The sequence below is a fragment of the Loxodonta africana genome, chromosome 3, assembly GCF_030014295.1.
Source record: "Loxodonta africana isolate mLoxAfr1 chromosome 3, mLoxAfr1.hap2, whole genome shotgun sequence".
In the NCBI taxonomy this organism is placed as follows: domain Eukaryota; kingdom Metazoa; phylum Chordata; class Mammalia; order Proboscidea; family Elephantidae; genus Loxodonta; species Loxodonta africana.
The window spans coordinates 196,155,456-196,272,680 of record NC_087344.1 but is presented as its reverse complement, the minus strand read 5'-3'; the positions used below and the strand labels follow the sequence as shown (position 1 = coordinate 196,272,680).

Sequence of the window (117,225 nt, the reverse complement as noted above, 5' to 3'; positions counted from 1 at the left end):
GATTGTGACATTTGAGGTGCAGGTGTTGGGGGCCGGGCGGGGGGCCAAGAAAGGCCGTGTCCTTTTGGTGTCCAGGATTTCTAATTCGGATAGACTTCCCCAGGGATGAGGCAGAAAGGAAAAGCAAAAGTCAGAGGGTAAGGAAGGGCAAACGGACTCAGCACTGGCCTAGGAATCAGGAGACTTGGATTCCAGTCCCAACTATGCCTCTGGTTCTCAAGGTGACCGTTTCTCTCTAGGTCTTCTCAGCTTTCTCATTTGTAAAATCTGTCATTGCTTTATCCCTTAGGTGTCTCCCAGACCAACATTCTGTGGTGACGGCTGAAAGACCTGATTGAGTGGGAGCGTCCTTTCAGCTCTGGCCACTAGAGGGTAGCAGAACCCAGTCTCTCAGGGTACATTTTAATTGCTCGGATATGGTTGGGTTGGGGGTGGGGTGAGGGGGAAATACCTCAGGCATACTTGATCATCGGAGAACTTTTCACTACTGAGTCCCAAAAGAGTACTTCCTTATTTCCTCTTGCCTCGTCCGCCTCATACAGCACAAGGAAACTGAGGCACCGAGGTGGCTGGAATCCAGGCTTAAGGGCAGGGAGTTTCTCCTGATAAAATGCAGGGTTAGAAGTTGCCCAGCCTTGGAAGCTGAATTAGGGTGAGGTGGGAGGCGGAGTGAGAAAACCAGACTCCTGCCCCTCCCTGATACCTTCCTTTTATTCAAGCCAGGTTCCGGAGCAGCATCCTAACACTATCCCTCCAGGACCCAGTGAAGAATGAAGAGGCCCAAATTCAAGCTGCCTAGTTCAGCTGCAGGAGGAAATGCAGGCGGATTTCTACTCCCAGCATCTTCGGGGTGGGGCAGAAATAGAACCCGTGTCCGCTAGGGCTGAGTTATAAAATGGCAGTGATGACTGCTACTTTTGCCTTTGGTTTATACACAGCAACTTCTCCCCTTCATGTCCTGAGAAACCCAGGCCATAGTGAGTGGCCAGGCTGCAGTCGGGGTGTCACCCGGGGATCTGATACCACAGCAGGGCTTTTCCCCTCCCAGTCCCAGCCCTTGGTTCTTGGAGAAAACAGCATGGGGAGGGTGTGGGCAGGAAGGTGAAGTTAGAAGGTTACCAGGAGCTGTTCTTCACCTGCGCCTTAAAGCTGAGACCCAGCAATAGCCCACCCAACTACAGCTTTCCCTGAGTTGGGATCTTCGGTTTTCCCAAATCATGGTAAAAATCACTAAGTTCACTGCTCCGTTCTGGGCTGAAATCTGAAAGCCAACTTTCTCCCTAAGGCGATAGACTGGCTAGCCTCCCAACAGCTGGATTCAGACCCCTCATACTCCTAGGATTTAGGTGAGGAGCTGCCAGTCATTTTGCTTAAACTGTATTGGCCTATATGCCCATTTCGGGCTCTTGTTTTTTGCTAATTCTTTGACTGCTCTGCCAGACTCTCATTTTCTCCCTCACCTGGATAGAAAAGGGAACTCCCCGCCTCAGGAGCCTTTCCAGCTCCTCTCCTAGCCCTGTTTTTTCTCTCCTCCCAGCTTCCACTCTGAGTCCTCAGCAGTAGGAATCTCACTTGGATGTGGGGCCCGAACCTGATACACTTCTTGGCTGTACCTCTCCTGTGTACCTCTTCCAGTCCTACCGAGTGGCTACAGGACTCCAGCCATTGCTGCCCTAATCCTAGACCCAGGGGGAGGAGCTACCCAGGACTCTTCCCTCCTCTGGTTAGTCTGAGCCAAGCCCATACTTTGGAGGAGACAGAAAAGAAACTGATGAGGAGAGGGAGGGAGGGAAGGAACGAAGGAAGAAAAAGAGAAAGAAAGAAAATTAGCCAATCTGCACTTACATGACAATTCACACTTTACCCCCAGGACATTTGAAGTGGTCTGTAACAACCCTGTCAATGATACTAAAACTGAAAAGGCATTAAAATAAAGGGAAGGGTAGACCTAAGAGAGAATCATGAAAGAGAAAAGGGTAGGGAGAAGGGCAGCCAGGGCTCATGGCTCTCTGGACTTGCTTTCATCTGCTAATAATATCCAGGGATAACCTCTGTTCAGGAGCAGGGGTGGGGGAAGGTCATCCTGAAAGTCTCAAAGTCCTATGAGTTTGGTCTGTCTCAGTTGGTTGCTTCTAGCAAACAAAGATCTGTAGAGGCCAGCTTCGCAGGTTTAGATGTCTGTCCCAGCCCCAAGTCCATACCTCCTTGCCTCAAACTTTCATCAAGCCCGTAATGCATCCCTTCTCCTTCTTTAATTCCATCTTCTGAGCCTGGAATCATCTCTGGTTCTCAGCATTGTTCAGTATACACAGAAAGCCAACCCAGGAGTCGTAGTCACACTCTCAAGACTCCCATGATTCTCTCTGTCTATATCTCCCAGGCCATCTTGCCCTTTAGCCCCTCTGTTTGGCTCTTCTGCTGTTGTCCTCTGACCCTTCTACATTTCTCCCACGGTTTGTTCTGGCCCCATGCCTGCCTGGCTCCAATTCTGCTTTTTTGCTCTCAGCTCTCTGCTCAGCCAGAATAAGGACATGGACGAGCAGGACAGAGGAACAGCCAGGAAAAGAGATTGCAAGAGTCCCACCTTGAAAGCCCCTCTGAGACGTAGCTGAAAGGAGGTTTGAGAGAAGGGTGAAACTGTAACCAGATGGGGTGGAGGGGAGTGGGAATCTAGTGATTTAAAGAATAATGGAGAGATGGGATAAGAATGAGGAGAAACTTGAGTTCTTGAGGGACTTGGCAATGTTGGGCAGGAAAGTATCATTGGGTCATTGTTAAGTAGTAGGAATTGAGGGCAGAAGGAACTACCTGAGTGACCCCAGCAGTGGGCAGGTAGCATCCAGAAATTTCTCTTCAGGTCTTTCTGACTCTGTTTCAGATTTTGTCTCAGCCTCTGTCTTTTTTAATTCTCCCCTCTTTGATAAATATATATGTATGTATAAATTCTCTCGTTATTTCTGTGCAGCTCTCTGTTTCTAAGTTCCCACCTGTCTCACTGTGCCTTTAGATCTGCCCCCTGTCTCTCACTGTTTTTTTCTTATGTGTTTCTTTCTTTGGGTTTCTTTCTTTTTGCCCTTTTTTCTCTCTACATATATTGCTGAGTAGAGCCAGCCATCTGATTTTCCTGCCGCGAGCTATAGAACTTTCTAGGGGTGGCCAGGCTTCTCCCCTTTGTTTGCAGTCTAGAACTGTGGAACCGGTTTGCAGTCCCTGGGCACAATCACAGTGTATTGATCACTGAGGGAGCCTTTCAGGGAGTAGGATTCCCCCACAGAAGACCTTAGGGTATGGAGGCTTGGACTCAGGGCAGGAAGCAGGCTGGTGAGGGGAGGCTAAACTCCACTCTTTGCTCCTCTACCCTTTTCTTATAGTTCATGGACTGATGCTTCCTGACCTTGCTAATCATCACAGGTGAGGGACTCTTGCCCTGTACCTTGATCCCTAGCGTGTCTTCTTTTATGCTCCTTCTGGAATGGAAGAAGAAATTGAGGTTCAAGAAGGGTCTGAGGTGAGGCTGGAGGCAGTTACTAGGGGCTCCTGCAAGGAAAGCATGAACTGTTTCTTGGGGAGTGTTCTCCTGGGCTTCCACCCCAGGCTCCTCCATATCCCTGCACTTAACTCCTCCATCCTCAGCTCAGTCTCCCAGCCCCCACTGTCTCCTGGGCCCCCAAACTGGTGCAAGGCAGGGTCCAAACCTCTGGGTGCAGCAGGAGTGAGGCCAAGAACTAGTCCTGCTTCAGCCGGCCTTGAAAGTGCCTTGCTGCTTTAACCCTAGATCCAGGGAGAGGAACTGCCCAGGAGTCCCACCTCCTCTGGTTAGTCTGAACCAAGCCCATATTTTGGAGGAGATAGAAAAGAAGCTAAGGGGGAAAAAAAAGGTAAGGAAGGAAAGAAGGAAGAGAGAAAGAAAACTAGCCAGTTTGCCCTTGGAACTGGGAAATCTAGCTTCTGTTCTCCAGAGCTGGGCAGAGGTGCAGTGGTTAAGAACTTCGCTGCTAACAAAAAGGTTGGCAGTTGGAATCCACCCAGTTACTCCTTGGAAATCCTATAGCACAGTTTTACTCTGTCCTGTAGGGTTGCTATGATTCGGAATCGACTTGATGGCAATGAGTTTGGCTTTTTGGGGGGAGGGGGGTGGTGTGGGAAGAAGTAGAGTCTGGGCATCTGGAACTGGGGCCCCCCTACAACTGCACCACATCCTGGCCTCAGACTGGGGCAATTACACCTGCCTGCTGAGCACTGACAATGGAAACACAGGGTGGGGCTCCAGGTCAGAGATGAGTTTGGGGTCCTGGTGAGGAGAGAAAGGAGAGAATTAGGACTTACAAGGTGGCAAGATGAATGAATACTTCTGGGCCATATAGAAAGTGGGTCATCCTAATAAACTTTAAAAGAAAATCTGTCCTCAAATTACGGGAATTCTCAGCTTCTACCCCCTTCCTCCCAGCTCCCACCCCCTCTGCTCCTGCCCCTTTCCTCTAATGTCTTCCGGCTTCTTCACCTCTTCCCTCAGGACCCCTTCAGCCCTCTCCTCAGGCTCTTCCCCACCTTTATAGCTCCCATCCCCTTTCCTTGCCACTCACGGCCCCTGATCTCATGGTCTCCCTCTTGACCAGGAGGCCCATAGTCTGCTCTGCAGCTGCTCTGCCACCCCCAGTGCCCCAGTCCAAGGACGATGCTCCATTGTAGGACCTCAGGAGGCTTTTCCCTGAGGAAGCTGGGTTGAGTAGTGGTAGGAGCTTGGGCTGAATGCCAGGAAGTGGCACTTTAGTTTGGAATTACACCCTCAACATCCAGGCTGGAGACTGGAGTGGGAGAAGTGATAGAGTCTTAGTGTCACCAGAAAATGCCCTTGGGGATGCAGGCAGTGTGGGTGGGCTGGCCCCTGGGGGCTTTCCTTCCTGTTCTCCAGCAGGTAGGCTCCCAGGGAGTCACGCCTGGCTCTTTCTGAGGCTGGAGGTGGAAACGGGTAGGATGCTGGAGAGCCCAGCCTTGGGTCCTTACTAGAATCCATTTTTTCACCTCATTCTCAGGACCCCACCCAACCTTTGGTCTTGCCCCCTCCTTGATGCTGCATCTGCTACTGCTATTGTCACCACTTGGTAGAACAAGAGATCCTGCTGTGGTTCTGGACTAAACCAAACCAAACCAGTTGCTGTCATGGTGACCCCATATGCTAGAGAGTAGAACTGTGCTCCCTCCATGGGATTTTCAAGGCTGTGACTTTTCAGAAGTAGATTGCCAGGCCTTTCTTCTGAGGTATGCCTGTGTGAGTTCCCACTATCAACCTTTTGGTAACCATTTGCACCACCCAGGGACTCCTGGTTCTGGACTAGCCTCGACCTCTTTGAAGAGCCCTCTAAAAGTGCCAGTGCGTCCAGAGACACAGGGTCAGTCTATCTCTTCGCCCAAGCCCTGGTCCCTGATGTCATGGTTGTGTGTTGACAGAAGCTTGGAGGGCCCATGAAGTGGGGGCAAGGAGGAGGGAGGTGGTTGGATTCTGGGCTTGGTGCATAACTGAGCCTTCTGAGAAACAAAGCCCAACTGTGCTTTACACAGCTACCTCCTCCCCTGGGTGGCTCACTCCGGCTTTAGGCCCTTGATGAACAAGCAAATCCAGCCCCCTGAGCTCTGAGGGATGTTGTTAGGCAACCAGAAAGTGTAGTTGTCATCAAAGGATGGGGCTGGGTATTGGGGATCATTGGGCTGGCAGCAGAGGCAGATAGGAGCTACAGCACGTGGCAGCCTTTAGATGGAACCTCCCGGAAGGCAGGATGGCACCATCCTAATTTTGGGCACAGTGAAACTCCAGCTGGAGGGAGCAAACGTGTGTTTCAGTGGAGAAAAGGCTTCTGGATCCTCTGTTTTCTGGATGGGGGCTCCTCCCCACCCCTCCCTGGGTGGCAGGCATCAGAGCTAGGAGCAGGAGGAGTGACCTTGAAGCTTCTGCCTGAAATGGCCTCAGACCTGGAGGACAGAATCAAGTCCCATGTCAATAATTTCCCACCACCACGTCAGTCAGCACCTCAACACCTTTCTGTACAAACTGCACAGAAACCAAGGCAGTGAGCAGATCGGGAAGAGCTTAATATCACACAGAGAGACAAAGCCATGCAGACACTGTGTCCACATCATGCTTTCAACTAGCTCCACTTGGGTTTGTTATCCACCTTCCACTCTTCCAAAGCCCAAGGGACTTCCCTCTAGCCTTTGACTCTTCTCTGACCTGGGACCTCACTGCAGACAAACAGGATATTACTCACTAGTGTGCTCTCTCATCTACTGCTACCCCCGACCCATCCTCCTGACACCCCACCCCCGCCCCTTCCCACCTTAACCCACTCCCTCCTTTCCCCTCTCAATCTGACCCTCACTCTCTCTCTTCTCCCCTACACCACCCCACCCATCCCTCTCCCTCCCTGACTCACCTCCAAGTACCATTGACACAAACAAAAATTTCAGCACAACCCACTCCAACCGGTTTGGCTGAGGTATGCAGCTGCCATTCATCGGGATAGAGGCTGCAAGCGGACACTCGGACACATGGGGATAATGAACATGCGTAGTTACGCACGCAGAGCCAGCTCCACACGTGTGCCCGGCATGCACACATACAGAGACGCATGGGAATATCATGATGGTGGGATAGAGTGTATCACAGTTGTTTCTGTGTCCATCTCTCCTGATTGAGGGCGGGGACAGTGTTTGATTGGTCTCTGTCCCCTCCCTCCAGCCCGGCACCAAGTGGTACTCACTAAATGCCTGCTGAATGGACGCATGCGTGCAGGCACGTGCACTGTGATGTCACTTACATACATATGCTGAAGATGCCACTTTAGCTTAAATTGTTCCCATTCTTAGGGCCCAGAATGTGAGTGGGAGGAGGGCAGGTAGTGAGGCATGAAGGGAATGGGGAACCAGTGAGGAAGAAAGAACAGAATCCGGGATACCAGGCACTGGCCTTGAAAGTCTTCACCCTGCAGTATTTTCTCCCAGCCCAACCTGGGAATAGGCCTTCCCCAAGCTTTATCCCAACAGAGGGGAGGAGAGCCTTAAGCATGAGGGCATAATCCCCAAAAGCATGACCCTGTGAGACATACATGATTGAGGGACCGGGGGATGAGGGAAAGATCTCTACCTCAAACAAAGGCCGGGGGTGACTGCTTGATGCTAGTGCTCCTTCTTGGGCTGGTCGTGCCCTTACTCCCACTTCAAGGCTCATCTGGTGTTTACTATGACCTGAAAATACCCCTGAAAAAATATTGGTTACATGCTGGACTTAACACCTCTGGAAAGTCCTGCCTTCCTTCAGTGTCCCGTATGGCTAGAGTTGAGGGTATATGACTGAGAGCCCCCAGCCAGGGGCTCAGAGACACACTGACTGGCAGGACTGCAGGGAGGTGGGATATCGTGAATGGAAAGGCTGAAGGAGATACAGGAACTGGATACCCACCTTGTGATCTAAATTCTTCCTCACCCCATGCCTCAGTTTCTCCTGTGGTTGCTTGGTTCTAATTCACTGGGAGGAGTGAATCCGTGGGAAGGAAAGAGCTCCTCTGAAATCATGCGATAGGATCCAAGGTGTGATAATTATAGTTATAACACAGGATGCCCCTCACCTCATTCCCCCTGGCCCTACCCCACCCCTGCCACAATAGATCTCAAAGCAGCATCGGGGTGGGGCTCCTCCCCTGGCACGGGTGGGACCTAAGTCCTGAAGAGGGGAAGGGGCTCCCCAAGGCGGAGGTGGAGAGAAACTGGAGAGTTTTGGCACCCAGCCTGGCCCTTGGCCCACCTCCTGACCTGCTTGAAATAGCCCCCAAAGAAGAGGTCACTACCACGGTCATTGCTGAGAGTTGGGTCTAGAGCCAGAGCTGAGGCCATAGTCCAGAGGCAGGGTTAAAGTCAGGGTCAGAGCCCATGTTCAGGATAGTAATTCAGGGTAAGTCAGGGTCTCTGCTTCACTGACCCTACTTCACCACATTTTCCATATTGACATTCATTCATTCATAAATCCATGCCTTCAACAAAAATGTATTCCATTCCTACTTAGTGCTGTGATATGGATGGATGAAACCAGCCCTACTCTCAAAGAGTTCACCGACTATAACTCTCATCCTGTCCCTCAATTTAACACATTTACTGAATCCCTGGCACACAGAAGGCCTCAATCAATGTTTCTTGAATTGAAGCTTACAATTTAGTTAAGGAGATAAGATGGCACAAATTATGAGTGCACAAGCTATAATAAAGGGACTAGCAAAGGGTGAGGAAGAACAGAAGAGAGATTAATTTGAGTGGGAGGAGCTAAGAAGGCTTCGTGGAAGAGGTGACATCTGAGGTCAACCTTAAAAGAGAAATAAGATTTCTACAGATGGAGTTGGTGGTGGCAGTGGAAAATATTCTAGATGGAATGACCGTCCCTTACCGTTCCTGATTCCTCCTTCTGCCTCTCTCTAGAGAGACATTTTTTTCCTTCTTCCAAGTCTGTCTCTATAGTTATACTTTCTAACTCCAGTCTGTTAGAGATCTTGCCTCTCCCCTTCACGAAGCTATTAGACGGTTTAGAGTCTGCCCCCCTCCCTCTGATTATCCCAGCCAGTCTAGTAAGATTTTGTATCTGGTCACAGTGATGTATCCAAAATGGAAACACGTGGTCTGATACGTAACAAGCATACTTACAGGAGTACAGGGACAGGGTATTTGAAGTCAACACTGCCCTTGCAAAGTCCAGACATGAGGTCCCTGTCCAGAGACTGGGATAAAATAGCTATGGAGATTATGGAAAGGAACCTTTTCTCCTTTTCCACTAAAGTTGTGCTGATGCAATTTTGGGACTCCTGGCCAGATGAGTAGGTGTTGAAGCCGGGTGAGAGGGCTGGCTGACAGAGGACCCCGCTAGAAACCAGTAAGTCCTTGTAGGGCTAATTCCTTGATAAGTCCTTTGGCTTCTCTTGTATGGAGGCAGGCTCAGGGAGGTTCCTTAAGCTCCTTCTCAGGGACATTTGAACTGGCTCCCTGCCTCATGGTCAGAGGTGTCTGAGCAAACCATGATACTCCTAGTTGTGTGTCCTTGGGCAAGCCCCTTTCCCCTATCTGGGCTTCTTTTCTCATTTGAATCATAAGGGATGGGCCAGTACTCCTAGGACCGTCCTCAGTTCTGGCTTTCCCTGGTTCTGCAGCTCCGAGCCTGAGACCCTCCAGGAGATTGGGGAACACAGCAAGGCCCTCGGGAGGCAGTAAGGCTGGCTAGGGTGTGGGATACTTGGGTTCCTTTCCACTCGCAAGGGCCTTGCCCTGTTCATCCTGGCCTGGTGCCTCCCTCTTTGAGCCACCCTGGGCCTCTCCCCAGGCCTTGCCTGTCCCTACTCAGCCCCTTCTACTCATTCTCAGGTAAACCCTGAGCTGAAGATGGGATCCCACCCCCCAGGTCCTTCCCTCCCTCCCTGGCGCCCATTAGCTAGCCCAGGCCGTGGGGGCGGTGGCTGCTAAGTCTCTGTGCCAGGCCCAGCCCCCGGAGACGCACCTGTTCTGACCTGCTGAGCAGGTTCCCAGGTTTCTGCCGTTGTTGTTGGCCACGGCGTGGGAAGCAGCTCTGGGGGAGCTCAGAGCTCCCGGTCACGGCTTCTTGGGGGTAGCTGCGGCTGGGTGGGTAGAACGGGGCTGGGTCCCCTTGTGGAGACCCCAGTGGGATAGGCAGGTGGGTCAGTGCCTGGCCTCTGTGACATCCTGCCTGCTGGGCCACTGCCCTCTCCAACTCTACAGCCGGCTCCCAGGGAGAACTCGGTGGAACTTCGGAAACGCTTGGCAGGTCTGCTTTTCAACCAATCCACCTGTCCCTGGGAGCCGAGATGTGGGGGCCTGAGGCCTGGCTGCTGCTGCTGCTCCTGGCATCATTTACAGGTAGGACTTGCCCGAACCATCAGGACCCTTGCTTTTGAGCCCAACCTAGCACACACATACACACATTTTCCTTCCTTTGGCTTTGGGCTGGGGAAGCAATCTCTCTCTCTCACACCCAGCTGCCAGTACTGCCCCCCAGCAGAGCCAGTGTAGCTCTTTCCTTTCATGGCCCCTCCCACCCCTCGGGCCAGCCACCGCGTCTGGGGTCCCAAACTCTGCCAAAGCCTTGCCTAGGCCTGACTTGCCTCTGGGGGAATAGATACAGTGGCCCACCACAGGTGGGCAGGAAGGGGGAATTGGGGAGGACCTTGTTCACCCCAGGGTTTCCCAGAGGCTCCTTCACCCAGCCCCTGGGCTCTGGAGCTGGTGACTAGAGCTGGGGCTGACTCAGGGCTGAGCTGGCTTCAGCAGTCATCAGTGTAGGAAGGTAGATGCCCAGAGAGTGGACAGGGCATTTTTATCCCCTTCTCCCCTCTCCTTGATGTTCTGGAACACCAGGACTAGGGCATCTATTTGGGGACTGTACAAGAGTGGGGCTCCTGTCACTCTGGCCCCTCCCTTTCCCTGCACATACTATTAGGGTGGTAATGAGGGGGTTATTTAGGTGAATGGGGTCTAGGGCAGGGTATGCTGTAGACAGTGCGTGGCCTCATTTTGTCCATCCCTGGCTCCCCCCTCCATTTCCTCAACTAGACACCCTGTATTACCCCTTACCCCTACCTGTCTAATGTATATATAAACAAACAAACAAAAAAACCAAACCCATTGCCGTTGAGTCAATTCTGACTCATAACAACCCTACAGGACATGGTTGAACTGCCCCATAGGGTTTCCAAGGAGCAGCTGGTGGATTCAAACTGTTGACCTTTTGATTAGCAACTTGAGCTCTTAACCACTGTGCCACCAGGGCTCCAAATGTGTATATAGCATATATAAATTGTAGGAACTTATTATCTTGAGAGTTGGGGAGAGCGTGTGTGTGTGCGTGAGTGTGTGTGCTCAGTGAGAACACAGTGGGACTCCATGGGCTGTTCCCAGGGTAAGGAGTAACTGGGACATTTTTCTCCCTGGGAAGACAGGGCACTGTCTGGATAGGGCAGTTGGATTCCCAGCCCCATCATGGGTAGCAAGGAAACCTCAGTTGTCCAGCAGGGCCCAGCCGTGACTCCCTTCTCCTCACCCCTACAGCTGAAGCTCTCCGGAGGAGAACTCGGCCTAGGTGTGTGGGTTCACTGCGGGTGGGAACTGTTCTCACCCTGAACTTATAGTAGAGGGGCCATTGGTCCAGGCTTCAACACAGGATTCTGAACTCCAAACTCCTCCACCTCCCCTACCCCAATGTCTTAATCCCCATCTTCCAGACAACCCTTCTCACATAGACCAAGAGGGTGGGGCCTGGCTGCTGGGGCCAGGGATCCCAGCAGTCACTTTCCTTTAGGATCTACCCACACCTAAAGAATGGAGCCACGGTGTCTCAAGACTTGGAAGGGATCAAAGAGATCACCGCTCCAACTCCCTCATTTTACAGATGGAAAAACTGAGGGAAATAGGCAGGAAAGTGACCCCTGCAAGATTACTCAGCGTGAGGAGCCTAGTCAGGGTTAGTGTCTTGGTCTCCCGACCCCTGGCTCTTTAAAGAATAGCACATTTGAGCGCACACTAGGTACAGTCAGGGCACTAGATGCTGGCGGTGCAATTGTGAATAAGACACAGCCTCTACCTGCCTTTCCCACACGCAGAGCTATTCTTTCTAAGAGAAGCCCAAGGAAGGGGAGAGGAGACCCCCTTCTAGTTCGGGAGTGGCCCCGACCTCATCCAATCCCTGACTGAGGAGCTGTTGGCAGAGAGGAAGCCTGGCTCCACGACTGCCCGAGAAAGCGGTGCCCAGAAAGTGACCACGGTGCTGCGGCTGCTCTAACCTGCACAGAGCTGAACGTGCAGTCTGAGGGTGCAGGCTTAGACCCCAGGCTCCCAGCCAGAGCACCAGATGGTCTCACGTGCACTGTCACCCCCCATTCTGGTTCCTCTGTTTGTAGGGATGTCCTCAATGGCTCCCAGAAAGTTGGAGTGTCTCAAGCCTCTAAGAAAGTCTTGGACTGGGAAGTCAGCAATCCTGGGTTCTGGTCCCATTTCTGCTATGAATTTGCTAGGTAACCTTGGGCAGCTAGGAAATTGGACTTCAAGAAATCAAGAGGTAGCACTAGATGATCTCCATGGGCTTTCGAGGTCTGAAATTCTGTGGCTCTGTGATTGTCTGGCTCCTGGCTGAAGTGTGGTGCTGGGGTGCTGGTAAGGTAGTCTGCTTGTGGCCAGAAGGGGAAAAGGGTCCTGGCATCATCTCTCAGTGAGGACTAAGGGTAGCTTTCCCCTGGGTAATACCTTCCTGGCTCTACTTCAAATCTCTCCCCCCTTCCCCCCAATTCCTGGACCATTAGGAGCTCTGAGCCCCAGGGCCCTGCCCCACCCCTGACAGGGAGAGGAGCCCAGGCTTGGGAGGCACCTCGACACCACGACACCATGGCTCTTTGTCTCTCCTTAATGGGATGAGTTTCCGGGTGAGGTCCCTCCCTTTACCCTCCCCTACTCCCCCATCTCCTGCCCTGGGGCTAAGGGGCCCAAATCAAATGGGATACCCCTTTAATAGGATCCTGGTCCCTGGCTTATCAGAGGACAAGGGGCTCCCTGAACTGTGAGGTCTGCCTTCTGAGGGTTAGAGTCAGCTCTCTGAGGTTCATTTCCTAGAAAGGGAGGGGCCCTGTCCCTGCTTTTCTACTCTTGTTTGCAGAGGGGTGCAGACCCTTTCCTGTAGACCCAAACCCAGGGAAGCCAGAAAGGGAGGCTAGCTTCCCTGCCCAAGGTGGGGAGGACTGGGAGAACCCCAGGGAAGCCCCGTGGCCCCAGTGACCTTGGTCCCCCCTTAGGCACTCAGGGGGCTGGGACAAGGGGACCCCAACCACAGAGATGGTGGCAAGGGGCTCACAGCAGAACCCATGTCCCATCTTCTAGACCACAGCCTCAGGATCCAGGTCCTCCAGGCACAGTGAATGGGGGTCAGACATTCGGGGAGCAAGACCACTGAGGAGAGAATGCCCAGGCTCTTCACTGGCAATGTCTAGGCAAAGAGAAGGGGTGGGGTGAGGTGGGGTGCTGAGTCAGGAGAGAATGGAGTACAGGAGTCTAAGGTCTGGATCTGGGAACAGAATCCAAAATGAGAAGTTGAAATTCAGAATTGGGGGGTCACCCACCAAACCTCCTGGAGGAAGGCTGTGGAGGGGGCGGTGAGGATTACTCTCACTGGCACAGGTAGCCTCTGACCTCAGAAGCTGTTCCCATAGTCCTCTGAGCCCCACCCCCAAACCTTCCTGAGAGCCGGGGTTGAGGCTTCGAATTGGGGTGGGCACCGAGCTGGCAACAGTGGGGGGAGGTTTCTGGCAGGACTGGGGGGTGGAGGGCTAGTGTCTCAGGAGGTTGGGAGAAGTCAAATTCTGGTTCTCCCACCCACGGTGTGGCTGTTGTGGTGACTCAGCCGGGCTCAGACTCTGGCTCCGGGGGGTTTAGGGGACTTATCTGTGCTGGGAGCTGTGTCTGGGCCAGAGCTGGGGCTGCCTCAAGGCCCGTCCTCCGCCATTGTTCTCCTCTCCGTTTGGGATTGGTGTGGCCCCCCTCCCCAGGCCCTAAGCTGCGGGTGGGCGCTTTGCCCGGGTTGGGAAGCTCTCACTAAGCTGGGGGGCTTAGAACAATGGGGGGTAAGTAAGGGAGGTGGATGAAGGGAGAGGGAGAAACTCTTGGTTTTCAAGGTTCCTTAGCACCCCAAGGCCAAGGTTATGGGGGTAAGGGTGGAAGGAAAAGGGCTTGCTGGGATATTTCTGTCATCTGTCCTGGATAAGGGCTTTAGTGCTCCCCTCCCAGGTCCTCTTTTACCTCAAACTCACAGCTCACGCCCGCTCTCCGTGGTGGAGGCTGTTTCTACCTGAATGAAGGCAGGGAAGAGTTAACTAAGGAGAATGAGACCCTAGACACCCTGGGCCCCAGGCAGAATCCCCCCTCCCCACCAAACCTACACCAGACAGCCCTTACCCCAGGCCTGGAGCTAGAGCTGGTTTTTCTGGTGGTGGCACAGCGGAGGGCCTGACAGATTCCCAGGGAGAGGACTCCTTGGAGGGCCAATGTGCTGGGGGGCCCAGGGGAGTGGCTAGTGGGGGGGACAAGGGTGGGAAAACCTCTAGTAGGAACCTGATGAGCAAGGCAGAGAGAGGTTTTGTTTTGTTCTGCTGGGGAGCCCTTGATGGCAATTTCCCATCACCTGGAGGGACAGTGACCTCATCTCTGGGTACCTCCACCTTGAGGAATCTGAGAGGAATCTGCCCTTAAGTCTTGAGGTGAGGTGGGGAGGGATGCTGGGCAGCCCTGCAGGCAGGTTGCAAAGGCACAGAGCCACACACCACTGACCAAGGGCAGCCAAGACAGACATGCGGAAGCCAAGAGAAGCCGACATCAAAATATTTACTATGTGTGCAGAGTTCTGCGAGACAGGAATGCATGCCATGCGTGCAGACGGTGTGGGCTGCACATGGATTGGCGTGTGCACACGAGTTCCCGTATACACTGTTACACGGCTCTTCTTCCCGCACGCAGACAAGCACATGTACTTTCCTGCAGATAAGTCGTGCGCTCGCATATGTACAAAACACCCCCAAGTTCACGCAAGGAGACAGCCTCACATGCGGGTGAATCACCACATAGACCGGCCAGCCCTCACCCAAATGTGTCCCTTCCTCCTTCTCACAGACCCGCTGCTAGGACCCCTAAGTGTACCCCCACATGTACTAGCAGGGAGATGCTGACAGAGAAAAGACACTTATGAAGAAAGTCCCCTTCCTGAAAGATGCTGTTCCATGGCTGGGTATCTGTAGCGACCAGCCTCAGTTTCTCCTCCTGAGATCAGAGTGCAGGCCTCACACAGAAAGGAAAGTTTGGATCTGGACATAGGGTGGGGAGCAGTCTGATGGAGGGCCTGCCTGGGAGCGGGCGGGGTACACAGAGGGCAGGGCCCCAAAGAGGCCCGTGGGGGCCTGGCCGGGGGTGGGGAGGCCGAGGGCAGGGATCCCGTCTGGCCAGTTGGGCCTGTTCTCTTCCTTGCGCAAGGTGGTGGCTGCTGTGGCTAGGTCTGCCGTGCGCGGCAGCTTCTGAGTCACCAAGGCTCCTGACCAGCGTCTTAGTGCTCCCAGGGGGAAGGCAGGGAGGGTCATAGGGAGGAGGACCTAGTTAGCCAGAGTCCACCAGCCTCAGCAACAACTTGCAGCAGAAGGGTCTGTGGGCTTAGCCAGACCTGGCTACCACACGCCTGCAGGGTGACCTCACCAGGCAGGCAGTGTGTCTCCTTTGGGCTGGTGACATCATCATGCTGACGCTGGGCGGGCACTGGGTGGAGGAGAGAAGGAGGAGGCAGACGGGGCCTACCCTGGTCTGGGAGTCCAGGATCTCCGGTCAGTTTAGCCAGGACAGGGCCCGCATTCTCTCCTCTTGCAGTGTGTGTGTGTGTGTGTGTGTGGCAGCTGGAGGACAGTGCTGCCCTAGCCTGAGGTCCTAAATAAACAGTGCATTTAGGACAATAGGGGGCTGTGAGAGAGATCCAGAAGGGACTTTCCTGTTTTACTGAGTTCCTCATCCTGCAAAGCTTGGGGTTGTTCCTTGGGGATTGGACTCACAAGAAGGGACAAGGAGGACTGGGACTTAGTCATTTGCTGGGTACCCAATGCCTGCTGTGCCTGAAGAAGGTACCATTTGGGGGAAATGTGGGTGATGAGTGGTGGGGAAGGGCAGGTGGTTGGTGAGCGTAAGGATGGAGATAGGAAATATGCCATCTGACACTGTCCCAGAAATGGTCTTTAGAAGTGCCTGAGTATCCCAGTGGGGCCGGGCTTGGGATCCCTGTGACTAGCACAGACACCAGTGCTGTAAGCAGAGGACAAGTTGGGAAGCCCCCATCCCCCTATCCCTCCCCTTCCTTGGCAGCCCTGCCCCCTGCAGTGCTGGGTGGAGGTGCCTGGGAGGAGCAGAGTGGTTAGCTGGACTCCCAGGCTGGGCTGGGTGGGACCAACACCAGCTTAGGCAGGTCAGGGCCCTGGTATCCGGCCCTGCAGGTCTGTCCTGACCCAGCCCGGCCCTCCCAGCTGCCAACAGCATTCTCCCTCACTCCACCCCTGCCAACAAGGCCACAGGACCCCCTTTCTGGCTTATGCTCGCCTCACTAGAGCCCTCTGGTCCACCCAAGAGGGGCTATAGTTTCTCTCTTCACGCCTGTTGCTCTCCATCCCCTGCTTTTCTTTCTTTGTCCAGTCCTGGAGTGCTCCCTTTGGCAGTGAACCCAGCTAGCCAGCCTAGCCTACCTCCACCTCCATGCAACCCCCTCTCTACCCAGCCCAACCAAGGACTGCTCATTCCTCCTCATTCTCTCCTTTCCTTCTTCCACCTGTCTCTCATTCATTCACCTATTCATTCATTCAGCCAGTCAACAAACATTGAGTACCAGTTATGTGCCAGAAATGCAGTGATGTGAAAGCCAGTTTCTACTCCTAAGGGGCTCAGTCTGGTGGGGGGGTGGGGGGGTGGAGGGGGGAAAGACAAGAAAATAGCAGTTACAGTCCACGGGATAAAGTGCTAGGATAATGGGGAGTACAGAGGAAGGGCCCCTAATGCTGCCTTAGGTGGAGGGGCAGGGAAGACTTCCAGGAGGAAGTGATGCCTAAGCAGAGGCTTACAGGGTAAGTAGGAGCTCTCCAGACAATGAGTAGGAGCTACCAGACAGAGGGAGGGGGGCATTCCAAGCAGGGGTAGAGCAAAGCATGACAAAGGTGAGGCGCAGCAGGGCGTGTGAGGTGCTGGGCAGGGGCAGGGACTACAAACTGTTGGGAGTTGCAGGTGTAAATTCCAAGACAAGGAGTTCTTGCCACCCTACAGTTCCCTTCCACTCTGCCCTCAGCCCCTGTACCTATATTTCACATGATTTATTCCATGGCTCCAAATTTGTTTCATCCTAACCATGAGGTTCCCTAGGCCCTGCTTCCCTCAAAAGCTGCCCATCCTAGAATCCTAGGAATTGTCTTTGAGCCTTTCCTCTCCTTATCTCTCTAGCCAGTCACCAAATCCTGTCAAATTTCCCCCAGGAACTGTCCCCTCCTCCCCACCTCAGCAGCACCACCCCAGGGCTACAGCCACGGCCTCCTGGTCTTCAGCGTCCCTATTTTCTACTCAAACTACACATCAGCGCTTCCTCACACCACTCCCTGGCTAAGGAACCTTCAGCGACTCCCCATTTCCTTTTTAAGTCAAGAAACCAAACCAGCTGCTGTTGATTCCAACTCCTGATGACCTCCTGTGTATCAGAGTAGAACTGTGCTCTGTAGGGTTTTCAATGGCTGATTTTTTGGAAGTAGATCACCGCTGGGCCTTTTTCCTAGATGCCTTTGGGTAGACTCCAAGGGCCAATGTCTTGGCTAGCAGTTGAGCTCATTACCATTTGCACCACCCAGGGACTCCATTTCCTCTTTACAGAATCTGAATTTCTTTGCCTGGTATGGAAGGTCTTCATTGATTTGCCCCCACCTTACCCCAACCCTATTTTCCACTCCTGCTCAACACATACATTCTGCCTTGAGTCCTCTCCTCAACGCTTCCTGAACCAGCCAGCCTTTCCACCCTCTTGGTGTTTGCTCATCTTGGTTCCTTACCTGAAATGCCTTTCCAGGTCTCTCCCCCTCCTAATCATACCCAATTCCTGCCCAAGGCCTTCCCAGATGACTGGGTCCACAGTGACTGCCCCATCCCACAGATGACCTGCAACACACCACTGAGCATTGAATCAGAAACCATCATCACATGTTTGCACATCTGTCTCCATGCATTTCCTGCTCCTGAACAGACCTCAGGTTCCATGAAGGCAAGAACAGTTCCTTATTTGGAGATGAGGTATACATATGGGTGTCCTTGACTCTAAAAACCCTGAGCACTTCATAATACTGCTCCTTGTACGCAGTCCATGTGCAAAATGATCGCTCTGTGCCTCTGCTCCCCATCCCTTATCCTCTGATTCTGTCACTACATGTCTCTGGGTCTCTGACGTGGGCCCTTCCTGTCTTCAGTGACTTGCTCATCCCTACCTCAAAGCCTCAATTCCAGCCATTCCTCCCACAGAGTACTTCCTTCTTTCTGGAAATCCAGGTCTCTCCAAATCACGCAAAGAACCTTCTGAAGGGCCTAGTGAGACCCTCCCCACCCTGTGGCCCCATCCCAGACACCAACAGTTCTTGGCCTTTGCTATGGCTCCTGGCCACACTGAAAGCATAACTTTTACCCTCCTTGGTAGGCTGAGGAGCCTTGGTGGTGCAGTGGTCAAGAGCTTGGTTGCTAACCAAAAGGTCGGCAGTTCGAATCCACTAATAGCTCCTTGGAAGCTCTATGGGGCAGTTCTACTCTGTCCTATAAGGTCACTGTGATGAATCGACTTGATGGCAACAGGTTTGGTTTTTTGGTTTTGGCAGGTGGAGCCTTCTGTGAAAGTGTCTGGGGCTTCCCTGCTAGTATGCATACAAATTCCATTTCCCTGAGAGGATTGTAAGCTCCTGAGGGCAGCTCCTGGGTATCTTTGTCCTGTTATACCCTCCCACCTCACAATTGCTCAGGATACAATCCTGGGCAGGGAGAGGGATGTAGCTCTTCCATAAATTATCAGCGTGGCCTTAGGCAAGTCACTTCCTCTCTCTGGGCCTCAGTTTCCTCATCTGTTAAATGGCCATGATAATAAGGCCTACTTCTTGGGAATGTTTTGTGGCTCTAATGAGGTAATGAACTGAAAGCGCTTTGCAAGCATAAAATGCTCCAGGAGCTCCGGCTGCCTTTACTGTCATTATCATTATGAGTAAGTGTTTCCCGGCTCTGGCAGCGCCCCTAATCCTGTCTGCCCCTGTCTGCCCCCTGCAGGCTGGTGCTCAGCAGGCGAGCTGGAGACCACGGATCTGGTGACCGTGGTGCTGGGCCAGGATGCAAAACTGCCCTGCTTCTACCGCGGGGATCCTGACGAGCAGGTGGGGCAGGTGGCTTGGGCAAGGGTGGACGCGGCCGAAGGCGCCCGGGAGCTGGCGCTTCTGCACTCCGAATACGGGCTGCACGTGAGCCCGGCCTACGAGGGCCGCGTTGAACAGCCACCGCCCCCACGGGACCCCCTTGACGGCGCCGTGCTCCTGCGCAACGCTGTGCAGGCCGATGAGGGCGAATATGAGTGCCGCGTCAGCACCTTTCCCGCCGGCAGCTTCCAGGCGCGGCTGCGGCTCCGCGTGCTGGGTAAGTGCAGTCGGCTGGGCAAGGTCAGGGGGCGGGGGAGGGGCCGGTGTGTGTGCAGAGGCACCAGGTTCGGGGCTCGGTGAGGAGAAACCGGAGGCAGGCGGGAAGCGGCCATGGGAACCGCAGAGACAGACGGGGCGGAGGAGAACAGGAATAAGATGTGAGGCCCTGTAAGAACGAGGGGACAGCAGGGTTTGAAGAAAGTTGAGTCACCCAGCTCATCCTCCCGCCCAATCCGGAAATTCTCTCCAAGTGACTCCAGTGGGTTGAGATAGTTCGGTCAGCCTTGGGACTACCAGGGCCCCTGTGGGAAGAGTCCAGTGATGAGGAAGTTCTTCCCGTGGAGCTGAAATCTCTATTACTGTGGCCTCAGAAGCTGTATGGCGCAGGCATGTTCTCCCTTCTGCACAACAGCCTTTTAAAGAGATGAGGACCTTTGCCATGTCCCACCCAAATCTACTCTTCTCCAAGCTAAACGTACTGGTTCCCTCATCAGTTCCACCAAAGACACTGATTCAAAAGGCTCCTTTGGGTCTGGGTTCCATTCTTTTAAATTGTGGAGGCCAGATGTAGACACACAGGCCTAGCTATGGTGTGGCCTATGCCTGGACGAGTGGGGCTAGCACCTTTCCTGAGCTGACCTGCAGTGAATGTGGTCTGAGATCACAGTAGTCTTTTTTTTTTGTCTTGTGATAACATATATATAACAAAACATTTGCCACCTCAACCACTTTTACGTATACAATTCAGTGCACAATAATCTTTTAAACCGCCACTGTCCCTGTAGGCATTCAGGGTCAGCTGATGCCCTTGACCTATGGTCAAGTTAAATCCTTCGTATTCCGGCCTTGGGCTGTTCATGTTGTGAAGATAAAAATACAAGCATTTATAATTTTCCTGTATTTACACGGAAGTTTGTAACACCAGCCTTGGAGTAGAGAGGAGGCCCTGGTGGTTAAATGCTATGGCTGCTAACCAAAATGTTGGTGGTTCAAATCCACCAGGTGCTCTTTGAAAATTTTATGTCTGTCTTATAGGGTTGCTATGAGTCTGGATCGACTTGACGGCAATGGGTTTGGGTTTTTTGTTTTGTTTTGAGTAGAAAAGACTGAATGTGGATCTGGTTTGTCACCTAATAGCTAAGACAAGCCATTTGAGCTTCAGTTTCTTCACCTGTAAAATAGAGATAATAATACCCACTTCATTGGTTTGTTGACAAGATTAAATGAAATAATGTTTGTGAAGTGTTTAGCATAATGGTTGCCAGATTACCCATTGTTGTTGAGTCAATTCCAACTCCTAGTGACCCTGTAGGACAGCATAGAGCTGCCCCGCAGGGTTTCCAAGGAGCCGCTGGTGGACTTGAACTGCTGACCTTTTGGTTAGCAGCCATAGCACTTGCCACCACTATGCCACCAGGGCTCCACGTTTGGCACATATTGTTGTTAGGTGCCATCAAGCCTGTTCTGACTCAGAGCAACTCTGTGTGCAACAGAAAGAAATACTGCCAGATCCGGTGCCATCCTCACAATCGTTGTTATGCTTACACCCATTGTTGCAGCCACTGTATCAATCCATCTCCTTGAGGGTCTTCCTTTTTTTCACTGACCCTCTACTTTGCCAAGCGTGACATCCTTCTCCAGGGACTGATCCCTCCTGACAACATGTCTAAAGTATGTGAGATGTAGTCTCACCATCCTTGCTTCTAAGGAGCGTTCTAGTTGCACTTTTTCCAAGACGGATTTGTTCATTCTTTTGGCAGTCCATGGTATATTCAATATTCTTCGCCAACACCACAATTCAAAGGTGTCAGTTCTTCTTCCGTCTTCTTTATCCATTGTCTAGCTTTCTCATGCATAGGAGGTGATTGAAAATACCATGGCTTGTGTCAGGCGCACCTTAGTCTTCAAGGTGACATCTTTGCTTTTTAACACTTTAAAGAGGTCCTTTGCAGCAGATTTGCCCAAAGCAATGCATCTTTTAATTTCTTGACAGCTGCTTCTGTGGGTGTTGATTGTGGATCCAAGAAAAATGAAATCCTTGACAACTTCAATCTTTTCCCAGTTTATCATGATGTTGCTTATTGGTCCAATTGTGAGGATTTTTCTTTCTTTATGTTGAGGTGTAATCCATACTGAAGGCTGTGGTCTTTGATCTTCCTTAGTAAGTGCTTCAAGTCCTCTTGACACATAGTAAGTGCTTAAACAATGAAGTAATTAAAAAACTAACCAAATAGCATCTATATAGTAATAATAATAGCTGCCACTTATTAAGCACTTGCTTCTCACATAAACCAAAACCCCGCTGCCGTCGAGTCAATTCCGACTCATAGCAACCCTAGTAAGTGCTTAATAAGTGGCAGCTATTATATTATTATATAGATGTTATTATTATTATTATATAGATGTTATTTGGCTATTATTATTATTTGGTTACTTTTTTAATTACTTCATTGTTTTTATTAAAAAATGACCCATGCTCACTGTAAAAAATTCAAACAATGAAGAAAGGTACAAAGACAAACCACCCCAAAAAACCAAGCCCATTGCCGTAGGGTTGATTCTGACTCATAGCAACCCGATAGGACGAGTAGAACTGGCCCATAGAGTTTCCAAGAGCACCTGGTGGATTCAAACTGCTGACCTTTTAGGTTAGCAGCCGTGGCCTTAACCACCATGCCATCTGAAATTCTACCATTCATGGGTGTCTTTGGTGAAGTAAGAGGGAAAAGGGGCCTGAAACTTTGCACCTGTGCAAGACTGAGATGGGAGGGGGCTGGGCCTCCTGACGGGAGTTGTGTAGACCCCTGACCTGATCTCCCTCCACCTGCAGTGCCTCCTCTGCCCTCGCTGAATCCTGGTCCAGCACTAGAAGAGGGCCAGGGCCTGACGCTGGCAGCCTCCTGCACGGCTGAGGGGAGCCCGGCTCCCAGTGTGACCTGGGACACAGAGGTCAAGGGCACGGCCTCTAGCCGCTCTTTCAAGCACTCCCGCTCCGCTGCTGTCACTTCAGAGTTCCACTTGGTGCCCAGCCGCAGCATGAATGGGCAACCTCTTACCTGCGTGGTGTCCCACCCTGGTCTGCTCCAGGACCAAAGGATCACCCACATTCTCCAAGTGGCCTGTGAGTACTGGGATGCTTGGGTAGGGACTCTCATGGGCTCTGAGAGGATTGGTGAGAACCATGAGCCATACCAGGCTGGCCAGGCTGTATCCTAGCGACCACATCATGTGGCCGAGAGAGCACTAGTCCAAAGATAGAAGACCTGGAGTCCAAAGCCAGATGACCTTCGTAAATTGATTAGACCTCTCTGAGCTTCAGTGTCCTCGTCTTTAGAAAGGAGATTGTTCTGCTTCCCAGGGCTGTTGGGAGAATCAAATATAAAAATGGAATTGAAAGCACATAGTAAAATACACAGTTGAAGGTCTGTTGTTGTGTGCTGTTGAGTTGATTCTGACTCACAGTGACCTTACAGGACAGAGTAGAACTGCCCCATAGGGTTTCCAAGGTTGTAATCTTTATGGGGGCAGATCACCAGGCCTTTTCTCCCGGGAAGCCACTGGTAGGTTTAAACCTCCGACCTTTCAGTTAGCAGCCAAATGCTTAACCATCAAGCCACCAAGGCTCCTTAGTTTAAGGTTCGGAGACAGATGGATTTGGGACAGCTCTAGCGCTACTATTTTTTATTTATCCTAAAAACCTAACCTACTGCCGTCGAGTCGATTCCAACTCATAGCGACCCCATAGGACAGGGTAGAACTGCCCCGTAGAGTTTCCAAGGAGCACCTGGCGGATTCTTTTATTTATCAGCTGTTACTTAATCTTGTTAGACTTCCAGTTTCTTCATCAGCAAAATGAGTATAATTATACCAGCTTTACAGGGTTCTGGTGGGAATGAGAAACCATGAATGCAGAGCACCTTACACAGGGCTTAGCACATAGAATGTGCTTAGTAAACAGTAAATAGTTTTCCCAGCATTAGACTTTGAGTCCCTGAGAGGATAGGACTGTTTTTGATTCATACTAAGCCAACGCTTGGCACAAAGTAGGCCCTCAACAAATGTTTGTTAAGGAAGTGAGTGAACGAAGATGATTGTTAAACCTCTAAAGAGTCACGGAGCGTATATACAGCACCTGTTCTGTGACTAGCACTACGCTTGGCACCATATGGGATTCAGAAAAAGGGCCACACAATCGCTACCCTAAGGGATTTAGAGATTAATTGCACAGGTAAACCAAGGTGGACTCTCTGAGCTCAGAGAGGGGAGGGAGCCGTGTGGAGCTATTGGTGAGGTGGGGCCGGGCTAGGCTTTGGCAGCTGATGAGTAGGATGGAGAAGGGCAGGGGGAGACTCTTCCAGGCAGGATGGGGCATGGGGCGGGGACTCTTCAAGGAACAACACAATCAAAGGCATCATTCCCATTCTTTCTCCTCCCACCTCCCATTCCAGTTCTTACTGAGGCCTCTGTGAGGGGTCTTGAAGACCTAAAGCTGTGGCACGTGGGCAGAGAAGGAGCTACACTCAAGTGCCTGAGTGAAGGGCAGCCCCCTCCCTCGTACAACTGGACACGGTGAGGACCCAGATCTGGGGAAGAGGCTAGCTTGAGCCCACATCCTTCCTTTTTAGGGCCAGTATCCACTCTTTATGGGGCTGGGACAACATATTCTGAACCCCAAATAAATTGGGGCACATGTTCAGGTCAATACAAGAATATGCAAGAAGTGACCAGATCTTATTACTGGGTAGCCCCGGGAAATTTAGGATACATGGTCATTGGTTGGGAATAAGCTAAAAAAAAATCAGAGTGCTGGAGTCCTTGGCTTTTTTTCTTAACTTCTAAATTGTGAAATATGACACAGAATTTAAATATTAATGTTTTATATATTTATGTAAGTACATAAAATACATAAAGCAAAAACGTGCAGCTGATTGTAATTGTTGTAAAACTAACATTCATCTAATCAGAACAACATGGCCGGCCCCTCAGAAGCACCCCTGCTGCCCCTGAGCAGTTCCCTCAAGGAGTCCTTGGCATTTTTCCAAGGTCTGAGCGTCCAGAGAATCAGGGAAGGGTCAGGTGCACAGGCATGTTCTCACATGTGAGCATATAAACTGTGCATGTGGCTTTGAGCCTGGGGCTATGTCCATGTGCCCTGCCACGCAACATCACGGGTGTTGGAGAATGCGGTCACATTTTCCATGTACATCTGAGCCTAGATAGGAGTGGAGAGCCCTGTTGTGTGGACTTTATAACATGTATGTGTCCCCCTCCAGCCCTGTCCTGGTACCCAGTGCTGTATGACGTGATGCCTGTGGGCGCATGTGGGATGGCACGCGTGTGGATCTTCCCCGAGTGTGTGTGGGGGGTGCCCGGGTCAGGATGGGCGGCAGGGAGAAGGGCCTCTGCCTAGACCTGCCTAGGGAAAGGAGGGGCCCCGTGGGAACAGCTGGCGGCTCTAGATGACGTCATGGGGGAGGGAGGTGGAGAGCTGCCCAGGCACGTTGGGTGGTGGCAGCCTCAGCCCGCCCCAGCCGGCGCCCATCAGCTTCCCTGTCCTCCAGGCTGGATGGGCCTCTGCCCAGTGGGGTTCGAGTGGAAGGGGCCACCCTGAGCTTTCCCCGGCTGACCACTGAGCACAGTGGCACCTACGTTTGCCACGTCAGCAATGAGCTTTCCTCAAGGGATTCTCAGGTCGCTGTGGATGTTCTTGGTAAGCACTGGGAGCAGAGCTGAGGGTCCTGGGCATGAAGCCCTGTGGGGGCAACAGGAAGCAGGACAGAGGGAGTGAGTTGGGAAAATATTTAAGTGCCGGGGACCGGACTGTATGTATTTTGCTGGGATCGGGCAAGGGGGTGGTTTGGGATGCGTTTTGGGAGGACAGTGTGTGTGGGGCTGTGGGACCTGGGGTGGGTGGGGAATCTGGGCATTCTCCTCAGACAGTGGTTTGTCTCCAGCAGATCCTCAGGATGCCAGCGTGAAGGAGGTGGACCTGGTATCTGCCTCGGTGGTGGCAGTGGGCGTGATCGCCGCACTGTTGTTCTGCCTGCTGGTGGTGGTGGTGGTGCTCATGTCCCGATACCATCGGCGCAAGGCCCAGCAGATGACCCAGAAATAGTGAGTACTGGCTGCTCCTGGGTGGGTAGATGAAGCTGGGAACCAAGAGGAGGCAAGCAGAAGGTGGGCCAGGACCGAGGAGAGAGGGGAGCCTGGATGAACTGACATCTGGGAAGCTTATGGACCAGAGAGATAGGCAGGGACTTTCCAGAGGTGAGAAAGAGCTTGGGCCTGGACCACAGCTGGCTGAGGATCAGATGGATGTACCTGAGTTCACCAAGTACACACATTTGTGGGCACACACAGGAGCACACATGCTGTTCAGGCCCCTTACACACACATACATACACAAAACCAAAAACCAAACCCATTGCCATCGAGTAGATTCCAACTCATAGTGACCTTACAGGACAGAGTAGAACCGTCCCATGGGGTTCCCATGGAATTGCTGGTGGATTCAAACTGCTGACCTTTTGGTTAGCAGCCAAGCTCTTAACCACTACACCACCAGGACTCCAATACATACACAGAGTCTCAGCCAGTATTCCCAGCCACACCACCACCTACAGGCACACACTCACACTCACAGAGATAGCAGAGCTTCTAGCCCTGTCTCACATAGGGTGGGCCAGGCTGGGCTTACCTCGGAAGGCTACCACTACCCTCAGCCTGACAAGGCAGTGTCTTTCCCAGTGAGGAAGAGCTGACCCTAACCAGGGAGAACTCCATCCGAAGGCTGCATTCCCATCACACAGACCCCAGAAGCCAGGTGGGTGCCAAGGGTGGGTGCATGATGGGTGTGGCCACCCTGGGGTTTGCTTGTGCCTGGGCCCCTCTGCAAACAGGAGCACCAGGTCTGGCCTTCTCTGGGTCTGACTGCTGACTCATAGCTGGGGCTGGGCTGGGGGTGGAAGTTGGAGTTGCAGCTGCTTTGGGTCTGCTGGGGCTCTGGAAGGCCCCCTTCAGCACTGGCCTAGGGGCTGCTCTGGGAAGCCACTGTCACTGAATCCAGGGTGGGATTGGGTGGTGGAGGAGGGGAATGAGGGTGTTTGTGTCCAGGAGAGAGTGGACCTGTCGGGTTAGGGGGACAGGTGATCAGGGAGGAGGCTGGTGGAGGACAGAGGTGAAGAAGCTGAGGGGAGGATGCTGAGCTCTGTTCTAACCCCTCCTCCATGTCCGGGCCCTGCAGCCGGAGGAGAGTGTAGGGCTGAGAGCCGAGGGCCACCCTGATAGTCTCAAGGACAACAGTAGCTGCTCTGTGATGGTGAGGCCCCCCGGCCCCACCGGTATTCCCACCACTCTCCTCAGGCCCCTCTCCTGGTCCCAGACGTGGTGTGTCAGCAGCCCCCTCACCAGTCCCACTCCCCTCAGCTCTGGCTTTCACTGCCCAGCCCACATCTCTGCTACGCTCTGTGCTCCTGTCTCCCCTCCCCATGCCTATCCCTGGTTCCTGGCCCCTGACCTCTGATACAACCTAAACCCCTGCTGGTGCCTGACCTCTGGTCCCGCCCTGCCCCACCTGTGCCCAGCTTTGTGTCTGGCTGCCCTTGTCTTGGCTCCTGACTTGCTCTCTGCCTTTGGTCTCCAGAGTGAAGAGCCAGAGGGCCGTAGTTACTCCACACTGACCACGGTGAGAGAGATTGAAACACAGACTGAACTGCTGTCTCCAGGCCCTGGGAGGGCAGAGGAGGAGGAAGATCAGGATGAAGGCATCAAACAGGCCATGAACCACTTTGTTCAGGAGAATGGGACCCTTCGGGCCAAGCCCACGGGCAACGGCATCTACATCAATGGCCGGGGGCACCTGGTCTGACCCAGGCCTGCCTCCCTCCCCTAGGCCTGCTCTTCTGCTGACACAGGGGATTTCAGCTTGTCTTGGGGGCCTCTTAAATGCCTTCGTTTCTTGAGGAAGATGCTCCCCCCACCCCACTGACTGCTCGACCTTTTCCACCAACCCTTCTGCCCGAAGACAGGAGGACTCCACTGGCTGAGTCCCTCCCACGAGCATGCAGGTCACCGCGTGTGCATTTGTGCTTGTGTGAGTGTCGCTGGCTGTGAGTGCCCGGAATGGTGACTGTGTCCTGAGTGTGTGCCACAGTGTGTCCCTGCTGCCAGGTCAGAGTCCAAGTGAAGTAAGGTGTGTGTGTGCCCCAGGATCCGGGCGCCTGTGTGGGGAACAATGTCGGGGGTTTATATGGTGTTGTGTGGCTGTGTGTGACCTCTGCCTGTGAATGCAGGTATTTCCCTCAGACCCTAGAGCAGTATTAGCGTCGCAGAGGTTGGAGGCGAGAGACCGAGACCCAGGGCCAGATCCAGGTGCGCCGGCGAAGCTGGGCTGGAATCTAGCCTCCTGGGTGGTGGGAGCCAGGCTACCCCCACCTGACAGTGGTCAGGGAAAGTGTGAAGCAGCCAGCTGGGCTCGGGTTCTACCAGAAGCTCCAACTGTCACAGACTAAGCCCTCTGCCCTCTGGTGGCCCCTGGGCCTGCTGTAGGTACGTATTTTCTGTAAATAAACCCGCACCGGGGGAGCTTCTTCAAGGAGTACCACTACAAATCCTTTAATACGAGAAAAAAACTTCTGGGGGAAAAAGCTTTTGGTTTATCTGGACATCTGTTACTGGAATTGTTTACGATTGTTTACAGTTCTACACTGGAATTCAGCAAAGCTAGGCCTTGCTTGCTTGGACTCCATCAGGGGTCAATTCCTGTGGCTCTGAAAGGTGCCCCTCCTAAGACATGTTCCTCTAGGCAGCCCCTTGGAGGCAGCCTGAGGAGCTGGTGGGGCTTGAATTAGGAGGCTGAGCCTCCAAGGTTACTGGCTAAGGGAGGATAGGGCAGGGCCTTGGCCCTAGTAGCCCTTCAACTCTTTCCCTAGCCTTGTCTCTATTTTTCGTTATACCCACAGTTGTTTGTGGTCCTCTGAGGAGCTGCTGGGGCTTGGTGACAGGGCTCCTGGTTCAGCTGTGGTGAGGGCAGAGAAGGTATTGATTACAGACCAAGGGAAGGGGGGAGTCCAGGTAAGGCGAAGGTAGTGCTTGGGTAAAATGCCTCCTTTCCCCCAGTGGTTCCTGGGTCCCTGTCTCAGGGCCCTTTGGGCAGATTCCCTGGATGGGGGCTGGGGTTAGAGGAAATCTCTTTTTGCCTGGTTCACCCAAACACACTCAGCCAGAATGCCTAGAGTTCATGCCCAAGCCTGCTTGGCCTGGAATCTGCTGGGTTCGTGGACCAAAGGAGAGGCTCTCATCCCCTGCTCTCTAGCCAGCCCAGGACTTTGAATCTAATATCCCATTTCTATGTGTATATTTTGTGTAAATGTGTGCATATTGTATATAAAGTGATATTCTGTTTTTAAATAAACAGATAAAACCTGTTACGCCTGATTGCTGTCTTGCCCCTTGGCCTGTGTAAGCCTGAACCCCTGTGCTCCCATCTCAGGAACATTTTCCCTGTCCTCCCAAGTAGGGGAGGAGTCAGGAGGTGTGTGGCTGGGAGGGGAAGGGGAAAGAATCGGCCTCCAGCAGACCTTCAGCCGTCTCTGTCAGTAGAGCTGAGTCCCTTCTGATGCCTTGGTTTGCAAAGGGTTTTAAATCCTGTCTTGTATTGGCATCTCATAACCACCGCCCTGTAAGGTAGACAGCAGTGTACCCATTTTACAGATAAAGAAACTGAAACAAGTTAAATATGTCACAGAATGTTAGAGGTGGGAGGATTGAGAGATCTTCTAACCCACCCTCTTCATTTTCATAGATGCGGAAACTGAGGCTCCGTGAGGTAAAGTGACTTGGCTGAGGTTATAGGCCCGTCAGAGGCAGAGCCTGGGGATCCTCCCTCCCAGATGTGCTGCCTGGCTCCCAGCCGAGCCTTGGGTCTCCACCTTGGACCCCAGAATTCTGGTCTCTGAGGGTCTCAGTCACCTGCTCGCACCCCAGGTGCCACCACCCCACCCCAGGGCCCTGACATCACCCCTCCTGGACCAATGAGCGCAGCCCCAGAAATGAGTGAGGATGTGAATGTCAGCTACCTCCCCCACCCCAGGCCCTGTGGTTGCAAAGATGCTCTAACAGGAAGCGGGTTTGAGGAGCTGCACAGCTTCCTGCCCCCCCACCCCAAGGGCCGAGCAGGGCGAGAAGAGCGAGTGCCAGGCTGGGCCACGAGACACAGGTTCTTGCCAGGGTCCTGGAGCTTCCTCTTCCACAGCCACTTCCGTGTCATCGGGGCCTCAGAGGCAGAGCTGCGGCCCGTTGCCCAGGCCACCCTCCACCCCCAGTTCGGAGCCCTGCCCCCCTGGGGCTGGGCCAAGCCCAGAGGCCGGCTTTGGATCCCATGGGGGACTGGTAGGGTAGAGGTCTTGGGGGACAGAGGTGGCTGGGCCAGAGCCCTGGGGCTCCAGCCATGAAGTCTCGACAGAAAGGAAAGAAGAAGGGCAGCTCGAAGGAGCGGGTGTTTGGGTGTGACTTGCAGGAGCACCTGCAGCACTCAGGCCAGGAGGGTAAGGAGGCCAGCTCAGAGCTGCTGTTGGGTGGGTGGGAGGCACAGAGCTTCTCCTGCTGGATCTAGTCCCAGGGGTAGAAGCAGCTTCTGGGTGCTCCTGGGGTAGGGGCAGTAGCCCAGCCACCACCCAAGAGGCTGATGGGCGGCAAGGCAGGAAATGTGGCTCCTTGAAGAAGGCAAGGTAGCTCCCTTGTGAAACTGCCTGGGGATGAGGTGCCGAGGATATGGGCATGGGAGAATTGAGCGAGCACTGAGGGAGAGGATGGAGAGGTGGGAAACCCAAGAGAGGTGGAAGAAGTGGAAGTGAAGGGGAAGGAGATTTGGGGACTGGAGAGGGAGCTGAGAGGACAGGGGCAGGGGAGGAGTGGCCAAGGAGAGTCTGAGGATGGTACTTGGGAAGGTTGGGGGTTTCCTAGTTGGAGGAGAGAGCCAGCAAGGTTTTACAGTCTTGCTGGCCCACGGGTGAGGATCTGGGGTAAGGCTAGCCCTCTTCTTCAGTTTCTGTGAGTCTCTGGTTCTCCTATGCCAAAGAGAAAAAGATTCTAAGTGGAGGGCGAGGGAAGAAGCTGCTGAAATGGGGAACACTGAAAGAGTAAAAGAGATGGCTGGAGGCCTGGTCTGAAGATGGAGGTGGAGGGTGCAAAGGAGGGTGGGTGTGAAGACTATCTGTGGAGCTTGCCCTGCTCTCTTCTTGAGTTGCTTTAGAGTGGGCTAGGAAGACAGCAGGACCAGGGATATCACGGGGCCCATACTGGGCCTGGCACCAAGTAGGCACTCAATGACATTTCTTGACTTGATTTGAGATTGAACCCAGGTATCCTGGCAGCCCAGCCCAGCTTGTTTTTGGCACTTTGAATTCCTCCCAGAGAAAGGCACGATTCTTTCCCCCACACCCCACCCCAATCTGTCATTTCCTCTTTGTCCCCTCTTCTGCTCTGGGACTGTAGCGCCTGCAGTGGAGGGAGGGTGGTGGTGGTTCCCAGCTCATTTCCTGCTCCCAGCCCCGCCCCTGCCTCCCCAGACACCTCCTTCCCTTTTTCTCCTCCCCTGAGAGGGCTCCCATCACCATTGGCCTCCTAAAGGGAAAGCCCAGGCCCCAAGGAAGAATCTTAAACAGCCCAAGTGGGGCTGCTCTGAGCCTTCCTCTCCTGAGGGCAGAGTGGACCTGGCTCAGCTGCCAGTGCAGGGTTTACTCCTTAACAAGGGGTTTCTCTTGAGAATGATGATTGTTGGCCAAGGGCCACGTTATTTAATTGGGGCTGATTTTCTCCTAGCTCTTTGCAAATCCTCATCCTGGCATTGCCCTTCCCTCTGGCCCACCTGCCAGTCCTATCTTGAAACAATGAACACACAATCAGCTAGACCCCACTCCTTTAACCCTTACTGGCCCCTATCTGCAGTCCCAGCAGGTGAGGGTCATGCTCTCCAGAAGGGATAGACATCTGGTTGCTGGGCCCTGATCCTGGGTGAATTCCACAGCGAGAGAGAAGTACCCCTGCCCTCAACAGAGCCTCACCTGAGCCCAAAGGTGGAATGATCTTGGGTGCTAGAGCCTTAGTGGCAGCCCGCTCCCCTAGCCTTTTTACCTCCTCCTGGTATGTGAACGTAGAAAATAGAGGAACAGACAAAGGTTGATGATGGCTTCTCTTGTTAACCTAAGACCCAGCAAGAAGACGAAAGACCAAGCCAGTGGGGACATGTGTTTCTGGTTAATTCATCTTTTAGGACTGTTGGTTTCCCCATCCTTACCGCTTTGCTCTGTCTCAGCCCTCTCTCCCAGCTCTTTGCCCCCATGTGGGTCTCTTCCTTCCCTAAACCCTGTATGTATTAAGTTCTTCCTGCTCCTAATCCTTGTATCTTTACTCCCCTTTTAAGAGTTCTGATTCTCCAGGTCCTTAAGCTTGGGGCCCTCATCCCTGATCCCACCCCCGTTTCCTTGATGTCTCCAGCCTTTTGATTCCATCACCCCAACCCTGTCTCTAACTTTTATCTCTGACTGCATCTCTCTGATCTCCTTTACTCCCCATCTCTCTGACCCCTGTTTCTCTTCCTCCATCTCTTTGACCCATTTCCTCTATGGCTCTGACTCCTTAGGCTCTTGAATGCCTTCTTTAAAGGCCGTCTCAGAAGGTTCAAAATCAACAGAGGACTGGATGGGGAAGATCTGGTTTGGTTGCCTGGTTTGGTTTATGTGAAAAGAACCTGGGGGGGTTTAGGTGACAACAGGCTTTTTATGAGTCAACAGAGCAATGCAGTGGCCAAAAGAGCTGGTGTAGAGTACCCAAGAGTAGAGCAGCAGCTCAAACAGTGAGGGGTGTACCCCATCTTGGAGACCCAAGGTTGAAGGAGCCTGGCAAATGGGAGCAGGTCTTGAAGGGATGTTATACTGCAGGACCAGGACTAGTATGAAGTGAGAGAGGTAACTAGCGTGGAAATTTGAGAAGCACTGAATCTCAGGGTCAAGCAAGGGCCTTATGTGCCTCATTCTTAAGGAAGTACTTATTCTCAAGATAGTGCAAGTGTAGAGCTGGCAGTTGGACAATCCTGAGAGTGAGTGCTTCCTTAAATTTTGCACCCCAGGTGCCTTCTTTGTCTCTTCCTAGTCCTGACACTGGTGTGCAGGAGGGTGAAGGGTCTGGAAACCAGGTCATATAAGGAGAGTTTAAACATAGTTGCTGGTAGATTTATTGATTGTTTCTTTCATTCCGTATTATGCATTTCTATCTCACTTTATTCTACTAAGAGCTTGGGATGACTTTCAGAACTCAAAACTTTACAAAAGATAGAATAAATGACTGAAAGATTTGGGTTGAAGGAAAAACAAGACTAAGATCAGCACCCAGAAATGCATGCCAGGTGGTTCTATATGGTTCCCTGACATAGGCTCTGAGATTCCTAGTGGTTAAAGTACAGAGGTAAACATAATCAAGTATCAGATTCAAAAGAGCCATAAGAAAAGAAAAGGAAAAAAAAAAAAAAAAAAAAAGCTTTTTCTGATACTCAGACCTGAGAGGAATTTCTCCAGTGGGTTCCTGTTAATAGGACTCGATGTTTTGTCATATGCAATATTCTTTATTAAATCTCCAAGGGATGTCACTGATTTTCATAATTAACTAATTTATTGAGTCATTTAACAAACATTTATTGAGCACCTGCTCTATTTCAACACTGCTAAATACTGGGGAGGAAGTAACTATTTGTCAGAAGATATAGATACAAAATAAACTAGTCGTAATGAAGTGCAATAAATTCTGTAATGCAGATATGAGTAAAGGGTTTGAGATATGTTTTAAAGAATGCATAGGAGTTCACCGGGTAGAATCAGAGGAGAAAGTACTCCAGGCAAGAGAATAACATGAGTGATGGTACCAAGGCTTGTTCATGGACTAGCAAAGGGCTGAGTCATAGGATTTGTAGGGGGAATTGGCTGGAGTTGAGGATGGAATAGTGGCTGGACCTGGTTTGTGAAAGGTCTTATGTGCCATACCGAGAAGTTTATATGCTATTCCGTATCCATAAGGTAAGCAGTGGGGTCTTGAGGGGGTGGGAGGTAGAGCAGAGGTGTTTGTAGTAAAAGATTTAAATCAGGGACGTGCTTTGGAAAGACCTGTGTGGCCATGTGAAGACTGGATTTGACACATGGGTTTGCGTGTCTACATGTCTAAGAGGGATCCCTGGTGGTGCAAATGGTAAAGTGCTTGGCTGCTAGCCAAAAGCTTGGCAGTTTAAACCTACCCAGTGGCTCTGTGGAAGAAAGGCCTGGCAAGCTGCTTCTGTAAAGATTACAGCCAAACCCCCCTATGGGCGAGTCTGTTCTGTCATGTGCTGTCAATGTGAGCTAAAAATGACTCAATGGCACCTAACAACAACACTACGTCCAAGAGGAGTCCCTGGATGGCACAAATGGTTAGGTGCTCGGTTACTAACCAAAATGTTGGCAGTTGAAATTCACCCAGAGATGTCTTGGAAGAAAGGCAGCTTGGCAATTTACTTCTGAAAGATTGTTATTGTTGTTGTGTGCCATCCAGTCAATTCCAACTCATGGTGACCTTATACTTACAGCCACTGAAGACCCTACAGAGCACAATTCTACTCTGAAATACATGGGGCCACCATGAGTCAGAATCAATTGGATGACAGCTAGTTTGAGTTTTTTTTTTTTTGGTACCATGTCTGAGACACTATCAGATAATATGAGCAATACCAAGATGGATCATACTTAGTTCTTGTCATTAAGGAGCTTACAGCCTAGTAGCAGAGAAAGGGGGACCAGGGTCTGGGGAGATAATATGGCTTTTTAGACTCTTGAATTTTAACCTTGGTTCTAGCTGAGTGGTACTAAGGACACATTATTTCTTTGACCCATAGTCTTCTAATTTGTAAAATGGGGACTAAACCCGTTGCCATCAAAGTGATTCTGACTCATAGAGATCCTGTAGGACAGAGTAGAACTGCCCCATAGGGTTTCCAAGGAGCACCTGGTGGATTTCAACTGCCAACCTTTCGGTTAGCAGCTGTAGCTCTTAACCACTACGCCACCAGGGTTCCCAAAATGGGGACTAGTATAACTCATTTACAGGACTAAATGACAGAATATACATAAAGCAGTTAGCACAGTACTGGGCACATAGGTGCCTTTCTCCTCCTGAACTGACATATTTGAAGGTATGTCACTATTTTGTGTACCTTCCTAGGGCAGAACTAGTATCCATGAACTCACTTACCAAAGGCAGTGCTTCTTGGTAATTCCCATCAGTCCTGTTCCATTTTGATTAAGACAACTAATATTTTCTTTATCTTATTTACAGGGGTATTCGAATTTGCTTTTAAGACCAGTCCTTTACCATGCCTCCCCTTCCCACCAGATTGCTGATCCTTTAAAAAGTCCGTAGCAGCACCCAATAATTAAACCAGTTGCCATGGAGTTGATTCGGACTCATGGTGATCCCACGTGTGTCAGAGTAGAACTGTGCTCCATACAGTTTCAATAGCTGACTTTTTGGAGGTAGGTTGCCAGGTGTCTTGCTATGGACTTTAACCTCCAACTTTTCAGTTAGCAGCTAAGTATGTTAGCCATTTGTACCGCCCAGGGACTCTAACTAGTAATTAATTACAGAGGGACAAATTTCAGCTCAACATAAGGTAGAGCTTCCTCACAAAGGAATGGGCTCTCTGGAGAGGAAGTAAGCTCTCATCACTGGAGGGGTTTTTGTGAGGTTCTAGGACCCAGAGTTCCACTGCTATTCATAAGGTTTTCAGTAGCTAATGCTTTTCAGAAGTAGACTGCCAGGTCCTTCTTCCTAGTCTGTCTTAGTCTGGAAGCTCAGCTGAAACCTGTCCTCCATGGGTGACCCTACTAGTATCTGAATACTGGTGGCATAGCTTCCAGCAACACCCAGGTCCCCACAGTACAACAAACTGACAGACACATGGGGAAAGGAAGACTGAAGAAGAATTGATGCCTTTGAATTGTGGTGTTGGCAAAGAATATTGAATATACCATGGACTGCCAACTGTCTTGGAAGAACTGCAACCAGAATGTTCCTTAGAAGCAAGGATGGCAAGACTGCATCTTACATACTTTGGACATGCTGTCAGGAGGTGTCAGTCCCTGGAGAAGGACATCATGCTTGGCAAAGTACAAGGTCAGCAGAAAAGAGGAAGACCCTCAATGAGGTGGATTGACACAGTGGCTGCAACAAGCATAACAACGATTGTAAGGATGGTGCAGGACCAGGCAGTGTTTCGTTCTGTTGTGCATAGGGTCGCTATGAGTCGGAACTGACTCGACGACACCTAACAACAACAGTACCCAATGGGGAAAGATGTTATAGAGGGTTGGCAGGTATGATCAGGAAGAATCTTTCTGAAAGACTTTGTTCCGTGAGCTTCACCCCACCGTCTCCCCAACAGCCCCTTCCATGTGCTCCCGTCTGTCATACTCCTTGCAGCCTCTGACCTCCTGGACCTGATTTCTCTTTTCTCTCTGCCCCATCTGTATCCCTAGTGCCCCAGGTGCTAAGGAGCTGTGCAGAGTTTGTGGAGGAGTATGGAGTGGTGGATGGGATCTATCGTCTCTCAGGGGTCTCCTCCAACATCCAGAAGCTCCGGTGAGTCAGGCAGAGCTGGGAGGGCTCTGAGGCCAGGAGGTCAGAGAGCCAAAGGACCATGGTGGAGGGTGTTGGTGAGAGTAGAGAGAAGGGATGAGGGGAAGGGGAGAAGGAAATATAGATGCTAGGTACTGCCTTAGGGAAGAGTGCTAGAGCCTCCTCAGGAAAGACTGAGACTGCCTCCACCCTCCTGCCAGCCCAGCATGCACACACACACACACAGACGCACAGATGCACACACACATGCACACACGTACACACACACGCACACACACACAGAATCATCTTTTTTCTTTTTGAATTTGGCTATAATTCACATACTATAAAATTCACCATTATAGAATATGCAATTACTTGTTTTTTAATATATTCGCAAGGTTGTGCAATCACTACCACCATCTAATTCCAGAACATTTTCATCGCCCCCAAAAGAAACCTGGTATCCATTAGCAGTCACTCCCTATTTTCCCCTGCCCCAGCCCCTGGCAACCATGAATCTACTTTCTGTTTCTATCTGTCTATTCTGAACATTTCATATAAAAATAGTATCATACAATATATGCCCTTTTGTGTCTAACTTCTCTCACTTAACAAAGTGTTTTCAAGGTTCATCCGTGTTGCATCATGGATCAGTGCTTCATTCCTTTTTCTGGCCCAGTAGTATTCCATTGTGTGTATATACTGCATTTTGTTTTTTGATCCATTAATTGATGGACGTTTGAGCTATTTCTACTTTTTGACTATTACGAACACTGCTGCTATGGAGATTCATAAACCAGTTTTTGTGTGAACATACGTTTTTAATTCTTTCAAGTATATACTGGCCAGTGGAATTGCTGGGTCATATGGTAACTCTAAATTTAACTTTTTGAGGAACTGCCAAAGTGTTTTCTGTAGTGGCTGTGCCGTTTTACAATCCCACCAGCAATAAATGAGAGCACTAATGTCTCCACATCCTAGCCAACGCCTGTTATCTGTCTTTTTGATTATAGCCATCTTAGTGAGTGTGAAGTAGTATTTCACTGTGGTTTTGATTTGCATTTCCCTAATGACTAATGATGTTGAACATCTTTTCATCTGCTTATTGGCCATTTGTATATCTTCTTTAGAAACGTCTATTCCAATCCTTTGCCCATTTTTTAATTGGGTCATTTGTCTTTTTTTTTGTTGAGTTGTAAGAGATTTTTATATGCTCTGGATACTTGACCCTTATTAGGTGTATGATTTGCAAATATTTTCTCCCATTCTGTGGCTTGTCTTTTCACTTTCTTAATAGTGTCCTTTGACAAAGAAAAGTTTTTAATTTTGATGAAGTCTAACTTATCTACTTTTTCTTTAGCTGTTTGCGCTTTTGGTATCATATCTAAGAGACTGTTGCCTAATCCAAGGTTTTGAAGATTTACTCCTGTTTTCTCTGAAGACTTCCCATCCACCTTTCTTTACATATACCAAAGATACCTACTTAGGTTCATTCTCCTACTTCTACTGTCTCCTACATACCCCTACGCACACCTACAGCTACAGCCGTGATCTATGCCTGTTCATACACAGACCTATCACTCAGGCTCTTACCCAGTTTCACATCCACATCTTCACATCTACATATATAACGGCTTACACTTGCTGCTTTATACCTACGCATCCCCTACACCCTCCTTCCAAGTCCTGCACATGGTGCCCTACAGCCCTGCCTGGAGCCCATCCCTCCAGCTCTCACCTCTCCCCATGTTTCCCCCAACCCCTACCACTCCTGACCACTCGGCACCTCCCCAGGCAGGAGTTTGAGGCAGAGCGGAAGCCAGACCTGCGTCGGGATGTTTACCTCCAGGACATTCACTGCGTCTCCTCCCTGTGCAAGGCCTATTTCAGAGAACTGCCAGACCCCCTGCTCACTTACCGGCTCTATGACAAGTTTGCTGTGAGTTGAGAGGCAGGGGGTGTGGAAGAAGGGGCTCAGGGGTGCTGCTCTGGTTTTGGCATCCCAGGTGCGTCATATGCCAACCAAAGTCCTAGTGATCCTGAGTAACAGAGACCACAATAAAGCATTACTGAGGAAAGACACCCCCACCCCAAGGTCCTAGCCCCGCAATCTCTGTCCTCCCCTTCTCCCTCTTCTCTTCACTCTCTTCCGCTGTGGTCTATCCCTTTCAGGCCAGCAGACTGCACACGGCCACCAACATGGTGGGACTTGGGGAGAGTAGAGGCAGACTGGCAAAGCTGGAAAATCCCTTGGAAATTCCATAGACCAGAGCTCCCCTGTGTTTAAAAGAGTGAAAACTCCTTTTAGAAGTCAAAGCTTCTTCAAGGCTGTCCCTCCATTAGCTGTCATTTTTTGGTGAACATATCTTGAATGAGACAACACACGACAAAAAGGCTATCCTGAATTGAGCAGCACTTTTAAAATAAATTGCATTTTATTGAGCTCAACTGCATGAAGACACCCTGAAGGCTAGGGTGGCTGCAGGCCTCCCAGGACAACTTGAAAGAACTCTGCAGTCCCGGGGGCTCCCGTGAGGTTGGATCCATGGATGTATTCCCTTACCAGAGCTTTACCGATGAGGACCCTGAAGCACAGAGAATGGCTGTGAATTGCCCAAGGTCACACAGCTATTAAGTGACATAGCCCAAACTCAGCCCCGGATTCTGAGCTCTCTCTGCTATGCCAGTCTGCCTCAGGAGATCTGCGGGGGAGTGCAGGGGACAGCACAGATCCTTCCTGAGAGTTTGTCTCGGAGTTCTGGGGAGTGAGCAAGGGCATTGCTGGGTCATTGACTCCTGCTCCTTGTACCCTTCTCCCCAATCAGGAGGCCGTGGGAGTGCAGATGGAGCCTGAGCGCTTGGTCAAGATCGTAGAGGTGCTTCGAGAGCTCCCTGTCCCAAACTATAAGTATGTGGGGCTCTGCCGCTCCCACCCAAGGGCCCTGACTCCCTGCACACAGCCTGGGCTCTCTTTCCACCTGGGGCCTTGACTTGTCCCTCCTCCCTCCAGCTCCCAGGCTCCAGTGTGGATAGGTCCTTGTTAAATGATGCCTCCTTCCTGCAGGACCCTGGAGTTCCTTATGCGGCACTTGGTGCATATGGCCTCCTTCAGCTCCCAGACCAACATGCACGCCCGCAACCTGGCCATCGTGTGGGCCCCCAATCTGCTCAGGTGGGAGTGCGAATGAGCATGTGTGTGGGGATCCTGGGAGAGACTAGCTGTGGGAGGCTGCTCCAGGATGGGGTGTAGAGGGAGCGGAGAGGGCAGTGGAGTCCCAGGGAGCCGCTGAGAAACAGAAAGGCTTGGTACTGCTTTAAGTGGGATGGGGCCTGCTCTCAGCCACACTGAGGCCCCTCTCTGAGCTCAACTAAAGCCCCTAAGTTTGGGGCCTTTGTGTCTTCCACGACTTTATTGTTGAGCTTAGGGACTGGAACATGTTAGGTGGTGGCTAAATGTTTGTTGAGCAAATGTCTGCAGTCCATTGGAGGACTGACCTGCATGCCACCCACCAAGGTAAAGGCAAGCTATGAGAAGTCCTGTAGTTCATTATACACAAGACACCTTGGGAGTGCAAAGGAAGCAGAGGTCAATCCTGAGGAGGGTGTCCTAGAAGGCTTCCTGGAAGAAGTGGCATTGAAACTTGAATCATGTGCATGAATTAAAAGATGGAGATGGCGTTAAGGGCATCCAGGATAAAGGTATTTTCAGGGAGCATTAGGATGGGAAGGTGGAGGGTGCGAGGAGAAAAGTAACTCCACATCTCCACAGGTCTAAGGACATAGAGGCCTCGGGCTTCAATGGGACAGCAGCCTTCATGGAGGTGCGCGTGCAGTCCATTGTTGTCGAGTTCATCCTTACGCACGTGGACCAGCTCTTCGGGGGTGCTGCCCTTTCTGGTCAGTCCCACATTGCTGCTTTCTGTCTGGGGGTCATGTCAGAGTTAGAGAGGGCCTCAAAGATCAACTAGTCCAGTCTTTCCATTTTTGTAGATGAGAAAACTGAGTCTAGGTGTAGAGGGATGATGCTTATTATCACATGGACAGGACCCTGGAGAGATAACGGCACAGTGAAAGACTTGAGCAGGGCTATTCCACTGTCAGTTCAGGGTGTAGCCTGAGTTCTCATTCACCATCCTGGTCCCTAAGGCTAGTGACTGCTCATTCTCATCCCCAGCCCACAAGACCAATGTCCTGGTATCTATCTCCTGGCACTCTCTGTCTGTAAAGGCCAACTCTTGAGGTCCCCCCTTGTAGGGCCTATCTCTGGGGTTGTTTCTGAGTATATACCCAGCGATCCTGGCAGCTGGAGAGTGGGGGGAGGCAATGAAGGGCTGGGTGCCTGCGGTCCCTCTCCGGTCTCTTCCCGGCCAGCCAATTTTCTTTTCCCCCCAGGTGGTGAAATGGAAAGTGGATGGCGATCACTTCCAGGGGCCCGGGCGTCAAACAGTGCTGAGGACTTTATGCCCCGGTCCCTGCCCTACCACTTGCCTAGTATTCTGCAGGCTGGCGATGGACCCCCACAGATCCGGCCCTACCACACTATCATTGAGATTGCTGAGCACAAGTAAGGCCTCTTTCCTGGGCCCTCCTCCCCTGCACTGACCACCAGCCCCCACTCCCCAATTATTTCCCCATTCCTTGCAGGAGGAAGGGGTCTTTGAAGGTCAGGAAATGGAGATCCATCTTCAATCTGGGTCGCTCTGGCCATGAGACAAAGCGTAAACTTCTACGAGGGGGCGAAGACAGGGGTAAGCCTAGGGATTTGTGGGGAGAGCTCAGCTGATGTGTGCGAGGCTCTGGCTCTATGCGCATCTCTGTCTTGCAGAGGACAAGTCTGATAAAGGGACACTGCGCCCAGCCAAGAGCATGGACTCACTGAGCGCTGCAGCTGGGGTCAGTGATGGTGAGTAGAGGTGTGCACCTGTGTGCATGCACACGTGTGTTGTGTGATCAACAGCATGGGTCTGTGTGCATCTGTGTGTATGCATGCCTGGGAATGTATTTGCGAGAAAATAAGGTATTACGGCTGAGACCACAGTGCCTGCATTTCCCTGTGTGTGTGTATGTGTGTCTGTGCGTGTGGCCACTTGTGCTCAATGATTTAAAAAATATTTAACGAGTGTGCAATAGTTTATATACCAACTACTGTGCTGGATGCACAATAGTTGGTATGTGCTGGATGTGGGGAAACCCTGGTGGCACAGTGGTTAAGTGCTATAGCTGCTAACCAAAAGGACAGCAGTTCGAATCTACCAGGTGCTCCTTGGTAACCCTATGGGGCAGTTTTACTCTGCACTATAGGGTCGCTATGAGTTGGAACTGACTTGACGGCAATGGGTCAAGTCAGTCGGTTGGGTTGGTGCTGGATGCTGGGGTTACAGTGGTGAGTTTATGGCCTGTGTGTTCATATGAGTGTTTGCACATAGATGTAATGGGGACAGTAAGCAGTGGATGAAGGGGCAGTGTGTGTGTGTGGCAGTGGTGGCCAGTGACTGTGCGTGCAAGAAGGGGAAGGGGGCTTTCTAGATATGTGCAGGCAGAGAAAATTGCGTTCTGCTGGTTGGGTGGAGGGTTTGCGGTAGTGGCAGAGGAAGCTGACCTGGTACAACAGGGGACATTTTTTGGAGTCTTCCTTAGGTGACCCCTTGCAGCTGAGGCCATTGCCTACCTGGTCCTTTTTCCCCTCCACAGAGCCAGAGGGGCTGATGGGGCCCAGCAGTCCCCGGCCAGGCCCGCTGCTTCCTGAGAGCTTGGAGAACAATTCTGTGGAGGCAGCAGAAGGCGAGCATGAGCCTGAGGCAGAGGCACCGGCTGGCACAAACTCCGAGCCAGGCACACCACGAGCTGGGCGGTCAGCAGTTCGGGCTGGTGGCACCAGCCGTTCAGAGCGCTGTGCTGGCGTCCACATCTCAGACCCCTACAACGTCAACCTCCCGCTACATATCACCTCTATCCTCAGCATGCCCCCAAACATCATCTCCAATGTCTCGTTGGCCAGGCTCACCCGTGGCCTTGAGTGCCCAGCCCTACAGCCCCGGCCAAGTCCTGCCTCTGGTCCCAGCCCTGGCCCTGGCCCTGGCCCTGGCCCTCCAGGTGAGGACCCTGGGATTACCCAGGACTGGGAAAGGAGACTAGAACTCTAGGCTGAAGCTCTCATGCTGTGATCTTCCCTGAGAAGGGCAGAGTCCTCAGCCCCTGTGCTTTGGGGTGGCTGTCTTCAGCTGCCTCCCTGTGTTTGGGGTTGGGAGAATCTAGTAATAGTATTGAATTCTGCAAAATCCATGGAGAGAGAATCCCTGGCAGCCTGCAGATCACTGATATATCCAAGAATAGAGGTCCGAGTCAGACACATAGAGAAGGGATTACTAAGTACCAGTGTGGGAATATATAATAGATGGCAGAAATAATAATAACATTACGAATAATACCTAATATTTATTGAAGGCTTATTATGTGTCAAGTGCTGTGTTAAGCACTTTGCAGGCATTAGTTCATTTAATTTTCTCATAACCTTATACCAAAACCAAACCAAACCCGTTGCGGTCAAGTTGATTCCAACTCATGGTGACCCTATAAGACCGAGTAGAACTGCCCCATATGGTTTCTAAGGAGCAGCTGGTAGATCTGAACTGCAGACTTTTGGTTAGTAGCCGAACTCTTAACCACTATACCGCCAGGGTTTCCCATAACTTTATAGCATTAAAAAACCCAAACCTGTTGATGTCAAGTCAATTCCGACTCCTAGTGACTCTATAGGACAGAGCAGAACTGCCCCATAGGGTTTCCTAGTAGCACCTGGTGGATTCCGACCGCTGACGTTTTGGTTAGCAGCTGAGCTCTTAACCAGTACACCACCAGGGCTTCTCCTGATAACATAGGTGTTATGTTTGTTACAGTGGGGGAACCTGAAACTTAGGTTAAGCAACGTGTTATTAATATAGGTAGGAACTGGCAAACCTGGGATCGGATCTTTGCTCCAACTCCAGTCCCTAAAGTGTCACTGATGAGAAGTGCTAAGGCAGCATAGTACAGTGGGTAAGAGCATGGGCTACAGACTTGGGTTCAAACTTTGGCTTTGCCACTTACTGGATGTGTGACCTTGGATAAATTGTTTCATATCTCTCAGCATCACTTTTCTTATACATAAAATAGCGGTAATACTCTACATAATAGGGTTGTTTTGCAGTGAAAATGCACTTTAGAGGAGTTTAATAAAAGTAGTGATAAGCCAATAGTTAGGGATATCAGTCTGAGAAGATCAACCATATCGGGTATCTATGCTGGGAGTTCTGGGCCCATACTGTATCAATGCCAGGAAGACCCACATTGGAAAGGGTCAGGGCTGGCCTGGACCTTTGGAATTCTGGGACTACCTCTCCCCCAACAGATAAGAAGTTGGAGGCAAGTGCAGCTCCTGATTCCTTGGCTGACTCAGGCCCAGTGGACACGGCCCCTGCTCTGGAGGACTCCTTGTCCCAGGAGGTGCAAGATTCCTTCTCCTTCCTAGAGGACTCAAGCGACTCAGAGCCTGAGTGGGTGGGGGTGGAGGATGGGGATGTGGCCAAGGCAGGAGCAGCAGGAGCAGCTTTCTCCCCTGGGGAGGACGACCCTGGGATGGGCTACCTAGAGGAGCTCCTGGGAGTTGAGCCTCAGGTAAGAAGGAGCTGTGCTGGGTTTGGGGGTGGTATGGGGTCTCAGGGTGAGCAGGGCCACCTGGTCCTGAGCCACAATGCTATGCCTACAGGTGGAGGAGTTCTCTGTGGAGCCACCCTTGGATGACCTCTCTCTGGATGAGGCGCAGTTTGTCCTAGCTCCCAGCTGCTGTTCCCTGGACTTTGCTGGCCCCAGGCCTGAAGCAGAGGAGGAAAGTGGGGAGGAAGTCTTCCTGAGTGCCTATGACGACCTAAGTCCCCTTCTGGAGCCCAAACCACCGACCTGGGAAGGTCTAGGGAGTCTGGAGGAAGAGGCAGCAGGGTGTAGAAGACAGGCTTCAGGGCAGGCTTCAGGAGAGCAAGCATGCTTGGAAGTTGGGGAGAACAAGGAGTCTGAGCCTGGAAATAGATGCGACATGAGGGAGGCTGAGGGGAGTCCAGAGACCAAAGTAGAGGTTGGAGAGTCAGGTGAGGAAGAAGTGGAGACTGAGGGAGACCAGGATATGATGGCTAGTTTGAGAGAAGGGAGTGGGGAAGAGACAGAGACCAAGTCCAAAAGCCAGAATGAAGCTGAGAATATGGAGGAGGCTAAGGGTGTGGACGAATCAGGAGAAGAGCAGAGTAAAGACGAGAAGGAAAGAGAGACTGAGAGAGAAGAAGAGGCTGAAGGAGGAGACAAGGCCCAGGTAGAACCTGGAAAAGACCCAGAGTATGGGGCCCAGGAACACCAAGTTGCTGAGGAGAGCTGGGAAGTTGTACATAAACAAGAGGCTGAGGGAGGCAGGGAAGATGATATCAAAGGACAGAGTGGGGATGGGGGCCAAGAGGCAAGAGAAGACCAAGGAGATGGTGAAGACATCAGAATCCTAGAAGCAGCAGCTGGAGGAACAGCGGAGGTCAGCAAGGAATGGGAGAGAGGGGATGGAGGGGCTGAGGGAGACCAGAGGGCTGGAGGTGACCATTTTGAAGAAGGCTCTCTCCCTGAAGGGTCAGGTGGAGAGTCCCTGAGCATTGATAGTGCCAAAGGGGGCAATGCCCAGTCCTTTGAGGAGGAACAGGCAGCCCCACAGCCACCTCTGCCAGAGGAGATGGAGCCTGAGGGGCAGCTTAGTCCAGAGGGCTGTGATCTGTGCCCCTGTCCCCCTGGCTTAGCTGGTGGTGTGGGCATGCGCCTGGCTTCCACCCTGGTTCAGGTCCAACAGGTCCGCTCTGTGCCTGTGGTGCCCCCCAAACCACAGTTTGCCAAGATGCCCAGTGCACTGTGTGGCAAGATCCACGTGGCACCTGCAAACCCATGTCCGAGGCCTGGCCGGCTTGATGGGACTCCTGGGGAAAGGGCTTGGGGGTCCCGAGCCTCCCGCTCCTCCTGGAGGAATGGGGGCAGTCTTTCCTTTGATGCTGCTGTGGCTTTGGCCCGGGACCGCCAGAGGACTGAGGCTCAGGGAGTTCGGCGGACCCAGACCTGTACTGGAGGTGGGGACTACAGCCTCATCCCCAGAACCACCTACGGTAGCATGCTTCCTGCCTATTCTCACCGGCCCCTTAGCTGCCTGGAGCACCCACCTGAAGGCACAGAAGGATCTGAATCCCGGAGTCGGCTTAGTCTGCCCCCCAGAGAACTCCAGCCCCCTGACCCCCTTAAGCCCCCCCAGCGCCGATCGTACGCATTTGAAACACAGGGTAACCTTGGGAAAGGTGAGGAACTGTGATTAGGACCTGGGCAAAGGGGACCAGTAAGCTGTCTTGAATCTCCAGGGTCCCTGACGAGCTGTAGAGCCTAACTCTACAGGCTTTGGCCTCTTGCTTCTCTTTTTGACTGTGGGAGGCCACAGGTTAGTTTGTTTACCTGAGCTTGTCTAAGACAGAAAGCACTTATCCCTTAGGAGATTCCTAAGAAAGTTACCAAGATCTGGTTCCTAGGGAGTGGGGTTATTGGCTAAAGGGAACATAGCCGGTGCCATTGAGTCGATTCCGACTCATAGCGACCCTATAGGACAGAGTAGAACTGCCCCATAGCGTTTTCAAGGAGTGGCTGGTGGATTTGAACTGCCAACCTTTTGGTTAGCAGCTGAACGCTCAATCACTGCGCCAAAAGGAACAGATGTGGGCAGAAAACTTAGAGGTTTTTCAAAGTGAAGAATGGAGGGGGAATTCCAGCCAAGTTCCTACTCTCCTCTGAGGCTGTGAACCTTCATGAAAGCTTAAGGTGAGGTGGGGAGGACAGGGCCAGGTCAGAGCCTATCACACACAAACATTTTGTGTTGCCCACCCCTGTTTTGTTCCTGGACCCCTGAATACTTCCTGTCTGAGCTTCAGATTAGGAGTAACTTATTCAGGAAGCTCTTTGAAGGCTTCAGTGTTTGTTGGGAGGACTGACCATCTTTCCAGCTCACCCACCTGCTGTCTCCAGTCAGCTTAAAGAAGAAGGGGTCCTGTATAGATCTCTCTGGCCTCTCCTTTTCCCTTTGGGATAACTTCCTCTGCTTCGGTTAAGATTTACAGCCTTGGAAACTCTATGGGGCAGTTCTACTCTGTCGTCTAGGGTTACTGTGAATTGGAATTAACTTGATGGCAGTGGGTTTGGTTTTGTTACCTTAGGGAAGGGGAATGGGGCCACTCAGGTCCTGGGGCTGCTTTTCCAGACCAGCTGAACCACAGATCCCACTCTAGTAAGTGGGGGCTGTCTCAGAATAAAAGTTGTATTTTTACATGTAAATTGTGTGAAGTCTCATTATTCTTACTAAAGCCGTGAGTGGTATCATCTCTTCACATGTTTGGGCAAATGTCTTTTTTTCTTTGCTGTTTGTTCTTCCTCAGATGTTGTCATGGAGACCTGTGGCTAGAAACTAGAGCTGAGTTCACGGTGGTCAGGAAAAGGGGAAGAGAAATTATATTTACATAATGCTCATTCTGTGCCAGTAACTGAGCTAGGTGTTCTACGTGCATAGCATCTATGCCCTTGACTTTATTTAAGCCACATAACAGTTCAGAAGGTTGACACTGGTGTCTACTCTTTACAGATGAGGTAACTAAAGCTTAATTAAGTTGCCCAAGATCTCAGAGGTAAGAAGTGGCAAAAGTGGGTATGAGATCTGGGTTTGTCTGGTCCCAAATCAATTAAGGGTTAGGTCCTGGCTAGTTGGAATGGGAATAAAAATTCCTTTCAAAGAAACTGAAGCCTTGGGTCTTTAGGTAAAGGACGGCTGACGCTAATATAAAGAAGTATGCCTAGTTAGCTGTCTTAATCTTCCCGTTAAGAAACACTTCAAACAGATGCCCTGATCCAAGATGGCCTCCCAAATGAGCCTTGTTAAAGATGGCGTCTCGGTCGGACTTCCCTCTCTCACCTAAATTGGCTTCCTCACTACCTTTTCCTGAGACTAAAAAATGCACCGCCCAGCACAGAGATGGTAGCACAAATTAGTCGTCTTTCTCCCATTCTTGCTGAAAACGGTTACGACTTCAGTGTCATTCCGACAAGATCCCAGGAAATGGCACCTTCTCGGTCCAGAGACACTCCAAACACCCCCGCATCCCTCAGCCCTCACCCAGGGGGAACGAACGGAAGTGGGGCGGATCAAGGGGCTGAGTCGGCTGGGCGGGTCGAGAGAGACACTTCCGCCCCTCATCAACATGGCTGCAGGCTGGGAGTGCGCATGAGCGGCTGCCCATGGAGATACCCGGGTCCGGAGGGGGGAAAACACTGTCGGGGAAAAGCAGCGCCTGAGGCGGCCTTGCCCGGTGAGTGCAGGACCAGACAGAAGTCGGGACACTGGGCGGACCGGCAAGGCAGGGCAGCTCTGGTTTGGTTTTAGTTTTCTGGGTTAGGGAACTCTTGGGTAGGAAGCCTTTGTTTTGGGGGAGGGGGCTCGCCTGGCTCTTTATCTCCTACCCCCCTTTGTGGGCCGAGCTCGCTCTCCGCCCCCGAACGGCGCGCGCCCCGTCCTGCGATGCGCGGCCGCGTGCCGTAGCGGGGGGTGCCGAGCGGCCGAGTCCGGGCGGGGACCGCGGGGCCTGCCGAGCCCCTGGCGCCCTTCCCTGCCTCCTCTGCGGAGCAGCCGGGGCGCGGGCTGGCGGCACGGGCCCCGGGGCTCGCGCTTGTCGTGCGCTCAGCTCTGTAAGCGCCTCCTGGCTGGTGGGCCTCCGGGAAGATGCCGCATTCCCAGGCAAGGTCTCTGCGCCTGACTTCTTTGACGACTTGCCTTTTTTCCCTTTGTGTCCGGACTTAGCGAGGGATCTTGCTGGTCGCTCCTTGTCTGAGCGTGCACGCCACAACATCCTTTCCCTTTGCCGCGTCGCGTATGCCTAGTGCTCAGGAAATGCTTCCTGATGTCCCACTGAGATTTGAATCAGCAGCCTGACCCCGTTGCTGGTGCCCTCAGAGGCTGCCCCTAGCTGACAGCTGTGGATGATAGAGTTGCCTCCTTTCCTGGTGCCCTGCCCTCTCTTTCATTGCCGCCTCCTGCAGTCAGCGCAGCAAGCCTCGGGAGGGGCACCTCCTCCTCAGGTTTGAGGACAGAGGTAGGTGGTCCCTAGGTACTAGTGTTATTTCCACTTAGGGACTGGGATCTCCTTGCAGTATTACTTCCTCTGTCGCTTTCACTTTCAGTTCCTTTTTTTCAAAGACCTATTGACACTTTCCTTAGACACTGGCTTTCCAAAGTGTAACCGCTGAAGATTTTCCTTAGATTTGGGGAAACCTTAAAGGTAGAGAGTTTACAAAAATCTTGTTTGTTTCCTGTTCGGATTATCTTTTTGCCTTGCGCTGTGCGGCTGTTTTTTTCTGGAGGCATTGGTCTGCTCAGCCCGTTGTTTTTCCTGCCCTCTGACTGGGTGTCAGGGTCCTAAGGATGGCACCTTATGAATGGATTCCTCCCCCATTGTTTCTTCTCCTTCAGAACCTTGAGCTTCCAGCTTTTTTCCTTCTTGCTGAGCCTCAGTTGAAATTTGGAGTTGTCATGGCAACATGTTAGCAAATGTGTTGTTTCACAGGAAGCCTTGGAGAATAAAATAGAGAGGTCTTGAAGATGCTGCATTTGTGCTTTAGGGTCTCTTACAGAAGACATGAATCTGAACACCCCAGAACAAGAGCTCTGTCAATAGAATGGGCCTTAAGGGCCAAGTCTGGTCTTTGTGGTTAGGGATGGTTTTCCAATGGCAATGGGCTTCATGCCATTGAGTTGAGAATAGAGATCTCTTGGTGTAAAGTATACATCTAAGAAGTTGAAAGAAGCATCAGTGTCCATAGCCCTGTGTTTTTTGATAGTGATAGTCTAACAGGGTCTAATCCCTATGAAGCTGCGGTCATGGCAGGTCATAATAGCTTTAGTAATAACCCATCCAGGTACAGGATGTTTCTCAGTCTTCCAGTCCAGTAATCCCCTCTCCACCAGGAGTTGGAGTTGTCGTGGAGGGGTGAGGAACACTATTTGTACGGTGGCTTTTTCAACCATTGTAGCCCAGTCCTCAGCATCAAGAATGGGGGAGGCTTACTGTCCCCTGCAGACGATTGGGTTATGTTCCTGGCTGTATCTTTATGGAGCCTAGTTCTAGAACCAGGAGGCTGTTGAGTTTCCTAGACTCACTGCAAACTCCCTGATTTCTACCAGGATTTAACACACAGGGCTGTGAGGCAAGACATACAAAGACCTCCAGAGAAGGACCAGTTCCTCGGATGTTCCCCCTCACAGAGAGATGAAGGGGTAAGTGAAGAAGAGGTAGGATCTGGGACAGAAGATGGGTGGCCTAGGAGAATGGCAGACTGGCTAAGAGCACTGGCTCTGGAGTCAGGCAGATCTGGATTCAAGTCCCAGTGCCATCGCTTATTAGCTGTGTGACTTGGTTTCTCCATCTGTAAAATGGAAGTGGTGATACTTATAGGGCTGTTCTTAGTATTAGATGAGATAGTCCATGTTCAGTGCCTAGCTCACTGCCTGTGCCCATAGTAAACACTCAGTCAATATTAGCTGTTGTTATTCCAGTCTAATCTCGCATCTGGTGCGAATGCCACTGAGTTTGGGAGCCATATGTTACTGGGTCAGTGAGCTTCTCATTCGTTTCTTTCCTTATTCTTCCTTTTGTCCCTTCCTCACAAATAGGCAGCAGAAGACAGCTGAAACGGAAGAGGGGACAGTGCAGATTCAGGAAGGTGAGTGACAGAAATAGAACCAAGAGCCCTTCCCGGTCTCTCCGACGGCCTATCTCCTGTGCACCCTCCTCCTATGAATGACGTACCAGTGGAACAGAGGGAGAAAGGCAGCAGCTCACAGACCGTTCCTTTGCTTTTTTAATTCAGGTGCAGTGGCAACTGGGGAGGACCCAACCAGCGTGGCTATTGCCAGCATCCAGTCAGCTGCCACCTTCCCTGACCCCAACGTCAAGTACGTCTTCCGAACTGAGAATGGGGGCCAGGTAAGGGAGGGGGCCAGGTTGCTGCAGGTGTGACCTGGGGTTGGGATTGAGGGAGGTAATTGAACATGTCTTGGGAGACTTGGCTTGGAGAATGAGGTGAAGATGTGGACTGTTTGGGGGATGGAGAGGTTTAGAGTAGAAATTAATGTGGGCCAGGGGCTATGCTGAAACTTCTGTAGGGGAAAGGAGGAGGAATGGCTCAATCTGTGTCTTTGAAGAATTCTTGTTTCAGGGCCCTAAGGGAAGCTTTGTGAAGGGCGCTGGGATCCCTAGTACTTACTCTCTTCTTCTTTCTTCTTCTCCTTCGCCTTCCTTCCCCACTTGTAGGTGATGTACAGGGTGATCCAGGTGTCTGAGGGGCAGCTGGATGGCCAGACTGAAGGCACTGGAGCCATCAGTGGTTACCCTGCCACCCAATCCATGACCCAGGTACAGGGGTTTGGGCTGGGGAGGGGGATAGAGCTCTAAGCAGTAAGACGAAGGGAACCAGTGACGAAGCTAGGGATAGTGAGGCACCTAGAGCTGCCTTATCTCTTGTCCCTAGAGCTTCCCTAGGCTCTCCCGTTCTGGATTGTTTCCCCTCTTCCTCCCAGGGATAGAAGCTGCAGGATGGTATGGCAGGAAGAAGCGTCTGACTCACTGGACTCTGCTCTCTCGCTCCCCTTCCCAGGCGGTGATCCAGGGTGCATTCACCAGTGATGATGCAGTTGACGCGGAGGGGACAGCTGCTGAGACACACTATACTTATTTCCCCAGCACTGCAGTGGGAGATGGGGCAGGGGGCGCCACATCGGGAAGTACAGCTGCTGTTGTCACTACCCAGGGCTCAGAGGCACTGCTGGGGCAGGCGACCCCTCCTGGCACTGGTGAGATATCATGATGATGCAGGCTGGAGGGGCTAGGACAGGTTGTGAGACGTGACAGTGGCCCATCACGCATGACCTCTCAGGTGATCACTAAGTCCTGGGCAGGCAGTGAGTCTGGGGCTGACCTTCCAGCAGGAGGAAGCATGTTATTTTTAGAGGAAGGTCCCAAGGCATTGGCCTCAGAGCTTGATGAGGTTCCCAGTCCTATGTCCTGACAGAACCTACCCTGCATCTTCACAGGTCAGTTCTTTGTGATGATGTCACCACAAGAAGTGTTGCAGGGAGGAAGCCAGCGCTCCATTGCCCCCAGGACCCACCCTTATTCCCCGTGAGTGACCTTTGTTTCTTCTCAGTGACTATGAGGATGAGGGGTTTTGATCCCTGCCAAATCCCTTACCCCAGACTTCCACCTTATTTTTTGTCCTGTCCTCACTCTGGCCACCCTGGGCTCTGTTGTCAGGAAATCAGAAGCTCCCCGGACGACTCGAGATGAGAAACGCAGGGCTCAGCATAATGAAGGTAGATGTGATGAGGGCGTGAAGCTAGGAGCTGATTGGTGGGATTGGGGATGGGAGTGATGTCTGGGGGCGGGGGGGCTGGGTTGAGTGGGGAACTTTTACCTTGGGACTTGTGGCAAGTTCTTGCTGAGTCACTTTGTCTTTCCCCTTGCCCCACAGTGGAGCGCCGCCGCCGAGACAAGATCAACAACTGGATTGTGCAGCTGTCCAAGATCATCCCCGACTGCTCTATGGAGAGTACCAAGTCTGGCCAGGTCAGTATGCCCGAGTAATGTCTCCTGATACTGCTTCCAGAAGTGCTAGAAAGTGGGGCACAGTGTCAGTGGTCTTTTTTCCTTCTCTCTGAGGTTCCTCTATCCCTGGGATATGTTACATCACCATCCTTGGGGGAAATGAGGTCTGAAGTCTGCAAGTGCTTTTGGAAAGTAGCTTAAATCTTGGTCCTCCTTTTGCTTTCATTTTCTTGCAGAGTAAAGGTGGAATTCTATCCAAAGCCTGTGATTATATTCAGGAGCTTCGGCAGAGTAACCACCGGTTGTCCGAAGAACTGCAGGGGCTTGACCAGCTGCAGCTGGACAATGATGTGCTTCGACAGCAGGTCAGACCCCAGCCTTCAACATAGCCCTTCCTCTACCCTGTAGCCACTGACCCGGTTTAGGGCTCCCTACTTGGTTCTCCACTGAGAGGACCTCACCTCTTTCCCCTCACCAGTGGGTGTTTAAGTTCAAGGGCTTGGTCGTGCCAACTTTTGTATGAATTCTCTTACTGCCTCCTTCCTGTGTCAGGTGGAAGACCTTAAAAACAAGAATCTGCTGCTACGAGCTCAGTTGCGACACCATGGAGTAGAGGTCGTCATCAAGAATGACAGCAACTAACCTGGGGATCCAGGGGCTTTGGGCCCTACAGCCCCTTTTTCAGAACTGCAGACAGCCCAGGAGCACCAGGCTAACCCGTGCCCCTTTCCTTCACTGCCCTTCTGGCATGGGACTCGGGGGAGTTCAGAAAGTGTGTCTTTGACCTGAGGCCCTGTGATATAGCAGCCTGCAGTGGTGTGAAACAGCCACGTGGACGAGCACTAACAGCCTCGCCCGCCCCCAACAAGCAGCCCCTGGGCCCGTGTGCTCTTCTTGCACAATGCATGTGCTGTCTCGATGCTGGATACTGGACACACTTAACTGGAGAGCTTGTCCTGCGCTTGCTTAGAGTGCCCAGCAGAGGGTCTGCAGACTGGTGATGCTCTGGCTTGCTCCAGGACTCCAACACTTCCACTATTCTTCCTTTCCTTGGAGCTGAGGTTCAGATGTGGACCTGGTTTGTCTGGAGAACAGGCTTTAGCAGGAAGTGGGAGAAGGGATGCTTAGCAATGGCTGCTGCCCAGGGAAGAGGAGCCTGGCCAGCAAGCAGCTAAGGCCTATGCAGATGTCTCTGGAGCCAGGGAGAACAACAGGCAGGGGCCCACCTGGGGCCTTCCCCTTTTGGGGGGAAGTTTTTTTTTCTTTTCCTTTTTTTTTTTTTTAAACATAAAATTGTTCAGAGCCACAGTTGTCTCTCGTTTTCACTGCTTTTGTGGGCCCCAGGGCTGAAGGGAAGGAGCATGCTGCCCTTTGACCACTAAGGGCTGGGCTAGGTTTAGGGTGGGGTGGGGCTGGTGTGCTTATTACCCTGAACCCTGGTACCTGGCCCAGATCAGTGTGGTATTTCCAGCCTATGCTGGGCAATCGCAAGGATTTCTCTGGGGGGCGGTGTCAGCAGCAGCACTGACAGGTGCCTCGGGGGCGGTGCATGAGGCGGTGCAATTGCTTCCGGTTCCGGTCTTGGCGGCTCCAGGAGGAGCGGGGGAGATGCTGCGGGAGCTGACCTGGCGGGTTGGGGCCGCATTCCTGCGATTGATCACTGCGCGCCCCATGGCTGGAGGTAACCTGCGCGGAGCCCCTTGGATGGAGGTGCAGGGGCGGGAGAAGTGGTGTTGCTGAGGCATCTGCATGCACCCCACTCCACCAGGACAGGGCGCTGCTGGCGAGGAGGCTCTGCGGCGCCGTGCCTTGACCGGGTCCCCTCAAGACTTTCGTGCTCCCTTCTTCAGTGCCCACGGTTTCGCTACCTGAACTCCGTTTGCTCCTATCCTCGGGCCGGGTCCGCCTCATCGACGTGCGATCTCGGGAGGAGGCTGCAGCTGGGACCATCCCAGGGGCGCTTAACATCCCGGGTATGGGATTGAGAGGGGACGCCCTGGTGGTGGAGTAAAGACTTGTCAAGGAAGGTATTATCTAATGGGGCCGCAGGTAGGGTGGCGCGGGGAAGGCACTGGTTACAGGGGTCCAGAGTTCCCTTAAGCCACCCCTAAGCCTCCCTAGAGTAGGGCTGATTAGAGGCGGATCCTGGCAGCGGAAGTGGCCCATCCAGTTTGAGGGGTAACAGGCGGTGAGGAGAGTGGCAGATCAGTCGGACCTCCCTGAGGCTGTGTGCTGGAATCTGCCTGTTCCTCCTCACGAAGTGGCTCACTTTCTAATGTTTGGCTGAGTAGTGCCTGTGCAAGTAGCTGTTTCTTGTCCTTGAGGTTGGGGGCCAGTATGTGTTGGTGGGTTTTGTGTCTGTGTGTGTGTTTTGCGGCCTCCTGAACACTTGTTTGACTACCAGGGTCCAGCCCTTCCTGCCTACTTCCCATTCTCTCCTCTTGACTCATCCAGTGTCTGAGTTGGAAAGTGCCCTGCAGATGGAGCCAGCTGCTTTCCAGGCTTTGTACTCCGCTGAGAAACCAAAGCGGGAAGATGAGAACCTCGTTTTCTTCTGTCAGATGGGCAAGAGGGGATTGCAGGCCACCCAGTTGGCCAGGGGCCTTGGATACACTGGGTATGGAGAAGGTGTGGATAGCTACCTGGGGAGTGACTGGGGATTCCCTCCGGAGCCTGACCTTCCCTCACCCCTCTTTGTCTCCACAGGGCTTGCAACTATGCTGGGGCCTATAAAGAATGGTTCGAGAAAATGGGTTAGTTAAAACGATGGTTTACCGATTGCCCGGCCACCTTTCTCTCAAATGACACTTCCTGGCAACCTTTACTAGAGATGATGAAGGGGCTGACTTGCTGGGCTGGGCAACTCCTTGTAGTGTCATGCACACCAAAAAAATCAAATAAAGAGCATTTAATTAAAGTCTTGGAAGCATTTAATTTGGCAGATGGACTGAAAACAGGTCCAGTCTTAATCTAGACCTCAGATCAGTCCTGGGTCCTGTCTCCTTCCAGTGTTCATCTACCACAACTCACCCCCCTGCCCGTAATACATTAAAAAAAAAAAAAAATCCATCACCATCAAGTTGACTGACTCATGGTGATCCCATGTGTCACAGCGTAGAACTGCTCCATAGGGTTTTCTTGGCTATAATCTTTATAGCAGCAGATCACCAGGTCTTCTGAGGTGCTGCTGGATGGATTTGAACTGCCAACCTTTGGGTTAGTTGACGGTGAACCACTTGCACGTCCCAGGCACCTTTCCCCAAATACATACCAGCAGCTTTGGGAGACTACAGGTCTTCTGAGGCATTGGTGTGGTTCAGTGGTAGAATTCTTGCCTTCTATGTAGGAGAACCAGGGTTTGATTCCCGGCCAATGCACTCCATGTGCAGCCACCATCCATCAGTGGAGGCTGTGTGTTGCTATGATGCTGAACAGGTTTCAGTGGGCTGGGTTCTCTAAAAGAGCAAAACCAGCGAAGCATGTATATCAATATATATAGAGAGAGATTTATTTCCAGGAAATGGCTCACACAATTGTGGAGGCTGGCAAGTCCCAAATCCATGGGTCAGGCAGCAGGCTGAAGGCTTCTCCTGATTCATGTGGTTGTAGGGGCTGAGGACCCCAAAATCTGCAGGTCAGGTGGGAGGCTGAAGGCTTCTCATGAACCAAGAGCCAGAGGTCAGACTATGAGCCGAATGCGAGAGAGAGAGCTTTTCCAGAACACATGTTTGTATCAGGAATGCAGTCCACTCCCCCAAGAAAAACTCGTCTTCCAACTGATTGGCTGCTGTAGTGGAATGAGTTCCTTTATGTGGCCTTTTGCTTTGGCTCTTTGAAAAACAGTTTGAGAGATTATTCCCCTAAACCCTGAGGAGTTACCTTTGCTCTAGATTTCTACCCTAGAGGGTTTGTTACTTTTGTACAGGTTGATTGACATTTCCTGGGTAAGCTGTAAACAAAGTTGCTTTGATACTTTTTGTCTGGCCTTGGGCGGCTGTAGCCTGCATTGTCATTGGTATGTACTTTATAGGGACTGGCCAATACACTATGCAAATGAAGTGCCTAGAAAATCAAAAAACCAAACTCTTAGCCATCCAGTTGATGCTGACTCATAGCGACCCTCTAGGCCAGAGTAGAACTGCCCCGTAGGGTTTTCTAGGCTGTAATCTTTACAGTAGCAGACTGCCACATCTTTCTCCCATGGAGCAGGTGGTGGAGCACTCAACCATTGTGCCACCAGTGTACCTTTTAAGTGACTATAGACTATGCAAATGAAGTGACTATAGCCTATTAGGCAAATGAAGTATCTGTGGCCTACTAAGAGGGGATTGGGCAGGTTGTGGCCCTGTTGGGAGGGCCATGCCTTGAAATTGAGAAGGAGTTTGCTTATATATGCAGTCAACCCCTCAGAGGCTGGCAGACAGAAGCAGAAGGAAGAACGAAGAAGCAGAGAGAGAGGAAACAAGGCACCTTCTAAAAGAGCTGTAACATGGGTCAAGGCTGTAACACTGAAGACAGTGAAGGGGCCCTGGTGGCAGAGTCAATGGTGACAGCAGGAACCTGCTGCTAGGAGTGCAGCTGAGGGAGCTGAACAAAGCTGCTACACTGGCTATGAGCTGGGTCAGTTAGCAGTGGGGAGGCTGACGGCAGGGAGGCCTGTCCCCAGGGGGCTGAGAGAAGCCTATCCTGGCTATGAGCTAGGTCGGTTAGCAGTGGAGAGGCTGATGGCAGGGAGGCTGAAGGCAGAGAGGCGTGTCCTCAGAGGGCTGAGGGGAAACTTGTTCTGTGGGGGCTGAGCGGAGATGTGCACGGCCAAGAGAGGACGTGGACAGCAGAGAGAAGGGCCTGCTTGCTCGCGTGGCCGAGAATTGCTGAGAAAGCTGTCCTGCACTGAAGAAGGGAGGGGTGTGCTGTCCACTTTGGGGAAGCTTTCCAGACTCTGCCTGCATGCTTCCTGGTCCTGATCCTGACTTATAGCCCGTTGACCCTGATCCTGAGTTGTAGCCTGTTAATTCCTTAGTAAATCTCTTAACTGTAAGGATGGTCTCTGAGTTCCGTGTGGCCGTTGCAATGAATTACTGAACCCAGTAGAGAAGTAGAGAGTGCTGTGGGAGGGATGGTTGGTGTCAGAATTGGTAAAAAGGTTGGAGAGTGGAGGTGTGTCTGACCTCCACCTCACAGGAATCAGCTTTGGGCTGATCCTGGTCATTATCTCCCCTGAAGTTAAACAGGTTCTGATGCTACTACTACTATCCTTTTACAGCTGCTTACATCAGATCACAAAATGGGAGGCGATTACAGACTGTCTGCCACATAACCAAGAATCATCGTCTAGCCAGGCGGACACGTAACGTTAACCATCACACAGACTACGATCGGAAAATCAGCCGATGAAAACACTGTGGGTCACAACGGTCTGATCAGTTGCCACAGGGGTGGCGTAGGACTGGGCAGGGTTTCGTTCTGTTGTGCGTGGGGTCGCCAAGAGTTGGGGGCAACACAATGGCAGCTAACAACAACAAAAATTCTCTTCGAACAGTTGTTTTCACCCCAGGAGGCGCATCGGAATCACGTGCATAGCTGGGGGGGAAAAAAAAAGCTTGCACCCCATCCCAGATTCAGAATCTGAGCATTAGTGGTTTTATAAGCCCCTCAGGTGATTCCAACATGCTGTCAGGAGTGGGAACCATTGCTATTTTCGTACATATTTTTCATGAGCGCTCTTGCGCTAAAATGGCAGATTAGTTGCAAAAGAGGCTGCATGTCTTGCAAAGCCTAAAATATTACTATCTGACCCTTCACATAAAAACTTCGCCAACCCTTGCTCTAGACCTTCAGGTCCTCAGTCCCAACTCCACTTCCCTCAGACTTTGTCACTGGGTTGAGGAAATGAGAGAGGACAGTCTCAGGCTGTTGGGTAAGGGAATGGAGGGCAACCTTCATTCCTATAGGTGTGTCACACACAGACCACAGGTCCCAGTTTTTATCATTACTCATCCCACACTGGACTGTAACAAAGTTTAACTGGCTACAAAAAAACGAAACCAGCACATACTGAAACAAAATTCGACACTACAAAATAGGTATGTAACTTCCTTGTAGCAGAGTGTGTTGTTTGATACATATCCTTCCAGACATTTTTCATATTTTAATGACAGGATTTTCACTTAAGGTGGATTTTTAAAAACTTTATTCTTTTATCCCTCGAAGAGAAGGCTGGGTCGGAAATGGACGCAATTTTCTGAGGAAATTCCTTCAGGCATTTTCTGCTTCCTTGCCTTTCTTTTATCCCCTCTTCCTCTTCCTTTCTCCCTTCTGGAATGTACCTAGCCCTCCTACATCTTTTATCTCTCTGTCCACACTCCATACTCTATAATTATAATCTTCCATTCCTCTGGCTCTTCAGCTTCTCTGTCAAAGAGCCCTACTCTCTCCCTGGGCTAATGACAATTATCTGAGGTCAGCCAGACATTGCTGGGTCTGGAGACAAAGACAAAATATGTGAAAGCATCTACCTCAGGGTCTGGCAAGTAGTAGGTGCAAGTTAACCTTTAACCAAATATCCAAATCCGTTTTGTTCTCAGACTGGTTGGGAGGTTTTTCCTGAGGTCTGGCTTCCCTCTTCCTGTGAGTCTTTACTGCTCTAATCCCCTCCTCCCCCCACAAGTCTTTATTATAATTAAATCATAGCATTCCTTTTATTATTATTATTACTGAGGCACACTTTACCTACGATAAAATGCACAGTTCCTAAGTGTTCAGTTCACTGAGTTCTGACATTTGTATGCTTCCTTGTAACCACCACCCAAACTAAGATAGAGAACACTGTAATCCTCAGGAATTTGCCTCCACCTCTTTTCAGTCAATTCCATCCCCCCTCCCTTCCTGGGCAGCTGTTTTCTATCTTTTAGCACCATAAATTAGTTTTCTATAAGCCCCCTTCCTTGCCTAACTCAATAGTATTTCCTTTCTTCAATTTAACGGCTGTTCAGGGTTAAAGAAAATCCTAGAATCGAAGTGAATCAGTTCTCTGCATCACCACGCCCTCTGGTTTAATTATTGTTAAGAGAACATTCTTCTTTCTCCCTCATTAATTGTTAGGTTCATAACCCTGAACCCTGATGGGCTGTTCCAATCCGTTATTTTACCTTTTAAAGTTCTCTGCCTTTCCTCACCACTAACAATATGTCAGCCAGTAAGGCTGAAGATCGAGAGTTTACCAGATATATGTAGTTGTGGGATACCTACTTCTGCTTTCCCTTTCATACTTAATCTGCGGGGCAGTGAATAACTTAAAATGGCCTTTCTAGTCATGGTCTCTGTAACTTTCAACAAATGACTGGGTGGGGCTATGCAAATAAGGTGCTCGTGGCCCACAGATGGGATTGGATAGCTTGGTAATAATATAAATAAGGTGGATGGAATACGGTGCAGGCGGGGGTGGGATCGTAACGAGGAGATTGGTCAATTCTGCCATCTCGCTAGGCTTAAAAGAGAGCCAATCCCAGAGCAGAGGGGGATCTCACTACCACCAAGAACAAAGAGCTAGGAGTAGAGCGAATCTTTTGGACCCGGGATCCCTGTGCTGAGAATCTCCTACACCGAGGAGGCAGAGAGAGTTACAACACCGGAGGAGAGTGAGAAGTAGTGGCAGGGAAACAGCAGTGGTGGGGGCAGCCAAACCAAGAGACCAGCAGGAAACGGCGGCATAACGGGCTTCCCAGTGGCCCGCGGAGAGAGAAAGCTGAGCACCTTTGGGTAGGAGGCTTGCTGGCGGACTGGGGGGCCTCTGGGCACTTACTGGTGGAGCAAGGCTTGCCGACCCATGGAGTCAGAACTGAGTGCCTTCAGGCCGAGGCTTACTGGCAGAGTGCAGTACCTCGGGGTACTTCCTGGCAGAGCTAAAAGAGCCTTGTAACACTTGCCCAAGCAGGGGAGAGGCCAGGCCGGCCTAAGAGGTCTGAAGGACCTAGGACCTAGGGCCAAGAAGCCAAGGGTCCAGAAGAGGCCTGCTGGCACAGCTGAGAAGAGGCTGTCCTGGTTGAAAAACTATCAGCCATTTCTGATCCTGAATTATAGCCTGTTATTTCTCTAAGAAACCCCGTAATCGTATTGTCTGTGAGTTCTGTGTGGCTGTTGCAATGAATTATGGAGCCCAGCAGAGGGGTAGAGAGTGCCGTTAGAGGGACCGTTGGTGGCAGAATTGGTAAAAAGGTTGGAGACAGGAGGTCTGTCTGCCCACTGCCTCACAGGAATCAGCCTTGGGCTGTTGATCTTGATTCTCCTTCCCCCGTTGTGAAGGTAGAGGAGGTCAGACAACACCTCCGCAAAGCTGTTTTTACAAGATCCTTTCCCCTTCATCATACTTTATCCACCCTAGGTTTATGTTTATCACATACAGGTGTCATCCCATCTACACTACAATTTCATTATTAATCTGTCTCTCCCAATTGATTGTGAGCTCCTCAAGGGCAGGAATGTCTTCCATTTTCTTAGCTCCAGTGCCTGGCACCATGGGTTCATAGGAGGGGTTTGTTGCAGCTCACTAGCTGCCCAACCTTCAGAGTCTTCTAATTTCAGCCTCTCTGAAACATCACTGCCTGCTCAATCTTAAAATAACATTTTTATCTTATCAGTCAGAGTTGATGATTTACAGTAGGTCCTTGTTGCTTAGTGCTTCAAACACAGACTCAGCCTGGCCTTTTGAACAATCTGTAGTCTAGATCCAGAGTCACTCTGTGCCTTTCAACATTTATCTTCCAGTGCCTGCTCCCATCAGGCTGGTCTCCTTAAGTAGACCCTCTTCCTTTCTGAAGCTGGCCTTCACTCACTATTTCCCCTGTTTGGGAAGCTTCCAGTCTCCTTCAGACCAGCAGTCTGAATTTCACAAGAATTAGGAGAATGTATTTGGCAGGAGACTTGTGGTCCTACATCAAGAGGGCTTTTAAACTGAAGAAGGGAGAAAACTAACCAGATAAAACTATATACTTGAATTCCACAGAGGACACAGTGGATGAGGTACACACCTTTCCTGTAGCACTTACCACACCACATAATAACTTGCGTGGCTCTCCCCCTTTACATTGGGCTCTTTAAGGAGGGACTGTTTATTTCATTTTTGTATTGGCCAACAATTAAACTAGACCTTGGCATAGAGGAGACACTCAGTAGATGTTGAATTTTTATCAAGGTGTTTACTAATTCCAAGGGGGAAAAAATCCAAAGGGAGAAAGTTGGGAATAATACTCGTGAATGGGAGGATGTTATTGTGGAAAGGGCAAAGGCTATGAGTTAGAAAGTTCTGAGTTCCAGGTATGGCTTAATGCTACTGAATGGTCACTGCAAGTTACTTTTAACTACTCTGAGTCATTTTCCTTATCTGTAAAATGAGTGAAATGGGGGTCATAGACTTATTTCCTTGTATTGTGAGAGTTTAATGGGATAATGTACACAAAGTACCTGTCGTATTATTGTTAGCTGCCATCCAGTTGGCCAATTCATTGCAAACCCCATGTACAATGGAATTATACTATTGGAATCCATAGGGTTTTTACTGGCTGATTTTGGGAAATAGATTGCCAGACCTTTGTTCCTAGTCTGTCTTTAGTCTGGAAGCTCTGTTGAACCCTGTGCAGCATCATAGCAACATACCAGCCTCCACTGAAAGATGGGTGGTGGCTGAGTTTGAGGTGCATTGGCCAGGAATTGAACTGGGGTCTCCCACACAGAAGGCAAGAATCCTACCACTGAACCACCACTGCCTCCACCTGTCATAGGGAACTTAATGGATTTCGAGAGCTTTGAGTATAAATAATAAATACCGGAAGGCAAATATAATAACAGATATAATTGAAACTTGGTGGAAGGGAATTTGTGCCTAGCAATGGAAAAGTATGTCATATTAAAAGGAAAATATATTTAATAGGAGAGCCAGACATCATAAGTGTGCAGCTCAATGAATGTTTACAAAGTGAACACACCCATTTAACCACCACCGTTGTCAGCAAACAGGCGCTGTAGGATTTGAATCCTTTAAAATATGTTGAGACTTGCTTTATGGCTAAGTTTTTATAAATGTTCCATGAACACTTGAAAAGCGGGTATAATCTGCAGTTTTGGGGCACACTGTTCTATGTATGTCAGCTAAGACTGGTTTATCAGTTATATTGTTCAAATCTATATCTCTACTGATTTTTTTTTTGTCTGCTTCTTCTACCAGCTACTTAGATAGATGTGTTTAATCTCTAGCTATGATTTGGGTTTTTTAAATTTCTTTTTGCAGTTCTGTCCATTTTACTTTATGTATTTGGAAGCTATGTTGTTTGATATATATACAAACTTAAAATTGTTACATCTTCCTCCTGGATTGGTCCTGTTTTCATTATGTCCCTCTTTATCTCTGGCGATGCTTCTTGACTTGAAGTCTGTTTAATCTGATACTAGTACACCTACACCAGCTTTACTTCGGTTACTATTTGCATGGGATTAATAGACCATGACTCCTGGAATTCATGTTAACCAAAGAAGAAAACAGAAGGCACAGTTAGACCTAAGCAGTAGACTACAGAGAAGCAGATTTTTAAAGTTCAGAGAAAATAGATGTTGAGCTCATGGCCAGAGACTAAGGAGAATAGGAATCAAGAAGGTTGAGAGTCCCCATTAACAAGACTTGGGACCATATTTCCAGATGGGAAGTCCTTCTAGCTCGCTCATTCTACTAGTACTTTAATTCCTAATCATATCCTTCACATTGCCAAGTCCTCCAGTTAATTGACCTTACTAATTTTTCACTATCCATGACCCTCTTTATGCCCTCATTTCTCTCCATTTTCAGGTTAGAGTCATTGGTTCATTATTATCATTTTTTTTTTTATATCTAGGAATAAACTTACCAAGAAAGTTCAAGACTTACACAAAGAAAATGTTAAAACACAATAAAAGACCTAAAAAGAAGACTTACACAATGAAAAGACTTAAAAAGTTCTAGGATGGGAAGACTCAACTTCATAAATGTATCAGCTTACTAAAAAACAAAAATAGCCAGAAAAGATAGAAAAAGAGCATCACTGACAGGGAGCTAGCCTTAAAAAAAAAATATTAAAATACAAACTTTGTAATTAAAACAACGTGAATGGATAGATAGATGGGCTCCACACCTCACCTCATATACCAAGATAAATTTGAAATGAATTAAAGATTTAAAGTAAGAAAAGGAAATTATATATATATTTTTCATTACCTTAAAGTGGGAGAAGTCATTTCTAACTATGACTCAAAAGTTAGGAGCACAAAAGAAAAGACTGATAAATAAAACTACAACACAAACAAGCGAAAGCCTTCTGCATGGTAAAAAACAACGTAAGCTAAGTCAAAAGGCAAACAGCAAATAAGAAAAACATATTCAACTCAAAACATGCACAAATGGCTAATTCTTTGAATATAAAAAAAGCCCCTAAAAATGGGTCATAAAAAGACAACTATCCCAATAAAAAAAATGGGTAAAACATATGAAGAGACAGTTCATAGAATACAAATGGCTCTTAAACCTAGAGGGATGTTCAACTCACTCGTAATAAAAAAAAAAAAATTTTTTTTTTTAAAGCAAATTAAACAAAACTGAGGTATCAATTTTCACTTATGAGACTGGCAATACTTCAAATGTTTGACTGAATAACTCTTTTAGCAAGACTGTGAGAAACAGGCATATTAATAGATTATGCAAATATGAATTGGTACAACCTTTATGGAGGGCAATTTGGCTATGTCAATCAAAATAACAACCTAATATACCCTTTGACCCAGCATTCCCATTTCTGGAGATTGCTACTATAAATAAGCTTGAATTCATGTAAAATATGTGTTTATTCATTGTATCTTCTATATTAGCAAAAGATGGAGACTAATTAAAGTATCCATAAATTGAAAGTGGCTAAATAACATTACAAGCACACAATAGAATATTATGTAAAAAAGTGAGGAAGCTCTCAGTGTATTCACATCAAAGCTCTACAATTACACGCTGTTAGTTGTTTTTTTTTTTTTTAGGTGAAAAAATTGTAGTATGCTATCTTCGGTGTTAAAAAAAGGTAATAACATATAAAAAAAATATATACTTATAATTGCTCATATTTGCAAAATGAAACTCTGGAAGGACACAGAAGAAAAGTCAATCCCTTGCAAATTTCTTTAGCATCCTTGCTGCTTTCTCACTTCATCACTTGCTCAGGAAAACCCCAACTACGATTAAACCCAACTAACCTTACTATACTGGTGCAAATGATTAAGCACTTGTCTGCTAACCGAAAGGTTGGAGGTCCAAGTCCACCTAGAGGCACCTCAGAAGAAAGTCCTGACTATCTACTTCTGAAAGACTGGATTGCAACTTTTTTTTTTCCAACCTTACTCTAAAAAAAATTTTTTTTTTTTTTTTACTCTATCCCCACAGTTGAACAGCTGCAGTAAAACTCACACCAATTTGACTGCTCTGTTTTTAAGTCCAAAATATCTAGATGGCATTTAACACTGCTCATTATTCCTAATATACTTCCCTAATGTCTTCCTTCAATTTTTGCCTCTATAAAATAACCATTTCCCATTTCTCCCTACTCTTCAAATCTCCTAAACTTCCTTTTCCCTCTACACTCGTCCCGTGCGGAGTGAGAAGCCGACCTAAATGACCTCTGATAAAGACTATGATCCATGTTAGAGTTGCTTAAAGCCCCTACTCAAGTCTCACCATCTCAAAGTTTTGTCTGACAATCACAGCCCACAGTGATTGTTCTCTTCTTGGAGCTCTTCCCTCCCCTACTCTTCACTCTAGAATTGAACTTTGTATATGTATCTCTCTCTCCAAGACTTTTGAGGGTAAAGAACAGAGCTTTGCACGTGTCTTGTTATTAGGTGCCAACGAGTGGGTTCTGAGTGATAGTGACCCTATGTACAACAGAACAAAACACTGCCAGGTCCTGCGCCATCCTCACAATCATTGTTTTGCTTTAAGCCCATTGTTGCAGCCACTGTGTCAGTCCATCTTCTTGACGGTCTTCCTCTTTTTCACTGGTCCTCTACTTTCCAATCATGATGTCCTTCTCCAGGGAGTCAAGTCCTGACAACATGTCCAAAGGATGTGAGATGTAGTCTCACCATCCTTGCTATTAGGAGCATTCTGATTGTACTTCTTCCAAGACAGATCTGTTCGTTTCTTTTTTTTGGCAGTCCATGGTATATTCTTCTCCAATACCACAATTCAAAGGCGTCAATTGTTCTTTGATTTTCTTTATTCATTGTCCAGGCTTCCATATGCATAGGAGGCAAGTGAAAACACCATAGCTTGTGTCAGGCGCACCTTAGTCTTCAAGGTGACATCTTTGCTCTTCAACACTTTAAGGAGGTCTTTTGCAGCAGATTTGCCCAATGCAATGCATCTTTTGATATCTTGACTGCTGCTTCCATGGCTGTTGATTGTGGATCCAAGTAAAATGAAATCTTTGACAACTTCAGTCTTTTCGCTGCTTGTCACGATGTTGCTCATTGGTCCAGTTGTGAAGATGTTTTTCTTTATGCTGAGGTGTAATCCGTACTGAGGGCTGTGGTCTTTGATCTTCATTAGTAAGTGCTTCAAGTCCTCTTCACCGTCAGCAAGCAAGGTTGTGTCATCTGCATAACGCAGGTTGTTAATGAGTATTCCTCCAATCCTGATGCTCTGTTCTTCTTCACATAGTCCAGCTTCTTGGATTATTTGCTCAGCAAACAGATTGAATAGGTATGGTGAAAGGATACAACCCTGATGCATACCTTTCCTGACTTTAAACCACGCAGTATCCCCTTGTTTTTTCCGAATATCTGCCTCTTGATCTATGTACAGGTTTCTCATGAGCACAATTATTCTTGAATTCCCATTCTTCCCAATGTTAACCATCATTTGTTATGATCCACATAGTCGAATGCCTTTGCATAGTCAATAAAACACAGGTAAACACCTTTCTGGTATTCTTTGCTTTCAGCCAGGACCCATCTGACATCAGCAATGATATCCCTGATTCCATGTCCTCTTGTGAATCTGGCTTGAATTTCTGGCATTCCCTTGTCGATATACTGCTGCAGCCACTTTTGAATGATCTTCAGGAAAATTTTACTTGCCTGTGATATTAATGATATTGTTCAATAATTTCTGCATTCGATGGGATCACCTTTCTTGGGAATAGACATCAATATAGAACTCTTCCAGTTGGTTGGCCAGGTAGCTGTCTTCCAAAATTCTTGGCATAGAGAGTAAGCACTTCCAGTGCTGCATCTGTTTGTTGAAACATCTGAATTGGTATTCCGTCAATTCCTGGAGCCTTGTTTTTTGCCAATGACTTCAGAGCAGCTTGGACTTCTTCTTTCAGTATCATTGGTTTCTGCACATATGGTACCCCCTGATATGGTTGAATGTCAACCAATTCTTTTTGGTATAGTGACTCTGTGTATACCTTCTACCTTCTTTTGATGCTTCCTGAGTCGTTTAATATTTTCCCCATGGAATCCTTCAATATTGCAACTTGAGGCTTGAATTTTTTCTTCAGATTCTTTTAGCTTGAGAAATGCAGAGCATACTCTTCCCTTTTGGTTTTCTATCTCCAGGTCTTTGCACGTGTCATTGTAATATTTTACTGTCTTCTCGAGCCGCTGTTTGAAATCTTGAGTTCAACTCTTTTACTTTATCGTTTCTTCCTTTTACTTTAGCTACTCGATGTTCAAGAGCAAGTTTCAGAGCCTCTTCTGGCATCTATTTTTTCTGTCTTTTTAATGACCTCTTGCTTTCGTCGTGTATGATATCCTTGATGTCATTCCACAACTCATCTGGTCTTTGGTCATTACCGTTCAATGCATCAAGTCTATTCTTGAGATGGTCTCTAAATTCAGGTGGTATATACTCAAGGTTGTACTTTGGCTCTCACTGGCTTGTTCTAATTTTTTCAGTTTCAACTTGAACTTGCATATGAGCAATTGATGGTCTATTCTGCAGTCAGCCCATGGCCTTGTTCTGATGATATTGAGCTTTTCCATCATCTCTTCCCACAGATGTAGTTGATTTGATTCCTATGTATCTGGTGAGGTCCATGTGTACAGTTGCCATTTATGTTGGTGAAAAAGGTATCTGCAAAAAAGAAGTTGTTGGTCTTGCAAAATTCTATCATGCGATCTCCTGCATCATTTCTATCACCAAGGCCATATTTTTCAACTACCGATCCTCTTTCTTTGTTTCCAACTTTCACATTCCAATCTCCAGTAATTATTAGTGTATCCTGATTGCATGTTCAATCAATTTCAGACTGCAGAAGTTGGTAAAAATCTTCAATTTCTTCATCTTTGGCCTTAGTGGTTGGTGTGTATATGAGAATAATAGTCATATTTACTGGTCGTCTTTGTAGGCATATGGATATTATCCTATCACTGACAGTGATGTACTTCAGGGTAGGTCTTGAAATGTTCTTTTTCACAATGAATGCAACACTATTCCTCTTCAAGTTGTCATTCCTGGCTTAAAGTAGACCATATGATTGTCTGATTCAAAATGGCCAATACCAGTCCATTTCAGCTCACTAAGGCCTAGGATATCAATGTTTATGTGTTCTATTTCATTTTTGATGACTTCCAATTTTCCTAGATTCATACTTTGTACATTCCAGGTTCCGATTATTAATACATGTTTGCAGCTGTTTCTTCTCATTTTGAGTCATGCCACATCAGCAAATGAAGGTCCCGAAAGCCTGACGCCATCCATGTCATTAAGATCAACTCTAAAGAGGTAGCTCTTCCTCAGTCGTCTTTTGAGTGCCTTCCAACCTGAGGGGTTCATCTTCTGGCACTATATCAAACAATATTCCGCTGCTATTCGTTTTCACTGGCTAAATCTTTCCGAAGTAGACTGCCAAGTCCTTCTTCCTAGTCTGTCTTAGTCTGGAAGCTTAACTGAAACCTGTCTGCCATGGGTGACCCTGCTGGTATTTGGATACTGGTAGTATAGCTTCCAGAATCACAGCAACATGAATCCCCCACAGTATGACAAACTGATAGACATGTCAGTCTTGAGTGTACATGGTAGCATTCAAATATTTGTTTCAATTTAGTAATATGAAGTTTCTCTTTTGATTACATATTGTCTTGCTTCCTATATTAGTCTTGGAAGTAGATTTAGGGCAGGTATTGTGGTTTATATTTATTTGTATTCCCTGGAGCCCTGGTGGCATAGTGGTTAAGAGCTCAGCCACAAACCAAAAGGTCAGCCGTTCAAATCCACCAGCTGCTCCTTGAAACCCTATGGGGGCAGTTCCTACTCTGACCCTGTCCTATAGGGGTCTCTATTAGTCAGAACTTACTGGATGGCACCTAACAACAACATAGCACCTAGTAGGAGTCCCTGGGTGTTACAAGTGACTACTGTGCTCAGCTGCTAACTGAAATGTTAGAGGTTTGAGTTCTCTCAGAGGTACCTTGGAAGAAAGGCCTGGAGATCTGCCTCTGAAAGATCAATCACTGAAAAGCCTGTGGAGCCATGGAGGCTGGATGAAACCCCAGAATATTGCCCTAAGATAATTTTAAAATTTAAACCACACACACACAGAACAAACCTTGGAGTCTTCTTAAAATCAAACAAGAATTTAGCTTAACTAGTAAAGAATGTCTGCCTTGAGAATAATGCTCTTTTAAGATCTATCTATATGGGATCAAATTGACAACAGCAACTCCAAAGATTAGATAGGAACCTTAAGGGGCAGAGAGTTTACCTTAATGGGAGAGGAACAACTCAGAAAAGGAGGGTGAGAACGGTTGCACAACTCAAAGAATGTATGCAAAGTCACTGAATTATTTATACATTAAAAACTTGAGTTGGTGTATGTATTTGCTGTGTATATCCTCAACAGCAACAGCAAAAATAATTAAAAAAAAAAAAAAAGCTATGGGACAGTTCTACTCTGTAACACATGGGGTTGCCGTGAGTTGGGGGCCAACTCCATCACAGCTAACAACAACGACAACAATGGTCACAACTATGCATGGGGAAAAAACTGGAAAAAGTACCAAATTACTAATATTTTAAATTTCCTTCATCTTGTTATATTAGTATTAAAAACAGTTCTACTCTGACACACATGGGGGTTGCCATGAGTTGGAACTGATTCGATGGCAACTGGTAACGGTATTGGTAGAGCACCTAGTAGGTGCTTGATAGGAGCCCTGGTGGTACAATCGTTAAAGTGCTCAGCTGCTAACTGAAAAGTTGGCAGATGGAACCCACTAGCCACTCCTCAGGAGAAAGGACCCGGTGATCTGTTCCCATAGAGATTACAGCCTAGGAAACCCTATGGGGCAGTTCTACTCTGTCTTATAAGGTCCTATGAGTCGGAATCAACTTGATAGCACACAACAGTAGGTGCTTGATAAACATTGCTTTGAATGGATAGAACCAGAAGTGGACATTTGGCCCAAGAGACACGGACAAAGGAATGAGAGCAAAGGTGAAAGAGGCAAAAGGTCAAAAAAAGCCTCTCTTTTGGGTAAGAATGTGGACACTCCACTTCCTCAGTGAAAAAATGTGTTCAGGAAATATTTCCATAGTCAACGTGGATATGCTTAATACAGCTAAAGTTAAATCACCGCAAAGTAGAAACTAGAAATAATAAAGGTTGAATATGAGTTTCAATTAAAAATGATTTTACAATGTAAATATTAACAGAAGGCTTGTGTGTCAATGTTTGTTGTTGTTAGTGGCCATGGAGTCAGCTCCGACTCATGGCAGCCTTATATAACAACATTGTCTGGTCCCGTGCCATCTTCACGATCTTTGATATATCTGAGCCCACTGTTGTGGCTGTTGTGCCAATCCATCTCATGGAGGGTTTCCCTTGTTTTTGCTGACCCTCTATTAAACACGATGTCCTTTTCTAGCGATTGGCCTTTCCTGATGGCTTGTCCAAAGTCAGCAAGATGAAATTTCACCATCCTCCCTTCAAAGGAGCATTTCGGTTTTATTTCTTCTAAGTCCAGTTTGTTTGTTCTTCTGGCAGCCCTTGGTATATTCAGTATTCTTCGCCAACACCACAATTCGAATGCATCAGTTCTTCTGTTTTTTTTTTTTTTTCTATGATTCAGCATTCGCATACGTAAGTGGTGATGGAAAACACCATGGCTTGGGTCAGGCACACTTTAGTCATCAAAGTGACATCTTTGCTTTTTAGAACTTTAAAAAGGTCTTTTGCAGCAGATTTGCCCAATGCAATACGATGTTTGATTTCTTGACTGCTGCTTCTGTGGGTGTTGACTGTTCGTCCAAGTAGAGTGAAACCCTTGGTAATAGCATAGTTTACAGAAAAAGGGGGTCGGAATCGATTCGACGGCAACGGGTTTAACCTCCAACTGTTAGTCACAGTGAGAAAACAAATACTGAAAAATAGAGCCCTGCTGATGCATCAAACATGTGTAACAGACATATGCAGTCGCCCACAGAGATGTTTACGGAGCATCCGTGGGTCAGCATATATTATCTGGGTGCGTTTTGTGTACACCTGTTTAACGTTCTTCTTGAGATAATGTAATTCTGCTTTTCCTACTTTTGAGTTGAGCGCCCCCTTCCGCTTTCTTTTCCCTTTCCTATTATTTTCCTAATTTCTTTGCAGGCCAACTCTCAAAGCCTGTGAATGCTGCGGGTGGGATCAACAGAGGAACGCGGTTTGGGGGTGGCGTTTCCTGGTCCCCTCCCTCCCCACATCAGTGTATTTTTCACTTGCCAAGGGACAGGACCAAGGTTTCTACAGCATCTAGCAATTTACATTAAAACAAAAAGCAAAATCCAGACCCTATCCCCCAAGTCCCACAGTACGACTACCCTCCCTATTTCCTTTGAGATATTCAAGTCCTCTAGCTCCAACTCAGAATGCAGCCAGTCAGAAAGTCCCTACTTCAGGAACACCGCCCAATCAGAGTGCCCTCACCTGCCGAAAGTGTGGTCTTCGTCTCCTTACGCCATAGTCTCTTGAGCCAATCAGAGGAGGCTACAGCTTGGACCGGCGCCAGTTCGGCCTTGGGCGCGTAGTGAGCGGAGTCGCACCTGGCTACGGTAAATCACTCAACGGAGCGGCAGCTCCCTGCACCAATCAGAATTGCAGGGGCGGGGCGCCGACCAATCGGGCGGGGAGGGGCGCGCCGGGAGGGGCTCAACCTGGCGGCTGGAGCGTAGTGCGGGAGCTGCAGTTCGCGAAGCGTAGTCTCTCCCTAGGGCTCCCGCGGCGGCTAGCGTATCGGAATCCTGATCATGGAGGGGACAAAAGCGAGAGCCGAGAGGCAACAGTTACTTCTCTTCACGTTGGCGATCCTGTGTAAGTTCCCGGAGTTTCGGGAGGAATCGGTGGGTCGGGTCAGAAGTTGGTGGACGCGCTCCCCACGCCCCTTCCTCGAGGGAGGGGAGGAGTTCGGAAACCTTCCTGCCTCACTTTGCCGTCCTCCTCCACCCTGGGCTCGTCTCCCTCCTATCCCCTCCCCCGCACCCAGGGGAGTGGCTCCCCTCACCCACACCGCTGAGTTGGGACCCTTCCCCTTACATCCAATGGGAGGGAGCTGCTCCTCCGCACGCAAACAAGCCAGCGGGGGCTTTCACCTTCCAACTCGTACGAACTTGTGAGAACCGGTGGGCGCGTGGGTCCCTCCCTTATGCATCACCCTAAGCATCCCCCTCCACACGCTCCTGGGAAGGGCCTTCCTGTCCCTACAAAACGCACCCAGCATCTACAAACGACTCAAGAGAAGCCATGAGCTTCTCCCCTCTGACTCCCTTGGCTCCTGGGCGCTCAGCTCCCTAAGGGCCCCCAGAGAAAATCTAATGGAGATGGAGTGGGATGGAAGTCTCTTTCTTTGGCTGTTCCTGAAGGGTTCTTTATCGTCCCTGGATAGGTTTATCAGAGGGTGAGGTTGCGCTGGTGGTTCTGGGAAGTGTCTGGGTGTAGAGCCTGAAAAGGAACTGACATTGAACCCGAAATTTCCCAGAGCACATCATTTACAGTTCCTTTCTAGAATAACTGCGTCGGGAGCCCTTAATAAACGTTGTTGACTGAGTGACTACTCCTGGGGGGAGGAGGTGTCTGGTAGTTGGCTGGATTCTCCTCAGAGCCAGGACTCTGCCCTCCCCCGGCCGTGTACTAAGAGTTTTTGTTTCCTTTGTCAACTCCTTTTTTCTGGAACAATGTGAGACTCACTTGCTGGGGCATGTCTCTGTCTGTAGGTGTGTTTGTATGGCTCTGAGTGTGCAGTCAGCTGGGTTAGGCTTAGTCAACCTGTGTCAACACCTGTGTGTGTGTACGTCTGATTCTCGAGTGTTCGTGCATGTGCTTGTGTGGAGTTGTGTCAGTATGTGTTCCGTAAGAGTCTGTATTTTTTCCTCAAAGCCCATATTTTAGGAAGTGTAAAAGAAATGAACGATTACAGCTAGTATCAGTGGTTAAAAGCCAATTCATTGTGCCCAGTTTTTTGAAGGTGGAATAGATCCTCTGCCCTCAGAGAGATGATCTGACCACTCCTTTGTCCCTTACCCCCAGCTACTCATTGGAAACCCTATGGGGGCAGTTCTACTCTGTCTCGTAGGGCCACTATGAGCCAGGATTGACTCAACGGCAATGGGTGTGGGTTTTTTTGGTTTGTGCCTTACCACAAAAACATAAACTCTTGGCGTGGACTGGACTGGACACAAGTTTAATCTTTCCCCTATTGTACAAATGAGGAAGGAAATAGGCCCAGAGAGAGAAAATGACTTTTCCAGGTTGACAAAGAGGGTCAGTGGTGGACCAGGAATCAAATCAAAGTGTCCTGACTTCTCCTTTTTCAACTCCTGGATTCAGCATCTCAGGCATCCTAAGGCTCGGCACAGGAGCCGTGATTTCAGAGTCAGTTTGGTGTGTCACTCCAGAATCCATTCTCTTCCTTACATTTTCTGTTTTTCTTTTTCGCTAGGTTCTTCCTTCTCTCACTTCTCCCTCTCATTCTACTCTGCATTTTCTTTAATTTCTTGTCTCCTGTCCCCTACCTGTTTATATCTGCCTATATCTTAAAAGTTCCAGTTTCACCTGTGGTCAGTTTTTGGTTCTCTGTGTGGTACTCTAAAGACTGTCACTGCTTGTACCATACCAGTACTCCCCACTGCCCCAAATTGACAAGTCTTTTTTCTGAGTCAGTGACTCAATTCGTGACAGTGTTTGCCAGGCTGGTAAGCTTCTTAGAGCTGCTTCCCTCCCTCCCTTCTTCCTTTCTTCCCTTTGCCCCTGAATGTCTATACTATTTGTGATAAACCCAGGACAATCACTTACTGGCACTCAGAGCATTGTGATATCGTCATTCTCAGCTTGGGGATGTCCTCTAGTCTATTCTGAGTGTGCTTGAGAGGATACAATAGCTTGGCGGGACAGTGGGTCCTAGGAAGTAACAACTTCAGGGAATGGAGGAACTGGCCTTATCACTGTTAAAGCTGGCTAGACCTGGGGGCGGGGCAGTGATTTGGTTAGTGCAAAAGAGCCTGCAAATGGGGCCAGCCCGTCCCACCTGGGTTCTAGCTTGGTTTTGCCTCTGCCTCTGCTTTGTGATCTTAGGCTAGTAGCTTAACTGTACGTCTTTGGCCTTAGTCTTTTCAAAACAAGAGTAATAATAGCTGTCCTACCCTTGTCATGAAGATCAACTGGGGTAATAGCTACATTACATACGCTGAAGGCATTATTGTTGGATGGCTCTCATCCCCGAATCTAGCCCTTTAGATTCTCTGAGGAAGAAAGAACGCTGTTCCAGTACAGTAGATGAAAGGAAGCAGGGAGAGGGCCTCCTAGATCCCAGAGGGCAAGAGCCAAAAAGTAGGGCTCTTTTTTGGGCCTCTGTCCCTGGGATATCTGAGCATGTGCTGTCCCCTGCTCCCTCCAGGCTGCTCCTCATTGTGGGCTCTGCCATTAGAAGAGAGGTCAGGATAGGATGGAACAGGCAGGCGCAGCCCCAGCCTGGAAACAGTGGAGAGGAAGGCCTGCTGGGGCAGAGATCTGGAAGCTAGACACAGGGCAAGTTAATCTGGTGACCCAGTGTGCTAGTCTCCCTTTCCCTAGAGAGTATGCACTTAGAAAAGGCTCCAGAGCTCTCCTAGGCAGAGGGAGGCTTTCCTGCCTAGCACAGAGCATGCACTTAGAAAAGGCTCCAGAGGTCTCCTAGGCAGAGAGAGGCTTTCCTGCCTAGCACACCGGTGTGTGGATAGAACAACTTTCGGTGTAACCACAGGGAGAAAGGGAAGCCTGAGTTAGAACCCTGACTTTTGTCCCCTGTTGTCGTTAACCCGCCCTCCCCCACCCTGTGCTGGGTCAGTCTGCGTCATGGAGCTTCCTAACGATGTTTCTGACTCGGTATAGCCAAGACCTTCTTAGCTTTTTTATACTGGGTCCTGTTTGCTCTTCTGGTGCAGATTTAGCCTCAAAACTGGAGGTTTTCATAGACCTACAGGTTAGGGCTGGCACACTTCCTGGCTAAACTCGAAGCGTGCTGAGGCACTCCTCCTTCCTCTTGCTCTACTCCCTGCTTACTCCCCGGAAGGAATTGTTCCCTCGAAACTAGAAACTAATGACAGGCAACCACTGGAACCAGGAAATGAGTGGTAGTGGAATTCCAGTACCTTGTTCTTTCCCTCTTGATTTCAGAACGCTTTCACTTTATGATCTTTTCAGTGTTTGTACTCAGGGCCTAGTCTGGGGTCTCCAGCACTCAGGGCCTGGTCTGGGGTCTCCAGCCTAGTTCTGGTTTGAGATAGAGCTGCTCTGATTTAAAAAAATTTTTTTTATTTAGAATACATTGATAGATTCATGTGGTTCAAAAATCAAAATGATATTAAAGGGCTGGGATATCTTATTTTCACTCATTCCCACCCTGTTCTTGTTCACCCTATGGCTCCCATAGTTTCCTAGGTACAAGTGTATATAAATATTCTCTTTTTTCTCCTTCCTTACACAAAAAGGAGCCCTGATGGCACAGTGGTTAAAGCCTTCAGCTGCTAACCAAAGGTGGGCGGTTCAAACCCACCAGCTGCTCGGCGGTATAAAGATGTAGCAGTTTGCTTCTGTAGAGATTATGGCCTTGGAAACTGTATGGGGCAGTTCTACTCTGTCCTATAGGGTCACTACTTGATGACAGTGAGTTTGGTCTTACACAAAAAGAGGCATACTGTATACACCGTAGAGACCCCTGGTGGTGCAGTGGTTAAGCGGTAGCTTGCAAAAGGAAAGATTGGTGGTTTGAACCCACTAGCTACTCTGCAGGAGAAAGATGTGGCAGTCTGCTTCCTTAAAGATTAACCCTATGGAAACCTTGGAAACCCTATGGGGCAGTCCTACTCTGTCAGGTAGGGCTGCTGTGAATCAAAATTGACTGTATGGCAACAGGCTTATATACACTGTACTGCATTTTGCTTATTTTGTGTAACAATGTATCTTGGAGATTATAGGTGTTGTGGCTCTGGCCATTAGAATCCCTCCCCCACCTCACCTCCCACGCACATGAGTGGAGTTCAGCAGGTACCTGCCCTTGTTCTTTGGACACAAAAGTGGCTGACACCCCCATCTTCCCAAAATAGATCTAAAAGCTACACACATTTTATGTGATAGATTAGGAAATGACAGGGCTTATTTTTCTCAGCTTTTAGCACTGAGGAGAGACCCTGGGGATCTCTAAACTGGAACCTGTTTCCTTTTCAGAGTTTCAGGAAAGGCCTGGATGACCACTCGTCAAATGTATTGTGGAAGAGGCTTCAGTGTTGTGCGAGGGAGTTGTGGGAGGCAGAGTGAGTAGACATATATTGGGGTTTTCCAGGCATTGAAAACCCAGAGTTCATCTGCCTGGGACTGCCTGATAAGCAGGGTTTCTGTCTAAAGTCCGGCTTGTGTCATTTGTTTCTCAGTGGGGGAGTGGGGCAGGAGGAAGTAGCTGGCTGGCAGGAAGTTTAACGCCAGGCCTCTGGAGTGAGCCCCAGGCAGTTCCCTGGCGCTAATGCTTGGACCAGCAGACCTACTTCCCTTGTAATGGCGGCCTTAGGGGAGATGGGTGGGGGAAGGGAGAAGGAGCCGAGCAGGTAGAACTGGAAATTCTGCCAAGAGAGGGCAAGAGGGAGCCTTGGAGTGAAAGCTCCCCTGTCTTGGCACTGCTGTTGCCACTTTCTGCCTTCCTCAGAGGGCCTTGCCAGCTGATTGTCCTCACTGAAGGTGCAGTCAAGATTGGCTGTTTAGACTTAGCCCAGCCTGTTGTTGGGCTCTCCAAGCCTTCCTCTTGCCCACGCATTCCTTATCTGTCCCTCCCAGCTTCCAGAAAGGGCTTGCCAGTTTGTAGACTGTTCCTGGCCCAGTAGTGCCTCCTGATCATTACTGGGAAGGCCAGTCCTTATAGGAGTTAGTTCAGTCTGTACAGGGTGAGTGGTAGGGAGGAAAGGGCAAACTGGGGGTGGAAGCCCTTTAATTGGTCCAGGTTTTAATTGTAATGTCCAGTTCATTTGTTTATCAAACATGGGTGTTTACTATGGTCTGAGCAGTGCCCTGGAGCCCTGGTGGCGCAGTAGTTAAGAGCTTGAGTGCTAACTAAAAGGTCAGCAGTTCGAATCCACCAGCTGTTCCTTGGAAAGCCTATGGGGTAGTTCTGCTCTGTCCTATAGGGTTGCTATGAGTTGGAATTGATTTGACGCCAATGAATTTGGCAACGGGTATAGAGAATAGGAATCCTGGTGGCGGAGTGGTTAAGAGCTATGGCTACTAACCAAAAAGCCAGCAGTTCAAATCTGCCAGCTGCTCCTTGGAAACGGAGGTGGTTCTCTCCTGTATAGGGTCACTGAGTCAGAATCCACTTGATGGCAGTGTGTTTGGTTTTTTGGTTATAGAGAATACAAAGTGCTTATTAATTATTAATGTGGGTTTGACCTTTCATGTACACGGGTGGTTGTTGCTGGGTTCTGTTAAGTGTCTGGAGGCATTCACCCTTCTGTGACCACCTTCTCATCTCAGCATTGCTTCAGCGTGGTTTAAAAAAAAGAAAGCCTAGAGCACTTTCTTGAGTCCCTGGGTAGTGCAAATAGTTAACCCACTCAGCTTCTAACCGAAGGTTGGAGCTTTGAATCTACCCAGAGGCACCTTGGAAGAAAGGCCTGGCAATCTACTTCCAAAAAACCAGTCGTCGAAAACCCTGTGGGCCACAGTTCTACCCTGACACGTGGGGTTGCCACGAGTTGCAGTCGGCTCAGCAGCAACTGGTACTGGTAGGAGCTGGGTAGGGCTAAAGGGAACTTCGTTTCTTTGTGCCCAGGGAACTCACAGACTTGTACTGATTTAAGTAGAGTACAGAGTAGAGTGTGCCAGGCATTGTCATTAAGGTGCAAAATGTTTTGGAAGGTTAGAGAAGAAGAGATTCAAGTTTTTAAAAGATTTTTAATTAAAAAAATGGCACATGCTCATTGCAAAAAAAAAAAAAAAAAAGGGAAAGTACAGAGGCATATAGAGATAATGAAGGAGCCCTGGCGGTACAATAGTTTAACGCTTGGCTCCTAACCTAAAGGTTGGCAGTTCGAACCCACTGGCGGCTCCTTGGTAGAAAAGACCTGTCGATCTGCTCCCTAGGAAACTCTGTGGGGCAGTAGTCCTCCTTCTTACTTAGACAGAACACCTATTACTGGTGTTTTCATTCTAGTCTTTCCTCTATAAATAAATGTGTAGTATGTATTGTGTATATGTATACGTATATGGATATGTATGTGGCGTATATATGTATTTTATATACCATATTTTTATGCTAATGATGCATGCTTTCTGCGTTTTTTTGCCAACTTCTCCCACCCCCCACCCCGGTACTTTCATAACCGTACTATCTTTTTTTTTTTTTTTTAACAGCAAATGTAAAAAAAATTGGCATACCAGTGCTTATGAAAATACCTCATCGGGGGAGGGAGCACTTGGCAAACAAATGTAGAAGGTGTGTATTATTTGTATAAAATACGGTGTATGTGTGTGTAAATATATGTTACAAATATATATATATATATAAACATATATATATATATATATATATATATATAAAGGCTTGGTGGTACAGTGGTTAAGAGCTCAGCTGCTAACGAAAAGGCTGGCAATTCAAATCCACCAGGTGTTCCTTGGAAACGCTATGGAGCAGTTTCACTCTGTCCTATAGGGCGCTATGCTGTCGACTCGATGGCAACAGGTTTTTGTTTTTTATATATTTATATAGATAGATAAAAACAAAAACTAAAACCTGTTGCCATCGGGTCGATTCCAACTCATAGTGGCCCTATGGGACAGAGTAGAACTGCCCCATGGAGTTTTCAAAGAGTGCCTGGTAGATTCGAACTGCCGACCCCTTGGCACTTAGCCACTACACCACCAGGATTTATATATGTATGTATGTATACACACACATATGTATAAGCAAAATATGCTTTAAATAAGGTCCATACTATTCTTCTGTTTGTCTATACCATAGTTTATTTAACTGCTCAACTTTTTGTTGGGCATTTAGGTTTTATTTTTTCTTTCTTTTTTGTACTAAGTAACATTAAGTTACCTGTGTACATAATAAATTCTTAAGCTCACCTTTGATTATTAGGCTTTATTCCTAGAAGTTGGGGAGAGGTTAATTTCATCAGGGGAAAGGCATCAAGGGACATTTGACAGGACACTCTAAAGGACGGATGGATGGATGGGATCTCCTTGCTTGCCCAGTGGAGATGCAGTGTCACATAATAGTTGTGATGCTTTGGAGTTAGGTAGAGTTAGGTTAAGATTCCTACCTTGCTTTTTGTAGCTATAATTTGGGCACTGCTTTAAGCCTCAGTTTTCTCATCTTTCAAATGGTCTGATGGTGATGATGATAGTACTTGTCTCATAGGTCTTTGTGAGAATTCAATGAGAAAATGCATTATGCACTAATCTTAAAGTGAGGGCGCAGTATGTCACAATTTGTCACTTCTTCCATTACTCTGTTGGTCAGGGCAATCACAGGACACTGCTCAGATTTAAGAGGAGACTCCTAAACCCTGGCGGCATAGTGGTTGAGACTACAGCTGCTAACCAAAAGGTTGGCAGTTCGAATCTACCAGGCACCCCTTGGAAACCCCATGGGGCAGTTCTACTCTGTCTTTTAGAGTTGAGATGAGTCGGAATCAACTCGACGGCAGCGGGTTTGGTTTTTGGTTAACTTAGACTCCACTAAGGAAAGCATGTGGAATAAAGTAAATCTACTGTGGCCATTTTGGAAAATTCAGTTTGCTGTAGTTGTTTTATTATTATTCAGATACATGGTGATTTCGAGGAATTATACCCTCAGTCTTATGGGTTTATACACCACCAACTCTCCCCTGAGGTGTATGAAAATGTGGGGACTGATTTAGGTACTAACGCCTTTGACCACCTCCCCTTCTCTTACCTGACCCACGTTCTCTTCCACTTGCCACCCCTTGTGCCATTCATTCCATCTGTGTACTTTCCACTTCTCAGCTACAGTGTCTCCAGGTTACCTGTACTCTCGTTTCTTCCTCCTCGGCATTTATCAGACTTGTATACGCTCTCCCACATTTGGATGGTCTGATCTCGTACTTCTTACTCATCTTTTACCTCATTTCACCTTTAAAATTTTATTTACACATCTGCTTTGTGTTCTGGAATACCACTATTTGGATCTTTCCTGTTATTTTTTATCGTCCTTCCTTTTTGTTTTTCCCTTTCCTTTCTGGGTTTGTTTTGTTTTTCTTTCCTTCTTGTGATCTGTTTTTCCTTTTTTTTTTAATTCCCTTTCTTTCCAACTTCTCTTTTCACTAAATTACAACACTTAATACCTAATGCTTATTACAAAAATGTAGAACATAGGAAGGCAACGCCCCTGTGGTCCCATCTCTCAGATAATATGCAATGTCAAGTGTTTGGAGCCTATTCTTAGGAGTTCATTCCTTTTTATGCATATACTTAGATTGTTTTTGTATTATTTATAAACATAGGATCTCTTTTATGTATTGTTTTGATCTTTTGGACATATTTCTGTGCCAGAACAAATTGTTGTACCTTGTCCTTTGGGATGACACTATGTATTTTTTACATAGTTGTGGTGGTAGTTGTTGCAGTACCATGTAATGGAATCAGATTGCCTGGGTTAGAATCTTAGTGCTGCCATCTATTAGCTCTGCGACCTTGTGTAACTTACTTAAATTTCTGTGCCCCAGTGAGCTCATATGTAAGATGGGAACAATAATAGTACTGACCTCATAGAATTATTGCAAGAATTAAATGAGTTAAACTTGTAAAGGGTTTACAACAGTACCTGGCACCTAGTAAGCACTCAGTAAATGTTAGCTGCTGCTGTTATTTTATTCAGTAGTCTTCTTGGCAGCTACCAGTTATTGAGTGCCTTCAAGGCTAGAGGTTCACGGCTACCCAGAGCCGCCTCAGAAGAAAGGCCTGACAATCTACTTCCAAAAAAACAACCACAGAAAACCCTATGGAGCACAGTTCTACTCTGACACACATGGGGTTGCCATGAGTCAGAATCGACCCCGTGGCAACTGATGCCCCCCACCCTTGGTCATGTTCAGTAATACGTATTTAGAATTCAGTACAGTGAATTAAGAGTATAGGACAAACCTTGCAGAATGCCCACTGCTGATGCCCAGGTTAGAACACAACCATTTTGAAGATTCTATCTGCAAGAAGAACAATGCTCTGGCCAGGGCCCTCCTACTCAGCTAACTTGGGCCTCTTTGGAGTTTCTTGGTTGCTCTTATGATCATGAAGACAATGGGAGTGTTTTAAATGGGTTTACAGCCTTCCTCTACTTTCTCCTGCTGCTATTTTAGATGTTGCATTAGAGGACTTCCCAGCCTTTCCTGCACTTCTGGTTCTGCACACCTTCCCTGGATCCAGGAAACCAGGCTCCAGCATTGTTCACGCACATGCCCACAGATACGCTGCAGCGTGGCCTGGCTGCAGAAATCAATGCCTTTTGCAAAATGGCATGAGAATTGCCCATGTGCTTAGAACTTTGATGCTGTTTCAATGGGAATGAAGCAGTTAAAAAAAAAAAAAAAGATTTTAAGTTATAACACTAAAGTTTAAAAAAAAAAAGATTAATAGACTCCTTAATTAGATTTTTACGTTATAAAACTAAAGTTTAAAAAAAAAAAGATTAATAGACCCTCAATTTTCTTAGAACCAAACAGTGGAAAAAAAAAAAAAATCTTTGCTAGTGTTAGACTAGCAAAGATTTTTTTTTTTTAATCAAGCTTGTTTTTTCTCCATTTGGATGTACTGCATCTGCCAGTATGAAAAACAGCCGTATCTTTTTAGACAGAAGGAGTAGATGTTATAACGAATGTTCTGCTGTGATCTAATATCTTAATGTTCTACGCTGTTCAGCAGACATTTATTGATTTTCAGCATAACACGTGGTCCCTGCTTCCTGGAAGGTTACTGGCAAGTTGGGGAGACAAACACATGCACAGATGATGTCACTGTAACAGGGGAAGTGCTTTGGCTGTTTTGCCTGGTGTCCCTTAAAAAAGTGGTGGCCATATATCATTAAGTGCTGAACTACTAACCATAAAGTTCAGCAGTTCGAACTCAGTCCGCCCAGAGGTGCCTTGGAAGATAGGCCTGATGGTCTCTTCTGAAAGGTCACAGCCTTGAAAACCTTATGGACCAGTTCTACTCTGCACACATGGGGTCGCCATGAGTTGAAATCGACTTGATGGCAGCTAACAACAAACCAAAAACCCGTAGCTGTTGAGTTGAGTCCAACTCATAGTGACCCCATAGGACAAAGTAGAACTGTCCCATAGGGTTTCAGAGGCTATAATCTTTATGGGAGCAGACTGCCACATCTTTCACCCATGGAGTAGCTGGTGGCTTCTAACTGACGACCTTTTGGTTAGCCACCAACCACTTAACCACTGTACCACCTGCCCATCATGGGTGATCTTTTTGGTATTTGAAATACAGGCAGTCCCCAGGTTACAAACTTATGATTTATGTACAAAGTGTAGTTACCAACCAGCCCCTGTAAAGACCATCAGGAAAAAAACTGAGTTGGTGTTTAGGGCCCAGGCTCCCACGATGAGCTGCACTTCTCCTCCGTGTGCAGGTGCTGCAGCCGGTCCTTGGGCTGCCGCTGGCAGTGGGCAGGGCCCTGCGACTTGGTGTGCCCAGCCACAGCCTGCAGCAGCGAGCAGAGGGCCCACATGCAGCCATCTCCCTTGGAGCTTGGAAAGGGCCAGCCCCAACGTCCGGATGTACCGAGCACTGCAGCTCTGCTCTACATGGAGGGCCTATAGATTAGATACCAGCCGTACATAACTGTTCCAATTTCCGTACAAATTCGACTTAAAGATAGATTTAAGAATGGAACTCATTCATAATCCGGGGACTACCTGTACTGTGGCATAGCTTCCAGCATCAGAATAACACATAAGCCATCCGAGTACAACAAATTGTCAGGTGGTGGTTTCCCAGCAAAGTCCTTGATGACATGGATTGACTCAATTGCTGCAACAAGGTACTCAAACATACCTGTGATCATGAAGGACCAGGCAATGTCTCTTTCTGTTATAGTTAAGGTCTGGGGCAACTAATACCTTGATATTTTCAGTTGCCTCACATGCATGCAAAAGCTGAGCATTGAATAAAGAAGATCAAAGAAGAATTGACACATTTGAAGTATGGCGTTGGTGAAAGATAGTGAATATACCGTGGACTGCCAAAAGAACAAACGAATCTGTCTTGTAGGAAGTACAGCCAGAGTGCTCCTTAAAAGGGAGGATGGTGAAACTTCGTCTCACTCGCTTTGCACATGTTATCAGGAGGGACCAGTCCCTGGAGAAAGACATCATCATGCTTGTTAAAATAGAGGGTGAGTGAAACAAGATGAACTGACACAGTGGCGGCAAAAATGGGCTCAAACATACCTACTATTGTGGGGCTGGCGGGGCTGGCACCTAATAACAACAATAGAAGCCAGGAAAGAGGCCTTGACCTGGCTTTGGTGGGGGTTGGGAGTCGGGTAGGTCATTTCTCAGACAATAGTGTGGCTAATTAGCTGCTGGCCCCATGAGGAAAGAGGGAGAAAGGGTGTTCCACATAGCAGGAGCAGCAGGAGCAAAGGCAGAGATCATGAGAACTCCTGGTGTTTGCTGGGAATTATAAACACTTCTGTATTGCTAGAGGGTGAATTGAAAGAGGGTGATTAAGATGATGAAGATAAGTTTAGCAGGGGTAGGAGGAGGGGTCTGATAGTGCAGGAACTTTTTTTTTGCCCTGAAAGCTTGAAGCAGCTTTGAATGCTTGAAGTCAGATGTGCGTTTTTAGAAAATGCTGCATGGTATGTGAATCCCAGCACCACCACTCACTAACCGTGTGCCTTGGGCAGATTACATAACTGCTCTTTGCCTAGTTTTGCCAGGTAGAAATTGGAGACAATAACAGTATCACTCACCTCCTAAGGTTGTTGCAGGGATTAAATGTTGATACATGTAGCATGTTTCATCGTCGTCTGACTCACAGCGACCCTATTGAACAGAGTAGGACTGCCCCGTAGAGTTTCCAAGGGGCGCCTGGCGGATTCGAACTGCCCACCTTTTGGTTAGCAACTGTAGCACTTAATCGCTACGCCACACAGGGTCGCTATGAGTCAGAATCGACTGGATGACAGTGGGTTTTTTTTTTTTTTTTTTTTGGCTTGGTAGCATGCTTACAGCAGTGCCTGGCATATACTGTAAAACCTGCAAAAGCCCAAACCTGTGTAAGGCGGAAACCTGTCAAAGAAGGAAAACTCAAATATTTTCCACTAATACAGAGCGATAGAAAAGTGGTACCCTGTCAAGAGCGGAAAACTTGTGAACCTGGAAAAATAAGTCAGTCCCGTAGAGTCAATAAGTGTTAGTTCTCAATCTAGCAGTGGCCTGGAGGGTGGATTTGAGTGGGTCAAGATTTAAAAAAGGAATCCTGGTGGCACAATGATTAAAGTGCTCCGCTGCTAACAGAAAAGGCGACGGTTTGAACCCATCAGCAGCTCCATGGGGAAAAGGACCTGGTGATCTGCTACGTGAAGATTACAGCCTAAGAAACCCTGTGGGCAGTTCTGCTGTGTTACATGGGGTTGCTGTGACTCAGAATCGACTCGCCAGCACACAACAACAACAACAAGATTAAAAAAAGGCAGAGAAGGCCAATTGGGAGGCCAGTTGCAATCCTTGAGAAAATGATGATGGTACTATTACCGGGAACTCCGTATTCTGCTCAGCGTGACTCCATCAGGGCCAAAAAGACAGAGACCAAGTTGGGGAGAATGAAAGGCAACTTTATTGGTTGGCCAAGCAAGGAGACTCTAGGAGCTAAGTGACTTCAAAGACTGCCTTGAAGGCAGCTTGTTGAGGCTGGTTTATATAGGCAGGATCAGTTTCAGAATACAAAATGGCTCGAGTGCTGGCATGGAGCGTTTTTGAATGAGTAAGCATTTTCTAAGGCCTCAGTTTGATTTCCCTGCACAGGAGAAAGTTAGCCATTTTTGATCATTAGCATATTCTCCACCCAGGGGCAGAGAATTTACATTCATGAGGCAGTTAAGGAGCTAAAGGTCATCTGGAGTGCCAAGATGGAGGGCAGGGTCTGTTTCAGCCATTTCCAGCTAGCTGTTTGTTTTCAAAGAAGTTCTGAGGAGAAAAACAACTTCAGGAAATGGGCTGGGGAAGGGGCTGTCCTGAGGAGACAAGGATTTTAAGAAAATAGCTCTAGCCCTGTCAGTACTAACAAGTGGCAGTGGGTAAGAGAAGATGGACTGAATTCGAGGGAGATTTGGGAGATGAAGTTATAATACTTGGTGTTTGATTGAGGAGACCTGGTGGTACAGTGGTTAAGCTCTCAGCTTTTGACTGAGAGGTTGGTGATTCAAACCCACCAGCTGCTGTGTTGTTACCAGGTGAAATCCTAGGTTCTTGCTCATCATGACTCATGTTGGCTAATAAATGAGAGACCAAGGTCAGAGAACAAGAAAGGTACCTTTATTTCATTGTACAAGGAAAAGGAGTCAGCTGCTGCTACCAAGACTGCTCCCCAAGGGCAGGCAGCCAGGTTACTTTTAAGGGTTTACAAGTAGGGAGTACATATAAGTCAGCAACAGTCTTAATCATACTGTGCAGGTGCGCTGGGGTTTACACAAGCAAAAGCAGGATTCAAATGCAAAGCTGGGAGTAGGGGTGAACATGGTGGGGAGGGAGCCCAGAAAAGGAAACAGGATTTTTAATACAGCACTATAGGGGCTCTTTCTCACTCCTTCCATTTCTTTCTGGACATTGATCATTCAATACCAGTGTCCATTTTGAACTATAGTCAGGCTCTTGGAATTGTTTGGTATATTTTTGGGGAGGGGCAAATATTGGACCTAGGCCTTTCGTTGTAGCTACTGACCTGTCATTGTTTTATAACTAATTACTAAATATTAAAAGAGTGGTTTTTTATGCCCTGTTTATGTGAATGTTTCCCTAAAAGGTTTTTTTTTTCCCCCCATTTGTCTTAGCTGTTGTCTTTACAGAAACCCTGGTAGAGTAGTGGTTAAGTGCTACAGCTGCTAACCAAAAGGCTGGCAGTTCAAATCCACCAAGTGCTCTTTGGAAACCTGACGGGACAGTTCTACTCTGTCTTATAGGGTCACTATGAGTCAGAATTGACTCAATGGCAATGGGTTTGGTTTTTCTGGCTCATTGTCTTTATACCTCAGGGCCCAGTTGATGTGAGACCAGCTCCAACTGGGTCAAATTCGTTATGCTCAAGGACAGGGAATAATGACTGTAATATTATCTCCTAAATCATTCTTTTCTTTTTATGGGAGATTGGAGATAACACATTGATGATTAATACCTGGACTTAGTTGAGCCCTTAGATGGCAGCCATGGCAGGCTCTTTAAACTCGCGGTGCTGGTTTTCCAGTGGATATTTATCTGGTTCTTCACTAGGATCTTAAGAGCACTGTTCCCATTAATCACATTGCCTAAGTGAGCAGACTTAATGTACACCAACATTTTAGCCTGAGATGTTTTCAAGTGTGTAAGACGATAGAAGATGAATTTTATTATGCCTTAATACTATCAGTATGCAGACTAAGAATATTACTATCCCTTGTAGTAATGATCTAGCCCATGTACTTACTCCTGATGGTAACCAACCAAATAAATCTGGTGTTTGTAGAGTGTTACAGTGTGTAACCAAGTAGCTTCCTGTCTGATTCTGTGTATATCCTGTTCTACTTTTCCTGTGTAATATCCAAATGCAACAAGAGGTATTTGCTACAGCTACGACTACACCTCCTTAGGCTAAAAAAAAAAAAAAAAAAACTAAGGCTATCTTGTTATCTCATGTCACCTTGGCTAATAAGGTCAGAGATTACCATTGTGTTTTTTCTCATTAGCAGCTTCATCTGTTATTTGTCCATCCAAACCCACTGCCCTCAAGTCGATTCCGACTCATAACGACCCTATAGGACAGAGTAGAACTGTTGTCCCGTAACGATCGATAAATTTCTTAAAGTCATTTTTCCAATATAACTACACTATAATAGGAATTAAAACTATCAACCCTACTGTGAGTATGTATTGGACCAATGGGTTTCTTTTTTTACTCTTGTTTTGTAACGTGTAACAATTTAACGTTACTTTTTCAGTCTATTTACTAGCATCATTAGAATGAGTATCTAAAGGTAGCCTTAAAATTCTGAAAGTATGTTGCCCTTGCATTCACCAGGAATCTAAACAAGAGATTGGTCATGTAAACTCACTGTCAGTTAGAAAGGGATCATTTAAACTAGTATACTTGGATCCACCACACAAAAACATGTATTCATAAGGAGCACACACAGTTTGTCTAGAGGAAACAGAAGGTATAGAAAAATTCACATGTGACGTCTAGATTTTCATTAGAGAATACGTATTAGCAAGATAATACAGGATGGCCCTCTCCTTTTGGAGGTCTTCAGTTAATCTGTTTAAAACATACTAAGTGTTTTTCTCAGGGCAATCTGCCCCTCCTTGGTTTACCTATTAACAGTCAGGGGTCATTTTCTCAGAAGCAGAAGTGTCACAAAACTGTCTTGATGAGAGAACTTCTAGTTCAAGAGTTACAATATCTAAACCCATTCGTTAAATAATTTAGGAGAAAGGAAAATGTTTTCTTATATCCAGAACATGGGACCTTAAAACATCAGCAGTATTCTCACATAAAACCCGTAGTATTTCTTCACTCAGTCTTGTGTAGTTAATTTCTGTTCCACAGGATTCCAGATCAGCTGCAGTCTGTGAACTCATTAGCCTCCTACATAAGAGTTTTTGGAAATCTTGATTCAGTCTAGTCACGGTTCTTTTCATAAGTCTAATGTAGTCCATCTTTTTGTTGAGATATTTTGGTCAAACATTTTCAGCAAATCAGCAAAGTGAAAACTTATGTGCAGATGACAAATCTTAATATGACCATGATTAATTTATAAACGTAATACTCCTAATTATAAAAAATTCAGAACCAAATAAAGTTTAAAAAAACTTTAGACCAAAATATTTTTAAATATAATGATTAACCTTATTTTTAAAGATCTTCAGATATAATACACTATATAATAATTTCAAGACATAATACCATATAGTCAGGATATGCCAAGATTATCAAGTTTCTAAATACCTGAATAGTAATTAAAAAAACTTAATAGGTAAACAACGGGAATGTCCCAGTCAAACCATTTGCTTTGATAGTAGATTAAAAAAAAAGTTGTGGCCAAGTTAGAAATAACTAATAAAATTATGGCATAATATTATACATTACATGAGGACCTGCTAACATATAAATTTTGACCCAAAGAGAATCAGGCATTTCTCTTGATTTTGAGTACACATTACGTGTAATTTATAATGTATTAAATAAACCTTTCCTTTACATTAAATTTTTTTTTTTTTTCTCAAGCCATGCAGCTTGGTTTTGACACAGGAGTTATATTTTAATGAGAGGGTGAATCTTTGTCTTTGAGGCAGATTACACAAAGAATAAATAAACCCTTTAAATCAGAAATCAAAGAAATTTGTAGTTATCTTAGCAGTGAGAAACCCAATTCTTTGTTTTATGTATTATTAACATTAAAGCTCCTAGAAATCTCATAAATTAAACCATTAAACTTTAGTCAGACAGATAAAACTTTTGACCATATTAAATAAATTTATTTTTAATAAGCTTCTTAAATGTCTTTATTCTGTATCTCTTATAGTACATCCTTTTAAAAAGGCAAAAATGAACACTCATTAGCAGACCCAAATATGTATGTATTGTATGTGTGTGTACGTGTGCTATAAAAAGAAAAAGCATATAAATTTAAATTATGAATATCTGTTTACTCAATTTAATATCTGAAAGGTCTTGGAAATTATTTTAAGCTTGGATACCAGAAAACATAATTGTTGAAATGAAGTTCGTTCCAACGCTCCAAGTTTTTATTTAAATTTTACTATTTTTCTCAAACTAATTTTAGCCCTTAAAGATTTTATCAGGGAGCTTTGGAAATCACAAAGTTGCTGTTCAATGGACCAGTTCATTGGGATGGATATAACCTTATCTCTGGCTAGGGGTAGAAACATTTTTTTTAGGCCATTTTAGGCATGTCTCATTGTGATTTTTTTTTTTTTGCTTTTTAGAGTTCTCTTATAGTTCATTTATGATTGAGATCTAATTTTTGGTAAGTTCTGGGTTATAGTAAAGCAGCAATTTTTTTCTTATTTTGTCTTAAGAAAAATCTCCACTCAGTTGGAAGGCATCTTTCAAAAGTTTCTTTTGAGCTCTGACTTCAGAGGCTGGGGTCTCAGGAGGCTAGATTCTGTCCTGCCCTTACTCTTGTGACTCAGGGAAGACAAGATTGGGTCTTACCAGTTCATTTACATATGTTTAAGTTGGCCTAGGCAGTTTGAAAGGCTGTCTGTCTACCCAGTAAATACCAAAGCTCTTTAGCAATTTTGTAAATGAATTCATCAATTCTTGCCTGGGGGGTGGGGTCTGATCTTGCCACGCCCTCACTCTCTTGAGTCTGTTCACAGAAAAAAAAAAAAAAAAAGGTTTTAAATAAAACTTACTAACTTGCCAAAGCCTCATATTAGACCTTTTGACGGAAACTAAGCATTAAGTAAAAGTTCTCCCAAAAGGAAAAGATAACACGAATGAAAGCTCATTTTCCCAAAGTAGTCACTGAAATTCCAAATTACTTCTAGTACATTCAGTTAATAGCATTTTTAAATATGAACCCCAAACCAGTGTCTCGGTAGCAGGGGGGAATATCCAGGCTTGTTTATCAGAGATGTTCAGCTCTAAGGTTCAAGCTTTTAGTTTCCTTCTTTTTGAACCTCATTCATTCTGCTAGCTAAAAAAAAAAAAAACCCATTGCCGTGGAGTCGATTCTGATTCATAGCAACCCTATAGGACTGAGAATTGCCCCACAGAGTTTCCAGGGAGTGCCTGGGTTTCCTTCCGCTAGCTAGAAACCTTAAAATATACTAGTTCCTCCAATTTGGAAGGTAAAGTAGCTACTGACGATTTTAACATTGTGATTCCTTATCAAGAAACTTATAAAAAAGGGTAAGGAGCTGCTGTCTCTCCCTTCAAATTTCATAACACAGGTCAGGAGCTACCACTTCTCCCTGTAAATTTGGCAAAACAGGGCACTATTTTCCAGATTTTCTGAGTCACAAAAAGAACAAGGAACACCACAGGACCACCTTATCCTGTCGTGAGGGTCTTTAACACTTGTGATGAGCGCTGGGTGACTGTCCTAATGGCTTTTACTGCTGATCCATGCCTGAATTTTGGCAGCTTATCTTGGCTGAGAACTCTGAAAATAGAATTACCTCTTTAATGTTTCAAATGCCTGAGTCTGGACCTAAACTGCAGTTCACCGAAAGAGTTATGAAATACCACTCTTAATCAAAGGATCAAGCAAAAAAATCTAAGAAAGATTCTCCTTAATCAAACAACTGTTTTTTCAAACAAATATGCTGAACAAAATTTAAGAAAACATGAGAAAGAGAACAGAAGGAATAAGCAAAGGCTCATTTTCCCAGGGCACTCACCTTGTTGGTGTCGAAGGGACATGGAGTGTGAGTGCTGTGTGGGTCCAGGAGAGAAAGGCCTCTTTTTTTTTGCCAGCTTCTGCTCCACAATCCAGGTCTCCTCGAGGTCGACTGGATTCATGGTTTTAGAATCCCTGCAACAACTGCACCATTAACTCTTACAGGGTGAAAACACCACAAAGTTTAGTAAAGCAAAAAAAAAAAGGTTTTATTCAGCATATCGTTAAAGAGAAAAAAGTAGGAAAGGGACAAGCATGCTGCCAGAGCCACGTCTGTTCACAGCTCTTCAGGATGCACGTCAGTGGGCCGCATTCTGGGATCCCTTGAACATTCCCCATTCTCTGGATACACACACTTAATACACTCGTACAGCCTAACCCGGTGGTACCTGAGCCTTTTATGCCCTCTGCTGTCAATTCCTCCCACTTCTTGGGACTCTTCTAAGGCCTTACCAAACAGCTCAGGTGTGTTTCATGTCTCCCACAGCGCCAGTGCTTGGGTCGCGGGGGATCGGCTTTCAGAGCTGCTCCAGGGTCTCCCGGAGAAATCTGGTGGTGCCAGATATCGGGCTGGTCCGTTTTCTGATCCACCTCAGGATCTGAGCTCTTTGCTGACTCTCCAGAACTGTGGGAGAAAGATGTGGCAATCTCCATCCATAAAGATTACAACCTTGGAAACCTTATAGGACAGCTCTACTCTGTCCTAGAGGGTCTCTATGAGTTGGAATTGACTCGATGGCATTGGGTTAGGTGATCGATTGGCTAGAGGGAAGGAAGGAGGTAATGACTCTCAGGCTTCTGGTTTGAGTGACCAAGTAAATGGCAGACCACCAGTCTAGAGAGAGGTGAAGGAAGAGAGGTTGCAGGAGTGTGAGATGGCAGCAGGGGTTGTGCGAAGTCCAAGTGGAGGTGTCAGGAGATACAGTGATAGGGAGTCTGCAGCTCGGGTGAGAAGTCAGGCTGGAACTCGTGGACACATGGGTGCAAATAAATTTTGGTCTTACGTTTGAGATTTCCTAGAGAGAATATGGAGAGGAGAAAATGTCCAGGATGAAATGCTGGGGATCATTCATATTAACAGATAGAAGAAGCAAAGTTCAAGGAGGAGAAGACCAAACTGAGGTAGGGGGTGGACCAGAAGGCTGTATACAGAAACCAGGGAGGCCACAGGGTGAGTTCTGAGGAAGGGAGTGGTCAGCAGTGTTATGGCTTACAATGGCCACATAAACCAACTAAAGAAGCAAATACTGGATTTCCTTAATTCTAAATTCACTTTAATGTTTTGTAAATTAGGATTAGTTTAAAATGTATGTATACATTTAATAGAATTTTCTCCAAGAAGCTTTGGTTGATTGACATTATACAGTATGTTATAATGAGAGTGTCTTAGAATTGAGGAATATGATGGTGGGTGACCTAGGTTAAAGCAATTTTAATTGCAAAGTGAGAGGTTGAGGGGTGAATAGGTGTGTTAGCCGGGAAACAGTGTGTGTGTAGACTACTTTTTCAAGAAGTTTGGAAAGGAAGGAAGAGGATTCCAGCTAGAGAGGTGTGCAGGATCAGTGGGTGATTATCTGTACACAAAAGGACCAAACACCTTTGAGCAGGCCGGAAGTCTGTCAGCGACTGATTTTGTGACTTCTCTTGTGGTGGTAGAACCATGTGCCTGGGAGTGGGACATTTGTATGTGTGAGTACACTATGCCAAGTATAGGTCCAAGGTTAAGTGCAAAAGGGAGTTAGTGATGAGTAAGGGAAAATATGAAATATACCAGGACAATGGCAGGGAAACTATGAGTGTCTGTAGATGGTATGTGGTGAGGGAAAGCCCTCAGCTTTGCTTGTCCTTCCGTCAAGGTTTTTGGGAGGAGTCAGGCTTTCCAGGGCAGCTAAAAGAGGAGAGAGGGATTGATCAACTGAAGGATAAGCACTTTTCAGGCAGTATTTATATGTTTTGTTAAAGAAATTTTTTGAATCCAAAAGAGAAATCTGTACAGAGGGGCCTCTGGACAAAAGATATACATTATTTGGTGTGTCTTGTTGGTCAGATACTGCTCTAAACACTTGGCTTATGTTTACTTGTTTAACCCTCACAACAACCCTTTGCTAACTGCTGTTATCCCCATTTTACAGATGGGTAAATTGAGGTTCAACGGGGGTTAAGTGGCTTGCCTGGGTCACACAACCTATGTATAAAATAACAGAGCTGAGATTTGAACTCAAGTAGCCTGGTTCCAGGGGCATGTTCAGGGATGAGAAAGGGAATGTGGACTAGGATGTGTATGGTTCCTTGTGGTGAATAGGAATAGCTGAATTTGACCCATGGTGTGATGTGCAGCCACAAGTAGGGTTTTGAGGGTAGGTACAGTCAGGTCACAGGCAGAAATAGGCAATCCTGCATCAGAGGGAGGTGGGAAGATACTGAGGTGAAGGTCCCCGTATCTTAGACAGAAGATGAGAAGCCTGGACTAGGTAACATCTGTCAGGATTAACGAGAAGGGGAGTAGGCTTGTAGCCCAACGTGTATGTGTGTATACATGGTGCAGTTCTTGACTGTGTTTAGATTTGATCTGATCGAACTCAAAAGTTCAGCTAAGTCAGAAGTGAGAGAGAAATCATGATCAAATTTATATGCTATGATTTTTTTTTTTCAGTGGCTCATTCTTTCAAGGCTTAATTTTTAGTTTAATTAAAACTTGCTCTTTTTTTTGGGTGGTGTCATAGGTTGGGTTCTTGGAAAGCTGACTCTGAGACATAAATTATCCTGCACGACATTTATTAGGGAGTAATTTTGGCATCAACACCTGTGGAAAGGAGGGGCAGGAAACAGGTTTGGGCAGAGGGAGAAACTGAGTTACATTGTAGCCCCAACAAGGCTTCCGCCTACCCCATGTGGAGCTGTAGGGTAGGAATGGCCCTTCAGAGTTGTCCAGAGTTGGGGAGAGCTTGGTATTGATCAGGAATTGGACGCTGGTTGCCCCTGGCATGGCTGTTTTTCTGGCTGTCGTTTGAGAGGGCTGGTAGCTGAGGGCTGCCTCTGGTAGCGCTCTCAGGAGCTGGGAGAGTAAGTCCTTTCTTCGTGAAGAGAATTCGGGCTCAGGCATCACAGTATGTATCACAGGTGGCAAATAAAACTTTAAGAATCTTAAAAAAAAAATCCAGGTTGCCATTATCAAAGCAGAGAAGGCTGAGTTGAGCAACAATCAAGGCATTTTATTAGCAGAATTCTTCCCCCCACCCCCGCCAATAGCTTTTTTGAATGCAATTCACGTATCAAACAGTTCATTCATTTGAAATGGACAGTTCATTGGTTTTTAGTATATTCACAAATTTGTGGAACCATCACCACAATCAGTTTTAGAGTATGTCCTCACCCTGAAACCCAGCCTCGGCACCGCTCTGTCATTAAGCCCCATCCTTCCCTACAACTCTCAGCAACCACTGATCTACTTTCTGTTTCAATGGATTTGTCTGTCCTCAACATTTCATTTATATGGGATCATACAATATACGTGTCTTTTGTGTCTGGCTTCTTTCACTTGGTGTAATGTTTTCAGGTTTCACGTAGCATATAGCAACACTTCATTCCTTTTTATGGCCAAATAATTTTCCATTATATGGGTGTCGTTGTTAGTTGCCCTGGAGTCAGTTTTTGACTCATGGAGACCCCATGTACAAGAATGAAATGTTGCCTGGTCTTGTGCCATCTTCATGATCGTTGGTATGTCGAGTCAGTTGTTGGGGCCACTGTGTATTTTAAGTGCCCCTAAGAGAAAGGAAGAGAAATGTCTACACAAAAACTTGTATGTGAATGTTCATAGCAGCATTATAATAGCCAATAAATGAAACAGCCCAAATGTCCATCACTTGACAAATGGATAAATAAAATTTGTTTGTTTCCTTTCTCTTGGATGTATACCTAGGAGTGGAATTGCTAGGTCATATGGTAACTGGTTGCACAATGGTTAAGAGCTCGGTTGCTAACCAGAAGGTCTGTAGTTCGAATCTACCAGCTGCCCGTTGGAAACCCTATGGCGCAGTTCTACTCTGTCCTATAGGGTCGCTATGAGTTGGAATCGACTCGATGGCAAGGTTTTGTTTTTTTTTTTAATGGTAACTGTTTATCTGAGAAACTCCCCAACTGTATTTCTACACAGCTGTACCATTTTACGTCCTCACTAGCAACGTTTGAGGGTTCTAATTTCTCCGTGTCCTTGTCATCACTTGTTGTTTTCCATATTTTTTATTATAGCCATCCTGGTGGGTGTGAAATGGTATCTCATTGCCGTTTTAATTTGCATTGCACTGAAGGCTAATGTTGATGGGTAGCTTTTCATGTGTTTATTGACCATTTGTGTATCTTCTTTGGAGAAATGTCTTTTTGTTATCGCATTGTAACAGTTGTTTATTAGATACAAGTCTCTTGTATATGATTTGCATAAACTTTATCCCATTTTCTAGATTGTCTTTACCTTTTTCGTGGTGTCCTTTGAATCACAAACGTTTTTAATTTCGATGATGTCTGATCTATGTGTAATGGAGTCTTACTAGTTATAAATTATTTAGAACTTAAGTCACATCCTCATCAATACTTTGGTTATGTGCATTCAAGGCAAATGCTGACATTGCCAGCATTCTGGATGAGAGCTGAGTAAAAGACTTGCGTATCCTTATAGAGTTATCAATTTAGTAAAGGCCAGTTGGTTTAATTTTTGTGTCTATTGTTACATTTGCATATAGACTGGAGGTTAAAAATATAATGCCAAATACCCAGATACGAAGTAATATTATTAGAAATAATTTCTGGATAAAAGAGACCTGACTTAAACAAGAATGAAATTTTATTGCATAGTTTGCCTCCAGTGGCTTTTTTGAGAAACGGCATGGCTAACGAAAAGGAGTGTGGTATAATGGGTATAGGCATTAAGAAACCTGTACATAAATCTTCGCTCTGCCATTAGCTTTGAAGCTTTGGGTCTTAACCTTTTGGACACTTAATTTTCTCACCTGTAATATGAAGGGATGATGCTGTGTCAAAATGAAATAAATGTATTCTAAACGTTAGCAGCAAAAGAAAGAAAAGGACTTGAAAGACTTCAGAGAACATTTAGTGTAAACCCCTCATGTTTCTGATAAGGAAGGGGAGACTCCGAGGTCAAGAGACCGTATTTAGAGTTACCCGAGTAATTAAAAAGAGAAAAGATGCATCTTACAGATGCGCCTGCATTCCACAAATCTTTTTGCATTTATCTAAGGAAGACAGGGCTCTGACTTAAAAGCTAAATAAAAGCATACTTCATGAATTCAATCTTTGAGAACATGAAAGAGTAACACGCGAGTGCAGTTTTAGAACACAGCAGTTGTCGCACTATCTCAGAATTCTGCCCCTGCTTCTTAATTTGGAATGTGTGGACCCCTTCTTTGACCCCCGCTGTGCCCCGCTTCGTGTTATTAGCCTTTTCTGTCTTCACCCGCCACCTTTTCTTTCCCTCTTTCCATTGGGTAGTTGGAGAGTAGTGAGATGAGCTGAGCCCAGTGACAGTCCTAACTCCATCTCAGAACCAGCTATGTGACCTTAGGCACGTTCTTAACTTCTTGTAGTCTCAGTTCCTTGTGTAAAATTGGGATAATAACACTTGTCTTTATGATCTGTCATGCTTGTTTCGGGATCAAAAGGTATAATATGTGAAAACACTTTAAAAAGCACAGATGTTATGCACATGTTGAGTAGTAGTATTTCATTACTACTCCTCCCCTTCCTTCCCTCCTTTGCCTCCAGCTTCTCTGGCTTCCCTTCAGGATTGTCTGACAAGTGGCTGTAATTTATTTGTTGAGAAGTTTTCTCTTAACCCTGAAAGGTAGTTTTGAAAGCTGCCTCTGGGTGAGCAGGAATCTCATTAGATTACTGGGAGTCACAGAGGGAAAAATTAGAAATGAAAGAAATTACAGAGAGTCCCTGATTGTGTGGGAGAAAAGTATGGAGCAGGACTCAAATTCATGTAAAAAGACCAAACTTGCTGGTCTGACTGAGACTGGGGGAACCCCCAAAGTCATGCGCCCTGGACACTGTTAACCCAGAACTACAACCGTTCTTGAAGCCCACTCTTCAAAGATTGGACTGGACTATAAAACATAAAATAATACTTGTAAAGATTGTGCTGCTTAGTTCAAGCAGATACACGAGACCAAATGGGCAGCTCCTGTCCGGAGGTAGGATGAGAAGGCAGGAAGGGACAGAAACTGGTTGAATGGACACAAGAAACCCGGGATGGAAAGGGGGAGTGTGCTGTCACACTATGGGGATTGCAACTAATGTCACATAACAATATGTGTATAAATTTTTGTATGAGAAATTAACTTGAGTGGTAAACTTTCACCTGAAGCATAATTAAAAAAAAATTGTGTTTGTGAAAGAAATATTTTATTTCCATTGATAAAAGAAGTATTGGCCTGCCGTTGTAGCAGAAAACATTTAAAGAAGATGTTTAGGATAATGGTGAGTGGGTATCTTGGATCTCTTGAGTCCCTGCCCCTTGGGATCTCAGCCTGGAGAAGCCCGCTGAGACTCTGGGCCTCAGATCCACGATCAGATGGGTCTGCTTTTCCCTCTCCATGTAGCTCTGTCCACTCCTGATGGGCCCACCTCTCTCATTCTCCACAGGCCCCCTGGCGTTGAGCAAGGGTTCAGTGTATACTTCAGAATCTGAAGTCAGAATTGCTGAGAATAAACGTGAGTTGGGAGGGGCTGTGGAAGTGGGTGATGGGCATGAGGGTGGACAGGTGGCAGCAACCTTGAGGCCTGGAGAATATCTAGCCAACCTGTGGCTTTGGGCCACCCACCATCTTTTCCATTTGCTGCTGTGCCTCTTTCTTGCTCTTTGGATCCCGTCTACAGCCGCCACGTTGTCTTGCTCCTACTCGGGCTTCTCCTCTCCCCGTGTGGAGTGGAAGTTTGTCCAAGGCGACACTACCAGCTTCGTTTGCTATAACAGCAAAATCATAGGTGAGTTGCTCCATCCCCTTCCTGACTGTCTAGGTTGTGGAGGGATCAGTTGGGGGGATCGGGATTCCAGAGGAGGGGCACACCCTGGGTTTTAAGTCCCCATGTCCTTTTCGTTGATTTCCTTGGGGAGAAAGAGGGCTCCTGTGTACCTTGAGTGCCACCTTCTCCGTCACCTTTTGTTAGCTTTCTAGCTTACTCTGTCTCTGCCCTGCTTCCTCTCTCCTGGTAGCTTCTTATGAGGACCGAGTTACCTTCTCACAGAATGGCATCACCTTCCGTTCTGTGACCCGGAAAGACACTGGGATGTATACTTGTATGGTCTCTGAGGAAGGTGGCAACGACTACGGGGAGGTCAACATCCAGCTCATTGTGCTTGGTATGTGCCTTGTGTTTTCTGTGTGGGCCTGGAACTAGTTGCTTCCTCAAGCCCTTAGCAGACTCTGCTGGGCCTAAGAGCTCATTAATGGTAAGTATGTCACGGGTGGTGTGTTCAGCGTCATAGTGCTGCTAGGGAGAGGGTATGAGCCCCTGGTTAGGTGGAAACTTAGGGCAGGGTCAGGAGGGAGGTTAGTGGTGAGGATGGGGTATCATCTTAGTTGGTTGCTTAGACTCCAGACAGCCCTCTCTACCCTTGTGTTCAGCACCTTCTCTCCCTCCCCAGTGCCTCCATCCAAGCCTACAGTCAACATCCCCTCGTCTGCCACCATCGGGAACCGGGTGGTGCTGACCTGCTCAGAGAAAGATGGCTCCCCACCCTCTGAATACTACTGGTTCAAGGATGGGACACTGATGCCTACAGAGCCCAAGAGCAGTCGTGCCTTCAGCAACTCTTCCTATACCCTGGATCAAAAGACAGGGGAGCTGGTATAGATGGGGTGGGGGTGAAAGGTGGTGGTGGGGAACACAGTTATAGAACTCCTGAGAGTCGGGAGGAGGAACAAGCAACAAGATGAACTTGGAGTTGGGGTCAGAAGGCATAAAAGATAGGCACTTGGCTTCTTTAAGCAGGAAGCCTATTTGTTTTCTTCCCTCCAGATCTTTGATCCCTTGTCAGCCTTTGATACCGGAGCTTACTCTTGTCAGGCACAGAATGGGTTTGGGTCACCGGCGATGTCTGATGCTGTGCGCATGGAAGCTGGTACGTGAGGGTGTGGCAGGGCCTTGGGCTCAGACCTGGGGTAGGGTGAGCATGGGGGCTGGGGTCTGCTTTTCATTCTGGTGTTGGTGGTAGTGTCAGTACCATGAGTGAGCACCCAGATGCCTGGCCTCTTGTTTGTGTCTCATAGTGGAGCTGAATGTGGGTGGCATTGTAGCAGCTGTCCTTGTAACACTGATCCTCCTTGGGGTCCTGATTTTTGGCATCTGGTTTGCCTATAGCCGAGGCTACTTTGAGAGTAAGTATTTGCCCCTAAAGGCTCTCCTTTGTATCGTTCCATTCCAGGGTATGGTTTATGGTCCTCATTTGAGTTCTGGCCCAGATACTATGCCCATGTGTTCTGGGGTTTTCTCCAGGAGTACCACTTGCCCCTCTAACATATATCAACTGCTACATACTAGCTCCCCCATCTTCCTGTACCATGCTGTCTTCTGTCCTGCTGACACTCACCATCCCATCTCTTCTCTTTCAGGAACAAAGAAAGGGTGAGTGAGGTGCTCCCCTGGGGCTCTCTGAGGTTGACAACCTGGATGCATGTGGTTTGAAGCTGAAATGGGCTCAGGGGAAGGGGTTGGTGGTGGAGGTCACTAGCCGGGTTTTCCCCTGCTCTCTGTGGCCCTGGGCTTGTCGTGTTTCCTTCTGCCCACGCTTCTCTACTGACCACTCCATGCTTCCCAGAAAGCTCTCAGTTCTGGCATCTACATTTGGCAAATAGAGGTTAACAGAAGGGCTTGGGGACTGAGCATCTATGTCATCTGGCTTGTCTACAGGAGTTCGGGTAAGAAGGTGATTTACAGCCAGCCCACTGCTCGAAATGAAGTGAGTATGCCTGCCTGGGAGAGGGAGGGCTTTCTAGCTGGACTGAGGGGTTCTAGCCTGTATTTATGTTGGGGGTGGCCAGCTAAAAAAAGCCTACAGAAAGTGACCGGAAGTTTTATCTTCTCCACAGGGGGAATTCAGGCAGACCTCATCATTCCTGGTGTGATCCTGGTCCAGCTCACCTCTTGTCCTCTGTGCTTGTCTCACTCAGGTGCTACTAGGCCCTGGCCCCTGGTGTGTATGGTTTCACAGGATGCCTTATTTGCCTTCTAGTCCCATCAGGGACCCCACTTTTGTCTTAGTTAGGATGTGGTTTTTTTTTTTTTTTTTCAATAATGTCAGTTACGTGCCTCTTCTTCCTTCATGCCTCCCTTCCTTTCCTGCCCCTGCTGAGTGTCAAGCTTTCAGTCCCCAACCCCATGTGGAGTCAGGCCAGAGTCATGAGTGATGCTTGGCGACTTCTCTTCTAAGTAGATAGCAAGAGTGGCCAGGATCCCAGGAATATGCTGCGATCACTGTCCACTTAGTATGTCATGGACTTTGAATAGCGATCTTGAGCCTAGTTTCTGAGCTCTTTTCTCCAGTACTGAGCTGTTCTAGAATGGAGACTGAAGACTGGAGCTGCTGAAGTGGTTGTTTGGTGATGATGGCATCAAGTCTCTCTGCATCCAGAGCCCACACTCTCTTCTGTCTTCCCATGGGAGTGCCACTGGAATCCTCCTGCACCATCCTCCTCCTGAACACAGACAGACTGACAGGCCATGGCTGTAGGGGAAACTGGAGCTTTTATTGGCGAGCACAGTCAGCTTCCGGGGAACATGAAGTGAAAAAGTTTTAAAACCACTGTTCTAAAGAGAACAAAGCTGGAGCTGGTAGCTCAAACCAATGCCCTCCCTTCCACTGGAACAGTTGGGCAGACCCATGGAAGACATGTCCGTAGGGCTCTGGGGATGAGTGTGCGATTGTATGTGTGTGTGTGTGTGTGTGGTCTTAGCTCTGTGCTGAGATCATGTGTGTGTTGGAGGGCTTCTTTGCTCTTTGATGAGATTGTGTGTGTCTGTATGTACCTGGATGTTCCTGGAAATAAAAACTTGGTTTGTCCAAGATTTTTGTTGTGGGGAGCAGGGAAAACGAGATTTTTGAGGGTTCCTGGGCTCCTCCTTTGTACAAGCAGTAAAATGCCTCAAAGCTGTACTTCCTAGCAACCTGGGGCTGTCCTGCCTCCCGTGCCACCACTTCCCGGATCCTAGTTTAGGGCAGAGCTTCAGAACTCCCTTGTGGCCTCTGTGGCCAGGCCTTCCTTTGCTGGAGGTGGGTACCAGGGTGAAGCTGATGGTTTGGGGGTTCTACGTGGCCTGTTCCACTGAAAGAGAGGATGAAGTGAAGTACCGACCCACCCTCCTGCCCAACCAGGCGCCTTAATGGATTTCTCTAAGGCCACACTAAGAAGTGCTCCAGAGCCTGAGGCAGGGGGATTGCTCAGATCATGTGGAGAAGTAGACTTCTTTAGGGGAGTGGGAGTCTGAGGTGGGTGGACAGTGTGCGAGAGCGGAAATAAGCAGGAAAATGACTGTCATTGCATTTTCCCTTAACCTTCTGTTTACTTGTCCACTACAATCTCTGAACACATTTCCAAATCTATTTATTAACTAGCAAGAGGGAAAATAAGGGATCCTGTTGGGTTGATTTTGCTTGTTTCTTTCTGTGGAGGATACTCAACGTGCCACATTGCCATAATCCGTTCCCCTACCTGGAAATCCCTAACTGATTGAGTTTGCATTTTCTATCAAGGATCCAAAAGGAAAAACAAATCAAACCATCGGTAAGGGTCACACACCAATAAAAAATGAAATTTCCAGAGAAATAAAATCCAATTAAACAACAAAAGTAGAGATTATGGAATGGTTCAGTAAGAAGGAGATTTTTAAAGTATGTTTCAGTTGTGCATCATGGTTGGAGGACGGGGTGGGAGGGATGTGCAGAAAGTCCACAGGGAAGCAGACGTGACTCATTGCCTCTTAAGTCTGAGGTGAATGGTTCCTCAGTGTAGGTCACTTGGGATGAGTATGAGTCGGTTATTACCTTGGAATTGCCTCCAGCTTACAACAGCCCTTTTGAGTTGGAAAACACCTTGTCTGCTTTCATTTTAGAATGTTATAACTAATTTTTGTAATAAACGTTTATTTTTCACATTGAGTTTGTTTAAATTCTGAAGTTATGCATTAAAAGGAAAATCAATTGGGACTCAAAGTGACTTAGACATTCAAAAACTGCCTGATAGTCTTATGAATTAAGAGATTAAGGGTGTGCTTCCATAAAGCTCGATAGGTGCATTTTAATTCAATGTGTCATTGGGTTGTGCTTGAATGGGAATGACCCAAGTGGACATTTCTGGTGTAAAAGGGAGATTAGGGGGGAGGGGGACAGTTACATGGAGATTGTGTTCTCCACGAGACATGAACCCTCTGCAACCTGGGATAAAATGATTAAGATGTGTTTGTTCCTGTCTTAACAGGACCTACAGAGCAAGGCCAAGGGAGGGCAAAGTGGAAGAGTGGAGTTGGGTTCATTTCTCAATGAGGGGACAGTACATTCCATGGGACAGCTTAAAAGTGGACAAATGAAGAAAAAGTAGAACTTACCATTTGAAAAGATATCTTTAATTCTGTAGCTTCTCTATTTTTTTATTTCTTTCTGGACTAGCTGTGAAACTCAATATGAAATGAAACTCCCTGCAACCCCTTTTTTTGTAACTTGTTGAATGATTACTATCATCCATTGACTTATTTCCTAGGTACTATTGTTTTATTGTTATCCCTGGAGTCCTGGTGATGCAGTGGTTAAGAGCTTGGCTGCTAACCAGAAAAGATCGGCAGTTCAAACCCACCTTGGAAACCGTATGGGGCAGTTCTCCTTTGTCCTATAGAGAGGGTCACTGTGAATCGGAATCGACTTGACAGCAATGGGTTTTGGTTTTGGTATTACTACCGCTTTTTCACAGATGGGAAAATGAGGCACAAAAATGCTAAGGAACTTACCGAAGTTCACAGAACCAGTGCTAGGCAAGGTAGATCTGGTACTCAAGACAGCTGGGGAGGGGAGGACTGGGTAGCCTATGTCCTGCTCACAGTGATCTGGAGTGGGAAAGAATGCAGGAGGAGTAGCTGGAGATGTTAACTTTCTCTGTAGGGGTGGGTATGTGTCTGTTAGAATCTTGAACGTAAGGATGTCAACATGGGGCTTTCTCTGAAATGTGACTAAATCTCACTTGAGTCTCCCTCCAAACAAGAGCTACAGGACAGAATGAGATTGAATGAAGTGTGAGGCTCTTGATAAAATGAGTGCCACCCTCTGGAATGAAGGATGAGCGTTGATGCGTTTTTGTCAGTGACAAATGAAAACCAGAACACATGGACTGTCGTTTGTGGACGGCGAGGAGTTAGAAGGAACAGTAACTTCAGCTTGCAACGTAAGGATTCAAAAAGACCTTAATAGCAGGAATGACAAGCTCACCCATCTTAGAAAGTGAAATTCACTAGTAATAAGAGTAAGAGTCTGCCTTTGGATCGGAAAAATCAACTCCTCATGTGTAAAGTAGGAAAGATCTAGAATATACAGAACTAGGTTGATGATGGTTCCGGTCTGCTCTTTGCTAATGGCACCATACCCCTGTATCAACTTCCGTCTTAGGCACCACTTTTTTTTCTTTAAACATTTTGTTGTGCTTTAGGTGAAACTTTACAGAGCAAATTAGTTTCCCAATCAGTAGTTTATATACAAATTGTTTTGTAGCATTGGTTGCAACCCCCACAGTGTGTCAGTATTCTTCCCTGTTACCACCCTGAATTCTTTGTTTCCATTTGTCGGTTTTTTTTGCCCCTTCCTGCCTTCCCATCTTTGCTTTTGGGTAGGCACCATTCTTTAAGATTATAGACAAACTGGAGTATGTTCAGAGAAAGTGACCTGATGGTGAAGGGACTTAAAAGTATACCATATAGAAACTTCTAAAACGATGTTAAACCCGGGGAATAGATGACTCAGGCAAGGCAAAAATTAGTCTTTAGATATTTGAAAGGTTCTTAGCCTCAAGGGAGAAGTCAGGACCAATGATGGATGCCCAGAGGAGACTGGTTCAGAATGTGGTTTCCTTCAGAGTTTTAAGGAGGGAATGTTATGCAGTGGAAGGTCCCCAGGTGGTGCAAATGTTTTGCGTTCGACTACTAAAGATTGGCAGTTCGAACTCGGCCAGCAGTGCCACAGAACAAAGGCCTGCAATCTGTTTCTGTAAAGATTATAGTCAAGACAACCCTGTGGAGCAGTTCTTAGTTCTCTGTAACACACGGGGTTGCCATGAGTCGCAGTTGACTAGATGGCAGTGGGTTTGTGGTGGTTTTTGGTTGTGCACTGGGAAGGAGCCCTGGTGGTACAGTAGTTAAGAGGTTGGCAGTTGGAATCCATCAGTGGCTCCTTGGAAACTTTGTGAGGCAGTTCTGGTCTGGCCTGTAGGTTTGCTGAGTGGGAATCGATGGCAACGGGTTTCTTGGTTAGTGGGAAGAGTTTCAGTTCTGGAGTCAGTCTGCTCTCTTCCGTTTCCATGACCTTAGGCAAGTTTTCTCTGTCTCAGTTTTTCATCTAAAAAGTGGTAATAATACCTACCCTATGAGATTCGGAGGAGTAGATGAGGCACGATCCTTGCAGTGGCTCACATAAGAGCTGCCCATGGTAATTTTCAACCTGGATATTCTAGGCTAGGGGTCAGCAAACTTGTGAAACTTGTGAAAGGCCACAAAATAAATATTTTAGGCTTTGGGGCTATGTGGCCTTTTGCAACTGTTCAACTCTGATGAGAAGTTATAAACAACAAACACAAAATGAGCTTGGCTGTCTGTGTTCCAATTAAACTATGGACACTGAAATTTGAATTTCATATAATTTTCACGTCATGAAATATTTTAAATTTTTTATTCACTAGTTAAAAAATGTAAAAACCATTCTTAGGTTCCAGGCTGTACAAAAACAGGCAATAGGCTGGAATTAGCATATGGGCCATAGTTGAAGGGAAGTTACAGCAGAATTTACTTTTGAGTGCAGAATTTGATTCCTTTGGTCCTGGTTTGCAGCATCCCTGGGGAGAAAGGAACTCAGAAGAGTGGGTGATAGCAGGTGGAGAAGATATAAGGACTAAATAATTGCAGGAGAGAAAGGAATGAATTGGAATCCTGTGTGTCTCTGAGAAGCGATGGGGAGGGGAGTGTAACTGGTGGGGAGGCCCAGACCCACAGAGACATTTTTGAACATTTACATCCAATTTCTGTTTCTAGCTGGTTCTTAGAGGAAACAATGTAGTGGAAATAACGATACAACAGGTTTTAGTAACCTATTATTATTTATAGCCCCTTAACTGCAGTCACCAGCTTCCTTGAGGCTGGGGAGCTTGTGTTCAGTGTACATCCCTGTGCCAATCAATGAACGGTGAATGAGTATCAGGTCCCAAACTCTGAATGAGATAGTGGAGATAACAGAGGAGCTGCTATGTTGGTTGTCACCGCCATTATTCTTATTATTTGTTGCAAGCCAAATGAATATAAGCAGAAGGGAGACCGGGGGACAGAGGATACCAGGCCCTGAATTTTTAAGGTGGTGACCCAGACATGTTGTTCTTGGTGTGTGGGCAGTGGGCGTCAGCAGGCTGCAGGGACAAGATGAGAATGAAGTAGCTTCACTTGTCCCTGGTTTGCAGAGCGATTCCTGGGGGGCTGGGCTCCTGGGTTCAGTGCTGTTCCTACCTCTGACCCCAGCTCCGGGTTAAAGGTATTCAGGTAGTCAATAAGGGCCAGACTGAGACTTTCACCAGAGACAGCAGCCTATTAAAAAAAGGCTGGCTGCAGAGGAAGAGGTCTCCCTGGTCCCCGGGGAAGGCAGTCTGGCAATCGCAGTGTGGACAGAGGGGTAAACGGGGAGCAAGGGAAACTTCTGGGGCCACGGCCTTTCTAGCTCAGCCTTCCCACCAATATTTTGACAACATCTCCTAACTCTGTGACCTCAAATTGTGATGGCACACAGAACAGCTGAAGCCAATGTCCATATCCACACGGAAGATAGGTTGAAATCCTTCAAGATGCTCAGGTTGAGAAAGGTTAATGTTGGGTAAAGCCATCAGATAATGAAGGTGTGAGAAAGATGGACCTCCCTTAGAGCTTGAGATAAACAGGTGAAAAACAGTGTTTCATACTCCCCTCCCTCCCGCTAGCTACAAACCTATGAAATGCAGAATAGCTGATAGAGCTGGAGGCACTTCTAGAAGGGTGCAGCTATCTGTTTAGAGGGCAGGCCCTTGAAGCTGTGTTTGTGTAGTGCTTTACATAATGGTGTTAGTTGACGATGAGTTGATTCCAGCTCAAGGCGATCCCGTGTGTGGCGAGTAGAACTGAGCCCTAGGCTCATCAAGGCTGTGACCTGTCAGAAGCAGACTGCCAGGCCTGTCTTCTGAGGTGCCTTTGGGTGGGTTTGAACCAGCGCTTTGAACTGGTTCGTTCTGGTTCAAACCCCTGCTGAGAATTTGTATTTCTAACAAGTTCCCAGACAATGCTAATGCTGCTGGTTAGGGATGAATTCTGAGAACCACTGGTAAGCAGTGGTTCTCAAAATTTATTATACATAAGAATCATCTGGGGATCTTGTTAAATTGTAGATTCTGATTCAGTATATCTGGGGTGGAAATGCAAATTCTCAGCAGTGGTTCCACACAGAACAAGGTTAGAAGACCTGGTTTGAACCACCAACCTTTTAGCTAGTAGAGCTCTTAACTGTTTGCCCCATCCAGAGACTCCTACATAATGACACCAAAACCAAACCTGTTACCATCATGTCAATTCCGAATCATAGCAACCCTATAGGACAGAGCAGAACTGCCTGATGGGGTTTCCAAAGAGCAGCTGGTGGATCTGAACTACTGACTTTTTGGTTAACAGCCAAGCTCTTAACCACTGTCCCACCAAGGCTCCTGACCTCTGAAGTAGACATTCTTATCCCCATTCTCAGAGGAACTGAGGCATGGAAAGGTTAAGTACCTTGTCCAAGGGCATATAGCTGTAAGGGTCAGAGCCAGAATGCCAGTCCAGACAGGCTCCAGAGCCTTACGACCACTTATAATAGGGCCTCTAATAAAGCTACAGAGACATAATTGTCAATATCAAAAAGAGCTATTGGAAAGCTTCCCTAAGCCACCTTCTAGCACCATCACTATACGAAAGCTCCAGAAAGCTTTTTGGTAAATTTATGGATGGAAGACCCCATGTATGGGAGAAATGCCAGGTGAGTGCATAAAGTCACCTGAGGTCTGAGATGTCATTCTCATGGAATTCCATGTAAATGGGGCCAGGAGCTGTGTGACGTGGGGCTCCTGCCTGTGGCTCCCTGTGGTGTCTTTAGAATCCGGGGCTGGATCTGCGGTCTGTTTCAACAAGAAAGCCTTTCTCATGGATGCAGGGGAAATTGTCCTACTCATTGAAAGCCTTCTTGATCCTGAGATATATCGCCCTCAGGCTTTAGGCTTGTGGTAGAGAGAAGGAAACAGGGGAACAAAGAATAGGATGAGGGGAAAAAACCCGGCTTTTTTAGTGGTGGAAGCAGTTGCTGGAAACTTAGAATCTAAATGAGCTCCTGGTGGTCTGCAGTTTCCCTTGAGAGTTTTAAAGGGTCTTGTCATGAATTATGTCCCCCCAAAACGTGTGTATCAACTTGGTTCGGCCATGATCCCAGTATTCTGTGGTTGTCCTCCATTTTATGATTGTAATTTTATGTTAAAGAGGATTAGGGTGGGATTGTAACACCCTTACCCGGTCACATCCTCCACCCACCGTAAAGGGAGTTTCCCTGGGGTGTGGCCTGCACCACCTTTTCTCTCTCAAGAGGGAAGCAAGCAGAGAGTTGGGGACCTTATACCGCCAAGAAAGCAGCGCAGGGAGCAGAGCTCATCCTTTGGACCTGAGGTTCCTGCGCTGAAATGTCCCCAGACCAACAGAAGACTGATGACAAGGACTTCCTTCCAGCGCCCACAGAGAGAGAAAGCCTTCTTCTTGAGCTGGCGCCCTGAATTCGGACTTCTAGTCTGCTGGACTGTTAGAGAATAAACTCTTTGTTAAAGCCATCCACTTGTGGTATTTCTGTTAGAGCAGTACTAGATGACTAAGACAGGTCTCAATGAATAAAATACCAAACTGCAGGTGAAATGGAAACACGGTAACAGGGGGAAACCCAATGCCTAGCATGACAAAAGCCAACTCCTTTACCTTCCCCATTCTCTATGCCCTATGTTGGATGCTGGCTCACCAAAATAACCTATTAATAAGGCAAAATGAAATTTGTTGCTCACTGTAGTCAGGGAGAGTAGTACCTCGATGAAGTCTTTGCAGTGTCTCAGAGTCAGAGAGAGGAAAGGCAGAAGGTTTGAGTTTTCTGGAGTCTCTTTTAAGGTAGGTATTTCACTGGGGGGACTGAGGGTGCTGATTGTGATGGGGTATAATAGTTCAGGATTGTAAACCGTGAGGGGAGGTTTCTAAGCTAGTTTTGTTTAGTGAGCTATTTCACTCTAATGATGGTTAGTTGAGATGTCTAGTTATTTGCAACTTTATCTCCTTGGTTAAGAGTTTTCTGTAATAGTAAAATCATGTTAATTCAGACCTTCAAATAGTAAAAAAAAAAAAAAAAAAAAAAAGGCATGCTAAAATACACTATAAACTATGTGAGTGTCGATTATTTTAGTACTCACCTAACATGGAAAGTTTGGAGTGTGGCAAATGATTCAGAACAAATAAAAGAGGGTAAGAATGCAGTTTTGTTTTTTTTTTCTCATTAGGGGAAGAAGGGGCAGGAAACTTAGTAGGTAAGGAAAAGTAAGTGCAAAGACACAAACAGCTGTGAAGAAAGGTACTTTTCCTGCAACCAGATAGATAGGCTACCACCAGGAGGAGCTAGACACCTTTGGCATGGCCAGCAAAACAAAACCCATTGCCATCAAGTTAATTCTGACCATTAGCGACCCTAGAGGGCAGAGTAGAACTGCCCCACTGGGTTAGGGAAGCGGATCGCCACATCTTTGTCCCACGGATTGGCTGCTTGGTTCCAACAGCCGACCTTCTGGTAGTTAAACCCTAGGCCGTAGCGGCCTAGGTAGTTAAACCCTAGGCCGCTAACCAGAAGGTCGGCTGTTGGAACCAAGCAGCCGATCCGTGGGACAAAGATGTGGCGACCTTCTGGTAGTTAAACCCTAGGCCGTAGCGGCCTAGGTAGTTAAACCCTAGGCCGCTAACCAGAAGGTCGGCTGTTGGAACCAAGCAGCCGATCCGTGGGACAAAGATGTGGCGACCTTCTGGTAGTTAAACCCTAGGCCGTAGCGGCCTAGGTAGTTAAACCCTAGGCCGCTAACCAGAAGGTCGGCTGTTGGAACCAAGCAGCCGATCCGTGGGACAAAGATGTGGCGACCTTCTGGTAGTTAAACCCTAGGCCGTAGCGGCCTAGGTAGTTAAACCCTAGGCCGCTAACCAGAAGGTCGGCTGTTGGAACCAAGCAGCCGATTCGTGGGACAAAGATGTGGTGGTCCGCTTCCCTAACCCAGTGGGGCAGTTCTACTCTGCCCTCTAGGGTCGCTAATGGTCAGAATTAACTTGATGGCAATGGGTTTTGTTTTGCTGGCCATGCCAAAGGTGTCTAGCTCCTCCTGGTGGTAGCCTATCTATCTGGTTGCAGGAAAAGTACCTTTCTTCACAGCTGTTTGTGTCTTTGCACTTACTTTTCCTTACAGTGCTGGTATGTTACAGGCATGATTTGCTGGAGATAGAGTTAAGTATGTTGTATTGGTTGCTGTTGAGTCGATTCCGACTCATTGCACCCCGATGTGTGCAGAGTAGAAGTGCTCCATAGAGTTTTCAAAGCTTCGACCTTCCAGAAGCAGATCGTCAGGCCTCACTTCTGTGGTGCCTCTGGGTGGGTTTGAATTGTCAGCTTTGCCATTAGAGGTTAAGCGCTTAACTACTTGCACCGCGCAGGGATAGAGTTAAGTAGAGTTAAAAATAGTTAATCTCACCTATCAAATTGGGAAAAAAATTAAAAAGCTTGTCAATACACTCTGCTGGCATGGCTGTGAAGGGGAAACAAGAACTATCATATATTGTTAGTAAAAATGCAAAATAATATAACTCTCATGGAGGGCAATTTAGCAATATCTAACAAAACTACACATGTATTTAACGTTTGACCTGGCAACCCCAGGTCTAGGAAATTACCCTGAAGGTATGTACCTCTAACAATATGAAAATACATATGCACAAGTTAATTTGATTGCAACATTATTTGTAATTGCAACATATTACAGAAAATGCCCAAACCTAGGTAATTGGTTCAATAAACTATGGTTCATTTACACAGTGAAATATTATGCTACTGTAAAAGGCAATGAGGAAGATCTCTATAAATGAATTTGATGTGTTTTCCAGGATATCTTGTTAAATGAAAAAAAAGTAAGGCTACTTTTTGGTGAGAAAGAAGGGGGAATAAGAAAGCATACTCTATCTACTTATTTTTGCAGAAATAAACACAGGAAAGATAGATAAAAAATGAATGAAATTGGTTACCCACAAGAGGCGGGTAGAAGAAATAGATGATGAAGTGTCACTTCTCTGGGTTGACAAAATCATTTTGATTCTCCTGGAATCCAGATTTCGGGGTTCATGGAATTGGGGTGATCCACCCAGGCCATCTGCCCTTAGGTGTCCTTTGGAACCTTGAAGGAACTGGTCCCCCGGAGTCACCTTCAGATCAAACAATAGTTTAGGAAGCAGCTTAGCGGAAACTGTTTGGCCTTAGGCATTGGGTGCTTTTGGAAAATGTATGTGCAGCCAGCTTCAAGAAGTTGTGTTTTAGGATGTATGGTGTGTCCTTGGTGATTCTGCTTCAGTAACTTACGGACCCTGAAACCCTGCTAGTGCTTTAACGTTACCTTCGGAGAAATTAACGTAGCAATGACATATATAACCCACTTTCAGCGTCCCCTCTTTGGAGCACATTCCCAACATGTTCTTGTGAGCCTGGCCAATTTGAATCATATCTCCTCACAATAAATATTCCTTTTTTAAATTTTTTCTTGTGCTTTAAGTGAAAGTTTACAAGTCAAGTCAGTCTCTCATGCAAAAATTTGTATACACCTTGCTACGTACTCCTAGTTGCTCTTCCCCTAATGAGACAGCACACTCCTTCTCTCTACACTCTATTTCCGAGTCCATTCAGTCAGCTTCTGTCCCCCTGTGCCTTCTTATCTCCCCTCCAGACAGTTGCTGCCCACGTAGTCCCATATGTCAACTTGATCCAAGAAGATCACTCCTCACCAGTATCATTTTCTATCCCATAGTCCAGTCCAATCCCTGTCTGAAGAGCTGGCTTTGGGAATAGTTCCTGTCTTCGGCTAACAGAAAGTCTGGGGACCATGACCTCTGGGGTCTTTTTCGTCTTAGTCAGACCATTGGTCTTTTTACGAGAATTTGAAGTCTGCATCCCACTGCTCTCCTGCTCCCTCAGGGGTTCTCTGCTGTGTTCCCTGTCAGGGCAGTCATCAGTGGTAGCTGGGCACCATCTAGTTCTTCTGGTCTCAGGCTGTTGTGGTCTCTGGTTTATGTGGCCCTTTCTGTCTCTTGGGCTCATAATTACCTTGTGCCTTTGGTGTTCTTCATTCTCCTTTGCTCCAGGTGGATTGAGACCAATTAATGTATCTTAGATGGCCACTTGCTAGACTTTAAGACCCCAGACGCCACTCTCCAAAGTGGGATGCAGAATGTTTCCTTAATAGATTTTATTATGCCAATTGACCTAGATGTCCTCTGAAACCGTGGTCCCATAACCACAACCCCTGCTACACTGGCCTTCGAAGTGTTCAGTTTATTCAGGAAACTTCTTTGCTTGGTTTAGTCCAATTCTGCTGACCTCTCCTGTATTGCGTGTTGTCTTTCCCTTCACCTAAAATAGTTCTTGTCTACTACCTAGTTAGTTAGTACCCCTCTCCCTCCCTCCTTCTCCACTCTCGTAACCATCAAAAAATATTTTCTTCTCTGTTTAAACTACTTCTTGTGTTCTTATAATAACGGTCTCATACAATATTTGTCCTTTTGCAACTAATTTCACTCAGCATAATGCCTTCCAGATTCCTCCATGTTGTGAGATGTTTCACGGATTCATCACTGTTCTTTATCGATGCATAGCATTCCATTGTGTGAATAGACCATAATTTACTTATCCATTCATCTGATGATGGGCACCTTGGTTGCATCTTTTTGCTATTGTAAACAGTGCTGCAATGAACATGGGTGTGCATATATCCATTTGTGTAAAGGCTCTTATTTCTCTAGGATATATTCCAAGGAATGGGATTGCTGGATCATATGGTAGTTCTATTTCTAGCTTTTTAAGGAAGCACCAAATCGGTTTCCAAAGTGGTTGTACCATTTTACATTCGCACCAGCAGTATATAAGTGTTTTAGTCTCTCCATAACCTCTCCAACATTTATTATTTTGTGTTTTTTTGGATTAATACCAGCCTTTTTGGAGTGAGATGGAATCTCATTGTAGTTTTGATTTGCATTTCTGTAATGGCTAATGATCGTGAGCATTTCCTCATGTATCTGTTAGCTGTCTGTCTTCTTTAGTGAAGTGCCTGTTCATATCCTTTGCCCATTTTTTAATCGGGTTATTTGTCTTTTTGTTGCTGAATTTTTGCAGTATCATGTAGATTTTAGAGATCAGACACTGATTGGAAATATCATAGCTAAAAACTTTTTCCCAGTCTGTGGGTAATCTTTTTACTCTTTTGGTGAAGTCTTTGGATGAGCGTAGGTGTTTGATTTTCAGGAGCTCCCAGTTATCTAGTTTCCCTTCTGCAGTGTTAGTCATGATTTGTATACTGTTCATGCTATGTATTAGGGCTCCTAGTGTTGTCCCTATTTTTTTATCCCATGATCTTTATCGTTTTAGATTTTATATTTAGGTCTTTGACCCATTTTGAGTTGGTTTTTGTGCATGGCGTGAGGTATGGGTCTTGTTTCATTTTTTTGTAGATGAATATCCAGTTATGCCAGCACCATTTGTTAAACAGACTATCTTTTCCCCATTTAACATAATTTGGGCCTTTGTCAAATATCAGCTGCTCATATGTGGATGGATTTATGTCTGGATTCTCAGCTCTGTTCCATTCATCTATGTATCTGTTGTTGTACCAGTACCAGGCTGCTTTCACTACTGTAGAGGTATAATAGGTTCTAAAATCAGGTAGAGTGAGTCCTCCCACTTTGTTCTTCTTTTTCAATAATGCGTTACTTATCCGGGGCCTCTTTCCCTTCCATATGAAGTTGATGACTTGTTTCTCCATCTCATTAAAAAATGTCATTGGAATTTGGATTAGAATTGCATAGTATCTATAGATCGCTTTTGGTGGAATAGACATTTTTACAATGTTAAGCCTTTCTATCCATGAGCAAGGTATGTTTTTCCACTTATGTAGGTCTCTTTTGGTTTCTTGCAGTAGTGTCTTGTAGTTTTCTTTGTATACATCTTTTATGTCTCTGGTAAGATTTATTCCTAAGTATTTTATCTTCTTGGAGGCTACTATAAATGTTGTTGATTTCCTCTTTGATGTTCTTTTTTGTTGGTGTAGAGGAATCCAACTCGTTTTAGTATGTTTATCTTATATCCTGATATTCTGCTGAACTCTTCTATTAGTTTCAGTAGTTTTCTTGAGGGTTCCTTAGCTTTTTCTGGGTATAAGATCATGTCATGTGCAAATTGAGATATTTTTACTTTTTCCTTACCAATCTGGTTGCCCTTTATTTCTTCACCTAGCCTCACTGCTCTGGCTAGGACCTCCAGCACAATGTTGAATAAGGGTGGTGTTAAAGGGCATTCTTGTCTGGTTCCTGTTCTCAAGGGGAATGCTTTCAGTCTCTCTCCGTTTAGGATGATGTTGGCTGTTGCCTTTGTATAAATGCCCTTTATTATGTTGAGGAATTTTCCTTCTATTCCTGTATTGCTGGGAGTTTTTGTCATGAATTGGTGTTGAACTTTGTCAAATGCCTTTTCTGCATCAATTGATAAGATCATGTGGTTCTTGTCTTTTGTTTTATTTATATGATGGATTACATTCATTGTTTTTCTTGATGTTGAACTATCCCTGCACAGCTGGTGTGAGTCCCACTTGGTCACGGTGAATTATTTTTTTGATATGTTGTTGAATTCTATTGGCTTGAATTTTGTTGAGGATTTTTGTATCTAAGTTCATGAGGGAACTGTAATTTTCCTTTTTTGTGGTGTCCTAACCTGGCGTCAGAAACCCTGGTGGTGAAGTGGTTAAGTGCTACAGCTGCTAACCAAAGGGGCGGCAGTTCGAATCCGCCAGGCGGTCCTTGGAAACTCTATGGGGCAGTTCTACTCTGTCTTATAGGGCCACTGTGAGTCGGAATCAACTCAATGGCACGGCGTTTGGTTTGGTTTTTTGGAACCTGCTATCGGGGATATCCTGGCTTCATTGAATGAGTTTGGGTGTATCCCATCCTTTTCTATGCTCTGAAATACCTTTAGTAGTACTGATGTTAACTCTTCTCTGAAAGTTTGGTAGAACTCTCCAGTGAAAACGTCCAGGCCAGGGTTTTTTTTTTTTTTTTATTTGGGAGTTTTTAAATTACCTTTTCAATCTCTTCTTTTGTTATGGATTTATTTAGTTGTTCTACCTGTGTTTTAGTTTAGGTAGGTAGTGTTTTTGTACAAATTCATCCATTTCTTCTAGGTTTTCAAATTTTTTAGAGTACAATTTTCATAACAGTCTGATATGATTCTTTTAATTTCAGTTGGGCCTGTTGTAATTTCGCCCATCTCATTTCTTATTCAGGTTATTTGCTTTCTCTCCTGTTTTTCTTTTGTCAGTTTGGCCAATGGTTTATCACTTTTGTTAATTTTTTCAAAGAACCAGCTTTTGGTTTTGTCGACTCTTTCAATTGTTTTTCTGTTCTGTATTTCATTTAATTCTGCTCTCATTTTTATTATTTGCTTTCTTCTGGTGCCTGAGGGTTTCTTTTTTTGCTCTCTTTCTATTTGTTCAAGTTGTAGGGATAATTCTTTGATTTTGGCCCTTTCTTCTTTTCGTATGTATGCATTTATTGATGTAAACTGACCTCTGAACACTGCTTTAGCTGTGTCCCAAAGGCTCTGGTAGGAAGTGTTTTCATTCTCATTGAATTCTATGAATTTCTTTATTCCACCCTTAATTTCTTCTATAGCCTAATCGTATTTGATCAGGGCATTGTTCAGTTTCCAAGTGTTTGATTTCTTTTCTCTGCTTTTTCTGTTATTGATTTCTACTTTTATGGCCTTATGGTCAGAGAAGATGCTTCATAATATTTCAATGTTTTGGGTTCTGCTAAGGCTTGCTTTATGACCTAATATGTGGTCTATTCTAGAGAATGTTCCATGTGCACTAGAAAAGAAAGTATACTTGGCTACTGTTGGGTGGAGTGTTCTGTATATGTCTATGAGGTCAGGTTGGTTGATTGTGGCATTTAGACCTTCCATGTCTTTATTGAGCTTCTTTCTAGATAGCCTGTCCTTCACCGAAAGTGGTGTGTTGAAGTCTCCTACTATAATTGTGGAGATGTCTATCTCACTTTTCAACTCTGTTAAAGTTTGTTTTATGTATCTTGCAGCCCTGTCATTGGGTGCATAAATATTTAATATGGCTATATCCTTCTGGTATATTGTCTGTTAATCATTATATAGTGTCCTTCTTTATCCTTTGTGGTAGATTTAACTTCAAAGTCTATTTTGACAGAAATTAGTATTGCCACTTCTGCTCTTTTCTGATTGTTGTTTGCTTGATATATATTTTTCCATCCTTTGAGTTTTAGTTTATTTGTGTCTCTAAGTCTAAGGTGTGTCTCTTGTAGGCAGCATATAGATGGATTGTGTTTTTTTTTAATCCATTCTGCTACTCTCTGTCTCTTTATTGGTGCATTTAGTCCATTTATATTCAGCATACTTATGAATAGGTATGAGTTTAATGCTGTCATTTTGATGTCTTTTGTGTGTACTGTGACAGTTTCTTTTTCCCACTTAATTTTTTGTGCTGAGTAGTTTTTCTTTATGTATTGTCTTTTCCTCTTATTCATTGTTTTTGATTTTGTTTCTGCTGAGTCTTTATTTTTTTCTTGTATTTTATTTTGATGAGTAGGATTGTTAGTGTCCTTTGTGGTTACCTTAATATTTATCCCTATTTTTCTAAGTTTAAACAAACATTTATTTCTTTATATCACCTTGACTTACTCTCCACATGAAATATCTATGACTACACTTCTGAGTCTCTATTATTTTTAATGTTGTCTTCTTTTACATAATGACATCGCTGTTTCCCTGTTTTGAGAGTTTTTTTTAATCTTGATTTATTTTTGTGATTTCCCCATCTGGGTTGGCATCTGGTTGCTCTGTTCTGTGTACTAGTCTCAGGTCGATATCTGATATTATTGATTTTCTAACCAGAGAACTCCCGTTTGTATTTCTTGTAGTTTTGGTTTGGTTTTACGAATTGCCTAAATTTCTGTTTATCTGGAAATGTTCTAATTTTGCTTTCATATTTGAGAAAGAGTTCTGCTGGATATATGATTCTTGGCTGGCAATTTTTTTCCTTCAGTGCTTTATATAAGTCATCCCATTGCCTTCTTGCCTGCATGGTTTCTGCCGGGTAGTCCAAGCTTATTCTTATCGGCTCTCCTTTGTAGGTGACTTTTCATTTATCCCTAGCCACTCTTAAAATTCTGTCTTTATCTTTAGTTTTGGCAAGTTTGATTATAATATGTCTTGGTGACTTTTTTTTTTGGATCTACCCTGTATAGATTTCAATGAGCATCTTGGGTAGATATCTTCTCATCTTTTGCAATATCAGGGAAGTTTTCTGCCACCAAATCTTCAACAATTCTCTCAGTATTTTCTGTTATCCCTCCCTGTTCTGGTACTCTAATTGCTTGTAGGTTATTCCTTTGGGTTTCTTAATTTTTTAAAAAATTCTTTTACCTGATTTTTCTTTGTATATATTGGTGCCAGGTGTTTTGTCTTCAATCTCACTAATTCTGACTTCCACTTTCTCAATTCTACTCCTCTCACTTTCTCTTAAATTGTCTAATTCTGTAATTTTATTGTTAATCTTCTGAATTTCTGATTGCTGTCTTTCTATGGATTCTTGCAGCTTATTAAATTTTTCATTATGTTCTTGAATAACCTTTTCAATTTCTTCAACTGCTTTTTCTTTGTGTCCCTTCGCTTGTTCTATGTTTTGCCTGATCTCCTTCCTGATCTCGTTCCTGATGTCTTGAAGAGTTCTGTATATTAATCTTTTGTATTCTGCACCTGGTAATTCCAGGATGGCACCTTCATCAAGAAAATTTCTTGATTCTTTGTTTTCAGAGCTTGTTGAAGTAATTATGATCTGCTTCTTTATGGGATTTGATATTGACTGTTGTCTCCTAGCTATAAGTTATTGTATTAGTTTATGTTTGCTTACTGTATCCTGCCTTCTTGCTTTGTTTTGTTTTGATATGCCCAAATAGGCTGCTTCAGTGAGCTAACTTCATTGTTTTTGCCTTTGAAGCCCTAACGTCCTGTCACCAGATAGCTAGAGCTGTTACCAGGAATATGAGCCTAGGAGCCCATTCACTTTTACTGTATGGATTCAGCTCAGGTATCCAGGTAGTTGGTCATCAAGTGTGTGGTACAGGCTCTGTCCTACAGTCTTAAAGGGGCAGGAGTGATTGGTGTAGGTACAGGTATCTGGCTGCAGCAGGGGGTTACACTCTGAACAAGGCAGAGGGCTGACAACCATCCTCCAAGTGTCTGTGAGGAAAGTATGTCCCTGTTCCCTACAGTGCACAGGTGGGTGGGTTCTACTGATGGACCATGGTGACCCAATGCTTTTGCTTATAAGGACTGGGAGGCACCACTTATCCTTGGACCCCTGTTACGAGTGGCTAGGTGATGTGGGTGGAGCCACCAGTCCTCAGGCTCTTGATGTGGGAAGGTGAGGACCCTGTTTAATAGGCACAGCTGTGTCAAACATCAAACACCCACCTCTCCACCGCACAGCTGAAACAGTTGCAGTCTGCCAACAAGGGCCTCCTCTCCTGAAAAGGGCCCACACAGGTCCATGCAGGGGTGAAAGGTATTCAAAGCCGTCAGACTGTTTATGTCCGGACAGGAGCTGCTTCTGTCCTGAGATCCCCACTTAGTGGAGCATCTTTTCCCCCAATTGTGAATTTCTTCCTTCTCCAAGGCCGGGAGAATGTCTCAGAGTGCACAGCAGGGCCTATCTCAGGCCCAGGGAAATTGACAGCCACTGAAGCTGGCTCGGGGGCTGGGGTTGTGCTAAAGTAAATAAAAATACTTAGATTTTGCTGAGAGCGCCATTCTTCTCTGGTTCCGGAGGTGTGAGCAGGCTGTGTGGCTCACTGTC

General features: G+C 47.1%; 5 protein-coding genes and 1 non-coding gene across 14 annotated transcripts; all 6 read left to right on the top strand.

Moving 5' to 3' along the window:
• Positions 1-9,851: 9,851 nt before the first annotated feature.
• On the top strand, positions 9,852-28,669 carry NECTIN4 (nectin cell adhesion molecule 4). Its single transcript, XM_064280010.1, has 11 exons — positions 9,852-9,903; positions 11,092-11,122; positions 11,940-12,053; positions 18,845-19,242; positions 22,075-22,365; positions 23,693-23,813; positions 24,806-24,954; positions 25,202-25,358; positions 25,992-26,067; positions 26,488-26,562; positions 26,887-28,669. The coding sequence occupies exons 1-11, from the start codon at positions 9,852-9,854 to the stop codon at positions 27,109-27,111; spliced, it is 1,689 nt and encodes a 562-aa protein (XP_064136080.1). The 3' UTR covers positions 27,112-28,669.
• Positions 28,670-29,432: 763 nt separating this feature from the next.
• On the top strand, positions 29,433-47,012 carry ARHGAP30 (Rho GTPase activating protein 30). Of its 5 annotated transcripts, none has more exons than XM_064282836.1 (12): positions 29,433-29,788; positions 35,798-35,900; positions 37,674-37,818; positions 38,705-38,787; positions 38,944-39,051; positions 39,649-39,776; positions 40,272-40,443; positions 40,524-40,627; positions 40,705-40,782; positions 41,571-41,972; positions 43,267-43,532; positions 43,624-47,012. In XM_064282836.1, the coding sequence occupies exons 1-12, from the start codon at positions 29,692-29,694 to the stop codon at positions 45,238-45,240; spliced, it is 3,303 nt and encodes a 1,100-aa protein (XP_064138906.1). In that variant the 5' UTR covers positions 29,433-29,691; the 3' UTR covers positions 45,241-47,012. The 5 variants fall into 5 exon arrangements, with proteins under 5 accessions (XP_064138906.1, XP_064138909.1, XP_064138908.1 ...); XM_064282838.1 differs by lacking the exon at positions 37,674-37,818 and adding an exon at positions 34,599-34,795 and having other exon boundaries at positions 29,695-29,788; XM_064282835.1 differs by lacking the exon at positions 29,433-29,788 and adding an exon at positions 34,813-35,435 and having other exon boundaries at positions 37,678-37,818.
• Positions 47,013-49,134: 2,122 nt separating this feature from the next.
• On the top strand, positions 49,135-52,845 carry USF1 (upstream transcription factor 1). Of its 2 annotated transcripts, XM_003415190.4 has the most exons (10): positions 49,135-49,233; positions 49,630-49,679; positions 49,827-49,942; positions 50,270-50,371; positions 50,613-50,808; positions 51,049-51,136; positions 51,269-51,327; positions 51,486-51,580; positions 51,796-51,924; positions 52,112-52,845. In XM_003415190.4, exons 1-10 carry the CDS (start codon positions 49,226-49,228, stop codon positions 52,199-52,201), a joined length of 933 nt encoding a protein of 310 aa, XP_003415238.1. In that variant the 5' UTR covers positions 49,135-49,225; the 3' UTR covers positions 52,202-52,845. The 2 variants fall into 2 exon arrangements, with proteins under 2 accessions (XP_003415238.1, XP_010593185.1); XM_010594883.3 differs by lacking the exon at positions 49,135-49,233 and having other exon boundaries at positions 49,652-49,679; positions 49,827-49,911.
• Positions 52,846-52,988: 143 nt separating this feature from the next.
• TSTD1 (thiosulfate sulfurtransferase like domain containing 1) lies at positions 52,989-58,774 on the top strand. Of its 4 annotated transcripts, none has more exons than XM_023554185.2 (4): positions 52,989-53,240; positions 53,410-53,532; positions 54,014-54,176; positions 54,266-58,774. In XM_023554185.2, exons 1-4 carry the CDS (start codon positions 53,168-53,170, stop codon positions 54,315-54,317), a joined length of 411 nt encoding a protein of 136 aa, XP_023409953.1. In that variant the 5' UTR covers positions 52,989-53,167; the 3' UTR covers positions 54,318-58,774. The 4 variants fall into 4 exon arrangements, 3 of the variants coding, with proteins under 3 accessions (XP_023409953.1, XP_023409952.1, XP_023409951.1); XM_023554184.2 differs by having other exon boundaries at positions 54,014-54,187; XM_023554183.2 differs by having other exon boundaries at positions 54,014-58,774.
• Positions 54,863-54,936, top strand: TRNAR-UCU (transfer RNA arginine (anticodon UCU)). The gene has a single exon. It is a non-coding gene; the product is annotated as a tRNA-Arg (tRNA).
• An 11,955-nt stretch (positions 58,775-70,729) lies between the features above and the next one.
• Positions 70,730-100,889, top strand: F11R (F11 receptor). Its single transcript, XM_064282834.1, has 9 exons — positions 70,730-70,917; positions 96,383-96,451; positions 96,617-96,724; positions 96,954-97,100; positions 97,386-97,588; positions 97,760-97,862; positions 98,011-98,365; positions 98,651-98,699; positions 98,830-100,889. The coding sequence occupies exons 1-9, from the start codon at positions 70,854-70,856 to the stop codon at positions 98,863-98,865; spliced, it is 1,134 nt and encodes a 377-aa protein (XP_064138904.1). The 5' UTR covers positions 70,730-70,853; the 3' UTR covers positions 98,866-100,889.
• Positions 100,890-117,225: the final 16,336 nt, after the last annotated feature.

Bases quoted from the DNA above. Each gene is read 5' to 3' on its own strand.
- USF1 (XM_003415190.4), top strand. The intron at 50,372-50,612 runs GTACAGGGGTTT...TCCCCTTCCCAG, and splicing joins CCACCCAATCCATGACCCAG to GCGGTGATCCAGGGTGCATT. The intron at 51,137-51,268 runs GTGAGTGACCTT...CTCTGTTGTCAG, and splicing joins AGGACCCACCCTTATTCCCC to GAAATCAGAAGCTCCCCGGA.
- TSTD1 (XM_023554183.2), top strand. From the start codon at position 53,168: ATGCTGCGGGAGCTGACCTGGCGGGTTGGGGCCGCATTCCTGCGATTG. The intron at 53,241-53,409 runs GTAACCTGCGCG...TCCCTTCTTCAG, and splicing joins TGCGCGCCCCATGGCTGGAG to TGCCCACGGTTTCGCTACCT. The intron at 53,533-54,013 runs GTATGGGATTGA...TGACTCATCCAG, and splicing joins AGGGGCGCTTAACATCCCGG to TGTCTGAGTTGGAAAGTGCC.
- ARHGAP30 (XM_064282835.1), top strand. From the start codon at position 35,329: ATGTTCCTTAGAAGCAAGGATGGCAAGACTGCATCTTACATACTTTGG. The intron at 40,444-40,523 runs GTAAGGCCTCTT...CATTCCTTGCAG, and splicing joins ATTGAGATTGCTGAGCACAA to GAGGAAGGGGTCTTTGAAGG. The intron at 40,783-41,570 runs GTGAGTAGAGGT...TCCCCTCCACAG, and splicing joins TGCAGCTGGGGTCAGTGATG to AGCCAGAGGGGCTGATGGGG.
- NECTIN4 (XM_064280010.1), top strand. From the start codon at position 9,852: ATGTGGGGGCCTGAGGCCTGGCTGCTGCTGCTGCTCCTGGCATCATTT. The intron at 11,123-11,939 runs GTGTGTGGGTTC...CTCTGTTTGTAG, and splicing joins CGGAGGAGAACTCGGCCTAG to GGATGTCCTCAATGGCTCCC. The intron at 19,243-22,074 runs GTAAGTGCAGTC...CTCCACCTGCAG, and splicing joins GCTGCGGCTCCGCGTGCTGG to TGCCTCCTCTGCCCTCGCTG.
- F11R (XM_064282834.1), top strand. From the start codon at position 70,854: ATGGAGGGGACAAAAGCGAGAGCCGAGAGGCAACAGTTACTTCTCTTC. The intron at 70,918-96,382 runs GTAAGTTCCCGG...CATTCTCCACAG, and splicing joins CTTCACGTTGGCGATCCTGT to GCCCCCTGGCGTTGAGCAAG. The intron at 97,101-97,385 runs GTATGTGCCTTG...CTCCCTCCCCAG, and splicing joins CATCCAGCTCATTGTGCTTG to TGCCTCCATCCAAGCCTACA.